The 111211-nt window shown below is 45.5% G+C and overlaps 1 long non-coding RNA gene and 2 pseudogenes across 1 annotated transcript; all 3 read left to right on the top strand.

The window, feature by feature from the left end:
* The first annotated feature begins 3894 nt into the window (after nt 1-3894).
* LOC146797793 (syncollin pseudogene) lies at nt 3895-5420 on the top strand (annotated as a pseudogene).
* A 10548-nt stretch (nt 5421-15968) lies between these two features.
* Nucleotides 15969-76832, top strand: LOC146797794 (uncharacterized). The gene is made up of 3 exons (XR_014969053.1): nt 15969-16023; nt 75444-75823; nt 76515-76832. It is a non-coding gene; the product is annotated as an uncharacterized LOC146797794 (long non-coding RNA).
* A 19279-nt stretch (nt 76833-96111) lies between these two features.
* LOC146797795 (syncollin pseudogene) lies at nt 96112-97524 on the top strand (annotated as a pseudogene).
* Nucleotides 97525-111211: the final 13687 nt, after the last annotated feature.

The following is a 111211-nucleotide window of genomic DNA, read 5'->3' on the forward strand; positions in this document are numbered from 1 at the left end:
TAAAGGCATGCGTTGCAACGGAATGCGTAGTAACGATATATATTCCCCCATAGCTACATAGCTAGTGAAACAGAGAGTGAATTTTACTTGCCCATGTCTTCTGCACTCAGAGGATGTTACCACAAAGAAAATGTCCCTGGCTGTGCTCATCACAACAGTCTTTAAGTCAAAGTACATTCCAGGACAGGACTTGGATAGCTGACACTTTAGTACTACCCTCGGGTGTGACACTTAGCTCAATAGGGTCTTCCCGAGTTCAGGGAACTTTGACATCTTTCCTTATTCATTGCACAATTCGTTTCCAACATGGTATCAAATTGTGCATGTACTCATTATAAATAACAACGATTTTCCTATCTTTCCTTTTCCTTACTTTTCACAATTTTATTCTCTAAATCTAAGATTTCAGAGGAGAATGTAGTGCTCGTCCACTATTTCCATCTTGATGGTTCACAAAGCCAACAACCTGCAGATCTTTGACTGAGGTGGTTTAGCTGAAGGGCCATCTTAAACAAATGAAGTAACTCCCATTGATACACTCATGAAGGAGAATGCTGCATTATCACCATAATGTCAGAGCGCGGATTAGGCTCACATACTACTCTACCTTTTTTTTCTTTTTCCCATCTTTAAATGTGGTGTTAAACTCTCTCTTGTCCAGTACTAAATGTGTAAGCTCCTAAGTGCTGAGGACTTACTTTTGGTCAGAAGCCTACAGCTGGCATTTGCAATGGGCGCATTGCCAAGTACCGGGGCTGCGCAGTCCTGATTCCACTTCATGCCTCTGTAACACTCCACCAAATACTCTGCTTTTTTATTTCACTTTTGCAGGTTATTTTTCGGCTCTGGTTTCCCCTTTGTTACAGTTTTTTGTCTTTCCCTTCTCACTGGTTGGCAGGACTTGACACAGATCATGGCTCAAGCTACACCCATCACTCACTCTGATCCTGGGCGCAAATGCTTTTTATACATCTCACTATAGTAGCTGGTGTTTCATCGACAGAGACTGTCCATATGAGATTTAGGTGATGTTGAAGAAGTCCAGCTCTCATGCCCAGTGTTTCTCTACAACACTACTCCAGAACCCATAAAGGATTAGTGGTGAATTAGTATAGTGAAAATATGAAATCAATTTGAGTGGTGGGTATGTTAGTCAGTTATTTTGATTGAGAAAGCTAGTGGAGGGATAAATGAGGGAAAAAGGTTTGCATTTGATAGCGCTTGCTACCCTTGATGGGGTGTTGAAAAAGCGATTTGACGCCTCGCCATTAGCAGTGAGCGCTGTATAAATGCAATTCCAATACAATATAATACAATGCTTCGCTGCTCTTCTACTGGTAGGCTGGGCAGTGTGAGAACAGCAGACCATGCTTTCAATCTTCGTGCCCTCTGATCGAATCTGACACTGCATCTTACACCCACATTGACAAGATGCGGGATACACATATCTTGAGGAAGACAACTTCATTCGGAAGGCTCATTCCCCTTATCCTGTCCTCTCCTTTACCCTCTCTTGGCTCATCTTTTCCATCTACCACGATCACCATTCTTCTCTCTTCTGTGATCATGTGTGACCTAACTGCAATATCTAGATAGATTTCATCACAAATGTTTCTTCTATCTCATCCGCTCTACCGACTAAAAGCTTCACTGCTTCCATCACACTTTCCATTTCCTCTAAATCTCTTTATTTTCTACTATCCTGCAGAAACCTCCCTGGCTGAGCCTAATTAAGCTTGGCATTGACCCCTCGTGGATGAGCATCACTTTCTCAGCCTTCTGCCTCGTCATAGCAATGAGAGTTGGTCTTAGTTCATCACTCTCAGGCAAAGGCCTTCACTGAAGCTGTGATATGACTGTAAAGTCTGATCCTTGGTAACCATCATCAATATACTGTGTTCTAACCAGGGACACTGGAATTATGAGGTTCAGCGGCTGCAGCGTTTTTTATATAATTATGAATTTGATGCAATTGCAATATAATCCATCATCTGCTGCATTAAGTACAGATTTTAACAAAACAATTTTGTTTTAAGCTAAAATGGTGACGTTTGAGTACCTTTTTTTGTAGTTTATTGCTGTATTTTGTGCATTGAAGTGGTAGAAATGAGGTAAAACAGTTGGACAGTTTTTAAACCTATCACCTCTCACGTCACTAACACTGCACACTCAGTAACATACCCGCTCCGCTGTAACACAGGCGTTGAAGCATGCCCGGGACACATTCGGTGTCATCGGGTAGGGCTGATGAAGCATGCCACCACCTAGGTTGGTGGGTGAGGGCTTTATAAAAAGAAACAAGACTTTTTCTTTAAACATACATCATCAACCATACACCTTTGTGACTCCTATCACGTCTAGGTAGACTAGTTCTTCTTGATTAGATACATTACTGTAGGGGATCAGGCCTAGTTCTCTCTTCCTCTCTCTCATTTTGATACATAATGAAACAGTGTTAACATTGGTAAGACTGACAAAATAATGAAGTAATACTGTCACAAAATGTGCTGCATTATGCCACATAATTTGCCTTTTCTTGCTGCATAATTAAGTCAACTCTACCACATAATTTGGTCCTCTCCTGCAGCCTAGTGCCACTGGTTATAACTATAAAACCCGTCACTTGATAGTAATAGGAGTCCCAAGTTCAGTGTACGTAAATCCTTTTGGGCCTGGTATGCTCTAAACAAAACTGTTTAAATGTAGTAATAAATTAATAAAGAGGAGTCTCCAAACTCACTTGCCACCTATATCTTTCAAACAATACCCAGCTCCTCAGTTTTACACCCGCCTGCTTCTCTCTCCTCCCTCCTAATCTGTATCTATTTGAATAGCCTCTGTCGCCCCCACCTTCCTGTATCCCTTTAAATCAACCTTAACATCACTCCACTCCTGTAACGCCTTGAACACTCTCTGGCCTCACTTTACTTCTGCATACCCTTTAACACCTTCTGACCTCACCCCACTCATGTAGATTCTTGAACACCCAAGGAATTCAATCCACTCCTGTAAACATTTGAATACCCTCTGACCTCGCTTCCCAAATGTATCTCTTTGAACACCTTAGGCCCTCACCATACTCCTGCAGCGATTTCAATACCCTCTGGCCCCCCTTATTTTCAATATCCGTTTGATCACACTTGCCTTTCTTCACTCCTCTATCCCTATAAACACCAGCAGGCCTCTCTTCCCCTTAGTATGTCTTTGAACGCCAGTTCTTAATTTGTAAAAACGTGAGTACCAGTGCCCAAATATCTGCTTGAAAGTGACCCAAATACCAAGGCTGTGTAATCTTGAATCCACCTCATGGCTCTTTAATCCACTACCAAACACTCACTAGCCTTTTATCTCACTGTTGCATGTTCCTGCGTTCCTCATTTGTGATGTTTTTTCTGTCTTTCTTTTTCCTCCTCCATTCCCCTTGCTGTGTTTTTCTCTCTCTTGCTCTCAGTAAATTTCTGATGAGGAAAAATAAATAATGGTCCCCAAAAATGAGTGTGAGTTGGCCCCACTGGCTTCCATGCACTAGTGAAGTCCCTCTGGTCTTACTCCACTCCTGTCCCTTTGAACATTCTTTACCTCATTTTACTCTTGTATTCCTTTGACCACCTGCACCCCTCGCCTTCCCAAGTCTCTCTTTGAACACTCTCTGTATCTGACTTCTGTATTTTAACACCTCTTGGGATAGTTGCCAGCCCATATCTCATGGCTTAACTCCAACCTCCTGGGAGAGATTACAATAACACCAGATGCCTGATCCAGGTTGAGTCTGGTCCAGGAAAGTGGTCTTTAATCATCCAATCACCACCAAGTTCAAGGAGCACCCCTTCTGCCCCTCTAACTGAGAGGAGTATATAAATATGGGCCTGCCTCTCCCATCAATCGCCACTTCTGCTCCTACAAAGCAAAGATGAAGCCTGCTCAGCTCACTGTGCTTCTGCTGCCCCTTTTCCTGGCCCTGGCCTCTGCCCAGTGCCCAAACCCAGCAGATATTAAGGATGCTGAAGGGGTGAAGGTCTGCGCCCGCATGTTTGAAGACAGCAGCCCCTACTATGACCAGTGCTGCGGTGGTGAATACCTTGATGCCCGTCCTGGTGATGACATTCCCTACATAGAAAAGAGCTGGAACAACCGCATTTCATCCCTGGTGGTGGCAACACGCTGCGAGCTCACTGTCTGGTCCAATTGGGGCAAGGGGGGCAACATGCGTCGCTTCACCAGTGGCATTCAAAACCGCCTGCAGGAGGTAAAGAATGGTCTCTTTGGGAACTGGGATAACGCAATCTCATCCTACTACTGCAAGTGCAACTAGAGGCAGAACATGGGGGATGTACCGCATGCAGAAACTGTTGAGGACCACAGTGACAACAAACAACATGAATAGCAACTCTTACATGCACTACAGAGAGCATGAGGTACACTAAAATGCAAGAACCATAATGATGAACGTCAGCAGAAATGCAGTTAGGGTAGCTGCCCCTGATTCAGTGACAGCTACACCAAGCTTGGCGACTATAGAATAAGAAGTGGTAGCAAACGCCAGAACCCCAGAGAAGATCTATTGATCTAACATGTAAGAACTGAATATGGCTAGGGGTCACCTGGAGGGCGTTCGGCAACATGTAAGAACATCTTGAATAAGATCTGCAGGAATATGACTATAGAGTAGGCTCAAATCCTGAAGTAACTACAATAAACAGTGGTGCAAGTCTAAATTCAGGGGCAGTGGTGCAGTAACAGGCAGAAAGCCAAGGCAAAGAGTGTTCACATGTGAAATAACCTCATACCAAGCTCCATAAGGAACAGACTCCCAAAAAGTTATCTCGCATGTTTCAAGGGGCCATTTAATAAGCAGGAACCCTCCTGCCAAGCCTTCTGCCCATTGTGAACCACTATCCTGTTTAGAGGCCTTGCTGCCAAGACTTCATACTGCTTGAGGCACGTTCCTGCCGAGGAGACCTAGAGACCATCCTTTCAAGTCAACTGACCGTAGTGCAAGACCATCCTAGACTATATTCTGCCAAGCTTTCTGTTCATCATGAAGCAACATCCTGCCCTACTACAGCCTTCATGTCACTTCTAAGCACCATCCAGCCTCGAAAACATAATGTCCATGTTGCTGGGTCGTCATACTATCATGAAGTAGCCATCTTGCCCAAAGATGAGTGTCACTCTTTGCAAGCCTTTAGGAAAAGACTGGAGTCCTACTAGAGACAATAAAGACAGAGCATGTACCTTTTGTTCTGAAGCCAGTGGCTATCCATATCATGTTCATTTGGCATGTCTCTCTTTTCTCTGATGATCTCTGTCCATATATCTTGGCTCTGTGTTGCATTCCTAGAATGAGGTGGCAGTCAGAAATGAAGCAATCCACTTATGTTCCCCTTTAATGTTCTGCATTAAATCTCATGTTCTCATGGCCTGGTGCTCAGTGGAATGTCTGTTCTCAATAAATGGAATGGGGGGGGGAGAAAGATTGTTTAGAAAAGAATTGAAGGAGTTGTGCATGTGGACAGTGGTGTGGGGTGGAGAAGGTGATTCCTAGGAAAGACCAGACGTGGATTAAAGGGTGGACCATGCAAGGGAAGGGTATACCAGTAGCTGAAATTAGAGGAGAGATAACTCAAATATAAGGCTTGGATTTTAGCTGGAAGGGAAGGGGGAGGCAAAGAGTGGACAGGATGAGGAATTGGGGCTTTCAAACAGAGAAGAGGTACCAGATATAGCAGCTGTCCCTGCCTTTGTAAGGCATCTCCCAGACATAATATGTATGGAGAGTGCATACTGCAGCATGCTCACAATATGCATTGCTGCTTCTGCCAGATCTGCACCTCTGTCCTCACCTCCCAGCCACTCTTGGTTAACGTACCGAGATAGGGTCAGAATTCTGTTCATATTTTAAAGTATATACGGCCAGTATGGAGGCCTATTTAGTATCATTGACTCTGGAAAAAGTGTGGTTGCGCACACTACATAAAACAAAGTATAATAATAATATTAATAATAATAATAATAATAACAATTATAATTATTATTATTGTTGGTACTACTAATAATATTGATCGTAATAATCATAATAATAATCATAGCAATATTAATATATAGGATAAAGTACCCCCCTGGCATACGTTATAAGGATATTGAAATCACCATGGAGTTTAGTGACCACGTAGAGGAACAAGGCTGAAGCTCCTTTTTGAGGCCGTGAAACTCTGAGGTGACCTACAATATCCTTTTAATGTACGTCTCTCTTCTGTACAAACATTGTCACACCATAACCCTTCCAACAAGCCTCTTAAATTATTGGTATGTTGCTCTTTCATATTAAAGAGACAGTACGATTGCCGACATGTAAAAAAAAGTGAAATCTGTAGTGAAAAATTTAACACATCAAAAAGCAATTAGTAATTTGTTGCAAAAATATATTTTAATCAATTTAATGTAAGATTGAAAAATGCTTCAGCCTCGCCGCTCTGTATGGTAACGGAACAGCTCTGTGGCTTGTAATATTCGTAGATGATTGCAGGCGGTAAATATCCCAGATATATGATGGGTCTTTCACCATGGCTGCGTGTTCTCGCAGCAAGCATTAAGGCAACACAACACGATTGTAATAACCTACTCCAGCAGAGCAGCTACTTTATTTCGTTTACAATTGATTAGAGTTGTCACAAGTCACAAAATGCCCTGAAATACGGAAATTAGATACAGGTCTATGTACAACAATTGTGGGCTCCTAAGCACAATAATAATAGCAATAATGATAGTCACAGTTGTAATAATGATACTAATAGTATTAATATGATCATGATTATGATTGTGATTATTATTATTATTATTATTATGATTATTATTATTATTAACCCTTTCCATGCTCATGAGGAGCTGGGCTCGTCATGAGTCACAGTGGAGCTGTGATCATGACGAGCTGGGCTCGTCATAATGGCCGCAGCCCACCCATGCGCGATTGATTCCCTGCCTGAGCGGGAGAATTAATTAGTGGGCGGGGTCGTGACAAGCCCAGCTCGTCATGAGCACAGCTCCACTGTGACTCATGACAAGTTGGGCTCATCACGAGCACTGCGGCCCCCCACCCCCACGCCGTGGGGGAATTACCCCCGCGGCAAAGGGGTTAATATTATTATTATTGTTGTTGTTGTTGTTGTTATTATTATAATGATTGGTGTTGTTGTTGTTATTATTATTATTATTATATAAAACGCAACCAAGCTTGAAATTATTTTATTTAGGTTTTTCTATAGCATGGACATAATTCAAGATGATGTTAGAGAAATGTATAAAGAGTCAATGAATTGTTACATTGGATGCTTAGTATTTATACTGGTCATAAATAAGTAGATGTATGTGGGTTTCAAGCAAGCAGACTCAGCATGAATGCAAGACTGCCTGCAAAAAGGACATTCACAGTTCGGTATTTGAAAAGGCTCTTCTAGGAGCCACTTTCGGAGTTACGAGGTTTTGATATTGCGTACCCTCATGATGGGTTTCTGTCCGCATGCAGAGTGAATGTAATACCGCTGCTCATGAAGTGGCTGTTTCAGAAGGAAGTGTGTTTTTCAGATTGTTTTTAAGGATGTGAAAGAATGGTCCTGGATTTTACTAAAGGGGCTGCAATTCCTGATCTCTGGAGCGACATCTGGAAAGGAGAGAGTTAATGCAGCTGTTTTGCCTCAACAGTGTTCCCAGCTGGACAGTGTCAGTGCTGCGGATGTGTCGCGCTCTGCAGGAGATTTCTAATTTTCTTTTCAGATAGTTGTGTGTGTTAAATTTGAAGGTTTTCAATGTGCTGTAGACAAACATGAAAGTAGAGCATGCTTTGGCAGGGAAAAGTAAAAAGACAATAGTAATATGGCACACATAACATAGCAAAAATATTGTCAGGTAGTGCTGGGGAAAACTCTGGATTTTTTAAACCCCCGTCCACGTAGCCTGAGATAATGCTGTTTGTAAAGCTATTCCATTTTAAATAAGGACTTAGCTGTGCCAGTCAAAACAGTACAGTGAGCACGAGAGGCTTGGATGATGTGAGGTGATTACTGTGAATAGTTATGGCTCTATATTAGGGACAGTTTTACTCCTGGAAAAGCAAATAACCACAAAAAAACTACAACGAACAAAATAAAAACTAGTGTAAACTCTTCGACCTCACCCATAGGCCACACTTTTAAGGGGGCGCAGTTGAAAAGTGATTTGGTAAAAAGCAGTGGCTGCTCCTCTAAACCCCCCCCCCCCCCCCGTTTTCTGGCCTATTTGTTTTTATTATACCAGTGGCAGAGATAGAAGTGAGTGAAAACAAGTTTGGCAACTGTGATCCCGAGTCTCTTGCGGGTGGGGTCAATAAAGATAGGGACGGGATCACATGTGTAGCTAAAAAGAACAAAATATTCTGTAACTATCTTGTTGGTCTTTCATCTCTAAGTAACTGCATATAAAATAACACACAAATTAAATGTAAAGTAAGTGCAAATTAAACTAATCAGTGAGAAATGCATTGTCAAATCTCTATTGGTTAATGGGGTCACTGCAGCTATCAGTGAGTGTAACCACAGCGCCTCAGAATTGAATTCTGGTTGGTGCATTGGGGAATAGTAATTTGTGTGTTTTCAGTGTTACAAGGTCCAGCACTGTGACTCCGAGTGTCATTATTTTAAACTTGCATTACACACGGTATAAGGTAGGCTGTCACAAAGTGCATAAAAGGTTTAGATTCCTGATAAAAAAGTGCTTTCAAAATATTGATCTGAATAATTTGCAGACTGCACCTAATGCAAACATTTTTTATACCTGTCCATTAAGAATATGCATTCCACGTCTCACCTGGTCCCCTTACAATTCTACTCAAAAAGAATACTCAAGTGACTCCATCAATTAGGGCCATTACCGGCTCCCAAGAAGCCTTTACATTTGCATGTTAATCAAATGTGCACATTTGCATTTCATTGAGGCAGCAGCATCCTGGCAGGAAAGTTTCTTTCTTGTTCAGCCGTCTGTCGCTCCCTGGCTTCACAGAACCGAAGACTCTCTCCCCTTCCACTTCAGCTGAGGCATCTCAAATGTTGGAATTAAACGTTCCGGAATGATTACCTTTTAACATAAAATAAGGGAACAGTTTTTGTCAAATTAAAAGAAGTATGGCCATGCGGTGCCCTCAGATACCACTCACCTAGACCTCTGCTAAATAATAATCTATTATTCACTCTTGGTATTATAAAATGCTGACATCCTTTGGTCTCGCAACAGCCTCTGTCTGATGCCTGACAGAGGAACCCAAAGCCACCTGCACTAGCCTTCAGAGAGAGACCGCCAGAGCCGAAGAAAATCCATCCCTGGCCTTGTGGCCGCCTTTGGGGTGCGCTAGGTGTCACAGCTGAGGGTAGACATGGATGCTGCAGGCTTAAACCCTGTGGAGCCCTTGGCTACACGCTAATCAGCCTATCACCCCACCCTCACTCAACTCGTCACAGAGTTGGAAAAGGGTGGGGTTTAAAAGCTGAGTCCAACGGGGCATATTATCAAGAAACGGCGTTAAATTATCGCCACTTTAGAAGAATTCTAGAGAATTCCCATGCAAGCCCATGTTCTAGTGTCAACATGGGCTTCTAATGGAATTCTCTGCGGCATATTATCAAGCCCATTATCGCCGCTTTAGCGGCAGTTTTTTGCCGCTAAAGCGGCGATAATTTTAACGCCTTGCTTGATAATATGCCCCTTACATCTCAAATTGGTTTGAAGTTTCAGTTTCACGTCCCAGCGCTGGAAGCTGAAAGGAGCAAGAATCCAAATGGGACCTGCAGCAACGTGAGTGACAGGTTTGAAGCTTTTATATGTTGTGTGCTGTGCATATGGGTAAGTGTTTGTGAGTAAAAGTGTGTCTGTGAGAGACTGCAGATGCATGTGGGGTGTGTAAGTCAAAGTGAAAAAATCAGGGGAGGGAATCAGTGAGTGTTAGTGAGTGATAGAAAGAGTGAATGAGTCTGAATGAATGATAGTGAGCAAGGGAGAATGACAGTGAGTGTAACTGAGGGAGAATAACAGTGACTGCAACGGTGAGGGAGAATGACAGTGAGTGTAACTGAGGGAGAATGACAGGGAGTGCAACTGAGAGGGAGAATGACAGTGAGTGTAACTGAGGGAGAATGACAGTGAGTGCAACTGAGAGGGAAAATGACAGTGAGTGTTGCTGTAAGAGATCATGACAGTGAGTGTTACTGTGTGTAAGACTTAGTGAGTCACAGTCTGAATAAGTCATAATGAGTGAGACAGTGAGAATCAATGAGACTGGTCTTGTCAGAGTGAGTCTGAATGAGCAGGACTGAGTAGGAATGAGTGTTAATTATTGAGACTGGGTGAGTTAGTCAGATTGAATGTATCAGAGTAAGATGTATTGACTAAGAATGAGTAAAAATTAGTGGGACTAAGGGAGACTGACTGAGAATGAGTGAGACTGTGTGAGTCCCAGTTACAGTCTGAGTGAGACAGAGTTAGTCTCAATGAATGAGGCTAAGTGAAAATGAGCGAGACTGAGTGACACTGAGGGAGTAAGAGTGAAATTGAGTGATAGGTAAGTCACAGTGAGATTGATTGAGTGAGAGCGAGGAAGTTGGGCTAAGTGAGAATATATGAGATTGAGTGAGACTAAGTGAGTGAATCAGAGAGTGAGTAAACAAGAGTGGGAGTGAGTGAGCTCCCCTCGAACCCACTGAGAAGTCAGGTTCGCTCATTGGAATTCAAGCCAAAAAATATGTCCACCGCTTTTAAATGTCACCAGCTGCCACTTGGTAAAAGTCATTATTAAGATCGTCTTTGTAACATCACAGCTTCCTCTGAGATGAGGAATGTTGAAGACAGCCGACACAGGGTGATCATCAAACAGCTAAAAACAGCTCACTCACATATGGGATTTTTTTTTTCTCACAACGGCAGAGGTCAAAGTAAGCAAGTATGGGAAGGGCAAACAGAACCACAACGTTTGTAAAGTCAGCCAACCCGTGTCCAAGTGTTCTCTACTGAGTAAATGTCTTCTTAAGTAGAGAAGGCAGCACAACGAAGTGGCTTGGTCTACTTGAGAGAATCACGTTCACCCACAAGGTCGTTTCTTGGCACTTGATAGATAACGGATGCTCATTGTCACCTAACAGAACTCATTGTATTACCATTTGAAGGATGGAAGGCTGGGGGAGGGCTAAGAAAACATTTCGGGGGGGGGGGGGGGCTGAACTTTAAGCAATAGGCAGAGTGGAGCTGCAGGGCCTCTTAGAAGGGGTGAAACAACAGCAAGGCCTCATTAACATGCAAATGGTCTTTTAAAGATCTGTGAAGTGCTCGGATGCGGCTGTGTGTGTGCCCGGGAAGATGTCTCATCCAGGGCTACCACACACGACGGGGGGCTGAAGCCCTTTGAGTCCAATGGGTGTTGCGCGCCTGCCAGAGACCACTAAGCACAAGGGCTCTTTTGTGTGTGTGATTTGGAAACCTGCATCAGTTGGTGTCTATAAGAAACAGAAAGTTATGTCCGTGACATTTTGGCGTACCAGGGATTCCTGGAAGTTTGGAATAAACCCTATAGTCTTGGATCTCAGGATTAAGGATTTCTTGACGTGGTGGACTGGGAAGCATGAGGAAGAGGTGTGGCGCTGCGGTCGGGGCGACTGACTCCGGAATCTGGGGATCACGGTTTGATCCCTGGCACAGGCGGCAGATTAGCCCAGCACCATGTGATTCTGGGCAATAGTTTGCTTAATCTTCCTGACGGCTCCCAGCGCCTGGACACCCTTACGGGTGATTGTTCGCGCTTTACAAATGTGGATTATTATTACTATATTTGCTTCGATTTTTGTAGTGCAAGAATATGATCACTGCCCAGCCCAAGGATATCGTGCAGCAGAGAGTTTAGGCATTACAGCACAGCACAATGATTGTGGTGGAAATCATAGGACGCTGCACTGAGGTAACCCTAATCAATAAGAAAAATTATGAGAAAGTGCTAATGCACCAAAGCAACAAATATGAATATGGCACAAAATTCTGTTCGCTGCTCAAACTCCTGTTTGCACAAGAATAGGTATTGCAAACCCTGCAATAGGGTAAAGAGCAAAGGGGATACACATTTCACCTTTGCAATTTCCCCCAGGTCAATTTTGAGAGATCAAACTTGCCTAAATTTACTGGGGTGAAAATGTCTGGAGACATGCGGGATTCGGTATGGTAGGCACACAATTCCGCATAATATGCCACATTTGTAGGTGAATAATCAAAATCAACAACGTGCTCCTCGTGCATTAAATACATCTATTAATAATTTTACATTTCATGTTACATAATTTACAGAAGGAGGAAATCATTTTGATTAGTCAATTCTTCAATGTAGAAAAAGTTTTTACTCTACCAGTGCCCTATTTATGTCCCTTTCCAAGTGGGACAATTGACCTCCATCACCACTCCCTAATAAAACACATAAATACAACAAAACAAAATATATGGACACGGTCTAATGGATAGAATGTCCAAGCAATCCAGCCCTGATGGTTTTGAAAAGTGGAGCTTGGATATCTTCCTCCCTCCAGATTCAGTACCACCCTCAGAAGCTTGTTTTGTGTTGTTATTTCGGTCCCCTCATTAGCAGTTCATGGTGCCCATCCTGGGTACTTGATGGACCATTCAGGGGTATTACAAACAAGAGAGTGGAACAGAGCTCAAAGCACTGGGGGCATATTAACAAGGAACAGGGAAAATTAACGCTAAGGGCGCTTAGCGTTTATTTTTTTAACGCCTGCTATCGCTGGATAATATCTCCTGGTTATCGCGTCATTAACAACGCTAACCGCCTAGGCGATAAAAAATCCATCGATAGCGGCATTTTGGGAGGTTATCGCTGGCAATGCAGCGATAAAACTACAAGGATAGGGATATCCTTGTTGATAGCCCATGGTGGACTTAGCCATGTAATCCACCTCCCATTGGATTACATGGCTAAGTCTGAAAATTAGCAGACGTAAAAAAGCAGCGTTAACCGTGGTTAGCGCTGCTTTTTTTGTCTCTAACAGGGTTATCGTAAAGCTTGATAATAGGAGAAATGTTGCTTAGCGACATTTCTCATATTATTTTGCTCTGGAACGCCCACTTTGCATCTCATTAGAGATGCAAAGCGAAGCGTAGTGAAAAAGGGTGCTAACATGCGATTTTGCATGTTAGCACCCTGCTCTTTGATAGGGCGATATTTTTATCTCCGCTTCTTTGGCTTTTAAAGCCAAAAACAGCGGAGATAAAGCCCTTGTTAATATTCCCCGTAGTATTATGGTTAGTGCCAGTAAATAGTATATCTGGCCCTTGATTCCTTTTCTAGACACATTAGACAGCTACTTTGCCTTACTTTGAGGAAGGGGAAAACATTCTGGGTCAGATTTTTAAAAAATACACGCAATGCAGCGCAGCACTCAAAGAGGCTGCGCTGCATTGCATGACAGGCACGAGCAAGAGAGAGCCATATCTACAGAGAGTTGAGATGGCACTCTCCTCCCCTCTCCCCAGTGCTAGTGCTGATTTCAGCTACCATGCACACACCTTAGCGCCATAGCACTAGCATGTGTGTGTGTGTGTGTGTGAGTCTAGCATAGGTTTTGCACAGGAAGGATACCTTCCTGTAAAAAATACCATGCCTAGACAAGTTTAAAACCTTTTCCCACTTTGTATGTGAGCTGCAAAGTGCAGCACACATACACAGTCAGAAAAGGATGGAGAAAAAAAAACATTTCTCCAGTTGGCACCTCCTTTGAAGTGGCGTTAACATTTTGTGCTAAAACCAGTCTGCAATTCTTTGTAGATAGGGGTTTGAGTCAAAAGGCCTGAGTGGTTTCATGAGAATGCCCAAATACATTTTGTGCTGGTTAGTGTCACTTTTGTGATGGTAACCCAGTGCAAAATGTTTTAAAAGATACCCCTCAATCTTTAAATCATTGTGCTTTTTATTTTGCATCTACAACAAGTCTGTAGTAATCAAGCCAGGATCCAAGATGTAGTTTCATGTAGTTTTATTGAGGTTGGTTACAAGTTGTAATTAAGCCAGTAATTAAACCCCACCAGGAGCAGCCTTCCAGGTGCTCAGCCCTTCTCCAACTGTCCATTCCCACTCCCAACATTCCATCCAGCATCACACTGTCAGCATTCCACTGGCACATCTTAACCATACCAGACCAGGATACTACATATCCTCCTTTGTTCCAACAAAAACAAAAAGGAACGCCAAGACCTAGAATGACAAGAGAGAAAGAGAACAGAAGCTAGACACAGAAACGAGAAGACCGGAAAGCACGAGAAATTAGAGGAAGAATATACTGAAAGAAGATGAGAGAGAATAACACAAACCCAACCCATCTTCCCTTCCAAGGATAGCAACCAAACAAAAACACCAAAGAGAGACAGAGCTAAGATATAATGAAAGGACATGAGAAAGGAAAACGTAAAACACTCATCTTCCCTTCCACAGAATACAAGAAGAAAAAAAATCCATTAAGGACTGTCCTCTGTAAAACCACTGGCCAGGTAGAAATACAAGAAAACAGCTCACATCAGGAGAAAACAAGACGACAGAGAAAAAGCGGAAACCTAATGCTCACTCTTCCCTGACGACAGCAAGAAAAAGAAATTACAATAAATAGAATACAACTGGGCTACAGCGTGCAAAACAAAACTAAGACAATTGAAACGCCCAGAGTAACATGACCCATGCAGTGTGGCGACTTAAACCACACACCCACCAAGGGTAACAACATTTGCATCTGCATGGGCAAGCTCGTGTGGAGGCATATGTGCACTATTGAAAACAAAACAATTGCCAACACTAAACACCTTAAGAAAGGTAACCCGTGCACTACAGTGAAGGCAATAAACAAATGATATGATGTCCACCTGCGGACGCACCTCGACTAGAGGTAAAAAACATTATGCACCAGATAATGGGGAAAAACCCCACAACACACCTCCGGAGAGGTCAAGATATTGTGCATAAAAACACGGGACACACGTCCGTGCGACACACCTCAACTGGAGGTCAACTGGCATGCACATGAACTAGGGACATACCCCTAAACACACCTCACAGAGAGGTCCTTAGAATTGCATGTGCGAGTGGGACAGTAGTCCACACATAACATTGTATACATTAGACACTGTACACTCTAACGCTTGTGAAAGCAACTCGAGGAACAGACCTCGTATGCGGAAAACAAAATAGTACACTAGTGAAGATAAAACAAATTGTGCACTATACAAGCTTAAAAATATTGTGCACTGTACAAAAGGGACAACGCCCATTTATCACACCCCGCGTGGGGGTTGGAACGTTGTGCACAGATCAGGAAACTAAGAACCTGAAAAAAAACAAAAGGTAACATGCAGACCTAATTAATTGTTAATCCAATTTCCCTACCCCTAAAAAACGTGGTTACAACAAAACCTAAACAAAATGCAGTCTTACATAACACTATAAGGCAACAAATCATATGCAGCGTCAGCGACGTCTTGTAAATGAACTGAACAGTCTCGAAAAATATTTCCCCACCAGAAGGCATCATACTCTGGCAAAGAATACAGAAGCATTACCTTTACACGAAACAAAAACTCACCCCACCTTTCAATATTGACATTGCACTAGAACCCTTGTTCATGACTAATTATCACCACTGCACTGGACCCACTGTTCATGTCTAATATTGCTGTCGCTCTTCCACGTCGATTCAAATCCTAAATAAAAACTTTATTGCTCATCTGTGAAAAAGAATTGAACAAGACAGATCGTGGTTGGCCAGTGCGATCAGGAATTAAGTCTCTTGGGCCAAAATGAACAGCATGAGGTGCACGGAGCTTCAAGTTCCAGCCACAAGATGGCGGGACGTTCATCACGTTGGGCCGGGTGGCTCACGGTGTCGGCGTGCTCTTAGGCATCCGTGTGAGGAGATCCGAGCAAGGCGTCACAAAGAAGTGATGAGGAACCTCGAGACGGCACAGGTAAGGCGGCGCATGCAGAGGGAGACACGTGCTGAGTTTGAAAAATGTGGTAGAGAATGGCAGTTTAAGCGTGTTGAATATACGGTGAAAAAAAACTTTTGAAATGTCTCTCCAACAGCCACAAACTCCACGTAGACTGCCTGAATGCTCCCCATACATACATAGCATAAACATGAAATGAAAAGATCACTGCCACTTCAACCTGAGGTACACATGCAGGGAGCGGCGCAGTCTGTAATAAGCAACGTTGAGGGCAGAACAAGATAGCAGGCAGGTCGGAAAACTTTAAACAATTCCACAAAACAAACCGCAAACTCTTGAAGAATGTCAATAAATCAATTTAGCACTTGTATAACGCAGCACATATAAATTTAGGGACATTTCTAGGCTTGCAGAAATTCTAATGCTCACGAGGGGTGCCGGTTTCCTCATTATGCCATACACTGCAGCTTGCCTTTCACTGTTGCCAAATCCAAAATCATGACGCTGGTTAATGGGGAGATAGCGCAGCGCTAAAAAAAAAATGTCACACATCCGAATAAAGATTAACACCAAGCTGACAATCCTATGTAACAGCGCACTTTGCTCCTCTGAAAGTACAGCACCGGAAAACAGGCTTACTCTCTCTTGAGGGCACAGCAGAGACTTACCCTCTCTTAAGGGCACAGCGCACAGCAGAGCAGAGGCTTACCCTCTCCTGAGGGCACAGCAGAGCAGAGGCTTACACTCTCTTGAGGGCACAGCAGAGGCTTACCCTCTCTTGAGGGCACAGCGCTTGAGCAGCAATCGAACAGTCAGACGCTGTAGGGACAGCAGACAGAGACTTGAGCTGCTGATAAAATAGGAGCTGGCACTGTAGCGTTGAGGGCGACCGTTGTAGAGGTCACTGGTGGGGCTATGGTGTGCCAGTTAGTTGAATAAACGCAGCTGTAGTTCCTTGAGTTGCTTTAGCTTGATAGAAGGTATCCCATCCTCGTCGCCATAAAATTGTAGTAATCAAGCCAGGATCCAAGATGTAGTTTCATGTAGTTTTATTGAGGTTGGTTACAAGTTGTAATTAAGCCAGTAATTAAACCCCACCAGGAGCAGCCTTCCAGGTGCTCAGCCCTTCTCCAACTGTCCATTCCCACTCCCAACATTCCATCCAGCATCACACTGTCAGCATTCCACTGGCACATCTTAACCATACCAGACCAGGATACTACATAGTCCAATCTCAGGGGCATATTAACAAGAAAGTGGTGAAGCGTGTTGTTAAGCCAAGAAGGCTGGCGACACGCTTCGTCACTTTAGAAATGCAGGGCTGCACCATATTTACTAGATTATGGTGCAGCCCTGCGTTTCCCCCCTGCGCTGGTGATAAATTAAGCGGCCTAGAGCCAATGCAGGCACCCTTGCACCATAGTGCAAGCACCACAGTGCCTGTGTTGAGTGGAAGATTGTTTATGTGCAGGAAGGTCACCCTTCCTGCACATAAACAATCTTTAAATGCCGTTTTGTAACTTCTATATGTGCCGCTTAATGCACCACACATAGAAGTTGCAAAACTTTTTTTTAATTTTTTTTTTTAAATGATTGTTTATGTGCAGGAAGGGGGACCTTCCCGCATATAAACAATCATTGGCGTTTTGCTATTTCTATGTGTGCTGCCCCAGGCAGCACACATGGAAACAGCAAAAAAGAGGAGAAATAAAGCATTTCTCATTGTTTCGCCTGTTTAAGACCAGGTTTTCCCTGGAGGGGATATGTTGGTTCCTTACTGCCAGGGGAAGGGATGCCTCAGTTCCTTACTATGATGCGTCAATCTCCGAACACGCGGACTTGGTTCCTTACTGCTGGGTATCGTCGTTGAAGAACTTGCCACACAATTGCAATGAGTCAAAATTCCGGACGCTCTGGGTCGATGCGGTGGTTTAAACCCAGATCTGTGACTGGGGGTGAATGTTTTGCCAATGTGCAACATTCCGTCCATCATCTTGTGTGTTTTGCGGCGAAACAGCCGCTACATCAATTGTTTAGCCACGGAGCACTCTGCAAATCCAAATTTTTCTGTAGGTCCTGTTGCTCAGCTTGTGATAGTCTTAGATTCAATTGAAGCTGGTTTTCATTAATCTTTCCTAGCTGTGTCTGCACTTCTCTGTGGGCATTTTCTTGTGCGCTCTTCATCTCCCTAATTTCTCATAGGATCACCTGAAGCGTTTTCCCCAGCTGGATGGTATTTGGTAGCATTTCTGGGGGTTCTCTGCCACTAGCAGTATCCACCTCTATGACCTGGGCTGTATGCTCTAAGACCTGCGCGAGCTGAACAGTGAGAGCTCCTTGGCATGAAACGACTCCTTGCGTACCGCTGTTGACTTAAAACCCCCGGAATGCATGATTGGCTCTGGAGCCTGGGGCGGTTGGAACCTTCCTATTCTCCTCAGCTTCCACAGGCATTGATGGTGCCTTACTTTCCCCCAGTAATGATTTCACACCTTTTAGATCGAATAAAGGTTATGGAGGTTTGTCACCGATGCTTGCAGGGGCCGAATTGCAGGCAGGAAGTGTGTCCATAAGTGGTAACGAGCTTGCTCCCGCAAGAAGCTCTGTCCCCTGAGCTGGTGTCCCGCTAAGGGGAATTAAAGGCCGATCACTAGAAAGCGGGGTAGTAGGCGGGGGAGCTCAACCCCCATGCAGAGACATGAAAGAATCTCCATTGACGCCTATGGTGCATGGAGTTCTTGGAGAATAACCCTCTGAACTACTCGAGTTGGTCGTTCAAACACAGTCCCCCTTTTCTTCTACTTGCTGGGCATGATCCCGTTGCCTCTCTGCTGGTTCCATGCTATTGGGACCCCCGGGCCAGGTAGGTTATGGCAAGCCCTTGCAGTTTTGGCTGCCTTGGATAGTTTTGCAGGAGTGCAAACTTTACCCTCTGTCTCCCACACTGAATGCCGCTTCATCTGGAAAAGACGGTACTCCCAATAGAGAATCTATAAATAACTTGCAGTCACTTGTGGTCTATCCTCTAAGAGCGGGCCAATAAATGTCCAAATGCAGGTACCGCAGGGGCAGGTCAGCAGCAAGCTTCACCTGCACCCAGGAGGGCTGCATCCACCACCAACCAAGCACCACCGCCCGCGGGAGCACCTAATGTTATCCTCCAAGGGTGCTGGCTACACTGTCACCTTCGCCTGGAGGCCACCTCACCTTAGCTCTGCGTCTCTCCTGTGACGCTTCTCCTGCAAGTTGTGCCAAAAGCACCACCTTTGCTTCCAGGAGCTGGAGACGGGCTAAGGCTACATCGCAGCTTAAAAGGAAATACAGTCCCCTGCCCTTCCCCTTCGATATCCTCGCCTCAGCCGAGAATAAGGGGCATATTATCAAGAAGGGCGTTAAAAGTTATCTCCGGTTTAGCAGCAGAAAACTGCCGCTAAAGCGGAGATAATGGGCTTGATAATATGCCTTTGAGAATTCCAATAGAAGTCCATGTTCTGGTGTGAACCTGGGCCTCTATTGTAATTCTCCAGGGCATATTATCAAGCCCATTATCGCTGCTTTAGCGGCAGTTTTCTGTCGCTAAACCGGTGATAATTTTAACGCCGTCCTTGATAATATGCCCCCAAGTTGTGTAGCGAAAACCTCAGTGTTGCCTGTCTGTTGCTGACGCCATTCCGTTGAGCAGTGAGCCGCCGGCTTCAGAGGGGACTCTCTAGGAGCTGAGCATGACAGGAGCCCAAAGCACCGTCAAAGTGGCTATATAAGTAGTTAGAATGAGTCCAGACATAAACTATCCCATTTGAAATTTAGTACCTGACTGAGTAGTCGGCCTCTGGCATAGCACTGGCTGACTTAAGCAGTCTACTAAAAAGTTTAATTAACCCGATTACATGTTTATGTATTGTATTTTACACTTTAAGATGAAAGGGTTGTTTGGGGCTTCAACAAATCAATGAGGATTGTTTCATAACTGGGTGGTTTAACCCACCTTCTTAGAGATGTTGGGGAGGAGTAGGAAGGCATGAGAGCAACAAATGCCTACTGCTTGCCCCATTTACTGCATACACTGCACTTTTATGTCACACATACTCACTGCACAGCACTCTACTGGTAGTTTGTACTCACTTCTACTCACACACTGTGTACACATACTTTTTCAGACACATCTATCTTCTGCTCACACACTGTGTATACCGCGCTTCTTTCCCACTCTGTGGATAGGGATTGTCTATCTTTCTTGCTTTGCTCTATGTACCTCTGTCCCACTCAGTGACATATGTCTCACCCACTCACTGGTGACAGCTCTACTCTTGCACTCACTGTCTGCACAGTGCGTCTCCCTCACTCACCCACTCGTTGCCTGTGTTGCTTCTCTCTGCCTCCCTCAAACTCATTCTGCACAATGTTTCTCCCTCTCTATGTCAACATTCCATGCAGGGCTTTCCCCCCACTCATACTCACTCTGCACAGTGCCAGGGAGACTAGGTGCATAGTAGATTGTGCTGGGATGCAGTGGATGATGACTCTGAACCTGAGACTAGATTAATCCCTGCTTGTTTAGCAAAAGATGCATGCTGCATCAAGGAACCTCGAGTGAGTCTATTGACAATGGATGTAGGTCAGCGATGTCTACACTCTAGAGCAGTCCTGCCACTCAGTGTCTCTTTTTTCCAAACTTATCTCTATTTCTTGGCATTGCCTTCAGTCTAAGGCGTGTCTTGTTCGAAAACTTTCTGCGCACAACAGTTACTCTATAGTTCAGTTGTCCTCTGTCAGTTCCCATGAGTTCTCATTAGCCCAACTCAATGATCCAATCCCTACCCCATCTGGTTACTTGAGATCTACACTTGTGATCATCAGGGGTCTTTTTGTTATTGATTCTAAATGCAGTCCTGAAGATGCTCTTGTTTATTTACTACACGAGACCGAAACGTCAAAGAAAAAATCCACTTCCTTTTTTAACGGACTGATCCCCTAAAATCATTTTGACGACTGCTTTATTTTGGACCTTTTCTTCTGACAACAGTGGAAAATCATACACATCTCAAATTACCCAGATTGATACAACAATTGATTTATTTGTATGATGCCTGCATAAGAATAAAACCAGTGATTATAGACTCATTGATTTGTTGCTTTCAATATACATTCTCTGTCTCATAATTCAAATATGGGTACACGTATGCCTTATGATCTATTCTTCTGTGTACCTTTAAAACATTGAATGTTTAATGAAGCAATTATTGGTGATCACTTTTTGGAGATATTGTTACTGCATCAATTTGATTAACTCTTCGTCTCAATAGAAGAAACACATGGTATATTTCTAACTAGTTGTAAAAGTATTTGTAGATGATCCACTTGTTGGCCATATATCTCAGTAAAGGGAGAGAAGGGCAGCTGTGAAACTTCACCTCTTGAGGCAATGTGGAAACAGCCCTGGTTATGGTCAACATGGGATCTGGAAGTGAGTTGGAAATCATGCCATGATGGCATTGTCAGAGAAGTAGGACAATTCTGGTGTTGCTGTACCAGGGCAAAGTTAATGAAATATGCCTTCTTGGGTAATGACTAAACAACAGTTGATGAACAGAATGCAGAACAATGTCATACATTCACCCCAGAACAGAGATCTGGGCCTAAATTCATTGTTTTTTTGCTCACAATGCCATTCCAGTTTGAACCCAGCTATATGCAAATCAGTATTGACCCTGTGCCTCATGGGAACAGTCCAGCCCGAACTGCCAAGCCAGGTCCTCCCTGGACTGGATACAGCATCCTAGGACCGGTTTTAGGGTTTCACCCCTCTTCAGCCAGGATAGCTTGATTCTAGTGGCATGGAGAGCACGGGACTCACGCCTGAGCATACCTGTCCCACTCAGGGTGACAAATGCAAAAACAACAGTTGATGGACAGAATGCAGAACAATGTCAAACATTCACCCCAGTACAGAGATCTGGGCCTAAATCCATCGTTTTTTTGCTCACCTTGCCATTCCAGTTTGAACCCAGCCATATGCAAATCAGTCTTGACCCTGTGCCTCATGGGAACAGTCCAGCCCGAACTGCCAAGCCAGGTCCTCCCTGGACTGGATACAAGCATTCTAGTACCGGTTTCGGGGTTTAACCCCTCTTCAGCCAGGATAGCTTGATTCCAGTGCCATGGAGAGCATGGGACTCACATCTGAGCATACCCGTCCCACTCGGGTAGACAAATGCAAAAACAACAGTTGATGGACAGAATGCAGAACAATGTCAAACATTCACCCCAGTACAGAGATCTGGGACTAAATCCATCGTTTTTTTGCTCACCATGCCATTCCCGTTTGAACCCAGCCATATGCAAATCAGTCTTGACCCTGTGCCTCATGGGAACAGTCCAGCCCGAACTGCCAAGCCAGGTCCTCCCTGGACTGGATACAAGCATCCTAGGACCGGTTTCGGGGTTTCACCCCTCTTCAGCCAGGATAGCTTGATTCCAGTGGCATGGAGAGCACGGGACTCACGTCTGAGCATATCCATCCTACTCGGGTGACAAATGCAAAAACAACAGTTGATGGACAGAATGCAGAACAATGTCAAACATTCACCCCAGTACAGAGGTCTGGGCCTAAATCCATCGTTTTTTTGCTCACCTTGCCATTCCAGTTTGAAACCAGCCATATGCAAATCAGTCTTGACCCTGTGCCTCATGGGAACAGTCCAGCCCGAACTGCCAAGCCAGGTCCTCCCTGGACTGGATACAAGCATTCTAGTACCGGTTTCGGGGTTTAACCCCTCTTCAGCCAGGATAGCTTGATTCCAGTGGCATGGAGAGCACAGGACTCACATCTGAGCATACCCGTCCCACTCGGGTAGACAAATGCAAAAACAACAGTTGATGGACAGAATGCAGAACAATGTCAAACATTCACCCCAGTACAGAGATCTGGGACTAAATCCATCGTTTTTTTGCTCACCATGCCATTCCCGTTTGAACCCAGCCATATGCAAATCAGTCTTGACCCTGTGCCCCATGGGAACAGTCCAGCCCGAACTGCCATGCCAGGTCCTCCCTGGACTGGAAACAAGCATCCTAGGACCGGTTTCGGGGTTTCACCCCTCTTCAGCCAGGATAGCTTGATTCCAGTGGCATGGAGAGCACGGGACTCACGTCTGAGCATATCCATCCTACTCGGGGTGACAAATGCAAAAACAACAGTTGATAGACAGAATGCAGAACAATGTCATATATTCACCCCAGTACAGATACCGGTCCTAGGATGCTTGATTCCGGTCCAGGGAAGACATGGCTTGGCAGTTCGGGCTGGACTGTTCCCATGAAGCACAGGGTCAAGACTGATTAGCTTATGGCCATGTCTGAACTGGGGTGGCGTGGTGAGCAAAATAACGATGGATTAAACCCAGATCTGTGACTGAGGGTGAATGTTTTGCCAATGTGCAACATTCCGTCCATCATCTTGTGTGTTTTCTTGGGTAATGAACCACCCCTAATTGGTACAGACACTGCAATCATAACTATGCCAGCAAGTAAATGTACCAAGAAATTCAACATTTGGTTTAAAATGGTGATATATGTTGCCATTTTTATTATTCATAGGAAATAAATGATTGTGTGTTGCTACAGTATCATTATAACATATTGAATTCATATAATAAAGTACTTTGTTCTGAATAGTGAACCCGTTTACATTCATGATGCTTTAAATTAATTTAAAAAAAGAGATATTCTCCTGCAACGTCAATTCAAATGTTTTTTACTATGGCTCAAAATATGTATTATTTTGCGGATCTATATTTTATGTTAGCATACGTCTCCCTAACTAGTACCAAGAACACCAGGAGGCATATTTATGAGAGCATTGTGTCATGCTTGCACCACGCAACGTGGTACATGCGTGACGTAAAACTCTAAGTCAGATTTATGAGTCAAATCGCTGCGTTGCCTTACTCTGTACAAGGGAGGCGTTCCATGGTAATGCGGTGGTTGTTCCCACACAACATCCATGGTTTTTGACACATTCCCAGATTTACAAGGACTTGTAAACCTGGGAATGCACCAAAAAGATACACCTCCCCAGGAGAGGTGTAACGAGGAGAATTGTCTTTATTTCTCCTCGGTTTTTTTCCTCTTTCTTTGTGTGCTGCAATATGGAGAACACAGACAGGGGAAAAAGCAGGCTCTTAGGATTGTTTTTGTGCAGGAAGGTGTCCTTTACTGCACAAAAACAATCCTACCTACAACACAGGCACCCTTATACCACGGTGCAAGGGAGCCTGCATAGGCGCTAGGCTGCCAGCGCAGGAGGAACGGACAGGAATGCACCATATTGGATAAATGCAGCATATTCCTGGCATTTTTCCCTGTGACGCACAGCAGCACTGCAAGGTGACTTGCTGCGCTGCCGTGCGCCCCAAATTTCATAAACATAGGCCTAAATTTACATAGGATTTGCATTGGGATTGTGTACATTTTTTAACGCATATCAGGAGCTAAATTATTTTGGGATTTTATAAAGAACCGCAAATGTCAATAATCTCCAGGCTACACTTAAGAATACTTAAATCTCAAGCGCCTAATTTCCTGTTTCTTGAAGAACTCAACTGAGGTAGGTTCCTTTACAAACGACGCACACGTTTTGCTCAGTGGACGAAGAAACCACCTTGTGGGGGAACTTGGGGGCATATCAGCAAGGGCCGGCGATAATTATCGCTCAGCGCTCTTAGCATGAGGATAATTATCGCCGGCCAACTCTGAATTTTATCACGGAGATAGCGTGCTATTAGCAATGCTTATCTCCAAAGCGATAAAATTCAGAGCGCAAGCTGCCAAAGTGCGATTATCTTTGGAAATCCAGCGATAATCACACAACTTTTGGCGTTAGCTTGTTGATAGGGCCTCACATACTTGGCCATGATATCCACCTTCCATAGGATATCATGGCTAAGTCAGTTTCAAAGCAGGCGTAAGGAAAGTAGCGATAACAGAGGTTATCGCTACTTTTCTTGTCGCTATGCTGCGTTGCGTGAGGCTTGATAATAGGAGAAATGTCGCTTAGCGACATTTCTCCCGTTATCCTGGGAAGGAACGCCTACTTTGCATCTCATTAGAGATGCAAAGATGGGCGTTAAGGGAAATGGCGATTAGGCAAGGTTTCACGCGATAGTGTGACCTTGCTGATCAGGCGATAAAATTATCGTCGCTTTTCGTCCGAAAACGGACGCAAAAGCGGCGATAATTTTTTATCGCCTTCTTGCTGATATGCCCCATAATTCTCTCAAGTGGAGTGATGCACTTCGCTGCGCCGCATGCCATGCTTGAGAAACCTTTCTTTCACTCAGGATTAAAAACCTGGATACAGTTTGGCTGAGTACAGTAACGTTGTTGCACGATTTAACTGTTTGACGAGCGCCCTCTGTTGGCCAGATGGAATATCCCTAAACTCAAAATATTTCACAAGAGAATTTTGAGAACGATTTACACCAAATCGCTATTTAGCTGCTCCCCCTTTAAACAGTGGCTTATATGTGAAGTCCAAGAGTTTATCCCGGTCTTTAGGTTTTTTTTTTGTAGGTTTTTATGGTTCTTTGATTTCAGGAGTAAAAGTTTCTCTAATATAGAGTCATATTTATTACAGGCATCACCTCACATTAACCATGCCACCCGTGCTTATCTGACCACCACACCTGAGGACTTATTTCAATAGGAATAACTTTGACCAGTTCGACTAGTCTAGACTTTTTAGCTCGGTTAGAAAGACGAATGACAATATTTTCTTAGACTGTGTGGGTAGGATTTCAAAATTTGAAAGTTTCCTCAGAAATCCCTGACAATAATATTGCTGTCTTAAGTGTGACATATGTTTTTTACTTTCCCCGCTCAAAGACCGTTCTACATTCATGTCCGTCAGCCTCATTTTCAAAGCATTTAAATAGAACAGACCAATCTGTCTGACAAGCAAACTAGAAATCTCCAGCAGAGTGTCGCACTTCGACAGCACTAACCCTGCCAGTCTGGGAGTACTTTGCTGGAAAAAGGCATCTACATTGACTAACTTATTTTCAGACGGTCTGGGATGACATGGACTTAAATATAATGCAGGACCTTTCTTTCATGCCCTTTAAAAACATTAGGGGGCATATTATCAAGAACGGCGTTAAAAGTTATCTCCTGTTTAACGGCAGAAAACTGCCGCTAAAGTGGCGATAATGGGCTTGATAATATGCCCTCGAGAATTCCCGTAGAAGCCTATGTTCTGGTGTCAACATGGGCATATTATCAAACCCATTATCACCGCTTTAGCGGCAGTTTTCTGCCGCTAAAGCGGCAATAATTTTAACGCGGTGCTTGATAATATGCCCCTAGGTTCTACAAAAGATAGTTACTTCCTAAGCAGCACTATTGCATTCACTCTTCATACGAACAGAAACACATTATGACTGAATAGAATAATGAAACCTCTCAAATCCCAAAATTTCTAACTATAAGAGACTCCCCAAAAATCAAACTGTGAATGTAATATTCCAGGCTTGCACTCGTGCTGAATCTGCCTGTTTGAAACTGGCATACATGCACTTATTTATAACCCCTGTAAATATTAAGCTGCTGATGTAACACGTTCATTTACTCTTTATAAATCTTTCCTAAATCCTCTTAAATTATGCCCGTGCTGTAACAAAACGAAATAAAATCAATACAAATGTTGCTGTGTTTATTATCATAATAAGGATTGAGAGCCTGCCTATAGTCCTTGTGCAAAAGCTACTCTCTAATTTCCTTATTACAGTCGAGCTGAGACATCTCTAGTACAGTGTAATTAAAAAAATTGATTAGGCTGCTCAGCTGTAATTAATTATTAAAGTTGTATTTTAATGTCATAATGCCTGCCCCCAGATCCAGCAGCCAAGCCAAAAGGCAGGTTATATTTATGGGCTAAAGTTTCCCCAAGCTGTATATTATAAGGACAGTGGAGTTCCATGGCCAAACAGCAGATTTAGATCAAAGGTCGAGTTCCTTTATAAGGTCATGGAGCTCTGAAGTTACTTGCAATAACACTTTAATGTACAGCAGGGGCTACTTTATTTCTTATTTCACTTGCTCACACCATCACCATTTCCATAATCCTGCAGCTTTTATTGTGCTCCATGGCCTGCCTTTTGCAGTGGCTGTTGGCTCTGGCAGGATGCATTGTGTGTGTAAGAAAAGGGTCAGCCCATTAACAATTGGACCAGGGTAATCTAGAAATGAAGCAAAACTGTGTTCGCTAAAGGGGGACATGTAAACCTCTAATTCCTTGGAGAGAGAAATTTCAACCATCAAGAGATTTATTCAATTTCTTAATTAGGACAGTTTTATTTTAATTTTTAACAGATAGAAAAAACATTGCAGTTTTATACTTCAATCAATTTATAAGTAAGAAGATGATCAAAAACGGTGCAACGACACAGTGCAAGTGAAAATAAGTGAAATAAAAAGAAATACCACAACATAGATACCCCCATATAGTGAGAGTAGTCACGTATAAGCAACCGTCACCTCTTTAGCGTGCTAAGATATGCTTTTAGAGCCGAAGCATTAGCTTTTAACAATTACAACAGGCTTATGAAAATACATACATACATTTTGAGACAGAAGAAAATTAAACATAGGTTGAAAGTATGAGATGAAATAAATGAGGTTGTTCAAAGTAAAGACACAGTAAAATCATGGGAGTTGGAGACTGAGGGTCAGATTTATAACGGACTTGCGCCACTTTTACGCCGCCATTGCCTCACTTTTGTGACGCAGCTGCGGCGTAAACCCTGTGCCATGTTGCACCCCATTTACAACGTGACGCATCTAGGGAGATGCGTCACGTTGTAAAGCTTGCGCCACATGTGGGCGTACCTGCACGGGGGGGGGCGTTCCGGCGCAGGAACGCCTCCGAAAAGTGGCTGAGTGAAATCTACAAGATTTCACTCAGTCACTTTTCTGGCCATGCTGCGTCAAAACCCTGCGCCTGCTTGAAGCAGGCGTAAGGATTGACGCAGCATTGTAACAATAGGGCACCCCCGAGCCTTGCTGGAGCTGCGTCGCACTTGCGACGCAACTCCAGCAATGCGCCAACCTTCCGCCATCAGATGCGTCACGCATCTGTTTATCCTTGCGTCACGATGCGCTGCATTGTAAATGCGACGCATCTATTGTGGCGCAAGGGTAAACTTTCGTGACGCATCTTTCCTGGCGCATCCCTGCTGATTTGCAGGGATGCGCCAGGAAACATAAATCTACCCCAAAGAGACTTGAAACGTAATTTGTGGAATAAAGTGAGGTTTGTGTTTGTGGCATTTGTTCCATGATATTAGGTGGAATCCAAGTTAATTTATACAAGTGAGTATTCATCATTCAACAGATACCAGGGCAGGTCAGAAAGGAGTCCTTGAAGATGCATAACTAAATCTCCTTCTTCCACTGCCTCCTCCACTGTCCCTGTCCGCTCTTTCCAGCCACTGCCCCTCCTCTCTCCTTAGTCACTGCCCTTCCTCTCCCCTCAGTCACTGCTGTCTCTCTTTCCCCTCCGTACCCCCTCTTTCCTATTACTGACCCCTCTTTCTTGCCCCTACCCCCATCTCTTACGTCACTGTGCCCTCTTCTGTCACTGCTCGCTCTCCCCTGTCACTGATGCCTCTCTCCTGTCACTTTCCACTGTCACTTGTCACTGCCCCCCTTCTCTTTGGCCACTCCTCCTCTTTACTGCCACTGTTCATTCTCTCCTGTGAAGGATGCTCCTTTCTATCACTGCTCCCTCTTTTATGCCACTGTTGTCTTTCCTCACATCATCACTGCCTCTCACATGGACGTAAGCAAACTGATCTATTGGGAAATTGAAAGACTACTCATCTGCAGAGGAAGTGGGAAAAATAAACCACAAAAAGCCCACAAAATAAAAAATATAAAAACCTGGAAGCAAAATGGAGCAAGCTGGACCCAGTTCAGCAGGAGATACCAACCTACCTACCCCCCTAACACCGAGGATGACCAGCCAGAGTCCCAGGGGAAGAGTAAGAGGTACACAAGATTCAGTGAGCAGGAAAATGAGATCCTGATTGCGGAGGTGACTGAAAATCAACAACAGCTCTTTGTCAGCTCCAAAGTGTCATTGGGGACCAAAAATGCCATTTGGCAGTCCATTGTCAGCAAGGTGAACGCAGTAGCAGAAGTCAAGAGGACAGTCACCAACTGTAAGAAGCGCTGGCATGATGCCAAGCACAAGACTAAGAAGAAACTGGTCAGCAATCAGCAGACAACACTGCAGACCAGAGGTGGGAGTCCAGTGCCACGGGAGGAGCTAGATGCCTTGGAGGAACAGGTGTCCACAGTCATCTGTGAGGAGTCAGTGGTTGGAGTCGAGGGGCAGGATAGTGCTGAATATGACCAGCTATATCAGCAACAGGGTAAGTAACAACCAGGGACATGGGGACGGGGGAGTAATTTTGCTTCTGTCCATCTAAATATGTCTCAGTGCCCACCCACACTGTGTGCAGACCAAATTCTAGATACATAGGTACTTGGGGGTACATTCACATGTCACTTGAGCTGTTGGCATAATCAACAAATACATCGAAAGACACATAATGGTGCTGTAAGTGACTTGTAATCCAGCACACATTCACATACATAATGACAATTGACCACTCATGTGTCTCCTAACTCTGGGCTATATTAACAAGCAAAGGGGCATATTTACCAGAGAAGTGGCAGAGCATTAGCCTCTTTGGCTTAACACCAGGCTCCGACACTCATGAAACGACACGCTTCAACATAATTGCAATATTATGAGGCAGCCATGCATTCCACTCTGTGCTTGTGCAAAAGTTAGCAGCATAGTGCAAGGGTGTCGGCGTTGAGGGGAAGATTGTCAATGGGTAAGAAGGTCTCCCTTCCTGCACATAACCAACCAATGGCAGTTTGCTGTACCTATGTGTGCTGCATAACGCAGCACACATGGGAACCACAAAAACAAGGAGAAATAAAGCATTTCTCATTGATCAGCCTGTTCAAGACCATGTTTTCCCTGGCCTTAAATTTGGCATTGACTCCAACTTATGCTGCCTTTGTAAATATGAGGCTTTGTCAAAAACAAATTGTTTTGTGGTAAGAAAAAAAAACATGCAGAACCCATTGGCCTCACCTTATCCGCTAAGTACAGAGTGAAAGGGTGCCTCATATACAAGGCAGTGTTAAGCTACGTTCAGTGGCTTAACATTGCATTGCAAATAAGGCAAAGCACATATTGCCACACAAAAGTCACTCAGAATGTTACTAAGCATTGGGTCAGCCCACTAGCCTCAATGCAGCCCCCTTCCACTTTTGAAATGCAGAACGGTACTGTCTGTATAATAATATAGCCTAGTCCTGTGTCACAACATGCCCTGGTGATCAATGTAGTTGCCTAGCGCACAATGGTGCAAGAGTGTCTGCATAGGGGCTAGCCAGCTACATTTATTGCATGCCAAAATTCCATGCCTCAACATAATTTAGTGAATAGATCTGAGCACCGCTTCACAGAATTGGCTGAGCGCCTTGTCAAGCCAAGAACACTAACACTGCGTCACGTTACAGGTTTGTACAAAGGACCCGAGGTACCTAATGGAAGTGTGCCAACCTTACAATGTCCTGCCAATCCACATCAAGTGGGCCAACACTGCCTTGTAAATATGGTGAAGCTTGCTTTCCCTCAATACATAGAAATATGCCACAAGCAATTGTAATGGCTTAACTACTGCTTTTATGTGTAAAGCTGAATGAAGCACACATAACCACATCTAAAAATGTTTGCAAGCAATTATTAAAGTAGACTCACCCATGTTGCCCACATCAAAAGCTGCACTGCTCTTGCAAGCACCTTGTGTCAATGATGGGCACATTCCATATTGTCAAAAATGAACATACTGGAGGGCCAAGGTGCTGTTTACCTTTGAGTAAAAGGAATATGCATTTCAAAGTACAGTATAAGGCCTCAGCATTGTAGGAATATGTACCCTAAAATCACAACATGCATGTTCTGTTTGCAATGCTCCTAGAACCACACATTCACCGTACATGCATGGTAAGTGAAGTTTGAGAATGGGTCTCATTCATGATGCATGTCATGTGGGTGCACGTTGCCTTGACGGTATTCTTCAAAATGTAGTCATCCACATTAACGTATCTTTTTGTGTTGTTCAGTTAGCAGTATGTCATTGTCATCATGTTCCTGGATTTTTAGGTCCAAGACACCTTAACATGCATGGAAACTGCCTCTTAGGTTAAGTTAACAGTAGGAGTTAACAACTGCATAACTATTGATGTCTGTAAACATCCTTCCAGTAACAAATCCATCCAATCTCCCTGCGCACAACAGTATATATCATCCATGTGCCCATCCCTGTGAGGTCCAACAAAGGTCTGCAGTGCAACAATGCACCAATCTTAGAAGCCTGCCTCAAAGTCATAATAATTTAAACATTGGCACTGCACCAAAGTGCAAGGGTGTCTGGATAGAGGGAATGATTGGCAATGAAGAGGAAGGTGCCCCTCCTTGCGCATCAGCATACATTAATGGGGTTGACCTGTGGCAATGTGACTTGCCAAAATTAAAAAACATAGATACTTTTCAGAGTAGCGGAATTCCAGCACATATCATTTTCATCTCAATACAGACATCACTGTATCCTGATCTCAAGTGCATGAGTGTCCTCCTCTTGCCACACTACAAAATAGGTGACAGAGCCAACATCAATGGGGGGTGCAGTCTAATTTCAACATCAAAACCTAGTGACTAACACCCAAACGCCAAACCCAAACAGGTATAAAACGATGATGTAACAGACGCAGCAGGGGCCTTTAAGTATGCGAGGGTCTACTAAAACACAATTGAGAGCTAGTGGGAACAACCCAACAAGTGCAAAGAAAAAGTCCTCATAAAGAGGACAAAGTCCCATCACCCACCAATGTGGCATGCTTCATCATTTGGGACCTCCTCCTAACCGCACCTAGTGCAGTTAAGGAGCTATAACTCCTTTGCTAGTGTCGGAAAAAGGAGGAGCTCACGGATGTTTTGGAGTGTAACAGCAGAGGTGTGGTTCTCCTAACGCTTGATGAAGCTGCCTAGGGTGTGATGTAACTATGTGTAAAGAAAGTGCAGTGTATATAAGCAGTGTGTTAAAATTGACTACCTGGAGAAAAGTATGCTTATTGAATATCTCCAGGTGTCAAAAGATAAAACAAGCGTGTGCTTGAAAAATCTCTGAGCACACTAATAACAGACATGGTCAACATGTTTCAGCCAACAGTGATCTGGCATTATGATCATGGCTTTCTTCAGGACCAAAAGTGGTACTACTGCATCAGAAATAGACAAGGTGCAAAGAGTCACAAAACAAAAACTAAATTGAACGATACAACCTACAGATGTACCTGCTGATTAGAGGGTAAGCAAAACTGTAGGGATACACAGAAAACCCCCGCAAACAGTCGGGGATTGTCAGGACTGTCTGGCCTAAAGTAAAAAATAAACCTTCTGTGAGGATAAGGGTCCTAAAAACTAACAATCAAAGGAAGAGGCGCTGAACCCTGAGCCCACCTAAAAATCGAACTGAATCTAAGATGGCCGCTGGTACTGGAACTATGGAGCAGCAGGTTAGCGCTCTAGCGTTCCACAACAATCACGATGATCCAGGTGTTGGATCGTTGCCGCATCGCACTTCACCACGATTCTGAGGAGAAGAGGTTGCCCTGAAAAGCATCACGAAGTTTAGTCAGAGAGAATACAAACATCGTCGCGTTACCCAGGGGTTTCAAGTATCATACGGAGCTGATGAGAGAAACGACTAAGTAAGACTGTTTTAAGTTTTGGGTTAAGGCGGTAGCAGCGCTAATTTAAGTAGCGTTATAATTTTTAGTCATTCAATTATTCAAAGAAGTATTTTCTGCAAGGACTAGCGATTTTTGTGTCGCGCATGCACGCGGCAAGCACAGAAAACTGTGCAGTAGATATTTTTTAAGCGCGCTTTATTTTATGTAAATATAAGTAATCTCCAGTTGGCAAGGAGCAGCTTCTGACAACTCAGTGCTGAAGCAAGTGCAGGTTGAATTAGAAGATAAACTACTTATCCAGAAAATGCAAGAAACTTCTAGTTGGTGAAGAGTTACAGTCAAGAGAGAACAGGAAAAGAGGAAGAAACGAGAGTAGCGAATAAAAAGGAATTACAATACTTAAAGTCAGAACTGTGATATTAGAAGATACTTACCATCCCAGAATCCAGTTGAGGCGCTCTTCATAGTCTAGTGGGTGAGGAGTCTGAAAGAAATAAAAGAATAATCAGAAGTAGATTAGAAGAAGAAAAGAAAATTAATACATTTAATTATTTAGTTACAGCACCACAGAAGACATCACACAAACAAGACTAGCGAATAGAAGAGAAGCATTGGTCACTTTAGACAGGGTAGGTACACAGGAAAGGAATTCACAATAACGTAGTACAAGAGAGTTAGAGACAGAAGGAAAATAACTAATGTAAAAAACGTCTTTTATGTTTTAGTTTAATTTCACCTGTCCAGCCCACAAGAAGATAGAAAGAAAATAGAAGGGCGTCAACACAGAAGAAAGAAGAAGACGTAAAGTGGCTGTCTCTTCTCTGTCCCATCCCTTTTCCCCCCCTTGGATTTCCTTGGCGTACTAGCTTATTTTAAAAGAGAGCGTGGCGCTGGGAAAGCTAGGAGAGTCATTGGGAACTTGCGACATTCTGCTCCGGTGTGTGAGGGAAGAGCTCTTGACCTTGACAGAGTGAAGTGCCCACGTTTTAAATTCGCACCTGAGCAGAATGGCAGAAGTTTTGGATTTAAAGAAGTTAGGAGAAATCCTTGAAGGAATCCAAAGGGAGTTGATTTCAGTTAGAGAGGATAATAGAGAGCTGAGAAAAGAAACTACAGATTTAACCTTAAAAATGAGTAGTTTTGTGTCTGGCCCAAGTTATATATGCCCAAAATATTCGGCATATCCTGAAGGGAGTCCTAGTGATGCACAAGTTTCCCAACCTAAGGTTACGACACAAGTAATTCACTCTCTGTCACCAGTAATTCCCTTGGCACCCCCTGAACGTTTCAGTGGAGATCCCCAAAAGGCTCAAGTGTTTCTAACACAATGCACATTACACTTTATGTGTTGTCCAGCACATTTCCCCGATGCGTAGTCTCATGTGGCATTTATTCTTTCTTACTTAAGTGGGGATGCAGCGTCTTGGTCTATGCCTTTGGTGACCAGCAATGCTCCGATATTATATGATTTGGATGAATTTAAAAAAGAATTTCTTCGAATCTTTGACAGGAGAAGAGTTTTGCAGGCAACAGACAACGAGTTATTAGAGATTAAACAGGGCAATAGAGATCTGGTAGCTTATTTGGCCCAGTTTAATAAACTGATTGTGGAGATGGAATGGCCGGAGAATAAAAGAGCTGCTGTGTTTTATCGAGGGTTAAAGGACGAATTAAAGGATGCATTAGCACAAGTGCCCAACAGACCCACAGAGATTTCGGCATTAATTGATCTAGTTTTAGAAATTGATTTCCGTCAAAGTGAGAGAAGAGGAGAGAGGAAGCGGGATTATGGTACTAGTGTGGCCAGATTTGATCGAGTAAGGACAGAAGGCAGCAAGGAAAATGATTCGACCCGTGGGGTTGAACCCATGCAAATAGGAACAATCCGAGGACCGCTTTCTAAAGAAGAGAAGGAAAGACGGAGAGTGAACAAGCAATGCCTTTATTGCGGAGGTAATGGACATTTTGTCCGGAATTGTCCTAAGAAACCTAAGCAGAAAACGTCGGAAAACGCCTCGCACCACCAGTAAGTGGAGCTGAACTGGTGGTTGCTAATTCTAAAACAGCTCCAAATGCACATACCTTGGCGAATACCTTACAGTCTGCAGCTCCACATTTGGTTGTGATGATGACACTACGGGACGGAGAAAGAATATTGAAACAAGTTACTGTCATGATTGATTCAGGAGCTAAGGGCAATTTTTGTGATTTAAAATTTGCGGAGAAGATCGGATTGAAGGCAATCATGAAAGCAAGAAGCGAGGCTGTCCGAGCTGTTGATCGAACAATCCTTTCATCAGTACCCATAGTAAGCCATACGGAACCAGTGGAGTTGGAATCTGAAGAAGGACATCGAGAAATCCAACAATTCAATTTGATAGATGCCCCGCAGTTCCAATTGATATTGGGACTGCCATGGCTCACTGAGCACAATCCTACCATCGATTGGGAAGCTCGTTCAGTAACATTGAACTCAAACTATTGTAAGGAAAATTGTTATAAGGAATGTCAGAGAGATCAAAAGAAAACGCCGGCAGTTCATTTAAGTGAAAGAGAATCTACAATTTGTGTGATAAATACGACTGAACTGCCTGAAGAATATACTGAGTTTCAGGATGTTTTCAGTGAAGTGGAAGCTGAGAGGCTTCCTCCGCACAGAGACTTTGATTGTAAAATAGATTTGGAACCTGGATCCAATCTTCCCTGTAGCAGAATTTATGCCTTGACAGAATGTGAAGATGAACACTTGAAGGAGTATATACGAAAGTATCTAGAGAATGGATTTATAAGACCGTTGCAATCTCCAGTCTATTCTCCACTTTTTTTCATTCCGAAGAAAAATGGAGAATTGAGAACCTGCATAGACTACAGGGCGATAAATCGGATAACAGTAAAAAATCGATATCCCTTGCCTTTAATCTCAGTATTATTGGATCAGGTGAAGGAAGCTAAAATTTACACCAAATTGGATTTGCGAGGGGCATACCATCTAGTCCGAATTCGAGAAGAAGATTAATGGAAGACGGCATTCAGAACCAAGCATGGGCTCTTTGAATATCAAGTAATGCCTTATGGCTTATGCAATGCCCCGGCCGCTTTTCAACATTTCATCAATGATGTGTTGAAGGAATTCATTGACCGGAACGCAATCGTGTACATAGATGACATACTCATCTATTCAAACACCGTAGAAGAACATGAAGAACACGTTAAAAGGGTCCTGCAGAAACTACGAGAGAACAGCTTATTTGTAAAATTAGAGAAATGTGCATTTAGCGTTTCCTCTGTGGAGTTTCTGGGTTTTGTGCTAGCCCCGAGTGGAGTAACCATGGATGAAAACAAGATCAAGGCAGTGTTGGAATGGGAGTCTCCGAAATCAGTGAAGGAAATCCAAAGTTTCATAGGATTCGCTAATTTTTATAGGAGGTTTATTCAAAATGTTTCTCAGAAATTGATTCCAATGACAAGATTACTTAAGAAGGGTGTCAGGTTCGAATGGACTAAAGAAGCAGAAGAATCATTTCGCCAACTAAAAAAGGATTTCACCACAGCACCAATATTACTTCATCCCGATCCATCAGAGCCATTTTTTGTGGAAACGGACGCCTCCAATTGGGCCTTAGGAGGTGTATTATCCCAAAGACACAAGACCACAGGACAACTGCACCCGGTGGCTTATCGCTCTAGGAAACTAACTGCGGCGGAAGTCAACTACACCATTAATGAGAAAGAGTTGTTAGCCATTAAGGATGCGTTCAAGGAGTGGAGACACTATTTGATGGGGGCTAGGCATGTGGTGACCGTCTATACTGACCATAGAAATTTTAAATTTTTGAAGTCGGCCAGAACCTTAACTCCTAGGCAATTACGATGGTCATTATATTTCGCCGACTATGACTTCGTCATTACCTACCGTCCGGGTTCGCAGAATGGTAAGGCCGATGCCTTGTCCAGAAAGGGATCTGAAGGAGTTCTTAAAGAAGTCAAGGCTCAGACTATTTTACCTGCTGAAAAGGTGATTGGAACAGTGTTGCGTGAGTCACAGGAAAGAAGAAGTCAGATCTCGATGTCTTTGGCTGAAATGGAAGAATGGGTGAAGGAAGATCCTGGGCGAGAGATTCGAGAAGGTCTACCGTATCATCATGGAGCTCTTTACCTGCCAACGCCAGAAATGCAGCAAAAGGCCTTGAAGGAGAGTCACGATGACATATTGGCTGGGCATAAGGGCATTACGAAGACAGAAGATCTAGTGAGGCGACGTTTTTGGTGGCCAAGTATGCTTACGGATGTACGTCATTATGTAACCACTTGTGAGGTCTGCGCTAGGGGAAAGTCAGAACGGCAAGCTCCCATGGGGTTATTGCAACCCCTGCCCACTCCACCTTATCCATGGCACACTATAACCTTAGATTTAATAGTAGATCTACCATCTAGTCAAGGTTTTGATACAATATTGGTGTGCGTTGATGCATTTACTAAAATGGCCCATTTTATACCTTTAAAAGGGGTTCCCACGGTGGCAACTTTGGCACATACCTTTAGTCAGAATATAGTTCGAGCCCATGGAATACCTAAGGTTTTGATTTCAGACAGGGGTTCCCAATTTTTATCTCATTTCTGGAAGGCATTTACAAAAAAATTGAATATAGATTCCAGGTACACTACTAGTTATCACCCCGAAACTGATGGCCAAACTGAGCGAACCAATCAGTAATTAGAGCAGTACCTAAGATTGTGTTTGTTAGAGCAGGAGGGTGATTGGCCAGATTATCTGTGGGCTGCTGAGTTTGCGCACAACAATTAAAAAAATATGTCCACCGGTTACTCACCTTTTTACCTGAACACAGGAAGACATCCCCATCAATCCCTAAATTTCCAGGAAGTAGACGTACCAGCAGTAACAGATTTAGTTGAACACATGACACGAGCGCATAGATTAGCACCGAAAATGTAACCAAGGCAAAGGAAAGTTACAAATTTTATGCAGATAAGAAAAGGAGAAGAGAACCAGAAGCGGGGCGATCCAGCAGCGTTGTGGCCTCTCCACCTGCTGTGCAAAAACATCCAGCAGGCACCACCTACCACCACAGTTGTCAACCTGGACTCTGAGGACCCAAAGTTACATTTTGAATGTAGTGAGGTAGGAGTCCAGCATAAGATGGCAGACCAGGTGCAGGTGGGGTTGGACAGCCTGGTGGCCAAACTGGATGGGATCCGTGGGTGCCTCAGTCCCACCTAGAAGCCATCAGAGTCACCCACAGTCGCTCCATGATCTCCAGCATTCCATGGGTGACATCGCTGGAGTCCAGAGACAAGAACAACTGTCCTGTCAAAGTGGCACCAACCATGTTGCCAAAAAGTTGGGAGAAATGCGTAAGATCATGGAGAACAGGGAGCGGAAAGAGGATTCACACTTTCCTGCCATGGCTGCCTACCTCTGAGACATTGCTGGAGTCCTGCAAGCCCTGCATCACATCATCACTGCAGTGATGCCTCATCTGGTGGCACAGATGAATGCTGCTGCACCTAAACCATCCACCTCTTCCACCCCTGATGTGTCTGTGCCTCCCAGTGCTGCCGCAAATCCACCATTACCCTCACGGGATGCACATGGCACATTAGAGGAGAAAGATGTGGATGAAACAACATTCTTAAGGAGAAGGCTGCAGTAGCATTCATCTGTGTCAAATGGTAAATTTCTGATTAGCCTTGTGCTTACCATCATGCCTCGGAACATCATCTGTCACTGTCCTCAGATTGACTCTGCCACATTCACCTTGGACTTTTAATGGACTGTCAATGTGGCCATTGATCCCCAATGGCACTGCAATCAGCCTCCTGACTGAAGTCTACTTATTCCTCAACATGTCTCTGGACATGTCCCTCCCTCCCCCCAAGGACTTAGTCTGGCCCTCCACTGGCCATGTACACAATGTGGGGGCTGTTATCCAAAGAACTGTGCCAGTTTGTTAACTCCTGATAATCACTTGTAAATAAAAGCACTAAAGTTACAAAGATGTGTGTTGCCTGTGACTATTCAAGTTTAGACGTGTCAACAATGCATGAGCAGTTTAGCCAGCACAACTAATCCAGAAGGCCATTTGAAAAAGGGGGGTTCTGCTGAGTCTGTGTCCCTGATAGGAAGTGAGATGACAGGATATGTTTGAAGCAGCCAATCCTTCAAATCTCAAAGACAACATTGTTGCTGGAACTTCACATTTCCCTACATTCAGGATGGGGATGGGACTTGGTTCAATATTCAAGTCAGTGACAAGCCACAAGAAGTGGCTTTACCTTGCATTGCTAACAAGGCATACTTGGCAGATATACTCATTGTCACTGGTGTGGACAGTGGTTGTTGTGATGGGTGTCATGCTATACCACATCTCACGAGAGATCCATCACCATATTCACAAAGATGATGAAGCATAATTTGTTTTACAACTCTGTCAGTTCCTCATAAGATGCAAACTTAATGCAAACTTAATAGGTAGACTATCCCTATGCAAGGTCAAAAGTCAACTTTGCTAGCCTATCATGCATCTCTTCAAATCACAATCCAACAGCAGTATGACAGTAGCCGTTCCCTAGAAGATGACGTAATGACCATACTTAGACATTCAAAAGATTGTATGGAGAATGAATCTGTTGTATCCAACTTCCAAATCAACAGTTCATTAAATCACTTTAAACATAAGTGGCACCACAAATCACGAACCAATAACAATGTATTCCATAAACAAATACTACCTAAACTGAAACTAATACTAATAACCTATCCTAACCTACTCTAATCTAACTTCTGCTAATGAAATACTATACACATAACATTAAATCTTAATCCACCTCCCCCTTAAGGCACATCTGTAGACTGGACAAAGACAGCTTAACCTAAACATGAACAAATTATACATATATACTAAACAAAAATATATATATATATACCGTGATGGGTGGTTACTAGTCGCGTGTAACAATGAGTTACCTGCCGTTGGTTTACGGTATAGTGACACATGTATTTGGTTGTTGTCTATACTGATTTTAAGATCCAAAAAGTTCACTGACTCTGAACTAATAGTTCCACTGAACTCCAAATTCACTGCATTCTTATTTAGATCATCAATGAATTGTCTGGCTGATTGTTCCGTACCATCCCAAATTATACAGAGGTCGTCAATATAACGATGCCAGGAGATTACCTTTCCCATGGTGGCATCGTTAGACCCTCTGGACACCTGCTCCTCCCACCAGCCCACGAATAAATTCGCGTAGCTGGGAGCAAAGCAGGTGCCCATCGCTGTACCGGAGATTTGCCGGTAGAAATCCTCACCAAAAACAAAGATATTATTCTTCAGACAAAATTCTGTGAATTGGAGAATCATAAAATTATGCTCAGTGAATTTTAATGGTTTCTTTTTCAAAAAATGTGTCACTGCCTCCAGGCCATGTTCATGTTGGATTCGAGTGTACAAACTAGTAATATCTAGTACAATCAATTTGTATCCCGGACTCCACAAATATCTTTGCCTTTCATGCCACCATGGGAAAGGTAATCTCCTGGCATCGTTATATTGACGACCTCTGTATAATTTGGGATGGTACGGAACAATCAGCCAGACAATTCATTGATGATCTAAATAAGAATGCAGTGAATTTGGAGTTCAGTGGAACTATTAGTTCAGAGTCAGTGAACTTTTTGGATCTTAAAATCAGTATAGACAACAACCAAATACATGTGTCACTATACCGTAAACCAACGGCAGGTAACTCATTGTTACACGCGACTAGTAACCACCCATCACGGTTAATTAAAAGTATCCCCTATGGGGAATTTTTAAGATTGAAGCGTAACAGCACTAGAGAAGTGGACTTCGAAATAGCTGCTCAGGCTAGTGTTACTAGGTTTCTTGCCAGAGGCTATAATAGCGCTCTTCTGGACATGACCCTTAATAAGGTGAGGAGTATGTCCCGACGAGATCTATTTACCAATGAAAGAATGAGTAAAAATGAAATGGGAATCAATAAATTTAGGATGATAACTACTTTTTCGAGTGATGCCAACGAATTAAGAGCTATTATGAGAAGAAACTGGCATATCCTCAAAACTGATAACATCATAGGTCCAGATATTCCACCCACTCCCTTGCTAACTTTTAGAAAGGCCAGATCGTTAAAGGATGGCCTTGTTCAAAGTCACTTTTTTCCTAAACCAAACACAGGGGGGACCTTGAGGGATCTCCGGGGTTTTTTCCCCTGTGGTAAATGTAAGGCCTGTGTTTACAGTAGAAGAACTCTAACGTATCAAGTCATGGGTCTTAAAAAGCCCAAAACCATAAAGAAGTTTCTCACATGTAATAGTGCCTATGTGGTCTACTGTCTTGTATGCCCATGTGGACTGCGTTATATCGGCAGTACCATTCATTCAGTGAAGATAAGAATTCTAGAACACATGAGGGCAATAGCTAAAAAGGATGCAACCTATTCAATGGCAAGACATTTCTCTGAGAAACATGGTAGCGACAGGGAGCTGCTAAGGTATTTTGGGCTAGATCAGGTACCTGCCAATGTAAGAGGAGGAGACAGGATCAAACAACTACGTAGACTTGAATCGAGGTATATCATTGACCTGAGCACTAAGATACCAAACGGATTGAACATAGGAGAAGAATTGGCTGTGCATTTGGGTAATTAATTAATTTCTGTGTCAACACAAAAATGCTATGATTATCAGATATTTTTTAATATTGAAACTGTAATTGATGTACTCATGTTGATTGGTTTTATGATTGGGTCTGGATGTACAATAGAAATGCGAAATGTAAGCCGATATACGGCAGGAGAAAAGCATTGAACTCAGGTCTCAGCCGATACACGGCATGATTATTATTGAGATGAGTATGAGGTTTAATATAACCTCTTATCCTTTAAGAATGTATATATACATTGTTGGCCTCGCTCTGTGAATTACCTGGTGAGGTTTGTCCCGTATATCGGGCGCATTGAGGAATTGCATACTCCAATATGGCGTTAAGACACACGAGTTCAATGGTCTGTCTTTGATTTCCATGCTAATTGTAAAATGCATCATGTGACCTATACCGTAATTTTAAAGGTGAGCCGTGTTTGAAAACATAGATGAAGGTTGTTACCGAAACGCGTCTGTTTGTTTACGTGTCAGTTTCCAGTGAATAAAACTTTGGGAACGGCCCCCGCGAGTGCTGTCTTTCTCCAGTGGATGGTGAATGCGAGAAGGAGAGTGGTAGCAGTATTTGAATGCGGGTACACCCCCGCACTAAGAAGCACCCGCCTGCGAGTGCACCTGACTGGTGTGTCGTAGCAGTAATATATATATATATATATATATATTGCACAAAACTTTCTGAGAGCAATAATAGTCAATTACTCAAAATCCACAAATGATTGGTCTTCTCCTTCAATTATTTCAAGATGTTTATTTTTTCTTATTTCTTTTCACCCTCGTATGCAAATCTATTCATGGGACACTATGAGAGGGAACATGCCTGGAAATCAGGTACCAATTTTGAAGACAGCATTAGATATTGGGCCAGATTCATAGACGACATTTTTCTGATTTGGAATGGTAGTGAACAAAATTTAAAACTGTTTCACAAGTACTTGAATAACAACAATTATAACATCACAGTCACTCTTGAATACAGTACGGAAAGAATTGTTTTTTTAGATGTGGAAATGTATGTAAGTCAGGGACGCCTTGAGTCGAAACTGTACCGAAAACCCACTTCAACTAATTCTATTTTACATGCCAGATCAGGACATCTTAAAAAACAGATTGATAATATTCCCTATGGAGAATTTTTGAGAGCCAAGAGAAATTGTAGCGAGGACCAAGAATATTTAAATATTAGTGAAGACATCACTAACAGATTTCTCAGAAGGGGATACGAAAAAAGGGTTGTAGACAAAGCCAGGAAGAGAGCGCAGAAAGTTAAGAGAGACACACTTCTTCAAGAGAGACCAAGATTGGTCAATGAACAAAAAGAAGTAATCAGATATATCACGACCTACAGTGAAGGCAACAACAAGGTCTTCACATCCCTATGTAAACATTGGGAAGTATTAACTTTAGACAAAGATATCATAGAATATTTGGGAGATAAACCTAACATGGTTTACAAAAAAGCTCCCACATTGAGGAATATCTTAAGTCCTAGTGATACACTAACCTATCCCATACAAGAAGATGATCAACTGATACGGACTGATCATCAATTAACACCAGGTTCATATAGATGCAGTAAATGCATCTGCTGTAAACATGTTGTTGACAAAACCAAAACTTTTGGTTGCTGTGCTAACAGCAATCAATTTAAAATAAAATAATTTATCAATTGTAATACTAGTTATTGTATTTACCTGATTACATGTGCATGCAAAAAGATATATGTTGGCTCATCAACAAGAAAGCTGAAAATTAGATGGATGGAACATCTTAGAGCCATAAAAAACTGCGATCCCAAATATCCTATGGCAGTTCATTTTAAGAAGCTACATAACCGTAATGAATTGAGAGAAATTAAATTTATGGGTATTGAGCAAGTCACCCTAGATAGAAGAGGAGGTGACTTAGAAGCGAAACTGAGATGCAGAGAAACCTTTTGGATAAATAAATTACAGGCGGTACAGTTTGGATTGAATGTGGATCGGGAAATTTATACTCTGTTAAGTTAAATCACAACCTTAAATAATTATAGACATTAAAAAAAAAAATTCTCAGATCACATGACTGAGTAACTGAACACATGCAATGTGTATTCTGTTCAGAAATCTCTGACCCTCTTACCATCACAAACATATTGACTCTAATAGCAATTAGAGGAAATTTAGGTTAAGCCACAGGTCTTTGAGCTAGTGTCTTTTATATGTCTACACATGGGTAGCTGTATCAACTTTGATAGTATTTAGAGTAAAATTTAGGTCAAGTCACAGGACTTTTTGAATTAGTATCTTCTTACGTTAACACACTAGTGGCCTTTGACTACATATTCTGAAGGGCATAGTACGCGACCCCCAGCTTAGTTACTAATTTATTCTAAAAATCTTTTTACTAAGGCAAGTTTTTGCTCTTAGGTTGAGTAAATATTGTATCTATATTATATCTGCAATCCTCGAACCAGACAGCTTAGCTCACATGAATCAGTGGGGTTTTCAATGCTAACAAAATACGTGGTTCGAGCCCTATTCTTTTGGAATCCGAATCTACACTTTAATATTAAGTCAAGAACTAAACAGCTTTCTGGTGTACCACACCGGCACTTTAATTGATGTTAGGCAAAACTTAACATCTCTCATATTTATACTTTAAATACCAATTCTTAATAAAAAGAAGAGTATGTCGTGGTTTTTAAGCCGTTTTGTTTCTTTCAATATGGTGCTTAAGTTAGATTCTTTTTGACCATATAATCTAGCTCATTCAAGTGAACGAAGTTACTCCGTGTAAATCTAGACTGGGGTTTGAATCTTACCCCGTTATAAGAATATTGGTATTTTATTTGGTAAAATCTAATTACATCTCACAATTATACTTTGCAATACTAATCTAAGAATAGCGGATGTTGTGCTCTTTAAGGCGTTTAAATATCTATCTATAAGATATTTAAGTCAGAATCTTAGACCATACAATTTAGCTCACTTCAAGTTAGCGATGTCACTCCATGTAGTTCCAGACAAGGGTTCGAATCTTACCCGGTTTGAGAACTCTAATAATAATTTTTTTTTTTTTTTTTTCTATATACGAACGCATAATTTCTATACACAACTCTAATAATTCAGATAACGATATTAATATCTCAATCCCTGATCAAAATGCTTGTGAACTGTTCTAAATGACTAATAAATGGTCACCCAATAGGGAACGCTGTTTTTCTTCCCGCCGCATTTTGAAAACAGCCAATTGAGACGTAGAGTATATATAATGGTCGGGGTTCTCATAGATCCTCACGGGTGTATCAAGACGGGAGGACTGAATCCAAGCCAGATTTAGAACAAATGGTAAGGAGATCTGTGGTTCTTAACCTTAGTATATGTCCTTGTCAACTCGTACGAGTATATTAAGATAGGATGACTGAATCAGAGTCTTAACTAATCAGTGTGATGGAGATAAGCTTGGTAAATTGAGTCATTTTTACTAATACTGAATTTGATCAGACAATGATTATGTGAGACTAGAACAAGTATAGATTGAGTATTGAGTGAAATTAACTACATGCTCTTGGAAACCTTTATTAGTGTATTGAGATAGGAGGACTTAATCTAAGTGTTAAGGAACTAGCGGCATGGAGACAAGCGTGGCAAATCCAGTCATCTATACAAATATTAAGTTTCGATCATGTTAATGACTATTTGAGGCTAGAATAACCATAGATTGAGTATTTGATATACATGGAACCTTTTGCTATTCAAATAAAGCTTGTCTGACATAGTGTGTAGGTTTAGTATAGATGTATCTTCAGTATTGTCTAAATTCATTTTCGGTTTTTAAATTAATTCATTGAAATTTATTTTTGTAGATCGTATCATGGATCAATAGCTGAACTATCATCATTGATTAATAATGTTCTATTTCATGACCATTTGAAATTAAAGATATAATAAGGTGCGATTTCCTTTTATAAAATAGCACCTATTATTAGGATTCTACTCAATATATCAGTTAACTTTGGATTATCTTGTCTCCAGGAATAAGAAATTGAAAATATAAGAATAACTTATCAAGGATGAAGTATGTTATTTAACGAGTCAATTAAACAGTAACAAAGGAAGAAGAGGTAATCCCTGCTCCCAAACTCAAAAATACATATACAATTAAGAGTAATAGAAACCCTGGTATATAAGATAGCACATAAAGATTGTTAATGAGACAGGCCCTTTGTTCCTATCTGCCTTTTTCTTTTGCACCTTTATACTTTAATTGACTATTTATTTATGTATGTATAAATGTTTACTCTATTGTATATATTATGATCATATCACTGATGGCTATAAATGAAAAAAAAAAATTCCATATTGTTTAAACTTTGTCTGTATATCAAAGATGTACGAGTATATTCTAAAATATACCTAATTTTTGTTTATATGACAGCCCTGAAGAAGCGCAGTTGGCGCGAAACACGTGTTGGCAACTTTTGTGACTTTGGCAACTATTTTGTGATTGTCCTTTGTGAATAAGTTGACCATTGAAAAGAAATAAGAAAAAATAAACATCTTGAAATAATTGAAGGAGAAGACCAATCATTTGTGGATTTTGAGTAATTGACTATTATTGCTCTCAGAAAGTTTTGTGCAATATTTAAATAACACTGGTGGGGACTGGTGTCTGAGACTCTAAGCGCCGGGCTATATTCCTGCAACCCATATGTTTTTTTGAATACATATATATATATATATATATTTATATATTTATATATATATATATATATATATATATACATATATATATATATATATATATATATATATATATGTGTGTAGGTGTGTATATATATACATTTTATTATTTTATTATTATAAAAAGACCAACTCCCACCCGAAGGAAAATGAAATTTAGCCCATAACACTATATGAATTGCATAAAATATCTAAAACCTTATCTACACCTAACACTAACCTATACCTACTCTAAAACTACACTTAATACTACCTAAAATCATACAGTAAGTAAATGAAAAATATGCAAAAATGACTAGGGGGACTGTACAAAGGGGCAGGATAATAAAGTTGAGGACTCAGAAGGGGAGCCCCATGGCACGCTTGATGTCCTGGAGGTGGGAGTTCATCTCCGAAACGTGAGCCAACCTAACATTGAGATCTAAAAGACATCTACGACGGTCCCTGTTGGTGTACCCAATAACCTGTGTCAGTGGAGCAGTTGGCAGTGATGCAGTGGCTTGGGGAGCAGGTTGTGAGATGGGAACCTGGTTGCGAGCCTGCCGCTGGTACAGCAGGATGCCCCGGTGGTGTTTGTCTGGGAGCAGCAGACTGGTGAGGATTTTTGGCACCACATCTGATACCTGAAGGGTCTGACCTTGCTCCTGTGTCCCTCTGATGAGTTGAAGATGCAGACAAGGCAGCACGCCTTTCTCCACTTTTTAAAAATAATTCTGGAAGTGACTTCCACCGTCCGGCTGCCCTCTCCACCCGGTACCTCTTAGCCCTGTTATTGTATCCCTTTGCCACCTGACGGATATTTTGGTACAGTTCCTTCCTAAGTTGGAACTGCTGAACTTCCTTAGGCAACATGTTGTTTGAAAAATTATACACATGACAATATGCAAGATCCAAGAGAAATGATAACGTTCACTGTGTAATTCTCTCACAAACAAGTGTATGAAAACATGAACTCTACACTCTCATCAAATGTTCGGTACTTCCAACATGACCTAAACAATGCAATGTGAATGAAAGGACTAATTACAACCTGATTGTGATACCAACATGTCAATGTATGGCATGGGACATAGCAAGGGCAGAGTAGAGTTCCAACATTTGCAGATTAGCAGAGATCAATGATGGTGCAGACAGAGACTCCGGCTGAGTCTAGCAGGGGAATGACCTCATGGAGTGACTTGACAGTCCCATTTCAGAGCCAGGCCATAACATTCCAACAAAGAAATAGGGTGCACATGTTGAAATAGTGGCAGACCACTAAGCACAACAGTGGTACTGATGTATAAAAGTATAACAAACCAACATGCATTAATTCACCAAGTTGGATGTGTCTACACAGCTACACATCCATGAGTCATGCTGTATACATCAACTAGAGACATCTGAACAAATGTTGCTTACAAATCTGCTTATTGAGAGACAATGGGGCATATTTACTAGGAAGTGTCGGAGCGCATTGTTAGTCAGCTTGGCATCATGCTTTGCTCTGCCACTAGGCAAATGCAGAGCTGCACAATAATTAGATCATAGTGTGGTAGCACTACATTTTCCCTTGTGCGTGTGCAAACGACATCAGACTAACACCAACGCAGGCACCCTTGCACAATAGTGCAAGGGTGTATGTGTTGACCCAAAGTTAGTTTCTGTACTGTAAGACTCACATTCCTGCACATGAACAATCAATGGCCTTTTGCTTTTTCCATGTGTGCCGCACAAAGCAGCACATATAGGAACAGCAAAGATGATGAGAAAATAAACCGTGCTCATAATTGCGAATGTTTGAGTACATTTTTGCCATGGTCTTACCATTAGGCACTCCACCATATTTACGCTCTGCTTGTAGTTATCGGCCAGACTACCAAACATTTGGCTTTGGAGGGTGACATTTCCCACCACTTGCACCCAAAATGTGGTGTGAAAGGGGATCTAAAGTACAATTGGGCATTAATCAAAGGTAAGTGGCTTAACGCTGCCTTGTGACTAAGGCTTAGCCACTCTTGCTACCACAATCTTGTGGCAAGTAACATTGTCCTTGTAATATGCACCACCATGTCAAAGATTCCCTAGATTTGAAGCAAGACAGTGATTTTTGTCAGGAATCGAATGTGGGCACCTAACTATGTCTTACAGTGATATCATCGCATCGAAAGAAGGTGTGACTCTGGGTCATGCCATTCATCCTAATTTCTCACATACACCAGCTCTCATCTTGTGTGTGACTCTTTGGACTAATACCTGTCACTGACAACTGGTGCTCCAATGAACTGATCATCAGGACAGCTATCTTAGTCCACGGTGTACAAAGATTCCATGTCTGGTCATAACCATCACCAACATTACTCACATGTTTCCTCTTCTGTATGTACACTGTGGAATCCAACTGCATCAGCTGGAGTGACATACCCCTTCTTAAGTTATGGCCTCAGTGAAAGTGTAAGTGTAACTTCACAAGTTTCAATGACTAAATTAGTCAATACAGATCGACTCAATAATATGTCATGTAGCTGTGGCCATGCAATGTAAACTTAAGCTGCCACGTACATATGATGCAATATGTTGGAAGGCGTTCTCCGGGGGGACTTCGGAATATGTTCCTGACCACCCGTTGACCCACCTCTCCCAGAGTTAGGCCGAGCAAGGGCGGGGAGGCCCTTCCTGGAAGGGTCTTGTACCTAGGTTCGCACACACTGAGCTTGCACTATCTGACAGAGGGACACTACACAGTCGTTCTTCGTAAGATCGTATACTTTATCGTAGACGTAAGGGATCTTTATGATCCGAAAGGCAGGTATTGAATCAGTGCCACAAGCGGCGGTGATCTCGGGATAGGGGTATGGGGGTAGCGGGACAGTCTTTGAGTTCAGTGTCTCTGCGGAGTATCCTGCACACAGCTCTCAATCCTCGAGCTGGGGGGTGTTGCTTCTCTCGGCAATCTCTGCTGATTCTTTTGGAGGAGGGTGCCGCGAGTCACTCAGCAGGCACAGGTGGTTTCGGAGGCGGGGAGCCGCGACGGCGTCAGCAGGGCTCGGATGGTTCAGAGTTCGGGGAGCCGCGACAGCGTCAGCAGGGCTCAGATGGTTCAGAGTTCGGGGAGCCACGACAGCGTCGGCAGGGCTCAGAGGGTTCAGAGGTCGGGGAGCCGCGACAGCGTCAGCAGGGCTCAGATGGTTCAGGTCATCTCTGCCGCTTGTCCCATCAGCACCCCTTGTTATACTCCCCCTCCTCTTTGAAGTCCGGAGTCTTCGCCAATAGGGGTCTTGGTGCCTGGGGGCGGTGTGTCAGGACTTCCTGTCGTTCGGCCCTTTGATCTGTTCAGGTGGGTCTGGGAGGGACTCCAGACACCCAGCAGGCGAGGCGCCCGCTCACCGGGGGCCTGGTGGCCGATCGAGACCTTCCTTGGGGAGGAGACCAGAGGTGTGAGAGGGACGGCGCCTCCCGGTCTGGCTTGGGGGGGTTTCTCTCTCCCTCGGCCGGGCATGCGTGTTGGGGCCTTGGGGGGTTGCTGGGGCCTGGCCGGCCATCGGGATGTTGGGCCATGGTGGCTGGAAGTCTGTGACATCGGGGATCGGTACGTTTGCAGGGTGGCTTGCTGGTCGGGAGGGCCCACGCCACGAGGCCGGTCTCACACGTGCCCCCCTCAGCTGAAAGGCGGGGAGAACTACCCATCCACTTGGGGGTTCTCCTCGCTGAAGCGGAAGAATCGGGACAGGCCGTCCGCGTTGGCGTGGTCAGTCCCGGGGCCATGCTCCACAGTGAAATCCATCCCCTGGAGGGAGATGGACCATCGTAGCAGCTTGGGGTTTTCTCCTCGCAGTTGCATCAACCACCGCAAGGGTCGGTGATCCGTTTGAACTCGGAAGTGGGTTCCGAACAAGTAGGGCCGTAGCTTTTTGAGGGCCCAGACTACTGCGAAGGCCTCTCTTTCAATGGTGCTCCACCACTGTTCTCGAGGTAGCAACCTTCGGCTGATGAAGGCTATGGGCTGATCGATGCCTTTGTCGTTGAACTGTGAGAGGACTGCCCCGATGCCGTGTTCTGAGGCGTCCGTCTGGACCACAAACTCCTGAGAGTAGTCGGGGGCCTTGAGTACCGGAGCAGTACATATAGCGGCTTTAAAGGCGTCGAACGCTTTTTGGCACGGGTGAGTCCATTGTATTTCCTTCGGGTGTTTTTTGGAGGTTAGCTCTGTGAGGGGGCCTGCGATGCTGCCATAGTTCTTAATAAACCTCCGGTAGTAACCGGTGAGGCCCAGGAAGGCCCGGAATTCCGTTTGGGTCGTTGGGGGTTCCCAGGCCAGGATGGCGTCGATCTTTGGCTGGAGGGGGGCGACCTGCCCGTTTCCCACCTGGTGCCCCAGATAGATCACGGAGCCTTGTCCAATTTGACATTTGCTGGCTTTGATGGTTAGGCCGGCCTGGCGCAGGGCCAGCAGTACTTGTCAGAGGTGCTGGAGGTGTTCGGTCCATTGGGAGCTGAATACGGCTATATCGTCGAGGTACGCTGAGCTGAACCCCTCTAGTCCGGACAGGACCCTGTTCACCAGTCGCTGGAAGGTGGCCGGGGCATTTTTCATTCCAAACGGCATCACCCTAAAGCGGTAGTGCCCATCCGGGGTGGAGAAGGCGGAGCGCTCCTTGGCTCCCTCAGTGAGCGCAATCTGCCAGTATCCGCAGGTTAGGTCGAAGGTGCTGAGGTAGCGAGCGGCCCGAGGCGGTCGACGAGCTCGTCGGCGCGGGGGATAGGGTGAGCGTCCGTTCGGGTGACCGCATTGAGTCCTCGGTAGTCCACGCAGAATCTCAGCTCGGGGGGCGACACCCGGGGCAGCCGCTTTCGGGACCAGGACTACCGGGCTGGCCCAGGGGCTGTCGGAGGGTTCAATCACCCCGAGGGCCAACATCTTAGCTACTTCGGTCTGGATGCAGGTTCGGACTCAATCAGGAACCCGGTAGGCTCGGTGTCTCACTGGCGGGCTGTCGCCGGTGTCTACGTCGTGGACACACCAGTCGGTGACCCTAGGGGTTAGGGAGAAGAGGTCCGTGAATTGCCTTAGCAGGCGGCGACAGTCGTCGGACTGTTGGGGGGTGAGGGTGGTTGACAGTCTCACTCCCTCCACGGAGCCATCTGTCTCTTTAGCATGCAGGGGGTCTGGAAGGGGCTCTGTGTCTTCTTCAGTTCCATCATCGGTGGCCAGGAGCAAACTCAACTCCGTCCTCACAAAGTGGGGTTTTAGGCGGTTCACGTGGAGGACCCGGAGGGGGTTCCGCGGGGACTGCACATCAACTAGATAGGTGACTTGGCTCTTCCGCTCGACCACCTTGAAGGGACCAGTCCATTTGTCTTGGAGGGCGCAGGGTTTCACCGGGGCCATGACCCAGACCTGTTGGCCCGGCTGAAACTCGACCAGCGTGGCATTCTGGTCATACCAGCGCTTCATCTCTTCCTGGCTAGCCTCGAGGTTTGTCTCTGCGAGTTCTCGGAATTTCCGGGTCTGGTTGCAGAGCGCCAGGATATATCGGAACACATCAGGAGGAGTCCCCTGGAGAGTCGTTTCCCAACCCTCCTTGACCAGGCTCAGGGGTCCCCGGACGGGGTGTCCGTACAGAAGTTCGAACGGGCTGAACCCCAGAGATTTTTGGGGAACCTCTCGGTAGGCGAACAGGAGGCAAGGGAGGAGGAGGAGGACGTCTCATCTCCGGCGTAGGGGTTTTTCGAGGCCCATGATCATCCCTTTCAGGGTCCTGTTAAATCGCTCGACTAGGCCATTCCCTTGGGGGTGGTATGGGGTGGTGAACTTGTATGATACCCCGCACTGCTGCCATAGGGACCTCATGTATTTGGAGATAAAGTTTGTGCCACGATCACTCACGACTTCGCGAGGGAACCCCACGTGGGAGAAGATCCCCATCAAGGCCCGGCCTACCACGGGGGCCGTCACGGTGCGGAGGGGAATGGCCTCGGGGTAGCGGGTGGCATGGTCCACCAGGACGAGGATGAATCGGTGGCCCTGAGCGGTCTTGGGATCCAGGGGTCCCACGATGTTGATTCCCACCCTCTCAAAAGGGGTACTAACAACGGGGAAGGGTTGTAGCGGAGCCTTGCGTTTGCCCCCACTCTTTCCGCTGGCCTGGCACGTGAGGCATGACTTGCAGTGGGCCTCCACATTTGCTCGCATCTTGGGCCAATAGAAGTGGGTAACGAGTCGCTGGTAGGTCTTATCTTGGCCTAAGTGTCCTGCCAGGGGTACATCATGGGCCAGGCCCAGGAGGAGACTTCGGAAGCGCAGGGGTACCACCAGTACTCGGGCCGATCCCAGCTCGGCCGACTTCTGTTCGCTGTACAGGAGGCCGTTTTCCCAGTATATCCAGTGGGTTCCGGACTGGTCGCCTGCTGCTTGGGCTTCGGCCTGTTGTCGGGGTCCAGTGAGGGAAGGGCAGGTGGCTTGTTCCTGGCAGAATTCTTCTCGGGAGGGACCTCCCTCGCAGTGCCACTGGGCCATTTCGGGCAGGTCCCCAAGCTTGGTCAGAGGCTCAGGGTCTGGATGCACTGACCCGTCATCGGGAATGGTTGCTTCTTCCGAAAGAGGGTCGTCGGGCTCGGGTAGTGCGTCCCGGACCTCGGGGACGGCGACTGTGTTCAGCGGGATGGCCTCACCTCCCTCGGAGGAAGGCAATCGGACAGTCATAGAGCGCGTGGTGGCGAATACCCATTCGGGTAGGCCCATCATCTCTAGATGGGCTCTTCGTTCCACTTGTCCCCACGGGGAACTCTCAAGGTCGTTGCCCAGGAGGCAGTCCACGGGCTGGGAGGTTCGGACTGCCACCCTCAATTTACCGGTGACTCCCCCCCATTCGAAGGGGACCAGGGCCATCCGGCATAGGCTCTCGGAATTGTCTGAAGATATGACTGGACAAAAGGCGTCGGGCAGGATCTGGTCTTCGGAGACTAGGTGGCAGTGGACCGCTGTGACACTCGCCCCGGTGTCGCGGAGGCCCTCGACGCAGTGACCGTTGACCGTCACCTGCTGTCGGTACTTCTTCGTGTTGGCGGGCAGGGGTGTTCCGGGGACCATCTCTCGGTCCCCTAGGGAGACCAGGGCCATGGCGGCTGGCTCCCATTCTTCAGAGTCTTCCATCTCTTCTCCTAGGGCTACGGAGGCCATTTGTCGAGCCGGAGGGGTTGTCGTTGCGGGTCGTTGGTACATGGGACACTGGGGGTCACTGGCATAGTGTCCGGTCTGTTGGCAGCGGAAACAGGTGATCTTGACTCGGGGTCCCGACCTCCCCGGTGGCCCGGTGCTGGCTGGAGGTGGTGCTGGAAAGTGCGGAGGTTGTCCTCTGGGGGGACTGTGCTGGGAGCCCCCCGGGAATTCTCTCGATCGGCCTTGGTTCCCTCCGCCTCTCTGGCGGGGGGGTCCCTGACTGTGGCGACCGTAGTCTCCCACGGGACCCTGGGAGGCCCGGGTGTTCACCCATCGGTCAGCCTCGGTGGCCAGTTTTCGAGGGTCAGTGAGCTTGCTGTCCAGGAGGTGTTGGCGTAACTCCACAAAGCAATTGGCGGACAAGTGTTCCCACGCGATTAGGTCGAACAGCTCCTCAAAGGTGGAGACCTTGCTGCCCTTGATCCACCCGTCCAAGGCCCGGCTGTAAAAGTTCACGTACTCCACCCATGTGGTACCGGGTATCTTTTTGCAGTCTCGAAACCGTTGCCGGTACATTTCGGGGGTGAGCCCATATCTGGCTACTAGGGCCTCTTTCATGTGACTGTAGGAGTTCAGCACCGCGGAGGGCAGGTCTAGCAGGGTATCTCTCCCCTCGCTCAGGAACCGGCCCCACAACCCAGCCCCCCAGTCTTTCTGCGGGACTCGGTGGGAGGTCATGGCAACTTCGTAGGCCTTGAACCATTGCTGGATGTCGTCGTTCTTGTAGTATTCTTTCACCACATCCTTGGGGGTGTGGACCTTTGGTTCCACGACGGAGGAGAGGGGTTGATTTCCCGAGGGTCTGGCCTCCTCACTTTTAGCCTTGAGCTCGATCTCTTTCAGGCTGCGTTCGTGTTCTAGTTGGAGTTTTCTTTCTTCGTGTTCTCTCTGTCGTTTCTTTTCCTCGAGTTCTCCTTGTAGGCGTAATTGTTCTACTGCCAACTTTTTCTCGGCCAGTTTTAGCTCTCCCTCGATTTTCAGTTTTGCTAGCTCTAGTTCGTGGTTGTGGCCCCTTTCTCGGTCTGATAGCTCCTCCGGGGATAGGCCCCCTTCTGGGGCGCTGCTCCTCCCCGGGATGCTTCGTGGTTCGTTCGGCGGCTCTCCTTCTATTTGGGCCCGGGAAGCTCCTGCCTCGACCCAGGTCTTCAATGCTCCCTGGAAATCCTCTTTTGTGCTTAATCCGGTGGTAGCGATTCCCAGGTCTTTGTAGAATTGTTTTAATTCTCGGTGAGTATAATATTCCAACTGGTCCTCTCAGAATGTCGTGCTTGTGTTGGTACCTGCGGCACCTAGGGAGGTTTCTCCTTCCATTTCTTTTCGGTAGTGCGTCAGTCGTTTACTGCACGATCTCTAGGTGTCGGCTCGGATCCCGTCGTCTGCCACCAAATTTTGGAAGGCGTTCTCCGGGGGGTCTTCGGAATACGTTCCTGACCACCCGTTGACCCACCTCTCCCAGAGTTAGGCCGAGCAAGTGCGGGGAGGCCCTTCCTGGAAGGGTCTCGTACCTAGGTTCGCACACACTGAGCTTGCACTATCTGACAGAGGGACACTACACAGTCGTTCTTCGTAAGATCGTATACTTTATCGTAGACGTAAGGGATCTTTATGATCCGAAAGGCAATATTGAATCAGTGCCACAAGCGGCGGCGATCTCGGGATAGGGGTATGGGGGTAGCGGGACAGTCTTTGAGTTCAGTGTCTCTGCGGAGTATCCTGCGCACAGCTCTCAATCCTCGAGCTGGGGGGTGTTGCTTCTCTCGGCAATCTCTGCCGATTCTTTTGGAGGAGGGTGCCGCGAGTCACTCAGCAGGCACAGGTGGCGACGGCGTCAGCAGGGCTCGGATGGTTCAGAGTTCGGGGAGCCGCGACAGCGTCAGCAGGGCTCAGATGGTTCAGAGTTCGGGGAGCCGCAACAGCGTCAGCAGGGCTCAGAGGGTTCAGAGGTCGGGGAGCCGCGACAGCGTCAGCAGGGCTCAGATGGTTCAGAGTTCGGGGAGCCGCGACAGCGTCAGCAGGGCTCAGAAGGTTCAGAGTTCGGGGAGCCGCGACAGCGTCAGCAGGGCTCAGATGGTTCAGAGTTCGGGGAGCCGCGACAGCGTCAGCAGGGCTCAGATGGTTCAGGTCTTCTCTGCCGCTTGTCCCATCAGCACCCCTTGTTATACTCCCCCTCCTCTTTGAAGTCCTCGCCAATAGGGGTCTTGGTGCCTGGGTGCGGTGTGTCAGGACTTCCTGTCGTTCGGCCCTTTGATCTGTTCAGGTGGGTCTGGGAGGGACTCCAGACACCCAGCAGGCGAGGCGCCCGCTCACCGGGGACCTGGTGGCTGATCGAGACCTTCCTTGGGGAGGAGACCAGAGGTGTGACAGGGACGACGCCTCCCGGTCTGGCTTGGGGGGGGGGGTTTCTCTCTCCCTCGGCCGGGCATGCGTGTTGGGGCCTTGGGGGGTTGCTGGGGCCTGGCCGGCCATCGGGATGTTGGGCCATGGTGGCTGGAAGTCTGTGACATCGGGGATCGGTACGTTTGCAGGGTGGCTTGCTGGTCGGGAGGGCCCACGCCACGAGGCCTGTCTCACACAATACCAAAAGGCATCTACACTTAGTGAATTGGACATGAATTCACACCTGATATCACGATATTAAGCAAATTGCTGGCCCATTGTGTGACAGTTGCATACAGCATATTTCTTGGCATGAGCACCAACAGCCAAATCATCCAAAGAAAAATAAAGTTTTGGGCACAATGGATACCATAGGATCAAACATCTGATGAAATATATTTAAGATGGGCACCCTTTGAAAATGATGTTGTACTGTATTGACATACCAAAATCTTTGCAAATCGGCTCTAACATGTTGCTAATTGTTGGACTTGGCCCTTCTGGCAGGTTCACCCCGAAACTTTTTGCGTTCTCCTAGCCTTTTTCTGTAACCTGGTGTTGGTAATTTTAGGCCTATGAGCACTTTAGCACTGGGGTCCAGTGTAAAGTGCGTGCACTCTGTGTATGTTTTAGTGAGACTGACCTGCCCTTCCATAGGAATGCATGGGGGATCTGAGTGACCGTGTTAAGTCCTGATGTGAGAGGAGTGCAGGGTCGAGTTTGGTATGTGCGAACTCGTGAGATTGAATGCTGCGCGATGATGTGTGCGGCGTTACGGTGTCTTGTGTAGAAGTGCCACTTCTAGAAGCTGACATGTCTGTGTAATAAATGTGCAGTGACTGTCTGGCTTGTGATTGGCTGGTGTGTCTGGCTCCAGGAGTCAGGATGGGTCTGCCCCGGTGGTGAGTGGAGAGATCTGCATGTTGATGGCAGGGAGGAGTAGACCTGGGACCTGAATAGGGCTGGGCTTTCCCTACACAATGCTGGCTCCAACCCCTGTGGTGCGTCTGATGTCCCTGGCCTGTCCTGTGAATAGGGAGAGGGGCTGAGCAAAACAAAGTGCTCAGGAACCAGTTGCATCTGGTTCGCCCCTTCCCTGCACCTTTGGAGACAAAGGATTTGGTGTATAAAAGAGGGGCTGTGACCCCATGAAAATGTTCTTGTTTTGTGTACTTGAATCTACCAGGGGCGTGCTGCTGCTGGGGCTCAGGGGAAGGCTTGCCTCCCTGGGCCCTGCCCTACCCCTGGATACCTGGAGGACTTTCCCTTGCTGGGAGCTGCTTTGCTCCATCTTCTGATGCCTAGGACTGCTTGGACCTTTTCCCTTTACCAAGGCTTGTGACAGCCTGCCAAGCGCCCTGGGAGCGCGGGGGCCTCGCAGCACGGCGCTGCATGAAGAGCGAGAGGGAATCCCCAGCGTAGGGATTTCCCCATGATGCTGGCCTCGCGGGTGCCCACCCCGCTTATTTGTATATTTACTGCGGGTGCCCACCCCGCGTTTCTCTGATACTGCGGGTGCCCACCCCGCTGATTGGTACCTTGGATTGATCGGGTGCCTACCCCGCTTGTTGCTTAAACTTTAAGAGGAGCCTACCCCTCATTTCACCGCCGCGGCCCGAGCACCGGATGTGGCAGCCCGGCGCCTGCCTGATTGTGGGCGGGGCGCCAGGCGGAAGTGCAGTGGGACGAAAATGGTGGCGTGCGGAGAGGACGGGAGCCCACCCCGCCTCCGCAAGTCGTGAGGAGTGGAGCCCCGGGTCCCAGGAGGGGGCCCGGGTGAAGAGGGAAGGCAGCAGAGGCCGCCAATGCAGCGCGGGGCTCCCAAGAGTGAAAGGGACGCCTCGCGCCGCAAGAGAACTGCCGCCGGTCCCGCAGCACAGGAAATAGAAGACCGGAGCCTTGCGGGCCCCGGGGACTGCAGCAGGGAGTCTCCCCAATGAGAGAGAGCCCCGCGTCGCACTGACCGGAAGAGTCCCGCCGCAGAGAGGAGATCCTCGACAGAGAAGCGCCCAAGTGAGTGGGGCACATGTTCAATGTTGCCTGGCAGAGGCACCCGGTCAGAGCGGCCCCGTTTGTGCAGCGGGCCGCTCCAACATGGGCATGCTCCTTTTCCGAGCCTAGGTGGCTCCAACGATGGCCATATTTGTTTCAAGGGCCCCGTGGGGGTCCTGAGGTCCCGTGGCCCCATACTGCCCCAGTGTGGTCAGTATTCTCCAGCTGCCCCACTTTGCAGGGGTCAGCTGCAACGAGGGGCATCATTATTCCTAGAGCCTACGTAGCTCCAACGGGGGCACAGTTTATTGAGAGCCCCAGCCAGGCCCAGAGGGCACAGTTGTGCCAGGACCCATTTGTCTTATCCCCAGCTGCGCCGCACCAGCGCGGGCAGCTGCAACGTTTTTGGCGCAATTCTTGAGAGAGTCCCTGAGAGGGACAGAGGTGGCACAGAGGTGCCAGGCCTTCCCCATTATTTACAACCGTGCAGTACGTAGTGCCAGCTGCACCGTTTAGGCGCACAGTTCTTTGGGGGACATGTTGAGTAAGGAGTGAGATGCACTCCTTTGCCCCATACCTTCCCAGCTGCCCAGCAATTAGTGGGCAGCTGCTACGTTTAGGTTCGCGCTGTTGCGCACCCTTGACTTTCGCTGCTTAGGCAGCGCGCCCTGACTTTTGGGACACCGGGCATTTGAGCCCTTTTTGAGATGGCCAGTTGGCCAGGGGGGCTGTTGGGATTGTTAGGTGTAGGGCGCCAGGCCCTAATGTGATTTATGATTAGGATTTCAGTGTCTAATGCGTTTAGACTTATAATATGATCTATGTGCTAAGAATGCTTATGGTGTTAGGGAATGTACTGTGTGTAGTATGTTTTGCGCACCCTGTGTTTTATACCTCTAGATATGATTGCTTCCTAGGAGGTCGTTTTACCTATTTAGGTTTATGTCAGGGAGATTATACTTCCCTGTGTGATGTACGCCCCTGGTGTAATTATACTTAGGAGGTAGGGTCTAATGCGTTAGACTTGTGAGAGATTGCATAATGTGTTTATGCCCCTGTGATGTATACAGGATAGGTTTTATACCTGATTCTATTGTTATAATGCTGAAGTCATTATTACGCCAGTAGTTACTGGTTGTGCTCTACCGTTATAATGTGTGTTACAGTTAGTATATGTTCTACATTTACAATTGGTGATTTGTGCTAATTCTGACAGTGGTCCATGTGGCCCTTTCTTGTGTAAATAGTCCCCTGTAAAATTCTGCCCAGTGCCAGTTGGCACAGTGTAAATTATGTGATTATCATCTAATGTGTTTATTATAATACAAAGGCTATTTAGGTCTCGCCTAGCTATTGCGATAGCAATAGCAAGGCGAGACTCTAGTAAAGGGGCTCCCAACAGGGGCTCCCAAAAGCGGATTGCATGGCAAGCACGTGCACAATCACGTGCATCGTGCCACCATGCAATCCGTTTGGCATCGTACTTCAAAGGGTCCGCTCCCCCGCCTGGAATGCGCTCCCCCGCCTCCGCCAAGCGCGCGCGCCACGCTCCGCCGGGCTTGTCTTGTTTACAATGTCTGCTTGGTGACAGGAACTTTTCTTTGTTGCATTTCTGCTTTGATCCCAGTTTCATTTGTCTTTTTTGTAGATAACCTTGTGCCAGCTTTTAAACTTTTTGGTTTGTGGGCAGGAGCCACCGGCCAGAGTTTTGCAATTTTCTAAGATGTACCTTTTTTATGCCGAGTTGATTTGGGCAAATGAAGGGGCAGGCCATTGCAAAAATAAACACCGGCTTTTTGTGCGAAATTCACAATATTTAGAGGTTGTTAGAAAGAACATTCCTTGCTCTGTTCGCGCCTTTCACAGTTATTAGGATTTCCACACCATTTCTCTGCTTACAAAAACATCATCTTCCTCCCATTCGTGCCATGGAGGGCAGAATGTCTTCCAGATGTTCCCTCCATTTCTGATGCACGCCACACACTGCTGCACGCCACATACTGCTGCACGCCAAACACTGCTGCACGCCTTACACTGCTGTGCCTCACACTGCTGGACGCCGCACACTGCTGCACGCCGCACACTGCTGCATGCCGCACACTGCTGCACGCCACACACTGCTGCACGCCTCACAATGCTGCACGCCTCACACTGCTGCACTCCGCACACTGCTGCACGCCGCACACTACTGCACGCCACACACTGCTGCATGCCGCTGCATGCCACACACTGCTGCATGCCACACACTGCTGCACGCCTCACAGTGCTGCACGCCTCACACAGCTGCACACCTCACACTGCTGCACGCCTCACACTGCTGCACGCCGCACACTGCTGCACGCTGCACACTGCTGCACGCCACACACTGCTGCATGCCGCTGCACACCACACACTGCTGCACGCCGCACACTGCTGCACGCAACACACTGCTACACGCCACACACTGCTGCACGTCTCACACTGCTGCACACCTCACACTGCTGCACGCCTCACACTGCTGCATGCCTCACACTGCTGCACGCCGCACACTGCTGCACGCCACACACTGCTGCATGCCACACACTGCTGCACGCCACACTGCTGCACGCCACACACTGCTGCATGCCACACTGTTGCACGCCACACACTGCTGCACGCCGCACGCTGCTGCACGCCACACACTGCTGCACGCCGCACACTGCTGCACGCCTCACACTGCTGCATGCCCCACACTGCTGCACGCCGCACACTGCTGCACGCCACACACTGCTGCATGCCGCTGCACGCCACACACTGCTGCACGCCGCACACTGCTGCACGCCACACACTGCTACACGCCACACACTGCTGCACGCCACACACTGCTGCACGCTGCACACTGCTGCACGCCACACAATGCTACACGAAACACTGCTGCACGGCACACACTGCTGCACGCCACACACTGCTGCACGCCACACACTGCTGCACACTGCTGCATTACTCACAGCTGCATGCTGCACAACACTTCTGCATGCAGCACACTGCTGCACGCAGCACACTGCTGCACGCCGCACACTGCTGCACGCCACACACTGCTGCATGCCGCTGCATGCCACACATTGCTGCACGCCACACATTGCTGCACGCTGCACACTGCTGCACGCTGCACACTGCTGCACGCCGCACACTGCTACACACCACACACTGCTGCACGCCACACACTACTGCATGCCACACACTGCTGCATGCCACACACTGCTGCACACCACACACTGCTGCACACTGCTGCATTACTCACAGCTGCATGCTGCACAACACTTCTGCATGCAGCACACTGCTGCACGCAGCACACTGCTGCACGCCGCACACTGCTGCACGCCACACACTGCTGCATGCCGCTGCATGCCACACATTGCTGCACGCCACACATTGCTGCACGCTGCACACTGCTGCACGCCGCACACTGCTGCACGCCGCACACTGCTACACACCACACACTGCTGCACGCCACACACTACTGCATGCCACACACTGCTGCATGCCACACACTGCTGCACACCACACACTGCTGCACACCACACACTGCTGCACGTCGCACAATGCTACACGAAACACTGCTGCACGCCACACACTGCTGCACGCCACACACTGCTGCACGCCGCACACTGCTGCACACTGCTGCATTACTCACTGCTGCATGCTGCACGACACTGCTGCACGCAGCACACTGCTGCACGCCACACACTGCTGCATGCCTCACACTGCTACACGAAACACTGCTGCACGCCACACACTGCTACATGCCGCACACTGCTGCACACCACACACTGCTGCACACCACACACTGCTACACGCGGCACACTGCTGCACGCCTCACACTGCTGCATGCCTCACACTGCTGCACGCCGCACACTGCTGCACGCCGCACACTGCTGCACGCCGCACACTGCTGCACACCACACACTGCTGCACACCACACACTGCTACACGCGGCACACTGCTGCACGCCTCACACTGCTGCATGCCTCACACTGCTGCACGCCGCACACTGCTGCACTCCACACACTGCTTTCATGCGAGTTTATGCTACTGACATTGTAAATGACAATGCCTTTTATTTGTTTTAAAACCAAAACAGAAATAAAAGGCATTGTAATTATACAATGCCAATAGCTCAAACTCTTTTAAATGCGACCCCTATTGCATTGCAAATACTTGTATTCCTTTTGGCTGGTGAATTTCCAACAGGAAATCTTGCCAGACCTTTAAAAGTAGTTGTGCCACATATAGAGATTCTTCACTACCGAGTGCTTGGTGTTTGCTGCTCATTGATAATATTACTGAGCTAAGTGCATGTGCTCCTGGTCCCAACCCTTTGAAAACCAGTGAATTTTAAGTGGTTGAGTGCCTCTCTCACTCCCAAAGTTTCAAAGAAGTGCTTCTCGCCCAGGTGATGATCCTAGCATCCAGGATGTGTTATTTTATCAGAACTTTGTATTATGGAGTCCATTGATCTTACTTGTATATGTTGGGGCTATACTTACGCAAACCTCTCCATTTGGTGCTTCGGAGTTTCTCCCTATTGGGCAGGCCCGCATCTGTAAATTCATTGTTGCACCCTGGCAACTTAGAAGTGAAGCATGCATTTCACAGTATGCAGGTTTCCTTGCTCCTTGTGGAAACAAAGTAGACATGGGCAGCCTATGATCCATTTTACTTAGGTAATAGTCCCCTACAAATCTCCACAAATTCTGAATCCCAAATACACACCAACAATTTTCAGTCTATCACCCATTATTTTTCCCTGTACCTGCCTGTGCACTTGGTGATTAAACCACGTTTTTTAGGTCTCGCCTGGCTATCGCGTAAGCGATCGCACAGCGTGACTTCTGTAGGGGCTTCAGAAAATGCTCCCAAAGGCTTCCCAGGCGGATCGGGTGGCGGTTATGCGCACAACCACGCGCATTCCATTTGCCACCAGCATTCAGAGAGATTTAGTAAGGGGCACAAGACCTTAGGAATGCGGTTTATGGCCAGTGCATGTGAGGCATTCAAGCGCGAAGCTGGCATCTGGCATCGGACTTGAAAGCAGCAGACTGCTTTCGCCAGCGCGCGCTCGGCCTCCCTTCCTGCATCCCCTCTTACAACAATTAACTTTTGTTATAACTCACACCCCATATGCTCGTTCCCTCCCACCCTTCCTTTAATATCCGCTTTTCTTGTTGTTTACAAACCATGCCACACACTGCTGCACACCACACACTGCTGCACGCCGCACACTACCACACGCCACACACTGCTGCGCACACTGCTGCATTACACACTGCTGCATTACACACTGCTGCACGCTGCACACTGCTGCATGCCTCACACTCCTACACGAAACACTGCTGCACGCCTCACACTGCTGCACGCCTCACACTGCTGCACGCCTCACACTGCTGCACGCCGCACACTGCTGCACGCCGCACACTGCTGCACGCGGCACACTGCTGCATGCCTCACACTGCTACATGAAACACTGCTGCACTCCTCACACTGCTGCACGCCTCACACTGCTGCATGCCTCATACTGCTGCATGCCTCACACTGCTGCACGCCACACACTGCTGCACGCCACACACTGCTGCACGCCACACACTGCTGCACGCCACACACTGCTGCACGCCACACACTGCTGCCCTCCTCACGCTGCTGCACGCCTCACACTGCTGCACGCCTCACACTGCTGCACGCCGCACACTGCTGCACGCCGCACACTGCTGCACGCTGCACACTGCTGCACAAAACACTGCTGCATGCCTCACACTGCTGCACGCCTCACACTGCTGCATGCCACACACTACTGCACGTCGCACACTGCTGCACGCCGCACACTGCTGCACTCCGCACACTGCTGCACGCCGCACACTGCTGCACGCCTCACACTGCTGCATGCCGCACACTGCTGCACGCCGCACACTACTGCACTCCGCACACTGCTTTTATGCGAGTTTATGCTACTGACATTGTAAATGACAATGCCTTTTATTTGTTTTAAAACCAAAAGATAAATCAAAGGCATTGTAATTTTACAATGCCAATAGCTCAAACTCTTATAAATGCGAGACCTATTGCATTGCAAATGCTTGTTTTGATATAACCTTGTGTGGAGTTCCTTTTGTAGTGTGCCTGGGATGTTGTTGCTGTGTGCGTGCGCAAATGCTTTACACATGGCCTCCGGGATAAGCCTGACTGCTCGTGCCAAGCTACCAAGGGGGTGAGCAGGGGTTATCTTTGGCGTGTGACTTCCTTGCCCTGACTAGAGTGGTGGTTTCTGCCTGGCTTTGGTGCAAGCCTTAGCCAACCAGAAATTCCATTTCTAACACTAATGCATGTTGGCAAAAAAGGTGCCATGATAACGGGCAAAGACTAATTTGCATACACAAGTGTCCATTTGCTAGCACCAAACCAGGCCCCCTTGGACATTTGCTGCAGGTGCCTAAATGTTTGAGATGCTTTAAAAAAGGCCCAATGACACGGTGAAACTCAGAAATAAGCCGGATATTTGCTAATACGGTGCAATGATGAATTTAACCAACTGGAGCTGTGCAACGTTAAGTTAAGAAGGCGAATGCTGTGCTCCATCACAACATCATAAATATGTGCATACATCTCAATTTACTGCTGGCTGTTCACACTAGAGGTGAGGTCCATGTAATACACACCCAGGCTGTGTTCAACTACATACAGGAGCATTTCCATTAAATCTCCACATCTCACAAAAATCAACATATGTGAGGAAGGCACTCACCAGTGATGTGTGGCTCCATGAAGTCATCAACGTCCCCCTGAGTTATCAATCGTCTCCCAGCTGTGAGACATGTGAAAAACATAAATTTGTATTAGACGTGACTTTTCACATGTGTCATGTTCATCATTGAATTCATCTACATTCAATTGGATGGCCTGTAACAGTCTGTCTCTGTTCATGTTGCATACATGAAGGGATCTGCTTTGCCTGTTGGACTCACAACACATGACCATTGCAGCCCTGTGGCCTACAAGACACTCCTGCTGGTATACGTAATCATTTTGCACATACAACTTGAGTGACACATTCACAAGGCACCATTTCCAGCCACAGCATCATTTTTCAAGACTTTGGGTAGTCGATATGTGCTTAGCATATTTCACAAGGGTGTGTTCAGACAATTGACGTGGTTTGATCCCTCATTGTGTATAAGGCAGGCTTTCACACAGAATATTGCGGCAAGTGTTCCTATGGGAATGGGTGTTGTGATGGGCATAACACAACAACACCCATGTCATATTGCAATGGAGCAGATTTAAAAGTGTGGCATACATGTGGTGCTGCGCCTACAGTGAGAACTGTTCACAAATGCTTATAGCCTTACACAACGGGGATAGACGAGTTAGTCAATCAGGTTGTGTGTTTTGCCATGTGTGCTGCATTGTGCAGCTCACATAGGCACTTCATGCACATTGCGAGTCTTTACACACAAAATATCCTTATAAACTATCTATGTATGCTGCACTGCGCAGCACACATCGAAACATGATACAACACTTCATGATTTTTTCCTGCACATGGTCAATCATTCACATCAACACAGGCACACTTGCACAATGGTGTAAGTGTGATTGCTTTGGAGCTAGGCAGCTTTGCTTTAGTAAAAATGTATGGCATGATTCTGTAGCATGTATTAAATTGTGTCACTGACTATAGTTGTTAGAGAAAACACACTGTGATTTCATGAAACTTTTGTCATGTACTTACCACCTTGCCTGCCAGTGAGGACTCTTAGGTGATCCAAGAGGTCTCCATCACGTCCCACACAATTCTGCCATCTGTGTTTCCATTGGTGGAGAGTCCTGTGCACCCCAAAGATCTGCATCATGTGGTTGCATATGTGCTCCCACCTCCTGGAAATCCCGGGCAGGGCCGAGCTTCTCGCGGTGGAGGGCGGCGTTTGCGAGATGGGCAGGCGCGGAGGGTACGCTCCGGTTGCAATTGGCTCTTCGGAGGGATGACGAGAAGGCTCTGGCGACGGCCCGAGCATGGGAGGCGCTGGTGGTGGAACTTCAGGGGCTGATGTCTGACGCGGGGGGGCAGGGAGCACATCTGACAGACAGGAGGATGCGATGAGTGGGGAGTAGGAGAGGAGCGGTGGTGGGCACTGGACGCATTAAAAGTAGTCAGCCTTGGTTTTCTAGGGACGGTTGAGCACCCATACAGGACTTATTGTAGGGGAGGGGCACATAAAGAGAGGGGAAGGCAGAGGGGGGCACACTGACATGGGGTGGGAGAGGGTGGAGGGGAGGGTCTGCATGGGAAGGATGTTTATGCTCCTGGATATTTGGTAGCAACGATAACTGTAAGGTTCTCCTTTCGATGGCGGAGGTAGCGGGGCTGGTACTGTGTTGTTGTTATGAAAACAATAAAAAATGTTTCACAAAAAAAAATATGTGCTCCCACCTCACCTTCCTGACCCGGACATCATAGCCCTCCAGGACCCATCACCCACTCTTCACTATCAGTGGTGAGAAAAACTTAACAAGCCAGAGGAAGCCCCCTAATGCCCCCTCTGACATCCTACCCACCCTGCCCACACCCAAAATCTCCAGACACACAATTATACCCACTATAAAAAAAGAAAACCCAAGTAAATATCCCGAAAACCTTAAGAAACACAAATATAGTCCTTGGACAGACACCCAACAAGATAATCAACAAGTCGCTAACAATGCATAAAGACTAAGACATAGGATTTAACAGAGACGCTAGGGACAGTGTACTAGACAAAAAACCACTCTCTTCCACAACAAAACCAGCACACAACTCCAAATACCTCCACAACTCTCCACAGACACTAACAGTATGGTTAAAAGAGAAAGTGAAAGTGTACAGTACTCCTCCATGACACAGAATGCAGACAGACATCCCTTCCTGGGCATTTGCAGGACGTTTTTGGACTCAGTGAGAAAAGTTTACCTGCTAAGGGCTAATCGGGAATTTTCACTGTTGTAGCATGTATTTAGCTAATGTTTTCAATGGCGGTTATGAGTAAAATTATCGCTTCCGTGTTAATGCAGCAATTTTGTTTCACGCTAAGTGCTAGTTGATCATCAAATGTACCATATTGCATGATATTGCATGTCTAGGAACACCATATGGCTATGGGATGTGATCTGTGTTGTGTAGGTGACTCCAGTCATTCTGATATGTCATGATATCAGTAATCCTGAGCTGTCAACATGCATTCGTCCCTCACATTGATGCCTATCCACATCTAGTCATGTGTGATTGTAAATGCATGCATCAGTGGTAGGCATAATGGTTAGTATAGGTTGTATGTCTGACTACATATGTGACTGTTACATTACACATTGCTATGATGTCTGTACCAGTTTAACGGGCTTGCAACACACATGAACATAAACAACAGGCATTCACTACTTCAATTGCGAATTTATGATGCAGCATACAATGCGAAGGATTGACCATAGATTCCCATTTAAGTATGTGCTTAGCTGGAGGTAAAGCTGTGCACATTTACGATGGGTTGTGCAAAATCACTCATGGGCATGATTTTAAGAGGTTGTGTTATGCATTTGAGAGGTTGCAAAGCTGAAAATATTTTTGGACGGTGTCTATCAACCAGATCCATGGTCATGTTAGCGACGTATGTACAATACGTCATTACATGACGTAAGGATCAGCTTGTGTTAGACACAATTGCCAATCAGTCTCGCATGACTGCGATACACATCTTGAAGCTAGAAGAGAAAATGATATGATGGCTGGACAGGTAGCGGTCAAAATATTTGTTGTGAGTAAGCACTGCGTCACTTTTCAGCCTCTGAAGGCTACAAGAGCTTATAGAGACACCCTTGATGATGTATTATGAAATGTATGCACCAGAATGCAGAATGGAGCAGTCATGACCAAATTGTGCAGAGGTCAACAAGCCACATAAAGCCATGTAGAAACATCTTGTAGACCCAGAGTCCCCAGGTGAACAGGACATTGTTGGCTGGAAACAGCAATACAGCACTTTACACTGCGCACTCCTTGCAACAGCATGGCGTCCAATGCCAGTAAGTGCAGACAGTCCCCTGTGACTTGAGACCACACTGTGCTTTTGTATGAAACCCTGAGTGGCAGACCAGTACTGCAGAGTTATTTGCTGACTTACGTTGAAGGCGGGGCCTGCGTTATGCGCAAGCCTGTGGACCCTGGCTGTAGACATTCATGCATCAGCAATGCCCTTTACCTGGTGGCAAAGTCTGGCATGTCAGATGTAGACACATTGCTCACATGAGAAGCCCACATGGTGCGCCTCTCAACATCATCATGCCGGAGGAGGCTGTGCTGCCCATTAACTGTGGAGGGTGAGGCCCCTGACCTAGACAAATCTTGTGTGGGAGGGGACCTGTGACTAGGCAACTAAGGTGCTGATCATGATCCGGTAAAAAATATCCCCGTGCGACTCGTATCCGGTCTTTTTACCGTACGAATCGTACAAGTGCCGTACGAACTGGCAATCACGATTCGCATGGTAAAAAGTCCATACGAACCGCATTGGGAATATTTCCCCACACGTCCTCGGGTCGGAAAATGTGTCCGACACGTCCTCGTACGATTCACCGTACAAACGTGAAAGGTGAAGTCCGACCGGGGAATCACGATCCATCCCGGGCGTCCGAATGTACAACCGTATGGTGAAAAGACCGTCCGCACCGAACTCCCATAACAACCATGGAGACGTCCAAACAGGTGCCCGGTACGTGCCGTACCCCCCCCCAGCCCCCGTAGGTACGCGCCGACCCCCCCCCCAGCCCCCGTAGGTACGCGCCGACCCCCCCCAGCCCCCGTAGGTACGCGCCGACCCCCCCTGTGTGTACACCCTTGTACGCGTCGTACCCCCCGTGTACGTTCGAGTCGTACCCCCCCGTGTACGTTCGAGTCGAACCCCCCCGTGTACGTTCGAGTCGAACCCCCCGTGTACGTTCGAGTCGAACCCCCCGTGTACGTTCGAGTCGAACCCCCCGTGTACGTTCGAGTCGAACCCCCCCGTGTACGTTCGAGTCGAACCCCCCCGTGTACGTTCGAGTCGAACCCCCCCGTGTACGTTCGAGTCGTACCCCCCCCGTGTACGTTCGAGTCGAACCCCCCCGTGTGCGTTCGAGTCGTACCCCCACCCGTGTACGTTCGAGTCGAACCCCCCCGTGTACGTTCGAGTCGAACCCCCCCGTGTACGTTCGAGTCGAACCCCCCCGTGTATGTTCGAGTCGTACCCCCACCCGTGTACGTTCGAGTCGAACCCCCCCGTGTACGTTCGAGTCGAACCCCCCCGTGTACGTTCAAGTCGAACCCCCCGTGTATGTTCGAGTCGTACCCCCCCGTGTACGTTCGAGTCGAACCCCCCCGTGTACGTTCGAGTCGTACCCCCACCCGTGTACGTTCGAGTCGAACCCCCCCGTGTACGTTCGAGTCGAACCCCCCTGTGTACGTTCGAGTCGTACCCCCCGTGTACGTTCGAGTCGAACCCCCCCGTGTACGTTCGAGTCGTACCCCCCCGTGTACGTTCGAGTCGAACCCCCCTGTGTACGTTCGAGTCGTACCCCCCCCGTGTACGTTCGAGTCGAACCCCCCCATGTACGTTCGAGTCGTACCCCCCCGTGTACGTTCGAGTCGAACCCCCCCGTGTACGTTCGAGTCGAACCCCCCCGTGTACGTTCGAGTCGAACCCCCCGTGTACGTTCGAGTCGTACCCCCCCCGTGTACGTTCGAGTCGAACCCCCCCGTGTACGTTCGAGTCGTACCCCCACCCGTGTACGTTCGAGTCGAACCCCCCGTGTACGTTCGAGTCGAACCCCCCGTGTACGTTCGAGTCGTACCCCCCGTGTACGTTCGAGTCGAACCCCCCCGTGTACGTTCGAGTCGTACCCCCCCGTGTACGTTCGAGTCGAACCCCCCCCCGTGTACGTTCGAGTCGAACCCCCCGTGTACGTTCGAGTCGTACCCCCACCCGTGTATGTACGGTGCGTACCCCCCCGTGTACGTTTGAGTCGAACGTACACGGGGGGTACGCACCGTACATACACGGGTGGGGGCACGACTCGAACGTACACGGGGGGGTTCAACTCGAACGTACACGGGTGGGGGTACGACTCGAACGTACACGGGGGGGTTCGACTCGAACATACACGGGGGGGTTCGACTCAAACGTACACGGGGGGGTACGACTCGAACGTACACGGGGGTTCGACTCAAACGTACACGGGGGGGGTACGACTCGAACGTACACGGGGGGGTACGACGCGTACAAGGGTGTACACACAGGGGGGGTCGGCGCGTACCTACGGGGGCTGGGGGGGGGGTCGGCGCGTACCTACGGGGGCTGGGGGGGGTACGGTGCGTACCGGGCCACCTACTCTGGTCGATTCGCGCCGTACTTCGCTTTTGCGGCACTTTTTGGGTGCCGTGAAAATATTGCCGTCCGGACTGCTGTCGGTTCGAATCGTAATTCCTGGTTCGTGAAACGCTGCCTGAAAGCGTCCCGACGTCACGTCGCAGCATTCCCGGATCACATTCGTATTTATATTTTCGTCGGTCGGTGTTTTTTACGAATCGTACGGAAATGGTGTTTCCGTGCGAATCGTAATTCCATGTTTGTAAAGTTTTACGACCGGGTACGAGTCGGACGGGGAAAACGCTCCGACCGACGGTTCGTACCCGGTTTTTACCGGATCGTAATCGGCACCTAAGAGGGGCCAGTTGCATTTACGGCATCTGTAGGCTCCCCTGCATACTCGGAGTACACTGCTGTGCCCAGGCTTGTGAAATCTAGACTGACAGAGGATTCAGCTGACTGAGTCACTGATTTGGAGAGGGCGAGGCAGTGTGAGGCATGGTGTCGATGTCCAGGTTGGGAGATGGTTGGGTGTGAAGCGGGGGAGGCCCAGGGGTGGTATCTACCCAACAGTCGTTGACACACTGCTTGTACCACCAAGATTTTCATGGGGAATGGGGAACATGTAATCTGCTTGCCAAAGTTGGCATTCAGGAGGCAACCAGGTTGTGCAGCCTTTCTTTAGCCCATGTTATTGAACTCTTGTGTGTACGATGTATTTCCCTTGGCTCTATCCGGGCGGAGATTTCTGTCTTGCATACACCTGATGATACATGCCATACATGGTGCCTGGCCATCTAGCGCAACAATGATTTTTCAAGAGTATTTGTTACATTCCTTGAGAGATACAACAGTATGTGACATTGCTATTTCATTTTTGATGCATGGTCGCATTTTTGTTCAACTGTGCCTGTAGATGTGGGGCTATTTTGCATGGTATAGTTGTACGTAATCCCTAGATTATACACATCACACAATTGACATTTATAAACTTGTAGTGTCCGTCCAGATAGACGTGATGCAACTTCATGGTACTACCATGTTTTTTGTGGTCCATCTTATCCAATACAATGACCATTTCTGATGTAATTGGTTGTATGTTACTTTCATGTTTTGGCTGTACTTACTGGTTTCCCTTTTGCACTTCACTCATGGGTATGTTGGTTCTCTGTCTTAGGGGTGTCAACATGTAGTAAGTATGATGGGATGAGGATACAGCCAATTATCCACATCCATTGCCATGCCACATACATGTTGTTGTGCATGTGACGACAACTCTTCTGGCCATTGCATTGCCATGTCTATAGTCCTACATACACATTGTTGATTGCTGATGCCTTGCCAGTTGTTCCATGGCTGACCTATGTGTCATTGTTTGTGGGTATGAGGCTATAGCATTGTTAGATCAGTGCAGTGTTGTAGGATGAATCTTGCACAGTGTTTGTGATGCAAGACATGTGCTTATTTGTCATTGCAGTGACAAATGTGTCAGCTAGGGAGTTAGTGTCCCTTGTTAATGTTGAATGAATGGTTATGTTTGTTGTTAAAAGCATTCCTTGCACTGTATTGCTACATCCATTAGTCTGGCTCTACTATCCTTTGAATCTTTATCCTCCACACCCGCAAGTTGATCCAGTCCTCCATTGTCATGTATCTTTGTGACATTTGGCAGTTACCTTTTTTCCTGTGGCACAAAATACACAGAGATGTTGTGTTAACAAAATTTAGAATGGATTAGAACTGTGTGGCCCCAGCTACAATTATGCATCAGACAGACATTGTATGTTGTATCTTGTGTGAAAACTGACCTGATTGTGCTCAGGAGAACACACAACATGCCCTTTATAATTCTCAGAGAGAAAGCATACACAGTTAGAAGTTCAGATGCCCAAAACATTGTCCCATTCCCAGTCTTACTTTAGTTGATGTCATATCCCCTGCTTGGTGAGTGATCTGTGTGACACTGTTGTTTTTCTAACGTTACTTTACATGATTGTTCCCCTTCTGAAGTCACAAACCAAGCAGACAAGACATTGTTATAGTGATATTTTATTGTGAAAAATCACAAGGTGGAACCTTTTGTTGAAAGAAATGTTTGTAACAAGACATTTGCTAGTTGGGATTAGGAAAAAAAGTTCCTGGCGATGACATCTCTCCTTGCTGTTGCAGCTGTAGAGACTGTGGTGTGTCTTGCATTGCCTTCTTCATCCTGCCCATCCTCTGGATTATCCAGCTCTTCCTGTTCTTCTGGCAGAGGTGTGTTGGTCCGTACACAGATATTGTGCAAAATCCAACACACCAGTATTATTTTGCAGACCAGGTCAGGCCTGTACAGGAGTCTCCCCGCGAAATGTCAATGCAACGGAACCTGGATTTGAGGAGTCCGAAGTTCCCGACTTTTTATAGAAGGGAGACCACTTCAGTGATAGATTATATAATAACATCTAGTAACAGTAAGATTCATCGAGCGGAAGTAAATGTATGGCTGACAGAATTTAGCAATCATGCTAATCTCTCCTTAACGCTCCCCTGGAAAGAACAATTTAACACTAAACAGAGTAGAAAAACTCCTAAACCAGTTTTAGCTAGACGAAATGATTACTCCTTAAAATGGAGTAAGATCGACGAAGGGCCCTTCTTCTCTCATCTGATACAGGCGAACTATAATGAGGTCAGTTTCTGCTTAAATCATCGAACAAACAAACCGCAAGTAGTTGCAGCATTTCTGAAGATCTTAGAAGGCATTAGGCAGCATCTAACTTGCCCAGCGGGTGAAGGTAAACAGCCGCAAAATCGCTGGTTTGACATTATCTACTCACAAGCTTCTGCCAACCTCCGTCATACGCTAAGAGCCAATCCAAGGGATAAATTACAAATTAAAAATTTGAGACAGAGTTATGAAAACACAATAACAAATCGGAAAAAACAATTAAGATCTGAAGCGTGGGAGAAATTAAGGTCAGCATCCAATGATAATGACTCTAAATCTTTTTGGGAAGTGGTCAATTCACCGTTCCTATTAGAAGCAGGTGGCCCATCCAGAGACGTATGTATAGAGGAAAACACATGGATAGACCATTTTCAAAAAATCCTCCAAAAGCCAAACATAAATATCTCTGTAGAAAGTTTGCACATGATAAAATGTGCTTCCCCTCTAGTTTTTGATCTGGACGAGATAGAGTGTGTACTGGCGCAAGCATCTTCTTTAAAGGCAGCAGGACCAGATGGGGTACCTGTTGACATATTCGTGAACAATGGAACCTTCTGGGTCCCTTTACTCACATTAGCATTCAATGCCATAGGCACTATGGGCCCTCCATCGTGGAAACAGTCCACTTTTGTTCCAATATTTAAACAAGCATTGGCATAGCCAATAGGTCTTGCCTTTGGGACCTTATAAGTGTTTAGCCATACAACAGTTGCATAATTAAATACTTATAAGGTCCCAAAAGCGAGACCTATTGGCTATGCAAAGCGGCTGTGCGGCCGCGAAAGTGATCGTGATCACGATCAAACATCAAAGCGGCCGTGCGGCTGCGAAAGTAATCGCGGTAAAGCGTGGAGCGCGTGCCTGCGCACATGCACTGTAGCTCCAGGCTGGCCTGGTAGCACTTTTTGGAGCCCTCTCAATAAGTCTCGCCAGACCAGCGCATGCGCTGGGTCAGGCGAGACCTAAAAAAGAGATGGCTCAGATCCCGCAAATTATCGGCCAATTGCACTAATTGAAAGCACAGCAAAGGTAATGGGCGGAATATTATTAAACAGATTGGAAAACTGGGCTTGGGAGAAAGGGATCCTGGCAAAGGTACAATGTGGTTTCAGGAAAGGCAGAGGGACCGTGGATCAATGCCTGAACTTGGCACTACTAGCAAATAAGTACACACAGGCCAAGCAAGGAAATCTTTATATGGCATTCATGGATCTCTCTGCCGCATTTGATCGTGTTAATCACAACAAGTTGTGGCAAATCATGGAGCAAATGGGGGTGGAGGTGGCAATAATTTGCTTTATAAGACAACTATACGCAGGCACTACAGCGAAGGTTCGCTATTGTAGGCTGGGTGGATGCACCAGGGGGCATATGTATGAAAGCAAAAATTAGTCGCAAACGCTGCGAATTGCAAAAAACAGCATTTGCGACTGATTTTTCGCAATTTCATATGTATGACACACATCCCTAGTGAAAATTAAGAAATCGCTAAATTAGAGATTTCTTAGGCTGCGAAACATGAAAACTGCGATTTTCCTTGCGAATACTAAATTTGCGATTTCTTAACTTTGCGAAAATCGCAAAAATGATATCGCAAAATAAGAATTCCCTAACACATGTATGAAAAAGTCGCTAATTGCGGTTTCACGAAATTCGCAAATTAAGAAATCGCTATTAACAACAATTGCATGCAGGTGGTAAACTGGTGCAAGGTACTTAAACCACCCCACAATGCAACAGACCCACCCACAATGGCAGCAATGTTCGTGATAGCCAGGAGGCTGCGTATTCAGGCCCTTGCACAGAGGAGAATGAGACAGGAACGTATATTCAGGCTGTGCATCACTCTGTTCCAGCACACTGAAGAGGACATCTATGACAAGTACAGACTGCACCCACAGACCATAATGGACCTGATTGAGGAGCTGAAACCCTACTTGGAGCACCCTGCACGCAGGACACAAACAATTCCCACACATGTGCAGGTCCTGTGCTCCCTGCACCTCCTGGCGTCAGGGAGTTTTCAACGGGTAATAGCGGAGGTTGGTGAGGTGTCACAGAGTGCACTTTCGCGCTTCTTACATGCCTTTCTAGATGCAATGCTACAGAGGCTCTCACATCACATATACTTCCCCACCACCCAACAGGCATTACAGCAAACAAAACTGGACTTCTACCAGATTGCACGTTTCCCCCACGTCATTGGCTGCATCAATGGGACCCATTTGGCCATCACACCCCCATCAGCAACTGAATATGTCTACAGTAGCCGGAAATGCTACCATTCCCTCAATATACAGATTGTGTGCAACGCAAAGTATATCATCACTGACATTGTACCCAAATACCCCGGCAGTACACATGACTCTTTCATCTTTAGACACAGTGGAATACACAGACGTCTGAGTGCTGGAGAGTATGGGGAGGAATACCTGCTAGGTAAATACATGGCACACATCAATACATCCACTACATCACTTGAAGGGGGGGGACATTGACTTACCTATTGTGTCTGTCCCTGCAGGTGACAGTGCCTATGCAGTGCAGGACTTCATCCTGACCCCATATCTGGATCCTGCAAATGCAAGTGAGAGGAGCTACAACAGGGCACACAGATCTACACGCTGCGTCATTGAGCGTACCTTTGGAATCCTGAAGAGCCGCTTCAGGTGCCTGCATAAAAGTGGAGGCGCACTGCAATACAGCCCTGAGACCTGCTGTAAAATCGTGGCAAGCTGTGCAATGCTACATAACATGGCAATGAGGAAAGGCACCACAATTGATGTGACCGATACAGACTGATCGGATGACGAGCGCCCTGCTCCCCCTGCCAGACCTGCATCAGGAGTTGGGGCAGCTGCTGGACGCCAGAGACGGACTGAGATAACACAAAACTACTTCTAGGTGAGTAATGATGAAATGAGACAAAAAAGCTTGATAATGTGTGCAGTGTTTATTCACACTTCACAATAAAGAAAATTGTAGCTGTCCCCAGCACATGTTATGCACACAGTGCAGGTAAGGCACAAGTAACTGTGCAAACAGCATTGTAGGGTTCATTCACCCGTGTTGCAGTTACTGTCACCGCACATGTTCACCTCCTTCGGTGACGTCCAGGCTGAGTGCCCCCCATGGTGTTCCCTTGTCCTGCACCCTGTCTGGCACTGCGTCGTCTGTCCCCTGGCAATGTAGGAGTGATGCTGCTCCTACTGGAGGTGTCTTCACTCTCGGCAGAGGCCATAAGTGCGCTGCCACCTGCTTTGGCCGTCTGCAGCTGCTCCACAGCAGTGGTTACCTGTGCAAGTCCTCGGGCTATATCCTGGCAGCAGTGCACCATTTCGACCTGCATAGTGACGCTTCTGCGTGTGAGGGTGCTGGTGGTGGTGCAGAGGCGGTTCACGGCCTTTGTATAGTTGTTGAGGCGTGCATTGGCACGTCGGCCAGCCCAATCACTGGCGGCTTGGTTGTGCCTCAAAGTGTCACATAGCTCACGGATCGCCCCTGCCATGGCCATGAAGCCCTCCCCCATGTTCTTCTGGTCCTTGTGTATACGGCATAGCTGCCTATTGATTGACCTCAGTGCTTTGCTTTGCAGGCGCTGTTCCTGCAGCATGCTATGTTCCAGGCCTGAGAAGACGGATCCTTCGGCTTCAGTGGCAGTGCTGTTCCTGGGCCTTGACCTGTGTGTGTCCTGTGGTCTACTCCTTGGCCTTTCTGTGTCCTGAATGGGCATGTGTGACACACCCTGACTCCCCTCTCTCCTGTCACTGTCATCCCCTGTGGCAGGTAATTTGTCCTCAAATGAAGGCAGTGGGGGCACATGTGCGCGCTTCCTGCGCTGGATTGGATTCTGCTCAGTCTCGTCACTGGTGTCCTCAGGCTGTGCAGGCTCCTCTCCTTCTGCGCTGTCTTCCCGTGACCTGGATTGTGCTGTGGATGTAAAGGGGACTACATGAGTTTGTGTCTTTGTCTGCATTTGGCAATCAATAAAGTTCCTACAGTTTGTTTTGGCTAACCTCTGACACTGTATCATTCACTTATCCCCAACCCACATGTTGCATTAAATTTCCTTTATCTCATGGACACACTGTCAGACATAGTACTACGAGTCCCATGATGCTTTGCTGGGTGTGCTGTAAGACTTGGACTGGAATGACATTTTGGGAGGTTACTATGCGCATTTGGGGAAGTGTGCATGGGATGGGGATGAGTGCAGATTGATTTTGCATGTACCTTACTTTGGCTGCTGGATGCAGGGTCGGAGCTGTCTATGTCAGCCACACCACCAACGCTCTCAGGCAGGAGAGTTGACTCCACAAGCTCCTCGTGGGGTGTTGGCTGTTCTGCTGTGGATGGTCCTCCTCCAGTCTGATTTGCGTCCTTCAGTCTGGCTGCTACCCTCACCATCGACCTCTGGCGCATGTCGTACCACCGCTTGCGCAGTTCTTCAATGGTACGATTGGTCACCCCCACTGCATTCACCTTATTTTGGATGTCCAGCCAAATTTTCCTTTTCCTCGCCTCTGGGACACGCAGTGCCTTCTTTCCAAAAAGGAGCTCATGGCTGCACACCATCTCCTCAATGAGGACCTCCTGCTCCTTTTCTGAGAACTTATGCTTCCTCTTCCTGTTCTCTGCATCCTTGCCCTCCTGTTGTTTGTGGGAAGCCATTGCTGTTTGCTCTCTCCTGGGATGCCTCCTCACACTCTCCAAGCAGCCTCTGGGTGTGGCTCAGGTGAGCAGGTGCAGGAAATCACTCCAGTTTCCTGTTTGTGATGTCATCAGGCTGCACCTGGATTGCAGATTCCCGTTTTAGCGATTTCTTAATTATCGAATTTCGCTATTAAGAAATCGCAAATGGGGTTTCTGAGAATATTTTGCGATTTTTAAGAAATCGCAAAATATTTGCGATTTATTTTTTACATCCCGTTTTGCGAATCTCAATTTGCTAATCGCAAAATATCGCAAATTGGGATTCGCTAAACGGGAGTTTGATACATATGCCCCCAGATCTTTTAAGATCACAAATGGCGTAAGACAGGGCTGCGTACTTGCGCCCTTCCTATTCTCACTGTATACCAATAAACTAAATGACTACTTAGTAGGACAAGTAAATAGACACCCCGAGCTCTAGTAACACACGATTTCCCATTCTGCTGTACGCAGATGATGCGGTCCTGCTAGCACGAACCCCCTTAGCCTTACAAAATTGTATCTCTAACTATATAACTTTTATGGAACATCCTGATCTACATGTGAACAAAGCGAAGTCTCTTATTATGTGTATGGGAAAAAGTAAAAAGAAAGGAAACTATGATATCACAGAGAGATAAGTTGACATAGTATCTAATTTTTCATATTCAGGCATCATCTTTGTTAATAGCTTAGATTGGAAAATGATGGTGTCTACGAAGGAGTCACAGTTGAACAAAAGCATCGCCACAATTTTCAGGTTTGCATCGTCTATGAGTAAATAAACCAATACCAGAGATCGTCAAAATTTATCTGGCAAAAAGTGTATCAGTGGCCACATATGGGGCAGCAATATGGGGTATTTCCAACGTGGATTCCATCCCAAAAATAGAGGACGGGTTTATTAAAAGGTTACTGTCTGTTCCCAAGGCATGCAACAAGGTAATCACACCCAAAGAATTAGGCTTACCCTATATTTCTGATACAATCAGATTGGCCCCTCTGTTACTTTGGCTGTCAATCTGGAAACGGGAGACGGTACAGATACATCAATGCATTGTAAATGATGTGATGAAATTGACTTATGGGCACAAACACACGTGGTTAAATTATATAAGGTGTACCCTGGACTCTCTGGGGTTGGGGGGCCTGTATGACCACCCAATGCAATGCGAAACCTTCTCAAAGGCAAAATTAATACATCTTTTCTGAGAGAAATGCACACAAGAAAGAGAGGACAAGAATAAAGACAAAACCACTGTAACTGCCTATAATGAGAGACCATCTTTAGCGCATGGGCTACCTTCATATCTTGGCTGTGTGACTAACAATGGTGAACACCCTAAATATCGATTCAGAAATATCGACTGCCCAGAATATCGAATTTAAAATATAGAGTGGACAGAATATCGAATTATCAAAATATAGATAGGTCAGAATATCGAAATTGGGGTACGAAATATCGATTTCCATAATATAGAATTTAAAAACATAGAATTCCATAATATCGAATTTTAAAATATAGATTACCATAATATCGAATTTAAAAATATAGATATCTATAATATCGAATTTTGTTTAGTGTTATGTATGGTAGTATATGTGTTAAAATTATGTATTATTTTTGTAATGTATGTTTAATTTATTTAAACTAATGAATGTTATGTAATTTAATTTTTGCGTAATTTAATTCCGTAGCAGGTTGTGGGTTTATAGGGGAATAGGGTGGGAAGTAACTTAATTATGGTTAATTAAATATTAATTATATTTATATGTTTTGATCATTAATTGATTGATGATTAATTATTAATTGGTAATGAATTTTTATTAATTGGTAATTAATTTATATTAATTGAATAATTGATAATTATGTTAATTGTATTTTTTAATATTAGGAGCGGGTTGTGGGTTTGTAGGGGAATTGGGTGGGAAGTAATTTAATTGTAATAAAGTAAATAATTATTTTTTTATTTATGTGTATTGATAATTAATTGATAATTAATTGGTAATTAATTTGTATTAAAGGGTAAATAATTTTTATGAATTGCTAATTAATTTTTATTAATTGCAAAATTATTTTTATTAATTAATTAATTGATAATAATGTTAATTGTATTTTTATTATTGGGAGTGGGTTGTGGGTTTATAGGGGAATTGGGTGGGAAGTAAATTAATTGTAATAAAGTCAATATTATTTTGTTTATTTATGTGTATTGATAATTGATAATGAATTATTAATTGGTAATTAATTAGTATTAATTGGTAATTAATTTTTATTAATTGCTAAATAATTTTTTTCAATGGTAATTAGTTGTTATTAATTGGTCATTATTTTCAATTAACTTTTTATTGGTATTGATAATTAATGTAATCTTATTTTAAAATTAAATCATTACTTTCCCTACTTTTGCACTCTCGGGAGTTAGAATAGTATTTTTTACCCTTCCGCTATCCAACTCTTTCCCTACTGTTGCACTCACTGGAGTGGGAATAGTAATTTTTACCCCTACGCTATCCAATGCTTTCCCTACTGTTGCACTCGTTGGAGTGGGAATAGTAATTTTTCTCTTCCTGCTATCCAATGCTTTCTGTACTGTTGCACTCTCTGGAGTGAGAATAGTAATTTTTACCCCTACGCTATCCAATGCTTTCCCTACTGTTGGAGTCACTGGAGTGGGAATAGTAATTTTTCCCTTCCCGCTATCCAACGATTTCCCTACTGTTGCACTCTCTGGAATGGGAATAGTAATTTTAACTCTCCCGCTATCCAATGCTTTCCCTACTGTTGCACTCTTTGGAGTGGGAATAGCAATTTTTACCCCTACGCTATCCAACATTTTCCCTACTGTTGCACTCACTGGAGTGGGAATAGTAATTTTTACCCCTACGCTATCCAATGCTTTCCCTACTGTTTCACTCACTGGAGTGGGAATAGTAATTTTTCCATTCCCGCTATCCAACGCTTTCCCTACTGTTGCACTCTCTGGAGTGGGAATAGTAATTTTTACCCTCCCGCTATCCAACGCTTTCCCTACTGTTGCACTCTCTGGAGTGGGAATAGTAATTTTTACCCCTACGCTTTCCCTACTGTTGCACTCACTGGAGTGGGAATAGTCATTTTTACCCCTACGCTATCCAACGTTTTCCCTACTGTTGCACTCACTGGAGTGGGAATAGTAATTTTTACACTCTCACTAGCCAACAAATGCTCTACTTTTTTTACATTACTTTTATTATGTTTACATTTTAAGCTTTTTTATATTATATTATGTATGTTTTATTCAATTGTTTTTAATATTTAATTACTTTAAGATTATTTTTCATACATTTAAAAAATTCGATATTTTAGCTAACTATATTTTAACATTCTATATTTTGGAATCGATATTTTAGTACTTACCTGTTTGTAGATAGGGAGTCGATATTCTGTCCTTCTATATTTTGTCGTCGATATTTTGGGCATTCTATATTATGTCCCTCGATATTTAGTCACTGAACCACTAACAATCACCACTGTTTACTTTTAACTAGATTTAGGTTGGGATATGTAACGCTAATGCTGGGATATCCAGCGAACGTGTTCTCTGAGACCTTACTTGGACGATGCCCATGTGACTCTCGATCTAAACAATCAATTGTACACATATTGTTTTTCTGCCATTTTTGTGAAATAGAGAGGAAAAGATTCATTGTGCCACTACTGAAGAAATTCTGTCTGTATTATATCTCTGCACTGTGTGCCATGTTACAAATAGAGACCCCGTATGTTTGCCAGGCGGTGGCTTCGTTCCTCTGTGAAGTTTTCAAAACCCACAGATTAGCAAACATCTGATTAAATATTTAATCACTGATAATATGCACAATATGAATAATTTTTAAAATATATGAAGATACAGATAAATTAGCAAGATGATATATACACGTTTTTACCTATACTTTATTAATATTTCTCATTTAAGAAAATGTTATGAGAACTTATTGACATGTCTGTACATTTTTTTCTGAACTTTTTATGCATTTGACTCCAAATGCGAAATAAAGTATTAATTGAATTGAATTGACTCCCAAGTTCCGTTCCACGATGGCAATTGTGTGTTCCAGTGCCACATTATAGTCTCTCTGGGCCTGTGTGTGGGGCACTTTGATGGGGGTCATCACCCATGGTGACAGTGCATATCCTTGATCAGCTGAAACAGAAAATGGAGAGAAGTGTCCATTAGTTTTTTGGCCAGATGTGTTTGCAGAGTAGGCTTTTTCATTTTGTGTCCATTGTGCAGCTTTGTACTTTCTACTTCAGCATGTTGTGGTACATACAATTGACCTGCATCACTAACATTGAATTGCCTATACTTTACAGCCTACACATCACTATGATTCCATTGGCCAGGTCCAGTGTATTGCCTCCATGTTGTAACTGTCAGAACACCTTTGGCGTTATTTGCAAGCCCCTTGCGCCACTGGTACATCACTTTTGCACATATTGAACATTACACACCGGTGGCACAAGGGGCTTGTCAGAAGCTCCCTGGACTTTTTGCACATTGCTATGTATGTGCATCAGCAATATCCATCATTGTGAGTTATTGTACTGAGGGTACCTGGCACTGGAAGTACTTGAATGCTAAATGGTGTACTCATTGTGGGTTAGTTACAACCCCCTTGCAACCCAGGTGGGTCACTGTTTGAGGCGCAGAAGCACTGCTACCTGCTGCACTCTACTTCGTGGGACGTGTCAAAACAACGCACGTCTACTAATGTCCTTGGGCATATGGTAACTTTGAATCCGCTTGAATGTGTGTTGGGGGCAGGCCATGGATATTGCTGTGTGTGTTCACACACAACACACATTTATTTGGCTACATTTGTGCATCTGGTATTAATTTTACACCTGGAAATGCATCAGATTCATACACCTCACCAGGGGAGGCATAGGGATGCGCAACATGGAGTGAAATTTTCATTTCTCTTATTTGTATGCTCTTTCTTTGCATGCTACATTCTGACACAATCCCATCCTTCCTCTTGAATAGCTAAGTAAAGCATGGTTACTACTCCTGAGGAGGTATTTGTTCCCTCTAGTGGGCATCAGAGTAATTTACTTGGGCTAACAAGGGGGCAACAAGGCTTTGATACCAATCCTGAGCTGAGCAACAGAAATATGAAAATTCTGCATGACCCATAAAATATGCAAGTAGGATCTCGGGACCTGCTTATTCAAACTGGGAACACATTTTTCTCCCCAGCTCCATACCTTATGGGACTTTGTAGGCCTAAGGTAAGTGAAACTGCATTCTCAGGCAGATTTCCCTCATGTTTATAATATAGTGTCACTGTACACATAACAGTAAACTATACTCACTTTACCTTTGAGTGCCCATGATTATTGTAAGGCCTATCCCAGGTCAACATCTAACCCTTCAGATTCAACTCTGCGCCAGGCTGTTTAAACGTAGTTGCCAGGCTGTGTACATTGCTCATACACGCTCAGCCTGCACATGTGTATATGCTGGTGTGCAGACGTCTTTACATGTAACCAGCCAAGTGCACCTTACCCTAGCTATATCACAGTGGCCTTGCCTTAAAAGGTGGACACTGGCATTAAACACATTTACCATGTGATTACCATTGATTAGACACCAGTAGTGAGATGCACTCACAGAAAAAAGTCCAAAACCTGGTGATCAAAAAAATCCAAAAGTCTGGGCGTACTAAATGGGGGGAACGCAATAGCAACAGTCAGCATCCAAGCTTATCTTGCAGAAAGGCTCACCATCTCTGGTACATCTCGGAACACCAGCCGCCAGGCCACCATCAAACTGGAAACTAAGAAGTGTAAAAAAGAACAACCAAGGCAGTAAGCTTTTTCTACACTAAGGATCTGGACCAAAAACTCCTGCATCTATAAGGACCAAACCAGTGCTGGTCCAGTTTTGAAAAGAGTTGTAAAACTTAACTCTATTAAGAACACTACTTCACAAAGCTTTACAATCTAATAACAAGCTATCTCTCTTATCACTCACTGACTTGATGAAGCATTATGTAAAAAAGTGTGTTCACATAGTGCTTCATACCAGATATCTTCAATTTTTGCAAATAAGAGGTGTTACTGTTATCCGATTTATCAGCCTTGTAAGAACCGAAGGGTGAGTTTTATACTCATCATCTGCAGGTCACTTTACATGTCAGCAGTGATCATTGAGCTCCTTGGCTAGCTACCCTGTTGGTTCTATTCAAACTTACTTCCTGTGCATCAAACGCAGGCCTTCGCAGCAGGTGCATAGTCTACTGGGATTTATTAGCTGTATTGGAACTTGTAACCTGTAGGTTACACTTGCATGTCTGCAACAAACGCAGGCTCCCACTAAACTGCCTGTAACCTATATATTATTCACACACTGTTCTTCAGCAGGCACATTAACCACCTGAAGCTATTTTACCAGTGATGGAAAATCAGAGTGCATAAAAAATTCTGCAAAAGGAGCCTTAACCAACTGAGCAAACTTACCTGCTAATACACTTAGTAAATGGTAGTTTAAGTGAGAAAGTAAGTGAGTGAGTGTTGTGCCTGTGGGGACAGCTGAGAGGTATAAAGTAGTACCTTTTCTGTCACAATACCCAGATGTTACTGATCCCAAGCTAGGTGTGCTTCTCTCTGAGCCCTTCTTTGAAAGATCAAAGCCCTGATGGCTCTGGCCAATTCAGACAAAGATTTTAAATCAGCCCATCCCCGCACCACCTTCAATGTCTTTTAAGTCTGCTGTTTCATCTCAGTATCTTTGTTAATTGACTGACAACTTGCTCTCATCATATGCTTTGTTGATGGTTCTTTTAGAATTCTGAGGTGTAGTAAAATACCTAAAACGGTTTTGTTATCTTTTTCATTTCAGAAATTGGTTGGTCCTGAAGAGAACCCTAAAAGATAGGGGTTCGAAACGCGTCGACCAGTATGGTCCTTTTTTGCACCGTCCTGTGATTTTCTATCAACTAACTCTGGAACTTTATTGTTTCAACAAAAAGACAAAATACTTTAGTTGTAAAAATTGCTTGGGAGTTAATCCACCGGAAAAGCAAAGGTGTCATTAGGACTTTGTTTTCAGTATGTGTATTTTTGTGTGTATGTAAGAGTATAATGGCCATGAATGTCTGAAGAGTGTATGTGGGTTTATATTGTTCATTCAGGGGATCAGGATTATTTTGTTATGTTGTGAAATGTAATGTCTGATATTGTTTTTGACAAAAGATAATTGCGCAATGAAGTAATGTTGCAGCGCACAATTGTATAGAAATGCGAAATAAATCATAATCTCTTTCTTCTGACTAATAAGGAAATTCGTAAAACCCTCCTCTCATGTTTTATTTTTTCATGTTAGGAGCTATAAAAGTGAAAGGTGTAGTTAGTCTCAGCTTGGACTATTTGTTCTGTTTTTTCAGTGAATTGGGCTCAGTCCAACTGAGTGTTTCTTGAGCCAGGACCCAGTGTTGATTTTTTGCTTTGTGAGCGGGTGGAGGCTCGCGAGGTCGTTTGGGTGGCAAAAAGGGCCGCTAGGCTTCAGGGATCTTGTTAAGAGAAACCTGTATGTAGGTGTGTTGCATGAGTTAATGTGGTGAATATGTGGTTTAATGTTTAGTTCGTTTTTGTCTGTCAGAGTCTTTGTCATCCCCCATCTTAGTTTGTTATGGCAGAAAAAGATGCCTTCGCCTATAGCGAAGAACACATTCAGAATTTAATACGAGAACCGCCAGTCTTTGCATCTGCCACCTTAAGTGTCACAGCAAAAACACAGAATGAGTCGGATAAATTAACGAGATTAAGAAAAAAACAAATACGTACAGACCTTCATGGGCATTTTTTATTACAACATCTAAAGGAAGGTACAATTCCATCGGGACTTCAGATACGTAACATCCCTGCCGTGTTTATTGATGATCCAATTTATAAGAAAGGATACAGCTGCATAGAGACGAAATGCAGCCGGGACCTCATGGTCCTAACGGTAGAGACAGCACATAGACTGTCGTTGGTACAACTACAAGAGATCGCAGACTTGGAGACTGAAATCAAAAACAACCCCAATCTAACTGATGCAAAAGCCCTATTAGAAAAGGTTGAAAAGGAAATTTTGTAGTTTAAAGACTACACGGTAATCCAAAAAAGTAACAAATTTGAGCTGGATAAAAAGAATTTCTCTTTGGAGTCCACTTACCCTTACCTCAACAAAGATTTTTATATCAATAACGATTCAAGAAACTACCTCCAAAACTACCGAGGACGGTCACGAAAGAAATTCATCACTTTTTCGGAGTCATCATCATCCTCGGGCGAGGCTACGGATACTAACACTAGGGCTAATCAGAATCTAAGGGTAAATCAACAAAATCAGGACCCGCAAACATCTAACCAGGAGGCACGTTTTTTAGCCCGAGGCCAAAGACAAGGCAGAGGTCGGTTGCGATACTCCCAACCATGGGAAATGAGGACACGCCGCCAGTATTACAGGAGCTAGTTTCCTCGCCGATTTTTAACCTGTCTGACAAAATCCTAACAGACGCGGAAATCTCAATTTTGGAGAAAGGACTAAGTTTTGTCCCTTCTAGATCAACGGACTTCGTGAAAATGAAGTTGAAAACCATGGAGTTTTGTCGCAAAATCCGTTTAAAAACGTTTTTTTCGGACTCCACTGAAGTTGTTACAACTGAGATTACCGGACTAAAGAAAAAATCATCTTTTTGTCCAACAGGCCCCAAGGTCCCAAAAGAAATTAACACCTTTGAAAGAACCGTCCTATCTGGAATCCAGGCAATGGAAAGTAAAAGAGGTTTTGTCAAGCACAACTTAGCTAAACAAGAGAAAGATGCCCTGATGGACCTGCAGAATGATAGATCAATAGTGGTGAAACAGGCGGATAAAGGCGGTGCAATTGTCCTCTGGGACGTGAACAAATATAAGAAAGAAGTACTACGCCAGTTAGAGGATGCCACATGCTATCGAAAAATTTCCAAGGATCCAACAAAGGAATTACAAGACCAACTATTCCATATCATCGAAGGAGGCTACACACAAGGCTTTGTTGGTCCTAGAGAACGCATCTTTCTAAAGAATATGAATCCGAGGATACCGGTCTTTTATGTTTTGCCCAAGCTGCATAAAAGTGAACTTGATCCCCCAGGACGGCCCATAGTGTCTGGGTGTGAGTCACTAATTGAGCCAGTGGCCCAATATATTGATTTTTTCCTTAAACCATTCATCAAGGAAATCCCGGCCCATTTGAAAGACACTACTGCCTTCCTCAATAGAATAGCATCCGTGGGATTTGATAAAACTAAGCAACTGATGGTTTCACTGGATGTGGTATCACTCTATACCCAGATTCCTCAAGATCAAGCATTGGAGACTTTAGAGTGGTTCTTAGGTCAAAGAGAGCGACCAGTCCAAGTTCCTACGGAATTTCTTTTGACATTAGCGAAGTTTGCATTATCTAAAAACTACTTTTCATTTGATTCACAATTCTTTTTTCAAACAAGAGGCATGGCCATGGGATGTCCCTTTGCCCCAGAATTAGCGGTGTTATATATGGGTTTATATGAAAACAGTTTTATATAGAACAACAACCCTTTTTTTGCAAACATCTCCAGCTATATGCGATACATTGACGACATTTTCCTAATCTGGACAGGCACACAGGGAACACTTGATGAGTTCGTTGGCTGGCTCAATGAAAGATCAAATGATATTAAATTCAGCTGCGCATCGTCAAACGAATCGATCACATTTTTAGATGTTAAAGTGGTGGCATTTGATGGACATCTAGAAACCACACTTTTCAGGAAGCAGACGGACAGGAATAAGGCATTACATTATACCAGCAACCATCCTCGCAGTCTGAGACAAAATTTACCATACGGTCAGTTCCTGCGGATTCGTAGGAACTGTACAAAAAAAGAGGAGTACTTGTGCATGCGAATAAACTAAGAGATCGCCTTCTGGCGAGGGGATACCCCAAGAGATTACTCAAACACTCTCTCAAGAGAGCTTGGTGGACGCCAAGAGAAAAATTGTTGGAGCAAAGAACTAAGAAAAAGGGCAATAGACCAGTCTGTGTAACAACATTTTGCCCTAATACCCACCAACTCCGAAAACTTATCCTCACCAACTGGCATTTGATTAAGGACCTACATGAGGAATTCTCCACCCCTCCTCTGTTTGCATATAAAAAAGAGAAAAGTGTAGCCAACTATATAGTACGGGCGGCTTTACCAAAACAGGAGCATCCGACTTTGAGAAGCATGTTTGATTTGCCACCGATTGTGGGACATCACAAATGTGGAACGTGCACATGCTGTGAGCAAACCATAGAGGGTGATGTCTTCACGTTTAACAATATCCACTGGAAACACAACACGTTTACTAATTGCAAAACGAAGAATGTCGTCTATGCAGTCACCTGCCCTTGCCCAAAGCTGTACATCGGGAAGACAACCCAGGAGGCGCGACAACGCATCACCCAGCATAAGTCAAGGATCAGACGACGAGTGGAAAATGCCCCATTAGTCAGCCATTGGGCGACAATGACACACAGTGAGGAAGACTTTAAATGGACAGTATTGTCCAAAATTGAGAGAGACCCTCGTGGAGGTGATTTGGAAGGTCAGTTAAGCCAACGCGAAGCACTACTCATTATGAAATTTAATACGGCGATTAATGGTCTAAATGAAATAGCGGAGATATTCAGACCATTGGTCTAGGCTGCTAAGACCATAACATAAAGCATTGTGCTGCTATTCCTGTCTGATTGTTTTAACCAAATGAAATAGGCCCCGCACGGGATGCCTTCCTTTTGCTATAAAAGTTTGCCGTAATACTACGGTAACACTGCGCGGACACAAGCTTCGAGACATTGCTAGTTGGTGCCCTAGCATTCCAATTATTCACCATTCGTCAAATGATTGACATGTTAAACTACATCCCCCAGCAGTCATCTGACTTCGGGACTATATCGGATGCCTGCTTTTTGTTAAACAGTTTGCTGAAATACTGCGCAGAGAAAGCTTCGAGACATCGCTAGCTGGTGCTCTTGTTCCCTTCGCAACACATTGAATTTCTCACCCTTCATTAAGCGATTGCCACGAAAAACTACATCCCCCAGCAGTCATCTGACTTCCGGGACTCGGGACCATTTAGCAGCCATCGACTCCGAGAGTGTCGAAGGAGTTTCACTGACGGATTGAAGCGGAGAACGAGAAACCAGAGGAGGAACCCGGTAAGCGTTTAGCCTTTTAAGGAAGGGTCACGAAGGATTGAGAAAACTTTGAGAACGTGTATGCAGCAGGCGGAGTAGTTTTCATTGACGACTTCTACCGCCCTTTTGTCTTTAGATGCCGGCGCAGTTCTCCTACGTGAAACGAACAAGCGAACTCACTTAGGTAAGCCCCCCTGTTTTCCGGGGAAGCATCGTGACTCAGCCCAGCCCTGTACGAGTATATATATATATATATATATATTTTTTTAAATCACGGACGAGTGTTTCCTTCTGCTTTCAGCAAAGAAACATTGAAAGATGTTGGTCAGCCGGTAAAGAAGGCACCCTTCTCCTATTCCGGTAAGCTCAGACTAAGTACAGATTTGGATTTAGTTTTTGTGTTGAGTAAGCTGTCAGCACCCCATCTGTGTAACAGTCTTGTGTCTGTCCAGTTTGTTTGTCTATAATGTTGTGATGAGGAAGAAACGATAATAGAAATGGTTTTTGTTTAGGTTCCACAGCGTTTGGGGCAAGTCGGACCCATTTCAGACAGCTAAGACTCCATTGTGGAGGCACCTTTCTAAGGTGGGTTAGGTCAGTTTCTGGCGGTTCTTTTAGAATTCTGAGGTGTAGTAAAATACCTAAAACGGTTTTGTTATCTTTTTCATTTCAGAAATTGGTTGGTCCTGAAGAGAACCCTAAAAGATAGGGGTTCGAAACGCGTCGACCAGTATGGTCCTTTTTTGCACCGTCCTGTGATTTTCTATCAACTAACTCTGGAACTTTATTGTTTCAACAAAAAGACAAAATACTTTAGTTGTAAAAATTGCTTGGGAGTTAATCCACCGGAAAAACAAAGGTGTCATTAGGACTTTGTTTTCAGTATGTGTATTTTTGTGTGTATGTAAGAGTATAATGGCCATGAATGTCTGAAGAGTGTATGTGGGTTTATATTGTTCATTCAGGGGATCAGGATTATTTTGTTATGTTGTGAAATGTAATGTCTGATATTGTTTTTGACAAAAGATAATTGCGCAATGAAGTAATGTTGCAGCGCACAATTGTATAGAAATGCGAAATAAATCATAATCTCTTTCTTCTGACTAATAAGGAAATTCGTAAAACCCTCCTCTCATGTTTTATTTTTTCATGTTAGGAGCTATAAAAGTGAAAGGTGTAGTTAGTCTCAGCTTGGACTATTTGTTCTGTTTTTTCTTGTTGATGATGCTGGCGCCAGTGAGGTGATAGTGCAGCGTGTTGTGCTTATAAGGAATCCTACCCGTTGATCACAAGTGTGTGATCCAGTAAAGAGTCTGTGAAAGGCAGAGACAGGGGCCAGGAATGTGCCTATGGGAGGCCAATAGCTGGACTTGGATGTTGGAGGAGAGAACGCAGCTAGGATTGTGGCAAAAGATACATGTGGTGTGACAGGTGGTCATCAGGGGGCAGCTTGTCCTCACTTGAGAAAGTACATTGTGTAACAGATGCCACCCAAGGCCAAGCACGCTTAGGTCAATAGCAGACCATGGAGCTTGGCCAGGAAAATTAGACCTGCTTCCAGGTGTGAGTAATGAATATTCGATATGTACCAGTGTATCTTGGCACATTTCCCATAGTGGCAGCAGCTGGCGCCTGATCCAGGCTCTATGAGGGCACAAAGATGGTGATTTAGCTATTTAAGACATGAATGTAATTTCAGGTCAGACCAAGTCTGACCTGGAGCGACATTCAGGGACCACTCTAAGTGCTGTCTCTTCTGAAAGGGTTGCATGTCAGAAAATTGTGTAAATAAATATTGTCTGACATAAATAAAGCAACCTAAATATTGTTTACAAAAATATACCATTTTGGTGGAGATTTTCTATTGTTATCTCTAGTGGGGTGGTATTTTTATAAACAATATTTAAGACGGCATATGTATATCACACTTGTTATGACCACATTCTTGCGGTACTATATCCGTGAAAGACCAGTAGGGTCTGGGCAGACACATCCATATGCGACAGACTCTGCAAGGATCTACTGGCCTTTTGGAGACAGAGTCATGTGTTGTAGTCTTCTATGTATCTTCATGTGTAGTATTTATATAGTGAAAAACTGTCTGAAAGGCAGTGAAGCACTGCATACTGTCAAAGGCAAGCATACAGTCAGTGAGTGATAAGAGAGATAGCTGGTTATTGGATTGTACTGCTTTATGAAATAGTGTTCTTTAAAGAGTTGATTTTTCAACTCTTTTTTTAAATTGCCTGCTTTTTATAGATACAAGTTTGTAGCTCCAGTTCCTGGGCATATTGATGGAAAATGCTTATTGCCCTGTTTTTTCTTTTGTACACTTCTTAGTTTCTAGTCTTATGGTGGCTTTGCTGTGAGTCTGCCAAGATCCACCATTGATGGTGAGCATTTCTGCAAGATAATCATGGATGCTGGACAGGATGGCTTTGTATATGCTACAACTGGTTTGAAGATGATGTGAGTCGTCAAGGAGAACCAATGAAGCTCTGTCAGGATGGGAGTGATGTGATATATTGCATCTGGCTTTTAGATAAGAGACATGCTGCATAGTGTAAGATGCCCTTAAGGGGTGCTAGAGTAGTATACAACAGACCGTAATCCCCCACTCAGATGCAACTGTACGAGGAATTGAATTGCCATCCTTATGTTGCTTTCTGGAAGAAATAGTTTCACTTTCTGTAGAACAGAGAGCTAGAGTCAAGCCATCTTTGGTTTTCAGTCTGTTTCTTGAGGATGAATTTGGTGTCCAAGGTGAATACACGTGACCCGGTATTCAGTGAAAGTTGGGAATCGAAAATGTCAAGGTTTGCATCATTGATGCTGGTTTACACTATATCTTGCTTGTTATTCTTGGAAAATAACTGTAATTAGGACTTGGTTGTGTTGAGCGTCAGGTTAGCATTGGACATGCAGGTCTGAATGAGGTGCAGGCAGTGTTTAAGGCATTGTATGTCTGAAGATAGGCGACTTTCATATAGAGTTGTGTATCATCTGCATGCTAGTGAAGCTTGATGCTGGTATCTCTAAGTAGAGCCCCAGGCGGCTGACGCAGAAGTTGTGTGAAACACAATGGAACCCTGGAGAACTCTACTGGTGATAAGGAGGATAGTTTGAAACCATAGAGGTGCCCATGTGGACAAACTGGTGAAGATTGGAAAGGTAGAAGGAGAGTAAAGTATATTACCAGTGGACCCCATTTGAAACTCCAGGCTGTGGATGAGGGTTAGAAGGTCAATTATATTGAGGAAAGCTGAAAGGTCCAGCAATATTAAGGCGGGCTCATATCTGATTGCAGTCCAGAGGGCATCATCCATGAAGTGTAAGGTAGTGGTCTCCAAGCAGCTGATTGGCAGTCATGCAGGAGATCGTTTGCCTTTATATGATATAGGCTGCTTTTCGATGACCTTGCCAGTGACAGGTTTGTGAGCGATAGGGCTGTAGTTTTAGACGTCATCAGGGCTCTTTCTTAAAGAGTGGGAGAATCGAGTCTGCCTTGAGGGTGTCTGGGAATATGCTTCGAGCGATGAAGGTGTTGACCATTGCGAGTAGGGTGAGAGAGCATCCACAGAGAGGGCTTTGATAAAGGTGAGGATAAGACATCATTTTCATAGGAAGTGGCTTTGAGGGAGTTGATTATGTCAGTGAGATCTGTGAGAGACAGGATTTTAGAGGACAACCATTGTGGGTGCTACTTGGAGTGGTGGGTGTAAGAGAAAAAGCAGCTTGGTATTGTCGATGTGCTTTCAGACCTTCTTTTTTATTGCAGAAGAGGTTCAAGGTATTGCACATGTCTGTGGAGTGGGATATTGAGGGGCAGTCATGGGGTTGGATGTACTACTTCTTTGTCTTGAAAAGTTGTTGGTAGCTTAGTTGATTGGGTTGGTATAGTTTTTTGCCTTAGCTGTTGCAATAAGCTGTCTGAGTAGTGGACTTCACTATGACGAGGTCATCAGGTACCTTTCCTGTCTGTGGTGGTCATATCTATTGTCTGGGAGGTCTTTGGAGAACCAGGGTGCTGCGGGTTTGGGCTTGAAATTGTGTGTTTGTATAAGAGTGTGGATGTTCTCATGGTTTTCCCAAAATGTATTTAAGTTATTTAGAGGGGGGCTGGCATTGGGTATAGAGTTGACAGGAAGAGAGATGAGTTTTGCCAATTTTACCAAGTCCCATCTCCATCAAATTGTCCTCCTTGTAGGGGACTCTCCATCAAACTGCCATTTCACAACTCTATTATGAGCATCATTTAATATACTAATTTGGTACATTATATGGTAGATCGATATCATTCAAAATTAGCTAAACAGAGCAGGTACAATTTATCCAGCAGCGCCATTTCAGCAGTAAAAGCAGCGCTCCCGATGCTCCTGTTCAGCACCATGGAAAGCCAAGACAACTCTGCACCCGGGTTCCATGGGCCAAGTAAAATTGAACTGACTGTCATGGCTTGGTGCTGGGACCCGCATCATCTTTATCCTGCAAGGGTTCCACGCAACTCGACCTGCAAGTGACCGATTGTCACTAGTGGTTTTTCCTATTGACTGCAATGATAACGTTTCTATGTAGTAGTTTGCACTGATTTTATATTGCTTCTAAAATCCATACCTCTGGTTATATCTGTCAATCTTCCGGTCTTCTCTCCCCGAAATATGGTAGGCCACTGCTCCTTACGCCCCTATTGACAAACCACCTATGCCTGTGAGATTCACATGTTTTGGAGAAGACAACTTAATACACAAGGCGCATTTCCCCTTTACTGTTTTCTCATTTTCCTCTCTCATGGAGCATCTTTTCCATTTACAATCATCAGCACTTAGAAGGGACCTTATGGTGACATAAAACACTATATAAATGTCCTCAGTGCAGCCGTCAGTCTGGCCGTTATCTAGGGCTCCAACATTGTCTTAAACTGGCGCAACAGGTGCTGTCCCTAGGTAGTTGGTCACTGATGGACCACTGGGTGAGCACTTTTTGTCAGCAATGAGCTGCTGACAACCCATGAGGGTGGAAGTCCTGATCCCAAACCTAAGTCTTGGACTTCTATGCTGTCTTATGGTTTAACTGTCTGCCTTCACATTCAGAAGTCACTTGACTAATCGCATTCCTTTCTCCCTCATCTCCTCTCTGGTTTCCTTCTCCTGTGAACATGTATGGCCAAAGAGCAAAGTGTGGAGTCCTCCGGTCATACAGTGGACTTGCCAGTGAGATTTTGGCTTTTAAGCTAGAATTTTCACACTGAGGATCTGATTTAAGAAGCCTTTGCATTGCCATTGCATCACCAAAGGGGGAACAAGGCAACGCAAGGACTTCAGTGAGACTTCCTAAGCCACGCAAGGCCACTTTTCTAGGCTCTGCATGTCTAGGAAATCCAGAGTAACACAAGGCAGTGGCTTGTATTACTCTGCATTGTGAAGGCATTCCATGGGTGGAGCTCAGAGAGAGACCAGAAATGCACCACATATTAGTAAAGAATGCGCATTCCTGCTCTCTCCATTTGATCCAACGCAGCAACCTGTCTTGCTGCGTTGCACCAATAATAGTAAATCTGGTCCTGAGCAGTCGTGGCCCATGCATGTAAGAGCGGTGGGGCTGGGTGGGGGTGGGATTTCAACAGATGACAGTGAGGGGAAATTTTTATTTAATTTTCCCTCTTTGGTGTCTATCGGAATTCCCCCCACCCGGCCCCAATGCTCTTACCTGCACTGGCCGCGGCTGGTCCTGAGTTGCCACGGGTTGTGCACCCTTCTCAATAACTTCCTCTTCCCTTAAATTCACAATAGTTATGATGGATGGATTTCTTCATTGACGGTTCTTCTACCTCATTCCTTCCTTGACTCACATAAAGCTTCAGTGCTTGCAACACACTTTTCATTTTCTCCCCTTTGCTTCCTCTTGTAATATCCTGTACATACCTCCACTGAATAAAGTCTAATTAAGCTAAGTCCTTGTTTACCAACGTACCCAACATTGACCCCTTATGGACGGGCAACACTTTTTCAACCTTCTGTATGGTCCTAGCAATTCGAGTTGGTCTCAATTCCTCAAGAGCCTTCATTGAAGCTGTGATAAAACTGCAAAGTCTTCTGCTCTGTAACTGTATTCTAGATACTGTGTTATAACTGCAAAGCCTCTTTCTTGATAGTCACAGGAGTCCAAAGTTCAGTGTAGACAACCTTGTGATCCCTGTTTGCTTTAAACAAACATATTTAAATATAGAAATAACCACATTCAAAAGGAGTACATTAATAAAGAGAGCCCCCAGACTCACTTGCCACCCATATATTTCTAAGAAACCACAGCACCCTGGTTTTACACCCACCTATTTCTTAATAAGCACACCTTAGCATCTCTCCTTATTTGTATCAATTTGGACAGCCTCTGGCCTCCCTTCTTCCCGTATCCATTTGATATTTCCCTGACCTCACTCCGCTCCTTTAACCCTTTGAAGATCCTCTAGCTTCACACTACTCCTGCATCCACGTTAACACCTTTTAACACCTTTTGACCTCACTCAACTCCTGAATCCCCTTTGAGGTCCTTTTTTTTTTAACACTGTGACCTTAATCCACTCCTGTAAAACTTGTGAAGGCCCTCTGACTTCGCTTTCCAACTGTATCTCTTCGAACACTTTGGGCCCTCGTACTACTCCAGTATCGCTTTGAACACCTTCTAGCCCCACTTCACTTCAATATCCATTTGAACACACTCTAGCCTCACTTCACTCCTGTATCCCTTTGAACAACATCAGGCATCTCTTCCCATCAGTATGTATTTGAAGCCTTCTGGCTCCACTTCACTCCTACAACACTATATATGCCCTCTGGCCTCACTTCACTCCTACAACACTATATATGCCCTCTGGCCTCACTGCACTCCTACAACACTATATATGCCCTCTGGCCTCACTTCACTCATATACCCCTTTAAGCAATCCCTGATCTCATTCCCCTTCTTAACTCCTTGCATCACCCGCAGAACTCACCTTCCTCGGTATCACTTTGAGCTCCCTTTATCTCTCTGCCGTCTGGATTTATACACCTCTTGGGATTGTTCCAAGCCCATATCTCCTGGCTTTTCTCCATTCATACAGTAGAGATAACAAGAACACCATATGCATCGTCTAGGTTGACTCCTGTCCAGGAAAGTAGTCTTTAATCATCCAGTCACTTCTAACTACAGGGAGTGCAACTTCAGCCTCTCTAACAAAGGGGAGTATATATAAGGGGCAGTCTCTCCCATCAGTCGTCAGCACTCCAAACCAAGGATGAAGCCTGCTCAGCTCACTGTGCTCTTGCTGCCCCTATTCCTGGCTTTGGCCTCTGCCCAGTGCCCCAACCCAGCTGATATTATGGATGCTGAAGGGGTCAAGGTCTGCGCCCGCTTGTTTGACATCAGCAGCCCTTACTACGACAAGTGCTGCAGAGGCCACTACCTGGACGCCCGTCCTGGTGATGACATGCCCTACATGCCAGAGCTCTGGAACAAACGCCCTTCATCCCTGGTGGTGGCAACGCGCTGCGAGCTCACCGTCTGGGACAGGAAGGCCAAGGAGGGCAACATGCGCCGCTTCACCAGCGGCATTCAATACCGTCTGCAGGACGTGAAGAATGGTCTCTTCGGCACCTGGGACAACGCAATCTCATCCTACTACTGCAAGTGCAACTAGTGGCAGAACGTGGGGGATGTACCGCGTGCAGAAACTGTTGAGAACCACAGTGAAAACAGTCAACACAAGCAGTTGCAACACCTGCCACCACCACAAAGCACAAAAAAATTCTAAATCTACAAAATAGAAAACATTTACCAGCAGCTGCACTTCAGGGAACAGTGACTGCACTGAATCAAGTTCAATGACTACCGAATGAGTATATACCAGAACCCAAGAGAACAGCGGGTGAACCAAAATGCAAGAACAACAGAGGGCCAGAAGGTCATTGAGAGGAATTACAGAGACATGGAAGAACTACTTAAATAAGACATGCAGGAGTATGAGCATAGAGAAATCTCAGCTCATATAGTAATCACAATAAACAGATGGCGCATCAAGAAAAACCTTATAAGGACAAAAGACAAGCTGAAATTCGGGAGAGGTGGTGTAGCAACAGGGAGGAAACCAAGGTAAAGAGTGTTCCGATAAGCAAGAACCTCAAACAAAGCTCCATGAAGAAGACCTTCCTGCAAGCCTCCATACTACCTCTGGCACAATATTGTCCAGAGGATCCAGAGTCCATCCTCCATATGAGCCAATGCCAACACCATCCAGGCCCGAAGAGCAGTGTCCATGTTGAAGTCTTCATACCATCATGAGTCAGCCATCTTGCCCAGAGGATGAGTTCCTCTTTGCATGCATTTAGTAAATGGGACAGGCATGGCAGAAATCTTATTTATGAAATCAGTAGTTACCCAGGTGTAAGCACCGTGTGTCATTCTCTGTGTCTGTGTGACCTTTGGGTCTGGCTTGATGTCTGTCTCTTTGTCCTGTATCTACATCTGTCTGTCGTGGCTCTCTGTTTGTCCATTCTGGCTCTCTACGAATATATCCTAGCTCTGTATCGGTCTTTGCTGGCTCTGTGTTGCCCGTCTAGTCTCAGGTGGCAGTCAGAAAGGAAGCAACTCACATATGTGCCCTGTAATGTTCTGCAATAAACCGCAAGTTGTCATGGCCAACTCCTCAGTGTCATGTCTCTTCACATTGAGTGGAATCCGTGGTGGAGGAAGATGATTTAGAAAGCAATTGAAAGAGTTTTGCCCGTGGACAGTGCTGTGGGGTGTGGAGGGTAATCCCTGGAAGAGAAGATCAGCAGTGGGTCAAAGCAGAGACAGGGACAAGGCAAGAGACCGTCTGTAGCTGGAAACAGGGGTGCAATGACTAAAAGGTAGGACTACGACTATGGCTGGAAGCAAAGGGAAGACAGAGTCAAAGAGTGGAATGGAAAAGGCGCTGGGGTTCTTATGGAGAAGAGGTACCAGGTAGAGCTGCTGTACCTTCCTTGGCAAAACGCCTCTCGGGCATAATATGCACAGGTAGTGCAAGCTACTGCATGCTACGATATTTATTGCCACTTCTGGCAGAACCGCTCCTCTGAGCCCCACCTCTCTAGTCACTGACACCACGAGGGGACTATTCTTGTGCATAATTTAGCGAGAGACGGTCTGAATTCTGTTCACATTTTGAAATTATAGGACAAGAATGAAGGCCTAGTCAGTACCATTAAATCTGGAAAAATCGTGGTGACACGCACAAACACATAAAAATAATGTATTATTGTGAGTATTATTATTATTATTATTATTATTATTATTATTACTATCATTACCGTTGATTAGAGATATAATATATTTACAGAGAAACAAGGCAAATAAATTGTGACTCGCTAAATAGGTATTGTACATGGCCCTTTTGTATTTTGCATGCGCAAACGTGTCCCAAACCCGTTTGTCCATGCAAAATAGGGTTGTACATATGGCCCCCTATCTCTTATATGAAAGACCAACACACCATGGATTTATGGGGTTTGGGGAAGTGTGATGGTGTAACCATGTAGTATCAGGAATAACATGCCCTTGACATGCATTATAATGCTACTGCAAGTCATCTCAGCGCTCCATGAGCATAGACTAATTCAAAGTCAAGGGTAGGCCACCTGCAGGTCATGGACAGAAGACTGAGTGCTGCCCAGTCTGTGACTGATATTGGGGGTGCTCCGAAATGTTATGCTTGGAGAAGCTGCTGGCCCCCTGCCATTCCAGGTCAGTCCTTCCAAACATGCTCTTTCTGATGATCCCACATAGTGTGCAATCTTGTAGAAAACTGGAACATGCGCACTGTATCTGTTTGAAGCATGTGACACTGATGACACTGATGACACCTGTCACATGCTTAGTGATCAATCCTCCAATCCTACCTCCCGTCTCCAACTCGTCAGCGAGTGGGGTGAGGTCAGTAAGGCTTGCTGGTCCACTCCACACTCTGACAAGATGGAAAGAAGAACCCCCGCTGATTGACATACTTGGGAACCACAAGCCGCAGCCTGAAGCAGAGAGTTAAAGTCAGTCAGCAAGGGTGGGACAAACCGTGGTGGAGGAGTGGCCCTATTCTCAGGAAGGCCACAGAAACTAATGCTGAAATCAGATTAGCCCTTAAAAACCTGCGGCATGGCACATGCGCACTAGGTGGATGTGCCTGCCAGAGCTCTGATGGCCTGGCATTCGTTCAAAGAGAAGGTCAGAAGCTATGCTCAGATAGAAATACTTACTGCAAGTAGGATCCATTTACTTAATTCAAACAAGCATTTGCAATGCAATAGGTCTCGCATTATAAAAGTGTAAGCAGTTGCCATTGCTAATAATAATGCAACACTAGCTATTGGCATTGTAAATGATAATGGCATTTATTTATGTGTTTGTTTTATAAAATAGATAAAAAAGGCATTGTCATGAACAATGCCAATAGCTTAAACGTTTGCAAATGCGAGACCTATTGCATTGCAAATGCTTGTTTCAGTACTGCAGGCTTATTTAAAGTTTTAGTCACTACTCAAAATGAAATCCATTTTATCAGCGTTGCCAGTGCTCCTTTATGTTTAATGTCATAAATGAAACACAATGTTCTAAGCAGATTGCTAAATAGCATCTCCAGCCCCGATCACAATGTCTCACTTCATGCTGGACAGAGGGCACCCTGTTTTCATGCAGTGCCAAGACGGGGTGAACTAATGCACAGACTGAGGACTTTCAGCCTCCGAGGCTCAAAGCATTCCTTGCAACAGTCCGCTGTGTCAAGGTATTGCCATGTGTACAGCACACACTCTGCAACAGCAAGTGGTTTCAAAGTTGGGGGTGACTTCCCAAACTTTTCCGAGGTGCTCATCGTGTTTGGTAACAGCGTATTTATGCTGACAGCCCAATAAACTGTTTGTGGTTGTGCGTGTGTGTTGTGTGTGTGTGTTGTGTGTGTGGTTGTGTGTGTGGTTGTGTGCATGTGTGGTTGTGTGTGTGTGTGTGTGTGTGTGTGTGTGTGTGTGTGTGTGTGTGGTTGTGTGTGTGGTTGTTTGTGTGTGTGGTTGTGTGTGTGGTTGTGTGTGTGGTTGTGGTTGTGTGTGTGTGGTTGTGTGTGTGTGGTTGTGTGTGGTTGTGGTTGTTTGTGTGGTTGTGGTTTGTGTGTGTGGTTGTGGTTGTGTGTGTGTGGTTGTGTGCGTTTCTTGTTGTGTGTGTGTGTGGTTGTTTGTGTGTGTGGCTGTGTGTGTGTGGTTGTAGTGTGTGTTTGGTTGTGTGTGTGTGTTGTAGTGTGTGTGTGGTTGTGTGTTTGTGGGTGTGTTTGTGTGTGGTTGTGTGTGTGGTTGTGTGTGTATTGTTGTATGTGTGTGTTGCTGTGTGTGGCTATGTGTTTATGGTTGTGTGTGTGGTTGTGTGTGTGTGTGTATGGTTGTGTGTGTGGTTGTGGTTGTGTGTATGTGGTTGTGTGTTTGTGTGTGTGGTTGTGTGTGTGGTTGTGTGTGCTTGTGGTTGTGTGTGTGTGGTTGTGTGTGTGTGTGGTTGTGGTTGTGTGTGTGTGGTTGTGTGTGTGTGGTTGTGAAAACTCAGGATTAAAAACATAACACAGTGGCTGGTGAAGTCTATACTAATGAGAATTTCTATACTACTTTTAGAGAGTAAGGAAAGATTGACGAAAAAAACAGTACATTTCTCAGCCCGTGCATTCAGTTTTTACATGCCTCTTTCTTGCCACTTCATAGCTCAGTCAGCCCTGAGTGGGGTGGGCACCCCTCAATGTACTTTGCAGGGGGGTCTCGTCAGGTTTTGTTACGCCCCTGGTTAGCTGAGCTCCCCATTCCTCAAAAAATGTTTGTCTAGTTGCTCCGCTGGTTGACGGTCCTTTTTTCGTGCAGATCTGGCCTTCAAGCAATTTGATTCACTTTAAGTAGAGCATGTTCTTGCTGGTGTTTGTGGGCGTCTTATGGCTTATGTACATGTATAAATGTTCGTGTCTGTGTGTATATGTGCCTGTGGGTAGGAGTCTTTCTTTTTGGCAGTGCTTGCGTATTGGTTTTGTCCCATGTGTCAGTTTGTACATGAACACATGGTGCCAGTCTGTATCAGCTCTAGGTTGTGTGTGCATCAATGTTTCTGTCACTGTGCGTGCGGAATTGTGCTTGGGTGTTATTTTTTGATTGCATGTAAATTGGTGTGTCCGCTTGTACTTGTATATGCTTGTTAGTGTGTGTATCTCAATCTGCTCGTCAATGTATGTATTCTTGGGTCGGTATGTGTTTATAAATTGGTGTATGTGTTGCTGTTAGTATGTGCATGCATAATGAAATGTGCCAGTGCGATTGTGTGCATATCTTCATGTTGAAGCCTCGGTGTGTCAAGTGTGTTAGACGGTGTCAGTGTATGCAGTTGTGCCTGTAAGTGTGCTTCTCCGCTTTAGTCGGAGAGGATACGTGTGCGTTGTGTGGTAGTTTACGTGTACGAAGATGTGTCAGTACTATGTTACCAACCAGCCTTCTCTTGGCGCTAAAAATAAACTGGAATTGTGACATAATTCACCCGCTAACCTTACGAAACAGGGAAGTGAATAGATGGGTTTTACGGGGACTTTCTGGAAGCATCGTAATCAGTGATTGCCCTCGGGCTAGCTGGCAAAGCGTTCCAGGCGTTCGGGGGCGTACAGAAAAGCTGTGTGATGGGCTTCCAGTCAGTGAGGCCATGTGGGCCGGCCCTTTACACCCCAGGGCATCCCCACAGACGCGCGAGCCAGAGGGAGCGGCCTCAGCTGTCAGAGAAGAGGGCAGAGCTTGCCATGCACGCCGTGGAACAGGCAGAGAATGTTTACAAGAAGAAGCCTGTAGGATAAGAGGGTTAAAGAATGGGAAATGTGCAGGAGAGGCTGCAAAAAAGAGATCTATGCAATGAAGGGGGGGAGAGAAAGAGAATATGTAGACGAGACAATGCTGAGAAAGGAAGGAGAAGGGTGTAGCGGGGCAATATAAAGGACGTAACGTAACTGGTGCTCATGTAAAGCGCTTCCTTCGGGTCGAGTTCGCGCTATATAAATCTGCAATAAAAAAAAATAAAAAAGATTAGAGTGTGCTGTTGTAGAGGGTGAGTAGAAGAGCTAACCATGAGTAGGGGTTGACACTATACATGGGTCATGTGTAGGGGAGGTGATGGCGAAGGCGGCATCGTATGGAGAAGGATTGTAGATACGGAAACGGGCAGTGGGCTGGAAGGTGAAGCAGTGTAGGGAAATATGTTGGGTGTAGAAAAGTCAAAGAAAGGGTATATAAACTAAGCTGTACAGAGAGTTGTAGAGGGGTAGAGCCTAAGACGTGGGTTACTGAAGAAGAAATGTGTTGGGGACAGAGGTGTCATGGGAGGGAGATGGTGCATAGGCAGACATGTTTAGAGGAGTAGATGTACTGGAGGAAATGTCTGGGGGGTGCTGCATGGCACGTGCAAAGGACAGTGCACCAAAGAGGTAGTGAATGGTGCATGTAAATTATTTCGGGCTATGATATAGAGTGAGACATAGATATGAAAGGCAGGGACTCTAGAAGGAACAAAATGATGAAGGGGGGTGAAGTTATTGGGGTACAGGAATGATAAGGAGTGTGGCTCCAGTGCAGGGAAAAGGAGGGCACATGGGTATGAAAGGATGAGGTGCAGCAGAGGGCCGCGCTGTATAAAATGGAAGGTTAAGGAAATAAGGAAGTTAACCGCGAGGCCAAAGTGAAAGTGATCGCGGGGTAAAATGCTACTGCCGGCCACAGCTTGCAGTGCATGTGCGCGAGCAGCAGTAATCACGCCATATAGCGCCTCTGCTCAAGCGCATGCCCGCGCACATGTACTGCAAGCTGTGGCCTGCGGTAGCATTTTTTGAAGCCCTTACTTAAAGTCTCGCCAGACCAGCGCAAGCGCTGGGTCAGGCGAGACCTAAAAATAAAGGAGACAAGAACTATGGAGGGGTGGTGGAGCCCCACACCCTCAATAAGAACCCAGCCCTGCCCTCCTGCCATGGCTGTATTATGTGGCCCCAGTAATACAAAAGAAAGACTCTAACAGTGTGCTCTATATTGTTCACAAAGTCAATAGGTTTGTTTTTTATATTTATATGGTTACCCGTTTAACAAAGCTAAAAGGGCTGTCTTCATATAATGATGCGGTAAACCCTTTGCAAAGAAAATAGCCTTGCATTGTATATTCATGTGATAATCCTCTGAAAAAGCCAATTGGCTTATTTTATATATTGATGTGGTCACCCATTGACAAAGTCAGTAGGTTTGCCTCTATATAATAATGAGGTCCCCTATTGAAATAGCCAATAGGTTTGTCTGGTTTAACAATGTGGTCAACCCATGTATATTGATGTGGTAACTCTTTGACAAAAACCAAAAGGGTTGCCTTCATATAATGATGTGGTGACCCTTGACAAAGCCAAAGGCATGCTTTCTATATTGATGTGGTCCCCCTTGACAAAGCCAATAGGTTTCCCTATATATAATCTCTTGCTGTAACACTTACAAATCTCAAAAGGAAATTGACAGGGTCTTCACTGGCACCCTTTCTTTGAGTAGTACAAACCAAACTTATACCGATGATTTCATACGGAGGGGCAGAGACGCTATAGTTTTGGATAACATAGTGGCATGCTCATATAGAATCATCTTTCCTCTTTCTTGCTTTACCTCCCCGGCACAGATTTGTCTGGGGTTTGGCTTGTTAAAACAGACACTGGCCAGGCAGGGTGCCTGCCTAATATGCTAGAACAAAATCAGGAAAGCAGAGCCCAACACATTGAAGTACCTCCTATGGAAGAAGCTACAGGATCGTAACTTGTCGCAGGCAAGTGCCTACCTTCAGAAATCACTATGAACCATTGGTCTCACGCATCTTTGGGAAACACCTACTAGCTATCAGGTCTTCAAGAAGCTAGTTTGAAAATCCTGGAAAATCTGCTCACTTGCAGAAAATAAGGCTTCACTGATGTGCAGAGCTCACGGATGGATGATTCTAAAGAACTATAAGTCTCTTGTGCCGCAAAAATATTTCAACACTGGGTCCCAGTCTTAACCAAGAAGCTGTTTTTAAGGTACTGGTTAGGGTTGCTGTCCTTAAAATTTCATCTGGCCCTTTGGGAGGGCCTACATGACACTTCCAGACTATGTGGATCTGAGAAGGAAGACTTTGCTCCACGTGGTCTGCTCCTGTATAGGGCGACTAAACAAAAGATGACAGCTGTTAAAAGTCTAATTTAACCCCTTGGGTTCCTGCTCTCTCAGTGCACAGCTCCTCAGCTCACCCAGGCAGTGCTCTGCCTCTGATCACCACAGACCACAATTTGAGCCCCCGTGCCTTGCCCATGGACTGTTCTCTTTTATTTTTTTGTGTTCCCACGTCCATTTCCACATCCCTTTTTAGGTCTCGTCAAGAGACAGCCAGGCTGTCTCTTCGAGACATTTTGTAAGTGGGCTTTTAAAAGTGCCACCAGAGGCTTTTCCTAGCACGAAGCTTGAGTGCATGAGCACGTGCACGCACGCAGCAGCCATCTGGCCGTCATGGCCCATAAAGCACAGCGCTCTCCCAAGCCCTCGCTCTGCCCCTCCACCACCTCCTCGTCTGCTTCAAAGGGTTTCATTATTTTTTTAGACCTTTATGTTGGTTGCAGCTCGGAGCCGGTCGGTCCGTCCATAAAACACAGAATAAATAAGAATGCACCAATTCATTTCAACAAATTCCCTCCCAGCAGACATGAGGTGAACGTCCATATCGTTGGCTGTTTGTGCCTGCTAAAAACCTAAACGAGAAATAAAATCTTTGCTGTAGATTCAGATATTGCCTCGGTGCAGTATTTGGGAGAACCGTGCAGTGGCTCTGCGCCTTTGACTCTTAATTGTCACACTCGTTCCAGCTCCCAACTCTACCTCCCCTGCTCTGTGCAGACATTTTATTGAAGCTGATCCGCTTCTCTATCTCTCAGTACACAATGTTTCCCTGTCTCTCATTCACTTTCTTACGCTCTCTTTCTAAGTCTCTCTCTCTCTCTCTCTGTCTCTCTCTCTCTCAATCTCACTTTACCATCCTCCCTCTTTCTCGCCCAATTTACCAGTCCACCCATGTCTCTCAATCTCCTCCCTCTCACGTTTCCTATCCCTTGTCTCTTTATCTCTCTCTCTCCCCCTTTCCGTCTCTCTCACCTTACCCATCCCCTTGTCCTTTCATCCCACTCTCGCCCTCTATCTCTCTTATTTAACTCACCCATCCTTGACACGCAATCTCTCACTCCTTCCCTATTTATCTTTCATCTTACCCACCCTGTTGTCTTACCTCACCCCCCTCTATCTCTTTCTCCCCCGCCAACTCCTTCACCCAAGTTGTCCCATCTCTCTCCATCTCTCCCTTCTGCTCTTTCTTTCACCTTACCCACTCACCTGTGTCTTCATCCCTCTACCCTTTCTCTCTCACCCTACACACTGACCTCTGTCTTCGTCTCACACCACTTTTTCTCGTTCTCTCTGCTTACCATCCATGTTGCCCCATCTCGCACTCTGTCTTTAACATTTCTTGTTTGTTTACATATGTATCTCTATTTCTCGTGTCTGTGTTTTACGCTTGTCTCTCCGCTGTCTCACACACTCATCTCAGTCTTTTGTTTCACTGTCTGCCGCCCTATCTGCCTCTTAACTCCATCTGTCCATCTGTGTCTCGTTTCTATGTCTGCCACCCTATCTGGCTATTATCTTCATCTGGCCCCTGCCCCTTCAAAGCACTTTAAATGCTTACATTTTTCAAACATATTAAATAAATATTTAATTCAAGCCACATCACGGAGGTGAGGCAAGAGACACAAGAGTATGTGTGTGTATATGCGCACGTGCATGTCTGCATGCACGTGTGTCCTAGTCGGCACAAGTACGTAGGTATATAGGAGTGCCTGTGTGTGTGTGTGCTTGTATATATGTACATGCTTGTGTGAGTGTGTAAATGTATCCTGTCTTGGTAATGCTGTATATGTATGTGCATGCTTGCTTATATGCATGTCTATGCGCGCGTGTGTCTGTGTTTGCATATGCTCGTGCCTGCATGCTTATGTGTGGATGTGTGTGTGTACGTATGCTTATATGGTTGCATCTATGTGTGTATGCCGTTGAGGTTGTCTGTTGCCAAATATGTGCATGTCTACGTGTTTGTTTGTATCTGTGTATGCGTGTTTCTTTGGGGCTGTGCTTGCACGTTTGTATGTGTCTCTGTGCATCTATGTTTATTTTAAAGGTATTTTGTATTGCACATAAAAGGGCCAGGAGTGGGTGAGAGCACTTTACTTAAAACAATATCTGTGACAATAACTACTACTGGCTGGAGAAAAGATTAACCAACCTCATTAGTACCAGTTTATTACTTGAATTCAACAATCAGCAACTGTACAGTGACAGATTAAACTTTGGCAAGAACATGCCAGTGCCCAGCACCACCTGTCATTTTTGTGCTGCTTTTGTTTGAGCTACGATGTGTTTGTTGTAATCTGAGATAATGCAGAAGGTTGTGAATTATGTGTCATGTTTGTGTAATGCATAATCCTGTTGAATATGTTGTAGCTTCAGGAGCATATAATTCTATTGTTGTGACATTTTCTTTTGCCCAGGTAGCAAATTACTCTGGTCTCCCCTCCCTCCTAATCTATTTCCCATTTTCTGGTTTTCCAGCGCGGCGAGTTCATACACATGTCAATAGCGCAATGGAAATATTACTCCACTACATACAACAAACTAAAGTAAAACACTTGTCATTTTCAACACCAAACGCTCAAGCTTTCAAAAACGAGAGACATGTTGCATTGCAAATACTTGCTTAGTTTGGTTCAGCAATAAACTTCATTCTCACATTCGGATGGTAGCATATGAAGCTTTCAGCTCACATGCCGTCAGGCTAGCCAAAACAATAGGTACACAAACCTTTCAAAACTCTACCTCTACAGCAGCAGTGGCTGACTATCCCACTCTAAGCGGATGGTTATTTATGCGTGTGCCATTGAAGCTTGTTTGGGGTATAAACCGGGATCTAGTGAGTCTTCTCCACAAATTGTACTGCTGTGCACGTGGGCTGTGCCGAGCAGGCTGCTGAGGAAAAACGTTCAAAGAGATAGCATTTATAGTTTTTAAAGTTAGAATAGTAAATAACGCAGGGGTCTCAAACCTTTTCTGTAACCGGAGCTACTTATGTTCAATAAAAGATTTCCCGAGCTACTAATATTGTTGGCCTTGTAATAGCAACCACATCAGACAAGATTATATAGGTGGCCACGCTATTCAACATTACTCAGTGCATAAGGCAGTGTTGCCAGAAATAACTTTAAAAAGTCTGTCAATTTGGAATTTTTTTACATAGGAAGTACATAAGAGCTGTAGCTGAAATGCTCATGGCACTAAGGTAACAGTATTATTAATATGTCTCCCCAATGCTACATGTTTTATCACTTGACTTTAAAAGTAATTTGAAATTCAACCATTTTTCTCCAAAAATCTTATGACTTGAGCTCTGAAAATAATTTTTTTTCTCGAATAAACACTTTTTCTATTTAGTAGAGTACGCTGCACACCGGAAAGCTACTCAAAAGGAGCTGGAGAGCTACTGGTAGCTCACAAGCTACTTGTAGGAGGAGCCTGAAATAACGCTATAGTCCAAAAAGTTTCAAGAAGACACCAGGTTATATTTTGATTGGTGTTTGGCCTTGCGTATTGCTATTCCCGAACAGGAAAGATAAATGATTATCAAAAAAATTATTAGTCTTTTTTAGGTCTTGCCTACGCAGTGTGCATGCGCTGCATAGGAGGACCTTTAGCCGTAGTTCTGCTCATTTTCGAAGCACATACTTATGCTTGTGGCGGTATCCACATTGCGGGAGCGAGCAGGTGGCGCACCACAAGCACGAGTATGTGCTTCGAACAAGAGCAAACTGCGCGCGCACGCACACACACATGCATCATTTCTGGGCCAGCAAACACATGATTGCAGTGCCAGCAGTGTGTTTTTCTTTTACTATGACAAGCACACGTGTGGCGCACGCACGCACCGCTCCCGGGCTTGCTAGAGTTATCGCTTCTGACATAATTCCAGCCGCTTCACGTAGATTTACAGAAAGGTAGCAAAGTCAGACCCTTGCAAGAATTGAAATGCTGACATAAAATGGGCCCTAACATAACCAGAAAGGATATTTTCAAAGCACTGAATCATTAGAATGCTCAAATAATTTGTGATCACCCTGGAGGGCACCAAAATGTGCAAGTGGGATTTATACAGAACATGGAGACTTTTGAAGCATTTGTGTTTTAAACAAGCTGATATTTTATAACATTCCACACTCAGTTGCCCTATCCACTCCCCCTCTTTACCCATTTTTATTCTTCCATCTTTCGGTATCCTTTCATCCCTCTTGCTCACTTATGTCTTCCATCTCCTCTTTATCCCCTCCATTCCTTCCTTCTTTCTAGCTCATCTTCCTTAACCTCTCTTCCGCCCTTCTTTCACCTCCTTTTTTTCTTTCTCCTTCACCCAATCTTTAGTCGCTCACTTGCACCCTATACTTTTTACTCTCTTCTGACTCAAATTCCCACTCTCTCTTTCTATATCCTTTCTCTTTCTCCCTCCTTTTAGCTCTTCCTCATCTCTTGTTTTAACATTTTTAGGTCTCGCTTGAATGATCTATTGTCTACAAAACCAATGCTTACAGAGGGCTTTGAGTCAACTTATTTCTTATGATTGTATGACTTTCTTGCCTCTTTTGCGTGTTTCTTACTCAATGGCTTTCATTCCTTTTCTTGTGTTTGCCCATCCTCTTGAGCATAACTGTTTTACAGTGTTTCTGACTGGATGAGCTGCATCCTTCCACTGTTTCTATTAAGGGAACAACTTAAAAAAATGTTTTTTTAAATCACCCCATGGAAGTGCATGTGTTTTCTTGTTGCCTTTCCCGTGTGCTGCTTTCCCCTCACATCCCCACCCTGCACTCTCTGTGTTGTTGCCCCAAGCTTGTCCATTTTTTGCTCTGCCCCACTCTGTCCTCCACAGACTTTTAAATGTTCTTCCCACCTCTCCCTAGCTCCGACGTTGTTTGTCTCCCTCACCATTTAAAAAAAAAATATAAAGATTTGTTTTCGAAGGGCCCGGAGCTTTAATTTGCTACTGAGCTGCTCCTTTCTCTGTAATGCATTTGCACACACTTTAAAATATACAGTAAATTAAAAGTAAAGAAAACAAGCATTGGGATAGCCAATAGGTTTTGCCTTTGGGACCTTATAATTGTTTAGTTATCCAGCACAATATCCTTGGTGCAACAACATCAAGTGTTGCATGGCTAAATACTTATAAGGTCCCAAAGGCGAGACCTATTGGCTATGCCAATGCTTGTTCACACTGTTTTCTGGCTTATCTAGTTCCTCTACTTGTCTTTTTCCATTCTACTGGTTCATTTTTCTACCTATTTGTCCATCCCAGCATCCTCCCATTCTGCCACTATCCCACTGCTGTTACCCCCGCGGCCCCTCCCGCTCCTTTGTCTTTCCCGCTTCCGCCTCCCAGCTGTCCCGCCCTCCCATGACCTTTACTTAATGGAGGCCGCTGCACGCTGAGTTGAGCAAAACCCCTTGGGTTCCTGCTCGCACAGCTCCTCAGCTCATCCAGGCAGTGCTCTGCCTCTGATTGCTGCAGACCACGGTTCGAGCCCCTGGACTGTTCTCTTTTTTTTTTACTCATTCTCTTGTCCGTTTCCACATCCCTTTTTCACACTGTTTTCTGGCTTATCTTGTTTATCTACTATTCTTTTTCCATTCTACTGGTTCTTTTTCCTACCTATTTTTCCATCCCCGCGTCCTGCCCCTTCTGCCACTTTCCCGCCCCTGTTGCCCCTGCAGCCTGTCCCGTTCCCGCGTCCAACCTGCTCCCGCCTCCCAGCTATCCCATCCTCCCCAGCCCTCTACTTAATGGAGGCCGCTGCGCAGCGGACACACCCAGCAGGCGCACCAAAGGCAAGCCCATCTGCGCTCGTCTGCGACGTGACCGTGACCAGCATCAGGAACCCTGGTCCTCCGACCTGCCAACATTAGAGTCCCAGGGCCCTCCACACACTCAACGTCAGCAGGAACAACAACTGCAAGCTCTCCTCACCCCTCGACACACATGGACCTTTCTCCTACCGAAACTGCCGCCACTCCCTCATCCACGACCAGACCCAGGACCCACCTCCACCCACTGGCGACATCCCCACTACAGCCCAAACCCTGCAATGCATCCTCCTCAACGTCCGCTCCCTCCACAGACACGCCACGGAAATCTGGGACCTTCCTGACAGCACCTTTCCTAACGTCGCCTTTCTTACCAAAACCTGGACAGGCACCACCTCGGGACCAGAAAATGTGATCGCCATCCCCGAAGGATACAAGATCTCCCGAAAGGACCGCCCAACACTCCCTGTAGGTGGCATCGCCATCGCCCACAAGGCCAACCTCCGCCTGAGCACCTACACCGACGGGCCCACAGACCTAATGGATCACCTCCACTTCAAGATACAGCTCAACCCAACCACCACCCTCCGAGGCACCCTCATCTACAGACCTCATGGACCCCATGCACCTTTCTCCGTCTCTATCACCGACATAAATACCCTGCATGCCATCACCTCCACGTCTACACTTTGCTGGGAGAACTCAACTTCCACCTCGACAACTGCCAAGACTCCATCTCCATCTCGCTACTGGAAAACCTTCACATCATCGGACTCATTCACTTCGTACCAGGACCAACGCACTCAGAAGAAAACACCCTCAACCCCATCTTCACAGCAGGAAACTCCATCTCCTTCATCCACACCTCTGAACCCCCATGGATGGACCACCGCAGCGTCCACTTCACCTACGAAGCGAACATCTCCCGCAGACACCCACTCCAGCTCCAACGCAGGAATTGGAACAAGATCCCCGACAAGCCGCTCGCCACCACCCTCAGCTGCTCCGCTCCCACCATCTCAGACGACGACCCCACCACCACCGCCCGTACCCTACAAAATTGGACCACGGACTGCCCCAACACTGTTGCCCCCCCACGAAACCCTCCATACCTCACGCCAAGAAGGCCAGCTGGTTCTCCACCGAACTCTGGGAATCCAGACGAACCTGCATATTTCTCGAAACACTATTGAGGAACTCCAAGACCCCAGCGAACCTCGACAACTACAAAACAGCCTCCAGTGCCCACCACAAACTCATCAGACACTCAAGGAAGAAAGCATTCCAGGACAGGATCTCCACCAACGCGCGCAACAGCGAAGAACTCTTCAGCATGATCAAAGAGTTCGTCCAACCCA

Source organism: Triturus cristatus, chromosome 9 (assembly GCF_964204655.1).
Source record: "Triturus cristatus chromosome 9, aTriCri1.1, whole genome shotgun sequence".
In the NCBI taxonomy this organism is placed as follows: Eukaryota; Metazoa; Chordata; class Amphibia; order Caudata; family Salamandridae; genus Triturus; species Triturus cristatus.